Genomic DNA, 144,179 nt, shown 5'->3' on the forward strand with positions numbered 1-144,179 from the left:
TGTCTGGTGCCCTCAGCATTTTTCATCACAGACATGCAGCGATTCCAAGCCAGTGCCACAGTGGTTGATTTTGTCTCTGCCAGCCCATCACAGAAGCCCCACCCAACTTCTCACCTGCAATATTCTGCTCTGTGGATCACACTCAAGGGTAATTGGGAACTCACATTCTGGGACCAGCTCTGCCTTTATTCCCCTGCTCGGATGCACTGACCCGGATGTGTGAGGTCAAAGTCATGTTAATTGGCGCGGGGTGTTGCAGCTGCATGATTCGTGCTGTTTTTCCATGAGTCTCTGTGTGTGGAAATTACTCATCATTGTGAATAAATCTGTTTCTAGAGGACTAAGGAACACTATAATAAACAAACACATGTTGTTTAAACACATTTATGAGTATTTATGAACAATTACACTTTGATAGTGCCATCAGTTCTGTCTATGTTGTGGAACAGGTTAGTCCATCATTCTCTTGGAGTGTAAAGCACAAACCTCCGGGCCGTTCGAGTGCTCCCCCACCTGTCCATCTGTCATTAGTCTCTGTGGATCCACAATCAGCCGACTCTGTTCCAGACAGGAATAGTACAGTTGTCCTGTCGGACTCTGGCCTGTCCCGCAGCTCCTGTTTCGACCTCAGGGACAGTTGTCTCTCCATTTGTTTTTTTGCCATGGCAAAGTGTCCTTGGCTATGGGTTGCACTACTATACAGCAAGAACATAATGATTTCTAAGTTATCAAAACTTTTTATGGCTGACGTTATCTGTATATTGTTTTCTCATCTGCCATTGCTTTAAAAAATAAAACTATTCAAATATTTACTTTCATCAACACAAAATGGCATAACCCATTATAATGTTATGCATTTCTCTTTTACAGAAAATATAGAAAAAGTTCTACATCTCCAATTCTAAAGAAACTGAATAGCAACGAGTTTTCTGCACAGGTGAGCACCACTTGCTTTTATTTAGCACATTTTAGTTCAATTTAGTACAACGTCTAGCTGATTTTTGCTATTAAAAACACTATTTACTTCACTATTGAAACTTCACCAGCCATGGTAAAAAAATTTTTTAACTGTGCAGTCATGTCTACAGTAGTTATTTCTTCTCTTTTTTTCTTCTAAAAATTGATTTCTATAAAACAAATTGAAAAAAACTTTATCCAGTAACTGCAAATTACAAGGAAATTTATTATACAACTAAAAGGTTTGAAATCCTGACATGGGCACACATTTGTCCAAGGAAGTTGCATTTTAATGACTACTGTTTAAACGTTTGAGGTCAGTGTGATATAAAAAAAAAATAAAAAAAAAAAATATATATATATATATATATATATATATATATATATATATATATATATATATATATATATATATATATATATATATATATTTAAAAAAAAAAAAAAAAAAAAAAAAAACTTTAATTAAAGCAAGTATACATTAATTTGATCAAAAGTGACAGTAAAGACCTTTATTGTTATATAAAAAAAATATATTTCAAATAAATGTTGGACCCTGACACTGTTTTTTTTTTTTTTATGGAACTGTTTTCCATAAAAATATGAAGCAGCACAGCTTTTTCATCATTGATAATTTCTGAAATGATCATGTGACACTGGTGACTGGGTAAATGATGCTGGAAATTCAGCTTTGACATCACAGGAATTAAATATATTAAAATAGAAAGCAAATATTTTTAATTGTAACAAAATTTCATGTTTTTACTGTATTTTAATCAAGTGAATGCCGCCTTGGTGAGCATAAGAAACATTTCAAAAACATTCAAACATCTTACTGAGCCCACACTTTTGACTGGTAGTTTATTGGATATATTTTTAAAGTCACTATGTTGATTTTCAGTATTTATACGATGAAAATAGGTGCTTTTCTAAATATTATTTTGAATAAGGCAAAGGTTAAATCAGTGGAGTCAGGTTATGTATTGCCAGTGCTTCATATGTCTACAGTAGTACGCTTCCAGTATACTCTTATAGGACTCTGTTCACCCCTGTTTGACACCCTCCGGCTCACATTTGCCCCACCTCACAACACAATGCTGATGTTCAAGGGACTCTTCAGTAATTCAGCTTTCACCTCAGAAAGTGGAGTTTATGCTGCCTAGCATTTTTGAAGTCCTGCCCTTGTGACATTTGCAACAGAATGCCAAACTGAGACAGGAATGGTATGTTCGACACTGACCCGTACATGACCCCTGTGCCACATTTTGCAATAGCCCCGTTGGGCATGTCATGTTAGGATGTTTGCATATGTTGCTGGTGTGCGCGTACACTATTGCATAGTGATGCAGAAGATTTAAATCATGAACTCTCAAAGCATCTATCTACATGCATACACTGTAAAAATTAAATTAATAAATGCTATTGATGATTTTCTGCCCTGCCGTTTTGCTTATTGCTCTGGTGTTCAAAGTGTGTACGCAGGGGTGAATAGTGCGCGATGTGTGTATAAAGTGCTGGTGTGTTGGTCCCAGGGCTGGCCGCCCCTCTTTGCAGCGCCCAGGGAGATCTGTGACCGATGCTCCTCAAGTTGAAGGTTCATCCTCAGTTCAGTGGAAGGTTCACCCAGCGGTCAACAGGCTATTCTGCTACCAGGGCACTCTCACTCTCCCTCCCTCTCTGGTCATGTTCTCCCTATTTTCTGGCTTGAAGCAATCAGGCAACACTAACTAGGCTACTGTATGCATTAAACACTTAGACTGGGTTGTTTTTACTTTCATTGTTAAAATAGCAGTTACATGGCTTGCTTCAGGTGCTCAGGTGCCTTAAGTGGAGCTTGCAGACAGACAGACCTTTTGAACATACTTGTCTGGCATTGCTGTGCAATTTTACAGTCCCTTTGTCTCTCATCAAAATCCAACGACCTATTTCAAGGCTTAATTTACAAACAATGAACTATGTTTAAGCACATCAGATGCAGTCCCATTCTTTCATATGATGAAAAAGGTGTATAAAACTCTTAATGCAATGAATAACAAAATAGAAAATCATATTAGTCTTCATTTCAGTTGGGCTACACAAACTTGAGTAAGTGCATTAAGAAAACCGTATTATTTAAAAAGTAAAACAAATTTAATAACAATAATAATACATCTTAAAAATACTGTTATTAAAAACAATCACATTTTCAATCACATTTATAGATTGTGTTTATTTTAGAATATTATATAAAATAAATATAATATAATTGTATTATGTTATATAATAATAAATAAATACATTTATTTTAATAATTTAGTTTAATAGTTTAGTTTAGTTTAGTTAAATTAATAGTTTAGAATATAAAGTTATAAAATTGTAGTTTATATTTTTATATTTATATTTATTTTCTTTTTCTTTTTGTCTTTTTTTTTGCATTTAATCATAATTATAGTTGTGCATTTACCATGCCCTCTGGTCAATATGTATAATATAAATTTTTGAATATATAATAAAAATATTATTATTAGAAAGAAAGAAAAACATTTGTCCATACAATGATCCCAACGTTTCTCTAAATATCTTATTTTTTGTTCAGAAGATGGAAGAAAGTCACACTGGGTTGGAACAACATGAGGGTAAGTAAATTTTGACATTTTCATGAACTCTGCTTTCAGTGAATGCAATGAAGTACACATAATAATTAAGTTTTGTTTGCAGAGGGTGTTCCATCTTGATGGATTTGTTACTATTTCTATTTTGACTTAATGGAAAATCATGCCTCATGGATAAACAAATATATAATCTATAGAAAATCTATAGAAATTGTATCATTTGCTGTGAGTTGGTGGTGATATAATAGTAATTGAGCCATGACTACTGACACAGGCTGAAGGTTCTGTCTGAAACAAGTGTGACCCAGCAACCAGAAGCATATCAGGATCACAGTCCTACTGTGATCACTGTGGCCTTTAGCACAGCACTTAACCTCCGCCGCTGGAGAGGAGAGTCTCTGCTATTCACTGCAGAATGCTCTGAATGCAAACTATCTGCCAAATGACAACTGACAAGTAAATATAATGGACAGAAATGTGTACTGAATTTATCACACAAAGGAGGGCTGTTTCATTGCTCAGCTTCCCATGTTGTGCATATATAAATTTACAAACAGGTTGCATGACTATAAGAAAGGTTGCTTTAATATAATAGGTCATTGACATTTCTTTAAATAATTACATATAAATGAATGGATAAATAAATATAAATAAACAAATTGTGTATTTATTAAAAAATAAAAATAATAAATTTTTATTATTATAATAAATTTGCTTCCCATATTGCTTATAAATTTAAAAACAGGTTGTATGACTGTAAGGAAAGTTATTTTAATACAGTAGGTAATTGACAAAAAAAATTAATTACATATGAATGAATGTGTGTGTGTGTGTGTGTGTGTGAATGAATGAATGGTGTATTTCTTATTATTATTATTGCATGCTATCATAATTCTAGTTTGCATCCAGTCATGCCCTCTGGTCAATGTATAAATTCTATAAAACATTTACATTTTTATATATAAAATCTTCAACTCGAGATATGGAGATATGAAGTTAAAAATAGCTCAGCTTTGAACACACAGGGTCTATTAAAACATGGAAAAACACCACATTATCACTCAGCATCACAAGAAAAAAATCTCTAATAAAGAGGAAATGTGGCTCAAATGGTATGGATAGAAATCTCACTAGTTTTTTTTTCTTCTGTTTTTGCTCATGCAAAAAAGATCAAATCGCTGCCAGAAAGCCAAAACTGATTGACAGTGTAAATGTGACATTTGTGTATTGTAGCAGTGTATGAACGTTAATACTTCAAGTTGACTGTAATGCATCAAAAATGTCTTATTTGAATAGCAGGCTGCAGTGCTGGCTCTACGCCTGACTGTCTGTGTATTGCTGAGTTTCATTTCATGCGAGAGATCGAAGCTCTTCTTTATGGCTTGAGTGCGACCTTTGTCACCCCCTGTGAATTAGCTAGAAGCGTATCAGCTGCGCCGGGCTTTTTCTCGACCGTCCTATTAGCTGAGTAAAGCGAAGCGGGGGTCACCTTTAAGTAACCTTATCTTGTAATTGGGTTCAAGGTTAAGTGACCTGGGAGCAGAGAGGTCCAGGGTTAAGGTTGGGGTGATGGTGAGAGAGGCAGCATTTAATCAGATATTGGGGAAGAAATCAAGGACCAGGATTCAACTGTCTGGGTCAGACCTGATCTGACCGCGGGGGTGAAGGGAGGCTGTCAAGCAGCCCATATTCAAGCTAAGGTCCTCAAAGCTTTTAACCTTAGTGCAAATCGATACGTGCAGCAATGGGCTAATATTTATCTTACAGATGGGAGTATTAAACAAGGGCTTTGCCAGAGCTTCCCCTGGCGGACCGGTAGCATCCAGAAGCTCCTCTAATTGAAATGTATGCGGGAAAACGGGCGATGAATGAAAAACAGCTCTGACAGCTTTTCGCTCCAGCGACTGCCCCACATTAGCTGCCCGTGAGGAGATGAATGACCAGCAGCGCAGGTTCACTCCAAATGACCCATAGACCCATCCACTGCCAAGGGCAAGGAAATTGGCCGGATTAAAGAAACGAGTCATAAGCATCTGCCTTATAAGCTTGTCCTTCCACGTGGGTCTCCATCTAGAGACAGAGATTTTCATCAGCTCTTACAAGGAGCATCTCAAAACTCTTGGATAAACTATATACAGTACAGTACTACTATAAAGAGAAAAATACATAGATGTAAATTTTTTCATATTGTGATGTTGAATATGTTATGTTGTATATTTTCCCCTTAGCTTTAAATTGACTGTTATAGATAGTACATTTTAAATGAGGTTCCTATAATAATTTTGCTGGCAGTAACCATTAAGCAATTGTAAAGATTTCTGTGATCTTAATGTGATTTAACTATTTCTCTTTTTTAATTAGGATCTCTGGTTTAACCCTAATTAGCAAAAGTTTTTCAAACATTTCGGTGTAATTTTTCAGCATCTTTTACACATCAAACTTATAACAACATATTGCCAACAAGTGCCATTTTAAGTTTTACAAAACATATAGGTAGTTTAATACTCCTTTTTATGGTTATGTTGATTAATCAGTCTATGTAATACAATTAACATTAATTAACAAAAACATATAACATAATATAATATAATATAATATAATATAATATAATATAATATAATATAATATAATATAATATAATATAATGTTTGAATAGTAGAAGTTAATTTTATTATTATTATTATTATTTTATTATTATTATTTTATTATCTCTTTTATTTTTTTATTTTTTATTTTGTGTGTATTAGCATTAAATTATACAAATCCATATAATCGCATTATATACTTACCAATAAATAATATACCTACAAATAAATATGAACTCCTAGTGGCCAGGATTATTATAGTTAACTAAAACTAAAAACATTTTCCTTTTTTAAATAAAACAAATGTTGACTGAAATCACTAGAAGTAAATACAACTTTAAATAGTTATTACTTTTTATTTAAAATATAACTTTAAATAAAATCAATAAAATAGTAATAAAAACTATTATAGTATCAGTGATACTAAAGTAACACTGCTAGTGACTATTTAATGAAAAACATTTTCTTTGCATTGTCTTACATTGTCTTTTTGGTAGCACTTTATTTTACAGTCCTTTTCCTCATGTACACACTATGTACTTATTATATGATTACAATAACTATGTAATAACTAGGTACTAACCCTGAACCTACCCCTAAACCTAACCCTACCCCATGTAGTTACCTTGTATTACCAGAACTTTCTTAGATAAATACACTGTAAGTACACTATAAGTACATGTTAGTACACATACTGTAAAATAAAGTGCAACCGTCTTTTTTTTTTTTTTTCAATATTTAAAGATTTTAGTTTTTGTATTAAACAAAATGTTCAATATTTAAAGATTTTAGTTTTTGTATTATTAAAAACAAAATTATTACTGATTTTAAACAAAGTTCAATGTACTTGTGTTTGTTAAAGCTGATGTCAAGGGTTGACATGCATGCTTGGTACTACTGATTTGGCTCTGATGAAAGATATGCTTACTTTATGTATGAGTGGATAGCGCTCATGTTGCAAAGCATGCAAAACTGAATGCCAGCTAAGAGCTTTAAGAAAACACTTATTGATTTTATTGAAATGCACACTATTCTAAAGACACATTCCCTATGCAACAGCAGTCCTAGTTAATGCACATCTGCAATGCATGTTTACAATGAAGCAAAGTTATTGACTGTTGTGTTCAACAGACATTTAATTTTGAGCTCAATTACAGGCCCTATAATCCCATAAACTGTTTAATAATTCAGCGATGCTGTTATGTTTGTGCAAATGCAATACTTTGAATTATTCTTTGCTCTAAACACCCTCTCCCTTCTTTTTCACCTTCAATTTATTGGCTGCCATCTCTGACCCGAAGACTGACCCCTATCTTAAACACATTTCAATGCAGCCAACAAAATTAATCTGACAAATAAATCACAGTCTTACAAATAGCGAGGAAGACAAGGTCAAAGTCACAGAGGGAATATAAAATCCAGCTAGAATCAGAGTAGCATTAGAACATCTACTCCATCTGAAAATATCTGAGGTAGTAGCGATTTGCTGTCTGTTGTCCCTGCTCTGTTAATAGGCCAGGTCATTTTAAACAGCTAGTAATGCTAGCAGCTGATTTGATTTGTATGACAAGTCAACCAATCGAGCATATTTTGAATAACCTTTGACCTCCAAGCTTTCCAATTGGCTGCGTGGGGATGCCACTTTCACTTGACCCCTCACCCTACACAGACATTTCATGCTCATGTGAGAAAACAGAGCCCACACAGCACGTCTGAAAGAGCCTGTGTTTATCTGTAAACCAGCTTCTGTTCTTTAATTCTTTTAGCATACTCTGTAATAAAATAGTTTTCAAAGGTTTATATAAAACAAAGATCACTGGGGTATATTTTACAAGAAAATACTTGTAATTTCTTTGTGATTATATGAGTAAAAATGGTTTCATAGTAAATCCTTGGCAAAGTGTTTTTTTTCTTGGCAGTGTATGGCTGAACATTAATAATATGTTTTATTTTAGCATTAAGTTTTTATTAATAATATGAATAATTTTCTATTTTAATTTTTTCTACTTTCATTTTTAGTTGAGGTATTATTTAATCTTTATATATATATATATATATATGTATATGTGTGTGTGTGTGTGTGTGTGTGTGTGTCTATTTAGTTTTTATTATTTTTATTATTAATATTTGTTTTATTTTATTATTAGTTTAGCTTTTATTTTTTATTTTAGTTTTAGTTGTTTTAGTAAATCAAGTTACTAAATTAAATTGAGAAATGTTGCCTAGGCAACTAGCTGAAATAAAAGGTTTTTTTAATATTGTATTTCATTTAACATTTATTTTGTAATTAATTTTTTTTTATAGTTTTCATTTTAGTTTCAGGTTTATTTTTTATTTGACTATAACAGCTTAATCAATTATCAAAGTATTAATATAATATAATATAATATAATATAATATAATATAATATAATATAATATAATATAATATAATATAATATAATATAATATAATATAATATAATATTCAAAAAATTTAGTTAAACTTTCTTTGATTTTCAGCAATTTTGTGTCCTAACATTAAATTCTATAATATAGCAGTATATTATATTAGCATGTATCAGCATTATATTTGAAAGTCAGTGTACATGTATTTGTAAATCCTACACCTTTTTTCTATGCAAAAAATTGACTTTATCTCCATTTCTTTTGCATTATTTTTAGGAACATTTTGTACAATAGTGCTTAAATGTATTTGTGTTTAGAGGTCATATCTTTAAGAATAATTTTTTTATAAAATTTCAGCCTGATTTTTGACAAAGCCATCTTATCGGCATTTTAAGTGAACTACTCCAAAGTCTTTAAGCCGATGTGCTGTTCAGCAACCCAAAGAATACCCTCCTCACTTTACAGCTGGAGGGATTAAAGGGGCTTCCTGTCCCATGACTGACCTTAAAAGCCAATCCAGATGTCCTACAGCCCTCGAGACAAAGAACTCAGGTGACATGTCTTATCTTAAGGGCACTCGAGCTCTTCTTCTAAAGAGGCGGTTCTTTTAAGTGTTCCGTCATCCTGGCAAATGCCTTTTCAATTATTGCACAAGTTTCTCGCTTGTTTGTCAGCAAACACCGTAATTGTCCGAGAGCGAAAATTATGCATTCAGAATGGCTTCAGAGGTTTTTTCTGGGGTTAAAACAGACACATCTCTGAATATTGATAATGGAAAAGGTCACACAAATGAAAGCTAAAAGAGCAGTTAGGGCTCATGAAGTGGTAAGGTGATCCTCAGGCTCAGATTTTATACTGAGCTCATTGTATAGTAAACCAGCAGAAGATACAAATGGAGGGCACAGATATACACTACTGTTCAAAAGATTGTGGTAAAGTCTCTTATGATCACCAAGGCTGCATTTTTTTTCATAAATATAGTTCAAACAGTAATATTGTATGAATATATAAGTATGAAACTTTCAGCAACAGGATAAAAAAGGTAGGATTTTTTTTTCTCACAATTGCGAGATATAAACTATGATTTTTATTACTATATTATATATATATATATATATATATATATATATATATATATATATAGATATATAGATATATAGATATAGATATATAGATACAGTAGATAGATAGACTTTTCTTCCTAAAATATGTTAAAATCCGTTAAAATTCAGTTTTGAGGTCACTTCCTTGATCAGTGGTTCTGATCTGAAATGAAATGCATCTAACCATTTACAGTTCTCATAATTTTAGTGGAGCCATAAAAGGCTTTACATTCAATTCAATTCATTTTTGTGTAAATTCATGAGATATCAACATGCACACGTTGTGTGATGTGCCCTTGTCTTTGACAACCATAAACAATACTTCTCAGGAGAAAAATACAACCCAGACTATATTAAATAAGGGCTTGCTTGAAATGAGGATAGATAAGGTTGACGCTGACCACAAGGTTTTTTCAAGAGACATTTACAAACCAAAACTGTCTGTTTCACTCTTCAGTTTATGTTAATACTATATTTTAATATAATGTCAAGATAACACAGTTATTATAAATATAAATAGATTACAATGAACATTTTTGTTTCAGTGAACAATTTCAGTGCTGTTTTGAATCACCATCTGGTTCTAAAGCAAAACAAGTTGACAAGACACTGTAATAGTTTTCCTCTTCTCACATATATATTTCCGTTTTCCCCGGTCCTTCAAATTCCCCCCGTTCAGTTCATAACATCATTCAACCCCTCCATTTCTCCTTGCTTCTCTTCGTTTCTCAGTATAAGGCTGTCAGAGTTTTTTGGGATCCAGTGAGCTGTGAAATCGCACAAATTGCTGTTGCTTTACGTCTGGCCCGGTGACAGAAAGAGAAAGAGGAGGAGGAGAGAGAAGAGAGATTTTCTGCTCCAACACTTCTGAACCTTTCCTGCCCCCCGTAATCACACACAGACACAGAAGCACACGCACAGCTGCAAAACTGCATCGCTCATAACCCCCCCCCACACACACACACACACCTCCATCTCTAATCCTCTCTCATCATACAAGCCCCCCTCCACCCCTGTTCCCACTCTACAACACCTCCACCACTTTGCTTCAGAATCCGGGTCACTTCACTGAACAACCACCTATATATATATATATATATAGGCCTATGACATCATCATTTAGTCACTCTAATGTTGTTTCTAACTGGTATTCTCTCGAACGCAAAATTCGTGTATGTTGTACAATATGTACAATAGCCTATGTTTAAAAGTACTATGACATGTTCTTTTACAAACAGTGAAAGTGAAATGATGCTGTTGAGCTCGAAAAATGATAAAGAATACTTAATAAAGAAAATTTATTAAATTATACATTCAAAAATAAAGAAACTTTTACATAAATAAAATGTAATACACAAATAAATTAAATTTACGTAAAATTACCTTGAACACATTCTGAAATTAATTGCTTTGCTTTGACACACACACACACACAGACGTATGGTTTAAGATCCTTGTGGTGACTCTCCTCTTGCTTTATGTGTTTTTTTTATACTAAACAAACCGTATATTCTATCGACCTACAACTAAAGCTACCCCTCACAGAAAACTTCCTCCATTTTTACATTCTCAAAAAACGAATTCTGTATCATTTATAATCTTGTTTCTCCGTGATAAGCTATGGAGACTCGTGACTCGAGTCGGTGTGTATTCAGGTTTAAGTCCCCACCGGGACAGGAAAAAAAAAACTGCACACACAGAGACAAACAAGAAATAATCAATATTTGCGAATGTGTTGGGATGCAGAACTCAAACCTGAAACAGTTGGGTGTCCGTGAACTGGTCAGCTCTGTGTCCACTGCTGTTTGTTCAGATGAATGCTTCCCTCTTGTGGAGGATTGACGACAGTGCAACTTCAACTTTTCCTAAATTTCCAATAGAACAATTCTGTAGGCTATTTCTTTTTTAAGGAACTTATAGTACCGTCACTTCTATGCTACAAGTGTAGGCTAAAGGCAAAACACAATAGCTTACTTAAAGAGAGTACTTTTGCTAACTAAGGGTTAAAAGAGATTTTAGATACTCCTAACATTGTAAACTCAATTCAACGTCTCTTGGCTTTTTTAGGCTTTGTTCGTATCTTTCTGAACTGTTTTACTTCACTTTGTTTTAACATGTATCTACATTTGATGTAGATAAAATCAGGTTTAACCTTTCTCCTATTTGTCTTTTATTCAGAGGTGTAAAATAGGCTATTTGAGTAATTTTACTTACTTAAGCATATTGAGGTAGCAAAGTTGCACCAAAAAAAATAAATAAATAAAAAATAAAATAAAAAAAATTTGTTTTGATAGATCTATTAGCGGTGTAATATATTAGCTGAATGCACAAGATTGAGTGCAAATAAATCAGTGATGTCAATCAAAAACACTTTATAAATATTTTTGTGGGTTTGACGTAACAGATATTTAAAAAAAAGTGTTTAAATTAACATTTTATGCTAAATAAATTGTAATTTGTTTAGTGATGTTCTTACCAGGCAGTGGATATTATGTCATTATATGACACACTGAGTATCAATGTGTTATTATATAATTTACTTATTAATTGATCTAATTAGTCACAAATAATTATTTATCAATATTTTCTGAGAAAATCTAAATGCCCCAAGTTAACAATTAAAAGTTAAATTATCCTTAGACAGTGATGCTGAATAGACACAAAAAGTGGCCTTTCAAAATTTTAAACTTTAAAAAAAAGTTTAAACTATTGGTATTTGTATTTTTTGTATTTACCATTTCACTTAAGAATACACTGATTCATTAACAGGGGTTGTATGAGTTACTGTCTTTCATATTCACTTTTATGACGTTCCATTCACTTGCATTAAACTAAGAGAGTTTTTTTTCTGAAACTCTTAATTTGTGTTCATCTGATTAATGGAAAGTCATATTTATAAATAAATTGGATGTCATGAGGGTGGAAAGGATAGAGTTTGCATTTAATCCCTTTCCCTGTATTTGTGTGTGTGTGTGTGTGTGTGTGTGTGTGTGTGTGTGTGTGTGTGTGTGTGTGTGTGTGTATGTGTGTGTTTGTGTGTGTTCTACTGTGCTGCATTTTAAATGTTGTTGTTGCACTAGATGTATGAGTTTGACCTGTGCACTTTGTTTCGTTTTCACCCTTTAACAAAATTACTGTATATCTGTTAGAAAAAAAAGTACTTCTACTTTTTTAATACTTGAGTACAATTTAAAGTTGTAGCTACTTTTTTACTTTTACTGAAGTATGTTTTTGGCCAGAGACTTTTTATTTTCACTTAAGAAACATTTTTGAGTAATTTTTACACATCTGCTTTTAATTTATTTAAAAACAGAAGTTTAAAATATCCAAATGTTTAAAATATCCAAATGTTTAAAATATCCAAATGTTTAAAATATCCAAATGAAGTGATGCTTCCTGGTCGAGAATACAGAACAAAGTTCTCCACTGGGAGGCGCTGTGATGTAAACGCACTTCCCAAATGCCTCTGATCGACGGAAGAGAAGTTATATATATTATGTATTATCTGAAATGAACACTAGAGCTCAGAGTCTGTGTGCGCTGTTTTGTTCACTAAAGTTCGTTTTTGTTCTTCACTTTGCTATTGTTGCATTGGCATGGGAATGTTTTGTCCGTATAAATATGTAGCCTATTGTTCTTATGCCATAATAGAATGCCAGGAAATTAAGTAAAACAAGAAGTACATCAGCTCTGCACTTGTGAATGTTTGAAAGTACTTGACAAAGATAGATTTTCAGTGCATGCTGGTTCATTTGATTTCTCACTGACTCTAGAAGCATGTGTGAGGATAAAACTATCAAAAAAAAGCAAACTACATGATCTACCCTTCATCTCCATTTTAAAAAAAACCAAGAGAAAAAGATGGACGTCACAGAAATCCTACAGCACCATGGACAGTGCCCAACCCCCAGCCAGAGCTCCCATGATCCGTCAGGAGTTTTCCATTCATGTCACATGCCTGAAATGTATTGTTACACTGAATAAGTGTGTGCTGAAGAAGTCTTTATAGGCTCTCTACTCTATTTGAATAGTGTTCATTACATTCAGCCTCAAAGCACTGAATGGGTCATATCATGAGGAATCAAATATCTCCTGATCTTTCTCCATTACTGTTGTGGTGCATCATGATAAGTTGTATATATAGGCTACTTTTTTATTTTTTATAAAACATATTATTACTCCGGGTTTTATGCAATATTGATAAAAGAAAAATATGGGTCAAGCACACCAGAGGTTTTAATGAACAGACATTAACAGTAACACACACCATATGTGGCATAATGTGGCAATTTATATGCAATTTGTATTTAATTTTCTTATCAATGTGGTTATACTGTTTAATCACAAGCAGAGTAATTTAGACACATGCAATATAGGTGAAGACAATAACTGCACATAAGGTGGAACAGGCTTTATTTGGCATTTCACAGTTCAGTATTTCAAGTATCATAATATTTATTATAAAATGTATTTTATTTTAGCATTATATACACAGAGATACATTTTGCTCTGCTCTGTGATTACTACTATAATCTGGTGTTGAATATAAGATTATCCAGGGGTTTGGCTTTATTGACAAGATGGGTTAGGGTCATTGATTCTTAACAAAAAAAAAAAAAAATTTAAGACACTTTAATATCTTTCTATGACCCTCTGGGCCTTTTAATGCACACTTGTTCATCTGGTTATATGACAGATTATTGCCAATAGGTTTTTGTTATAAGAAGAAACTTCAGTTCATTATATAAAAATGTATATGGTTAAGTAGGTACACATAGTCTATATGTATATTAGACCTGACGAGAAATCTCTGAAAGCAATCCATAAACATTAAGCCAGTCCGTGTGTCTCAGTTTGACATTTGTGACCCTGGAGCACAAAACCTTAAATCGCTGGGGTATATTTGTAGCAATATTCAAAAATACACTGTATGAGTAAAAAAAAAAAAAGTGTATGTAAAAATCATTAGGATATTAAGTAAAGTTCATGTTCCATGAAGATATTTTGCAAATTTCCTACCATATAAATGTATCAAAACATGTTTTTTGATTAGTAATATTCATAGTTAAAGACTTCATTTGGACAACTTTAAAGGCAATTTTCTCAATATTTAGATTTTTTTGCACCCTCTGATATTCAAATGGTTGTATCTCAGCCAAATATTGTTCTAACAAAACATATATCAATTGAAAGCGTATTTATTCAGCTTTCATGTGACGTATAAATGTTAGAAAATCACTTAAGACTGGTTTTGTGGACCAGGGTTACATGTATGTTTTTATCGTACCTTTAAATGTTAATTATTGGTGTAATACCACAATCAATAATCAATCAAACATTTACAGACTATTTCGCGATGTTTTGCATTAGATTAAGAAGCAGTTTCCCAGGCCGTGATGCTGCACTGTTGTTTGTTTAGGATAACAACACGTGGCGTCGGGGCCGTTAACGGATGCGTGTCTGGTAATAATCCTACACTGGGATGTTGAATAACGTTCGCCCCGATACTTGTGCATTTTAAATGTTTAAACAACTCAATGAATTGTAAATGTTGCCAATTATTGCTGTTTTTATCAAAACATCCTACCAGCGTCTCTCTGGATGGTTTTGCGCGCCTGACATTTTTCCTTCAGTTTTTGCGCGACGCCGGCAAGTGTTTCTATTAGTTCATTCCGTTTTGTTTTCACGCATGCTTAAAGCTCAATTACACACCGCTACTACATCGATGCGTGTTGTAACAACACCAGTTTACCCAGTTAAAAAACAGGAACGGGATAATAATTGCTACCCTTTAGGACCACCACCATCCCGAACTTGTGTCATCTTAATTTACAGGTGCTTTTGTTTTATATACCACGCAGTGTTTTCATCTACATGCTAAAAAAAAAAAAAATAAATAAAAACAAATTAGAAATTTAATGGCTGAGCCGATTGGGATGGTTGTAAGATTTACCAGTATATTTCTGGACAAAATAATGTGTCCTATGTGTAGACTTGATTAAATTGAGAGAATGACTACACTCTAGTCAGAGCCTTTTCATTCGCTCTTTTGAATTACATCGTCTTATATATGTTTCACATTATGAATAAAAGTTGAGATGAACAACCATAATTATGAATGCACAAATTATATTTAAAATACAAACCACCCTACTGGGTTTTAAACTATAGCATAGACAGATTCAAACTGTCAATTTCTATTGAAAGCTATAGCTACATTAATTATCAGATATATATGCAAACATAAGAAATGTGAGCCAGAAAGAGCAAAAATTAAATTACAGACAAAACATTAAAAAAAACCTTTTCATAGGCCTAAAAATATGATGACTTCTTTCTAACAGCTGTGACTTTAAATGTTATCCTTATCCTGTTCACACCTTTGTACACTCAGATGTTGCCTTGTGCGGGAGTTATTTTTAGTTTTAGTTATATTTTGAGATGTTACAATATTCTAGCCATCACAGTTCAAACACATATCCAGTGTTTGCACCATTTTGCAGACAAAATTGCCTGCTTTTTGTATGTATAGAACAAATGTAAATGACTTGCAAGTTACAGCATTATAAGAAGCATGATCCCCAGAAATTCAACTGGTTGTTTATAATTTCTCATTTCATTGGATTATTATTGTTATTGTATGCTGATTCATACATTAAAGAGATAATTAAACAGCTCATTTTAGAGCATATTTGTTGACTTTAAAGGAAAGGTGGTTTGGAAATGTCTGCCATCAGAAATTATGATAAAGAGGCATTTCATATGGTTATTAAGCAATGAATCAACACTAGTTGGACTAAAATCCATACGTATATACCTGTTGATAAATTAACCTTAATAATTTATTTTTAAGGGCTCATTACAGCTTTTTTTAATGCTAGAAACAGGTGTCCTATTTGGAAACACACTGACACCATTGGAAAGGTGTCCTTTTTAACTCTGTGCCAGCATATGAAATAGATGTCTCATATTTCAGTCCCCCATTTTAATACATTTGGTTCATTCTAACCTTTAATTAATTATTTAAAGCTTTATTTTAATAAAATGTCCCCTATGAATAGCCTGCACCAATTGTACCCAATGGCAGAGCTTGGCAGCTGGCCTGTTTAGAGCCTGTCTGCGCCCACAGCTGCCTCCAGACGTGACAGTCAGCTCTCTGTATAGACTATCTGACTGTTGGAAGCCTGAAATATTTGAATGTCATTGGGGGAGGTCATCTGTGGCTTGAGGAGGGGGCTGGTCAATAGGGGTTCATATATGCCTCTGCAATGGAGCAAGTGGAGACTTGCATTATATGGTGGCCAAAGGGCCATTTTTGAGGCTCCAGGGCCATCTGTACACCAGTTTAAATGGTATAGTCCAGTTTGAACACCCCTCCATATTGAGCTAAAATGGAAGAGCCTCTTTTGCAGTGTTTGCTGGGAAGAAGAAGTACAGTCGGTGTTGGGACTTTGGAGACGAGGTAGCAATCTGAAGAGGTAAGAGGAGCTGTGTTCTCCAATGGCCAGGCCACTAATGGATGGATGGGCTCATTGGGATGTACATTGGTCCTAATGCATGCCAGTATATGGATTTTTTACAGGTCTTGGAATGGTGTCTGTAAAGGGTTAGAATAGATTTCATGGCTAGCATGAACAAGGAAATATGGAGGCAGCTGCTAGGGGGAGCTATAACAGGGCAGACATTAGCTTGCTGAAGTGAGCTACTCCAAATGGGCTTCAGACTCTTTAAAATACTCACATTGGTTGGAAGAACAGAGGAAGATGTCGTATTGTTGTGCTTTGGTTAGATAAAGATGGTCTGCAGTTATTGGGTCTGAATCCCTTGGCTTCCTGTTCAAGGGAAGTGGCCAATTTTACATGCAGGCAATGCTGCATAAAAGAAAGAGAGGAAGCATGTTAATGATGGTCCCTGATAAATAAAACACACTTAAATGTGCTATAAGCATGTAAATCATATATATTGTTGTGTATTTATGTGATTTTGCACGATTATTTTGATAAATTAGCTTCTCTGAGTGAACTGTTGGAGAGCTTTAAAGATGGCCGCTCCTCAGAGTAGAGAATGCTGTTGGGACGGGTCACTTCCTGATTCACTCGACACTCTGTGTTGGTTATCACTGTAATTAAGCATATAAAACTGTTTTCAAATAAAACTGTAAGAAAAATAACCAATTTTACCGTTAAGTAATTAATAGTCAAAGTTATGGTTAGTATTGCTGACATTAAGGAACGTTTAGGAGATCAGATTCTGGTCTGAACTAAGTGAATGTGGAGTGTAAACACTCTAACTGAACTGTTTTTCTAGTTAAGCACAGAGTATGGGACGCGTTAAGTGCATAGTAAGGACTAGTCTCTGATTAGTCACTTCAGAAGGCCCTCGTTTAAGTTTTGATATGGACTAGATAAAACAATAGCACAGATTTTGATTGTTTATTCATCGATATCAAACTATATAGACTATAAAACTATAATAAGATTGTTGATTTTTGACTAGTGTTGAAGCAGATGACATATTAACCCTTTCAGTTATGGTCATATTAATCAATAATGATTCTTCTTTTGATTTCATATGTCTCTTTCCTGTTGAATTTTTTAAATAATATTTAATATAATAAAATATATTACAAGTAATTTAGTTAATATAAATGAACATAATCATTCTTTAATCATATTTTGTTACACAAAGCATACAGATAAACAAAAAGGGGTTAAATCCTGAGCCAATAGAAGAATAGAGGATGTAGATGCAACTTTGATATTCATATCCTAAAACCATACAGCATTTAAAGGGTTAAATTTTAGTCCTCTTGGGGCCATCAGAGTCAGTGGTGGCACACTTTCACTCTGTCACTGTCTGCCGTTTTTATCAGAAATCTGAAAATGTAAATTGCTGCCCCCTCTGGATGGATCAGGAACAAGGGTCTGTGTCTCTAATGGGAAAATGATAACAGTAAATGTGCACTCATTTTCTCATTTACAGTTGAAACCCTTTTACTTTTGCTCATTTAGTTGCTTATACTGTATGCTCAGTGCCATACTATCATAGCCAACAGTTCGAGTTTTAAACTAAAAGGCAGCTGCACTATAGCTATCACATCACAAGGCATAATTGTTCAGTGAAGTTTAATTCACACCCTCTTCACTCATAAATTAGAACTACTAGAACAGAACTACTACAACTTTTTGTCCCATGCACAAGTGTAAATGTTAAACTTCCCTGACTGAGGATAATTGTTCAAGTGAGTGCATGATTTTGACAAAGCTTCAGTCACGATTCTGGCCTGTTAAAGTGTTTTGTAAGTTTTAACATAAAATATGTTTATAGGTAATGCGGTATAGATATACTTCTGTAGAATTATGTCATAATATTCCTGTGAAGTCATATTATTTATTGAGCCATAATGTACTTTGACATTAAACAACATTGATAACGCGTGAATGTGTCACTATATTTCACTGCTTTAAAATGTAGTTTAGATATTAACTTGCCATGCGAACACTTGAGATTATTACCTCAAATTTATTCATTTTTAAATATTTTAAAAAGCATTTTATAACTGATTATGCTTCTGCAGAGTTGTAATCCCATAATATAGGCTTTTGAAAAACCATATCTTTACTGAGCCATGAATATATTTTAGTAGCAGAACACAGATTTTTTTTTTCATGAAATATTCTTGCCATTTTCACTGACTGTTTTAATGTCACCCAACATATTTTCCAGTAAATGTTGTCTAGTATCAGTAGAAAATTTTTATTTATTTTTTTTAAACAGTGTCACTGTTTCAACATAACAGAGTTTCGCAGTAAGGCATTAATGTAAAAAAAAAAAGTAACAAAATAAACAATACATTCGCACCTTCTCTGGAAAATAATAGCATGTGTGAAACATTTCATAACACTGTAACTGATACTATCAAGATTCTCCCTAATCATTCTTAGAATTTTAGCAGATAACTGACCCACTTCACTCAAACTTCTTTCCTTTTTTCCTCTGTTCTGCCAGGAACTTGTAAAGAAAAGAAAACAAGATCTCCACTTGGGACGTCCAGTATCTCACTGCAACGTAAGAATTCATCTTCCTGTCTTAGCTGATTAGAGAAGACACTCATTCTCTGTTAAACAAAGTGAAAATGTGACCTTTTCCTCCATACATTGCACATCATTTTATTAACTGTTGAAAGAAATCTGCCGACACTCTATTTAAAAAATGAACCCACACAAAGCCCAGCTCACACCACGCATCTGTAATGAACTTGACTCTCTTACAGCTGTTCAAATGGCAGCTGACATACACAGTTACCCGACAGCCTCTTTTATTCACAGTATGTTAATCTTTTGTTTATGCTTTTGCGGTTTTTCTCACTTAACCAGAAAAGCCGCAACAAGACATACCTGCTTCCTACATTTTTACATGCTATCACTGCCTCATTCATTAGGCACGAGTGAAATTAGTAAAATATTCTTATGTAATTGTTGTTTAATTGACGGTAAGAATAGTTTTACAAATCTATTCACGGTGTGATTGATATCTAATGTTTTAAACAGTTTTTCAACATACTGTATTGTTTGACTCATGCATTAATATTAGACTAGTCAAAGTTTTATTCTCTAATTTACTCATCTGCACTCCCTAGTTATTCATTCTTGTCTACGGGTGAAAAGATACATGGCAAAACGCATTACAGCCATTTTCCATGTAGAGAGTGTGTGTGTGTGTGTGTGTGTGTGTGTGTGTGTGTGTGTGTGTGTGTGTGTGTGTGTGTGTGTGATCTTCAGAAAGGATATTGTAGGAAAGCTGCATACTTTTTTCCCCCTTCTAAACCAATCAGCATTGCTTTGGTATGAGTCACTCCCACACCCTACCCTTATATGACAAAGAGGGGAGGGGCTGTTTCTCAGACCGGACAGTGAAATGGTGGCTGCTTGTACAAAAACAGCAGCAGCACCACTAGGAACTGAGCAGCTACAGACACATTTACAGGTAAGATCCGTAGCTTAGAACATTCTTATGCCTCTCGATTATACTAAACATGCATCCTGTGATATAAAAATGGAATATTTATGCTGTTACATGTAACTGAGCAAACTGTGTTAGCCTGTTTACAAGCCATCCTGTCATTAATTCAGCCTAAAAAGCTATTTTACCAAACCAGCAAAGATAAACTGAATGTTGTAGAAGAAAATGTTGCATTTAGAACTACTTTTCATTTATAGCAAGGAAACTTGAGTATAACCACAAGTATGACATCATCCATTATGCCATGTGGTTTAATAGTTATGTCAAGTCCAACGTTATTATCAACTGCATTGTTTTAGTTGTAGAATTACTAGTTCAGTTTGTTTTCTTGAGCAAACTAGTTTTTGTTTACTCTTAAATAATATGTATTTTGTGGGAATTTGAGTCAGTACTTCCTGTGAACTTCCATTCTGAAAACACAAAAGTCTGTAAATAAAATAAAAATGCTGTATATAGGTTTAAAAGTTTTACAGTATATAACTTTGTCCCTAGCATGAAAGTTCATATTTTAGCAACCTATTGGGAAAAAAGATACAGTTGAATACTACTGCTCCGGACACCACAGATTCAGAACTGGACAGCAACCTTTTACAGTCTAAGAAAGAGAAAATATAGTCCTATTAGAAAACCTACAGCTGTCTTTTAAGTAGAATCTAATGGTCATTGAACCTCACGAGTAACTGATTTGGGACACTCTACATAAGCTACTCAAATAAAAGCACAAGAGACTTGACTCACATTTCATTCCAATGGAAATTGACGTTAGAATGTTGCTGAGCTAACAGCATGATACTCTAATATATATAAAAATTACAAAATGCACACAAATATTAAGTAAATTAGTGAATTGCACTGAACTTTTTTATAATTCAGTACTGAATGAAATGAAAGTATACATTCCACAATGCATTTCTCTTCTGACACTGCACTTGCCCTCTCTATAATGTCTACACACAATGCTGAAGGCTACAGCTTTCAAAGCTTTTTCTTTTCCAAAAAGACTTGTAAAACATTATTTTTTTCAAAGTGAATAATGATCATTGGAAAATGTTTCACAAGAAAATATGATTTCAGTCCTTCAACTTCATGTTTTCATGTTTAATTGTTTAATGTTACTTGGCATTTCTTTGTAATTATTTGTAAAATTTGACTAGCCATTTCTAAATGAACATTGTTTAAAAGCCATTTTTTGGTGTATAACTAAAATCAAATGCCCAAGGAAGCATGCCAGTTTTTAAACTTAAATGTTGTTCAGGACAGAAGTGTTTAAGTGTCATTATGGTATGTGCCGTTTTCATAAGATTCATTAAGAACATTTCTTCTTTTCATTTCAGAATCAGCCAAGACTGAAAGCCTAGAAAAACCAAAGTCCAAGAATCAGACCCATCTATGGCAGAAACACAGCAGATCAAAGTGACTGCGGCCAAAGTGCCATGTGGAGAAAATCTCCTCCTTCGCCTCCAGCATAAATCCTCTCTTTGGGATTGTGACTTCAGTGGTCGGGTTGGTCAGGAAAGGCTTCGAGGATGAGAAGGACCAAGAGGCGGACAAGGACTTAAAACAGATCCATGAAAAACTGGAAACCATCTCAGAGAAGAATAAGCAGACCCTGCGGCAGATCCGAATCGACGAAATCAACGAGACTTATGGTGAACACGAGGAAGTCATCAAGCATCAGTACAAGGCTTTCAACACCATGCTGGAAAACGTAAAACTGGACCCTGAGAACTCAGATTGTCACATGAAGGATTTTGTGAAGATCTACGAGAATGATAAGATGGATCTCAGCTAAGATATGTATTATCGCAGAGTGAACGGTGCCGTTTTGTTTGGGAAGTCCATCCTGCAGGTTTACTTGGAGAACTGCCAAAGAAACAAAAAGGTGATGGAAGCCCGCTGCTCACACATCGCACACCTGTTCTACATCGGTCTAATGGTGCTGATGGCCTACTACGCCATCAGTGAAGATTACGAGGATGAAGTGAGAAACAAAGGTGCCAGAGGGTTCATTGAAATTCAAGCCAAGATGCAAAAAGTTCTGGACCAATGCACTGAGGAAAACTGAAGTGGGAACATTGCACTAACAATTGCTGAGACAATCCATCTCATTTGCTGAAAGTTGAAGGGTCAGTGTAAATTGGGTGAATCTTTTCCTGCTTGCCAAAGGACTTTTCAATGCAATACTAAAGTAGGGCAAAGTTCTTAACACTGTATATCACAATAACATTTTTTTTAAGTATATTAAGCATGTTTTGATCATTACTTTGACTGAATATATTGTAAAAAAAGAAAAAAGAGCCTTTGATATGAGTTACATGTTATTATGAATTATTATATAATTGTTTGCTTGTGTTTTGTGGAAAACCTCTGATTCTTTGAACAATAAATGAATAAATTTTTTTCTCATTTCATGGCAGTTAGTCTCTTTATTTGTCATTTATAAGTCTTTATAAGTCGATTCATGAAGTGAACACTAAAGACTGTGACTGTAGAATGCAGGTCAATATGGAAATTGCATTGATTTGTATTAAAGGCAGAATGCTGTGCTTGGTCAATCTCATCTGAAAAATATATTTTTTTTTAAATAATACAGGTTTCAGGTATTACAGTACTAGAGTAGCTCGTTCATGTCTGGCATAAAGCTGATTACAATTTCCAGTGCTTTCTTTATACTCACTGTTTCAAATGTGTAGCCGCAAGACTTAACATGCATGTTACCATGATTTAAGTGTGAAAAATCACTTACTACCTTATTGTGTAAAGTTACAACTTAAAGTCACAACTTACTCATCATGACAACAAAATGAATGAAAGATAAAAAACACGACTTCAACAAAATCAACTCAACTCAAATAATATGCAAGTTTTAACAGAATTAATGTGAGATCCAAATTAAGCTGGACATAGCTGCTTTTAAACACTCAGAAATTGACCTCATTTACATTATAAGTGATTGACTGTAACCTCATTTTTTGCTTCTTTTTTTTCTCTAAAACATGCCAGAAATGCTGACTGAGCTTAACCTGTATTTAACTCTTATCTTAGTATCGAGATTTTTTTATTAATTAGTTTTTATTAATATTTTGAATTCATTTTTATTTTTAGAATTTTGGTTTTCAAATCCATTTCAATTAAAGTTTTTGTCATTTTGTTCACTTTTATTAACATATATATATATATATATATATATATATATATATATATATATATATATATATATACACATTAGTTAACCATAGTAACCTTGACTGAATCAGAAATATCTCTAATATGTATTTTTCAAGGAAAGTCAGTTTAACTCTAAGATTGTGATCTGTTTCCTTCTTCAGGTGAACTAAACGATAAGACTGTTCTACAATCTTCCTCCGGACACAATGGCTGACAATGAGATATTTGATGACCCAGAGAAGCTGAAGAGGGGTCTAGTGAAGGTTCTGGAATGTGTGGCCACCATCTCATCTGCAGCAGCGGTGGTCAATCCCATCTTCGGTGTGGCTGGTTCTCTCATCCGGGTGGTGCTACACCACGTGGACGATGAAGACATCCAGAAACTCAAACGTGAGTTTGGCAGCGTGAATCGAGCCCTGGACGAAATCTCACAGCAGAACCGTCAAGCCCTGCTGCAAATCCGAAAGGAAACGCTGGACAAACAGTACCACGAGGTAGAAGAAAACATTCGCAATCAGTTCCGCAAATTCATGGAGATCGTGGAGGCCAAACCTGAGCAAGTGCAACGCAAGAAAGATGATTTCGTCGAGAGTTTCATCAATGATAAAGATGACCAGAACATGTACACGCTTTACGAAGGTGTGATGGGGAAGCGCAAACTCTTCTCCCAGCCCATCCTAGACGTCTACATGAAGCATTCACAAGGTGACCAGCGCGTCATGGAAAACCTCTGCACTCGACTCGCGTACCTGTTCTGCATCGGTTTCATCGCTCTGATGGGCTACTACGGCATCCTGGGGGATGATCTGGAATCACGAAACGAAGAGTGGGAAGAGAATATGAGGAACGTGCAGGAGAAAATGCAGGAGGTGCTGAGGAGATGCAAGTGATCATGAAACCTTTCTGCACAACCATGCTCTTTATTCCCTTCGTGCTCCGCCTTTTTTCTCTTACTCTGATAGATTTCATCGACCTGCAGCATTATCTTCCTGATAATCACAGGTCATGCTGAAGTATACACAATCATTTCCCCTAATCTAGGTGTTTTTTTTTTTCACACAGTCACATGACAAAGATATTTCACACTAATCTACACAATGCTGGTTGTGGTTATATAAATATTATTAAAGTTCATAAGCATTCATAAGCAATCTCATCTTGAAAAATGTTTTAAAAAGATTCAAGGCTACATGATGAACAACTTGTTTCTTGAATAAATACAAAGTATATACAGTTATAAAATATATTCTAGAAAATATAATCTATCTATCTATCTATCTATCTATCTATCTATCTATCTATCTATCTATGTATCTATCTATCTATCTATCTATCTATCTATCTATCTATCTATCTATCTATCTATCTATCTATCTATCTATCTATCTATCTATCTATCTATAAATGTTGCAAAATAAAGAGCATACAATTTAATATCTGTGCATACTAAGATATAAATTTCTCTCTGAAATGTGCCTATTTATGCATCTTTTCGGCACATTAGCTACAGATTTTTAATGTTCATTTAATTGTATCCTGTGTGTCGTAAAAAAAATTGTTAGTGCCATTAGAACATAATATCAGAGCGTATATTTTAATATGAGAGGTGAAATCTAAACTGAAGGTTATTTTTTTTTTGCATTCCTTTGACCCTTTTGTTTTGGATAAATTAAAACATTACACTTGATGTACAGTGCTACATATTTAGTCCGGCATGGCTGAAGTTCATCTAGATAATCGTGTTTTTTTTTCACATTTGTTTATCCATAAAGCTCTGCAATATACATAAATGTAACTAAATTATGTGTTTGTGTGCTTTTTTTAATGTCTCATGGATTAGAACAAATTACCTTCCTAATCATTATTAAAATACTTAAAAAAAAAAAAAAAAACTCTTGGAATGCCGATGCACTTATAACGCTGTACAATATTGTTACATTTTTCAATAAAGATACAATGAATAGAGAGAAGTGAAGTGGTTTTGACTTACAGACTTACACTAAAATTCATTATATACTGTATATTTAATATACATTTTATAAATATATATAAAAGGCTTACACATTGTTGATGTAAACAAATTACAGGAGCTATAGGGCATTTTCTTGTTATATGTTCTTCTGCCACTAGATGGCAGCAAAATACCATAAACTGAGTTCAGCCTTTAGACCTAAAAATATGAACACAAGTATATTGCTACTGCTTAATGCATATTGGTGTGAATAGCACCTACTATTTTTAATATTTGTAAAAACAGTATGTAATATGCAGCTATAATCAGTTTAAACTACCATATGATCTCTCTATGTTATCATACAGAAATAAATCTGTTTATATTGGAAGTATCTATGCGTCAAATAAAGCAGACCAAGCCTAAGTTAATTTAAATTTTTAGTCAAAAACGACAGGACATTTTTACTTTATCCTTCTTTTCCTCTTGTATTAAACACTTCTATTTTATTTAAGAGAGCATGGCCTCAACATCAATAAGCTTTACTTTACCCTTTGTGACATCACAGAAGACAGATCTTTAGTCTTGTTCTGCGTCATTTCACGTCATCAGCCAGAAACGCTTGCAAAGACTCTTCTGTCAAGTCTGAGAGGCAATCATATGGATACGATTCTGAAAGAAAGAAAGAAAGAAAGAAAGAAAGAAAGAAAGAAAGAAAGAAAGAAAGAAAGAAAGAAAGAAAGAAAGAAAGAAAGAAAAAAACAAAAAGAAAGAAATGTTAAGGCTTTTCTGGGGGAATTATGGTCCACAAAAAAATTAAATAAAATAAAGAAAAGGGAAAAGAACACAGAAATGGTTTAGCATTTTACTTGAGGAAAAGGGAAGTGTAATTAATGAATTGGGAACCTATAGCAGTTTATACAAACACTACACTTTCAGTTCAATTGAATGTAGACTATGCATCAGTTTGGTTTTATTGTGTTGATTAAATTATTATTGTAACAGAATTGACAAAATAATCCTAATTTAAGATGGTCTATGTAATCAAAAGAAAAAACAAAAGAGAGGAAAACAGTTATATTAGACTTCAGACTCAAAACTTTATATTAACTAAAATATATAAACTTTTTCATATGATAATCCCTGGTCTCCACAATAAAATAATCAGAATCATAATACGATGTTATATAATGGGCCAGGGGCGTAGCCATCTTTTCAGAAGTGAGGGGAAAAGAAATTACGCACACATACATACATTATATATATAAATAAATATATATAACATTACAATATAACATTTCTATCTATATAGCCTACCAGTCAACAGTTTTTGAACAGTAAGATTTTTTTATGTTTTTAAAGAAGTCTCTTCTGCTCACCAAGCCTGGATTATTTGAATTTTTTTTACTATTAAAATAAAAAAAATAATAAAATGTAATTTATTCCTGTGATTTAAAGCAGAATTTTCAGCATCATAACTAGTCTTCAGTGTAACATCCTTCAGAAATCATTCTCATATGCTGATTTGCTGATTATCAATATTCAAAAAAAAAGGAGAGCACATTTTTTTCAGCATTCTTTGATGAATAGAAGGATCCAAAGATTAGCATTTATGTGACATAAAAAGCTTTCGCAACATTATACGCTATTCCATTGAAAAGCTTAGAGTCAGTATAATTTTTTTTTTGGGGGGGGGGGGGTAAATTATAGAAATTAATACTTTTATTTAGCAAGGATTCTTTAAATTGAACAAAAGTGATGATAAAGGCATCATTTTACAAAATATTTATATTTCAGATAAATCTTCTGAACTTTCTATTCATCAAAAAAACCTTAAAAATATTCTACTCAGCTGTTTCTAACATTATCATAATAAGTTTTTTTGTTTTTTAGCAGAATATCAGAATTTGTGTGACTGGAGTAATGATGCAAAAAAAAATCTGCTTTGAAATATCAATAAATTACATTTTGAAATATATTAAAATAGAAAAGTTATTTTAAATAGGCTAGTAAAAATATTTCAACATTTTACGGTTTTGCTGTACTTTATCAAATAAATGCAGGCTTGGTGAACAGAAGATACTTCTTTATAAAACATTAACAAGCTTACTGTTCAGAAACTTCTGACTGGTAGGATACTATAGGCAACTTAAATTTTTCTCTAATATTTAGCTTTTAATTGGCTTAGAAATCTATAACCGCTGGACAATAACAAATAATAATGATTTGTTTATATACTACAAACACTTTTTTATCACATAATAAGGCAGAATAGTTTTTATACTGTAATAATAGCATTTTTCATATACTTTATTTATCACCTGCTGGAGATGACTTGAAAAAAACACATATTGTCGCAATCGTGTCTGTTTTTCTCATAGACTGTATAAAATGTTTTTCTGTAAAAACAACTGTTTTCATACCAGGAAACTCCTAATATGGGTAACAGCGTCCAACTATCGCTGTTACCCATATTAGGAGTTTCCTGGTATGATTTTCTGCGCGAGAGCGCCCTCCGGAGAGGAGAGTTTGGCGCTCCGTGATGTTCGTCTCGCCTTCTAGGTCCAAATAAAACATCAGGTCATGCGCAAACTATCCTGTCTCTTTGAGTTTAATTTTTTATTTATTCACACCAGCTCTTGAAAACCTCTATAGGCTACAAACACACTTGACCGAAAAAGTGCGGGGGACGAATTTCCGTGTTATCAAAAGTGGGGGGGGGGGACACGTCCCCCGCGTAATCTACGCCCCTGTAATGATGAGCCTATGTAATATTTTAATTAGTCATTTATTTCGTACCAAACAGGAGGGTATAAGGCTGAAAAAACTGAAATGCAAACACCTCTGTTGGGCCTCATGGGAATAAGTCATCATGTTCAGCGGTGTCAGCCGTCCATGACGCATTCAGACACAAGGTCACGCTGACTTATCTGACTTATTTTCAAACACTTGTTTGTGCATTGTTAGAAAATACATCCACCACTTGATTTGCATATATGCACAACAACGATGCATGTGATTTCGTTTTATTCTTCCTTTTTATCCGCGTATGATTTCATAATATATGCATTTGGATCCTCCTTCATCAGCACACGCTCAGAGAAAAGAACATTAGCACAGAATAGCTATTAAAAAGATTTTGCCCTGGTGGAAGGTGCCATATAATTTGGTATTTTGATACAATATAACATAATACAATATAAAACTCGTTAAGATCTCAAAAACATCAGTAATGGGTGAAATACCTGCCATCCCTGTGTGGAAAATAGCTGCGCATTTTTCTTGTGATCCACTGGAGCTGCTCCATGTTACGCATTGCGCGCAATTTTCTTCTTGATGAACAAACATAACTCGCTATTTCCGTCCAAAAACTGTTCGGAACACTTCTGTCTGTTGTCATATTATGAATAAAACGCAAGGTACAGCCAAGCACGTCAAAAATGAGACATTTATCAGACCATAGCCAAAGGCTTTCCGAACCAAAATCCTAACGCATTCTCAGAGCGCGCAACTCCCTCTCTGTCGCGCGCGCGCTCTGCATCTGTGTTCATTTCAGACTCACTCAGAATCAGATCATCACAAATATCCTCCTGGAGCTAATACCTGAGGGAAACCTGAATTTCGGACAGGTAATCCGGACAGCAGCTCTTCAACCTGCTAGACGTGAGAAACAGGTTTGAAAAATTTTCTGCTGGGGTAAATTGCTGAGATGCGCAAGTAGGACACTTAAGAGAGAGACTGCGCTCGAAAACGCTTTACTAGGTGTGCCCTTTACAGAACAGAAGATGGCACATTCAGTGGTGCCATATCTGCGCCACACGATTTTAAGCGCAAATCGTTTTATTAATGTATTAAATGTGATTATTTACAGATTTAAAATGGGCCTGGATTTGGTTTAACACGATTTTTCTCATTAACATGCATGCAGATTTAAAATGGTGGGAAAAATGCTGATGGCACAATTGGCTTTCCTGTAAAATTAACAACGTGAAGACAGCTTCATTCGGCTGTAATGGAAATAGCCTGAGTGTAATCATTTAGGTTTTAAAAGATTAAAATCTTTTGATTTTAAAATCTTACATATTTAAATCAAAAATATTATTATAATAAATCTGACCACATGCACTTAAGCTTTTTTGTCTCTCATTCCTGTATTTTCTTTTCTGATTCTGTTATATATATATATTAGATTTATTTACAACTTCAGTCTGAACAATGAGAAGACTGAACAAATGGAGACGTTCAGTTTTCTTAAGCGAAAAATATTCTGAGCTTATGAAGGAACAACCTCTGAGCAATTTAACTTTTATTTCACATTATGCAGCTTGAATTAAAATTGACCCATTGTGTAAAGTGATTTTTAACACTACAAGAAACTAAGGCATCTTTTTATTATTATTTTTGTTTGTTTTCAGAAATGTCCAGTCCACTAGAGCGGGTTGTAGCCCAGAAGAAGGCGGCCATTGAAGCAGTAATGGAGATGTTTGAGAGAGGAGCCGAGGTGCTGGCCAGCGCTGTTGGGGAGCTGTGTCCTCTTTTTGAAGCTTCTGCTCCAGTTTTGAGGCTGGTCTTGGACAACGTGGAAAGCAAGGAGGTCACGTATGTCAAAGATCAGTTTCTAGTTGTGAGGAGCAAATTGGATGTCCTCTCATCTGAAATAGAGGACATCAACTGCGAGATTAAAAAGGGACGGTTGGATTCTCAGTTCTTCACTGTGGAGGAAAATATATGCAGCCAGTTTAGAAAATACATAGACATTCTGGAGGCTAAACCTGAGTATAAAGAGGTCAGAAAACGCTTGTTCTTGCAGCATTTCCCCAAAACAAGAGGAGAGAAGAATCTCTACATGCTTTATGATGCTGTGATGGGGAACAGCACATTTGGGGAGCCAATCCTGGATGTTGTGGAACAATACGAGGCCAGAAACAGAAGGGTCCTGGAAGACTTCTGCGTCAGGCTGAAGGAGCTGCTCTGTTTGGGAATCATCACTTTGCTGGGATATTGTTTCCTTACTCAGGGTGAGGAATCAGAGCAGGAGAAGATTCAAGAGTGGAGCACGAAGATCCAAGAAATTGAGACCAAAATGAAGGAAACAATAGAGAAATGTGTGGATTCGTTTCCAGAGCAAGCTGAACTGGACATCAAGAGGCTTGTGAAGGAGAAAGAAGATGGGAACCTTCAGGAAACGGCCCAGGAACTGCTGGACTTCCTGGTGAAGAAGTACGACTGGGTGAGCTGGTCCATCAGAGTCATTAGTAACTTGGGCAAAATTAGCAACTTGAGAGCTGGACAAAACTTTCAGTGTGTGGCCGGACAGAATTATTTTGAAGTATCTCAAGGAAATGACACCAACCTGGTGATCTCGTTCAGCAGCAACCCTCAGCCTGTGCCCAACGAGAGCGTAAAACAGACGATAGAAGGTCCTGCGAGGAAGAGAGACGCCAAAGCTGCTGTGGAGCTTCTGGAGAAGCAGTTAGCTGGGTTTCTGGTTCATGCCATCAGTAGACACAAGGACAGCTTTACTCTGTCGAGTTTTCCTGAGGAATGTCACTACTGGGAGAAACATAAGTACATGAATGTGTGTGTGCATTCAGAGTAGATTTAAATGGTTAAACAGGATCGTTATTACACTTAATATATAAATCTACTATAACTGCACTTTACTTTATTTATCTATGTCTTGTAATGAGTATATATATAGCATTGTTCATTGTCAGCTTACTGTCTCTAACAAATAGAAATTGCATTTATTGTTTTTTTTTTCTAAACTGAAACCAAAGTGATCTTGTTCAGACTAACCACTAGTTTAACTAACCAGGCCATCTGTGTATGCGCTTTTATAAGCAATTATACCCAATTCATATTATTTTATGTTACAAAGTTTAATGTATCTGTCTTAAATCATGCCTTAAAACCAGGTATTCTCAACTAGAGAGCATCAGCAAATTTACAAGTGATCCTGAAAAAAGACTTAAAATGATCTGCAAAACACGCATTAAATAAGCTCAAATAAAAAATAAATAAATGGCGTATTTCTTTTTTTTTTTTCATTGAATGACCAGGATCTCCACTAAAAAAATTGATATATTAAAGAATATTTTTAAAAGTATGGTTTCTACAACTGGCAAACTCATCTGCATGGAAATGTGCATAATATATTGGAAATGGGACTCTGAAAATAGCATAAAATTGTACCTCTTAAAATGGGATAAAATATACATGTAGAAATGGAGTAAAAATATTTTATAGCCAATCCTTATCCAGAAAATAACAAACAACTGGAAAGATTTAGACGCTTGCTAATGTTGTTGTGGGGGGACTTGAAGACAAAAAGGTTGAGAACCACTACTTTTAACAATATCATGAATAAATAAATGTTTAACACAAATGTTAAAAGTAGGACAAATGGCTTTTGGACCAAGTACACTGTTTTTTATTAGGACTGGCTAGTTGGCCTTTGTGAGAATGACCTACTTGCATACCATGAAAAGAGGCAATGAACACATCTCAGTCCAACTGTCCAACTGTCTCAGCAACCCATACAAACCAAGCTTTCAGTAAAAGTAAAAGAAGGACTTTTGCAAATGTTTGCAAGAAATAGTTTCAATATATGACACCCATTGCGATGATATACCACCCAAAGCCACATTTAATTAAATTACTGTTTTTGTACACAAGTCAGCATTTTCTGGCCAAGGGCTGCAGAAACATGGTGAGTAACGTTTCACTTTGTTAATATAAAGCCAATGAGCTCCAAAATGCTGTGATCAGCTCTCTGGATCCAGTCATTAAAACCACTGAGGTGCTGAGTGAAGGAATAATCCATCATTTGACACTCAGGAAGGAGGATCCATTTCCATTGTATTGTGTTCCATTGTATGTGTGAGTTAATTTGTGAGTTAATGCAAAATAAATCTTGTTGTAAATGCTTACTGTTTAAAGCTATACTGAAAACCAAAGGGAATTAAAAATAATATAGAAAAAACCATTATTAGAGGCCTATTATGACACTCTGATGCAAGATCTTTAAAAGCCATTTATAACCATTCTGTGACCTTACAACCAAACTACCATGGGTAATGACCTTTGAACCCTACACACATAATCCAATATGGCTGTCCTCTTTACGTCAATAAATCTTTGATTTATGACAATATAAACCTCTTTTATTTTAAATTGTTTAATGCAGGAAATCCAGACAGGTACAAATATACAAACAAATAAAACATTTTTGATAGGTTTAAAAAAAAAATGTTAATGGTTTAAAAAGGGTATTTCTAGCCTTCAAACTGCCACTGACATTACCAAATCAACCCTCTCTCAAAAACATCATTCTGAAAAATGGCATAAAGATTAGAAATAATCTTTTCTTGTTCCAGAGTAAAAAGAACCATTATTTCATCCATGTTTTCCCTTAGGAAGGTGCCCAGCGTCTTATAAAAATACAAGGTGGAATATTTGAAGTTTTTGAAGCAGTTGTTCATGCTCCTGTTTCAGAGTCTGAATGGAAATGCACGGCTCGGCCTGTATTCATTAGCGGTTGAGGCTTCTGTCCTGGTTAGAGCTATACAGTATTGATCATGTGGCTTCCATCTCTAAAAAAAAAAAACTTAAAACTGTCTGTTGTTAGACCAAAACAAAGATCTATCATTCCAGTTTGACCTAGCGACATGTTTTTCTGGACAACTTTTAAATAAAGGCAAATGAAACCACAACCATCTCCAAGAAAGGGCATCAGTCAATATCAATATTTAATAAATAAATGAGTGATTTTATGAATCTCAGCATCACAGTAGTGCCGAGGCGGTCGATCAGTCCCAGGATACCTCACTTTGGCTGCATCTGCCAATCACAGCCTGAGCTAATGTCATTACCTTTTCGTCAGAGTGGACCATCGACCAGCTTCCTGGCCTTAAGTGGCCTGATCTGATAAAAAGCATTAAAACATTTGTTCTGTGACACACACCAGCTCACCCTCAGTCTCTGCACTGGATTCACCTTTCTGGGGTCTGATTGTGCTTAGAAAACCATTGCGAAAAGACAACTCTTAACAAAATGAGTACAACCCGAATTCCGGAAAAGTTGGGACGTTTTTTAAATTTGAATAAAATGAAAACTAAAAGACTTTCAAATCACATGAGCCAATATTTTATTCACAATAGAACATAGATAACATAGCAAATGTTTAAACTGAGAAAGTTTAAAATTTTATGCACAAAATGAGCTCATTTCAATTTTGATTTCTGCTACAGGTCTCAAAATAGTTGGGACGGGGCATGTTTACCATGGTGTAGCATCTCCTTTTCTTTTCAAAACAGTTTGAAGACGTCTGGGCATTGAGGCTATGATTTGCTGGAGCTTTGCTGTTGGAATTTGGTCCCATTCTTGCCTTATATAGATTTCCAGCTGCTGAAGAGTTCGTGGTCGTCTTTGACGTATTTTTCGTTTAATGATGCGCCAAATGTTCTCTATAGGTGAAAGATCTGGACTGCAGGCAGGCCAGGTTAGCACCCGGACTCTTCTACGACGAAGCCATGCTGTTGTTAAAGCTGCAGTATGTGGTTTTGCATTGTCCTGCTGAAATAAACAAGGCCTTCCCTGAAATAGACGTTGTTTGGAGGGAAGCATATGTTGCTCTAAAACCTTTATATACCTTTCAGCATTCACAGAGCCTTCCAAAACATGCAAGCTGCCCATACCGTATGCACTTATGCACACCCATACCATCAGAGATGCTGGCTTTTGAACTGAACGCTGATAACATGCTGGAAGGTCTCCCTCCTCTTTAGCCCGGAGGACACGGCGTCCGTGATTTCCAACAAGAATGTCAAATTTGGACTCGTCTGACCATAAAACACTATTCCACTTTGAAATAGTCCATTTTAAATGAGCCTTGGCCCACAGGACACGACGGCGCTTCTGGACCATGTTCACATATGGCTTCCTTTTTGCATGATAGAGCTTTAGTTGGCATCTGCTGATGGCACGGCGGATTGTGTTTACCGACAGTGGTTTCTGAAAGTATTCCTGGGCCCATTTAGTAATGTCATTGACACAATCATGCCGATGAGTGATGCAGTGTCGTCTGAGAGCCCGAAGACCACGGGCATCCAATAAAGGTCTCCGGCCTTGTCCCTTACGCACAGAGATTTCTCCAGTTTCTCTGAATCTTTTGATGATGTTATGCACTGTAGATGATGAGATTTGCAAAGCCTTTGCAATTTGACGTTGAGGAACATTGTTTTTAAAGTTTTCCACATTTTTTTTACGCAGTCTTTCACAGATTGGAGAGCCTCTGCCCATCTTTACTTCTGAGAGACTCTGCTTCTCTAAGACAAAGCTTTTATAGCTAATCATGTTACAGACCTGATATCAATTAACTTAATTAATCTCTAGATGTTCTCCCAGCTGAATCTTTTCAAACTGCTTGCTTTTTTAGCCATTTGTTGCCCCCGTGCCAACTTTTTTGAGACCTGTAGCAGGCATTACATTTTAAATGAGCTAATTAAGTGGATAAAATTGTAAAATTTCTCAGTTTAAACATTTGCTACGTTATCTATGTTCTATTGTGAATAAAATATTGGCTCATGTGATTTGAAATTCCTTTAGTTTTCATTTTATTAAAATTTAAAAAACGTCCCAACTTTTCCGGAATTTGGGTTGTATATGATGATGCAAATAAAAAAGCATTTTAGCATAACATCTCAATCATGATGATCTGAAATAAAAAAGCATAATAACTCAAAACTGCATCAAACAGAACTGTAAGAAAAGCTATATCCATTATTAATTATCAGCAACAACTATTCACTCTTCTAATTAGTCAATATCTTGCCCAGGAAACCATAATTAAATATCCATGAGATTATGACCACACTTCTCGTTTTTTCTCATTGCCTTTAATTAATTGAAATATGTTTGTTGAAACTGTGGAAAGAAAGGTTATTACAGTTAACTAAAACTATAGAAAAAAAAACAACTAACAGAAATATACATTTGAAAAAATGTTTTATTAAATTTTATTTCAGTTAGTCAAAGCAACGTTTCTATTTTTCATCGAACTTGATATACTAATTTAACTATAGACATATTAATAATAGCATCTCAATAACGCTGGTTTTAAAAATGTTTTAACTATTTAGTTAATTCAACTTCAGATATTTCGGTTATGAAAGCAATATAGTGTACACAAAATATTATTATTATAATTATTAAATAATTATTACATTTTAAATGATCTCAGCAGGCAAAGTTTATATTTAGGTCATATTTGCTGGGGACACATTGAAACCTCATTTCAATAAAGAGAAGTTAATTGAAAGAAAATAAAGTGTCAGTTTCAGTCTTTGGGAGCAGGAGGTAAATGACACTGATTATGCGCATGGGTTTATTTCTGTCCACTCGCTCGCCAAACCATTAGCGTATTACGGTTCTAATCGGTATATTGATCTTGTTTTGGCTCCATCTGCACTCGCTCTCATTTCACACAATGTGTACGAGCCTCATAGTGTGATGCTGTTCTCTGTTTCTCTCTCTTCTTACCTTTTTGTAGGTCACAAGAATATGTTTGTGCATATGTCACCAGCAGTAATATCCTGATGACAGCAGTTGTGTCAGCTTGGCATTTTAATTATTTTTTTTTTGCATGTCACACAAAATTCCAAAAAGTTTCCCTTTGTGTATTTTTTTAGACCTATGTTTCAGATAATTCTCTTGGGCTAAATGTTTTTTCTTACATGCAGAATAAGATCTAATATTATTGACTATATTGACTGATGATGTCAACAGTTTTCAGATTTTGACACCTAATTGATATATTTGAATTGACAAGATTCAAAAGCATAATTAAAATTATTCAGAATTTAGCCAAATTCTTTTTTTTACTTAGTTGTGTCCTTATTTATAAAAAAAAATATATATATATATAAATATACTTTTAAAATGCTGTATTGTATAATTATACACAGTATATATAGTATGTTTCTACCTTATTTAATGAATAGTATTTGTATACTATTATATTTTAATTTATATTTTGAATTAGCTTTGTATATTTTCATTTCAGCTTTGTTTATTTAATTTGTAGTCATTTGTTATGCATGTTTGTCATTTTTTCTTTAATGTTTCTACACTGAAAAAAAAAATATTAATGAATTTACTAAAAATGTTTATGGTAAGTGGTTGCAATCAATTTATTTTAGCTATATTTAAATAAACTAATTTAGTTGGTTAACTTTCAACAAAATTTGTTTATTTAAAATGTAGCTAAAATAAATTGATTGCAACAACTTACCATAAAAAATGTGTAAATTCAATGAATCATTTATTTTTCAGTGTATTTAGGTTTAATTTATTTTATTTTTATTTATTTTTTTCATTCATTTTTTTTTTCAAATTTCCTTTTTTTTTATTTCCAGTTAGTGATTTTTGTGCTTAATTTTTTTTCCATTTAAGTTGCAAAGGTAACATTTCTAATTTGAATTCTTTTTAAGTTAATCATGTGATATTTATATTTTATTTCAGCTTTATTTCAATAAACAAAATTGTTTTTAATAGTTTTAGTTAACAATAATAACCCTGGTCTAGAACCAAAGCGACAAATTGGATACATGCTCAATCAAACACAAAGCCTAAGCACCCTCACAGCACAAAGAAGGACTGGAGAGTGCTGGTTTTCACTGTTAATCAGAGTCTTGTGGTGTAGGGTTTGAGGATTGAGGTTTCATCTGTCATTTTTAAGAGCATCAAAAGACACGCTTAGGTGAAATGGACTGCAATCCATATAGAGCCTCCAAGAAGCCACTGAACATTTGCCTGCTTCCTGTGATCTAGACGTCTATTGATCTCTTGAGTCTAAAGAATAGACTTAATGTGCAGAGCGGCAGGTTGCCTGTAGACTGTGTCTAGTTCTTAGATTAGACTGATCAGGACTGAAAACAACTGCACCACAGCACAAAAACACAACTGGCAAATATCTGAGAGTGCTATCAAAAGTAAATAATTATTAGTAGCATAACTCTTATTACTATAATCAAATTGCAAAACATGGCTGCAGGCTGGTCAGGTGATCTCAGCATGGAGGACATTGCAGTGAATTTTATTTGAGATATCTGTTTTGGCAAATACAAACACTACAACAAATTTGACTTAAGTAATTCAATTCACCTCCTCCTCCAAAAATCTGCCATGTCAGTCAAGTCATAAAAAAAAAAAAAAATTGTTTCAGTTAACAGGACAAACTAGCTTGATTTTCACTGACCCCACAGGCCCTCATCACACATATCCGAAATCATGCTGATCATTGTAAGTATATTTATTTACTATGAACATCAGCACTAATTATGAGCTGCAGAAAGTCAAAAGCTTGGTGTTATATTAGACAGCAACTTGTCTTTTGAAAAATCATTTTTCACATAGCCAAGCTACGGAACATGTTACTTTTTTCTGAGTTCATGCATTCATGACCTCTAGACTGGATTATTGTAAGGCACTGCTAGCTGGTTGTCCTGTATCTTCATTAAACATGCTACAGTCCAAAATGAAGCTGCTAGAGTCCTTACCAGGTCAAGAAAATATGATCATATTACCCCAATTTTACAATCTCTACACTGGCTACCTACAGTATTTAGTTCCATGTAATTTGCAATCTATTATTTACTTATAAAGCCCCTGTGTCCCTAACCACTCTTCTACAATCCATCATGCTCCCTAAGGTCACAAAACTTAGGCCTTTTGGTAGTAAAAGTCCCCTAAAGGAGCTAGAGCTTTTTGCATTTGGCTCCCAAACTCTAAAATAGCCTTCCTGATAAGGTTTGGGGTTCAGGCGCACTCTAGATTAAAGACACATCTCTTTAGTCAAGCTTTCACATAATGTATCTCGTAACCTTTTTCTTCGGTTCTATCTGATCAAATGCATATTATCATTCTTTGCTTGGTTTGATCACATTATTTATAAACTTTTTGCTCGGTCTGAACAGCAGCTATACGCAAATTTTTCTCTATTTGCTTATCTGTTTCTGCCACAGGATGAGCATCCCGAATTACACAAGCTTCGGTCTGAATCCAGCCCTTATGAAGATCTGAAATGAAGGAACAACTGAGAAGAGATGATACCAATCCCTCAGAGGACCTCAGATGATGACAAACCTGAACCAACATACAAAACGTCTAAGGCTACGTATTGTAACCATGGTTCCTCAAGGAAACGAGATGCTGCATCAGAGAATTGTTTGAGAATTCTTTTGAACTTCCGATGAAGAAGGATGGAGAGAAGTGCAACTTTTTGATAGATCATGACACACCAGTCCTCAGACTTGGCCTGTGCAAGCGTGCTGAACTTCAGTCCCCTGACTGAGTGGTTCAAAGAATGCAGATCTAAAAAAGGACACAACACCTCATCCTTCCTCAGAACAGTGAAGTACCTGTTCCATTACCAGAGCCTGCTCGGGGCCCACCAAAATGGAAATGTCCCCATGAATTGAGGCGGAGGAGAACCAAATTGGATTCTGTGGCCTCTCACTACAGTGTTCCTGAGAATGAGCTCTAGATCTAGGGAACATGGGTGGAGATAGGACGAGCTGTCTCCAACCCGTTCGCCAGATCATGTGTGATTCCCGCGAGCGTGGTCGCCGCCGTCCCTCAGCAGCAGTGCGACTGCAACCGCAAGATCGCATGCACAGACACACTTCTCAGAGCATGCCTGGCCAGAGCAGAGCGCTTAACAGCAAGAAAAGCACAATCGGCCCCCGGACGTCTCGCCCATCCATTGAACTGATTACACACGTGATTCAGAGACGTCACACTGGAGGCGTTCCCCAAAGTGTTCTCCGACGCAGCTCGAGTTCCTGAAGAGGAACTACCAAATTTTCTGTGAAGCTGCTTTGCAACGATTTGTATGGTGACAAGCGCTATACAAATAAATGTGAATTGAATTAAAGTGACTACAAGCAAATATAAACCATACTGATAAACCAGGCCATACTAAAGACCCCCAACCCAGTTTGTGATCATAGTAATCAAACAGAAGTTAATATCTTAAAGTAATTTCCCTCTGGCATAAGTTTATTAATCTAAGCTAGTTTTGAACTAATAAAAGGCAACATGCATATAACACACACACACACACACACACATTAGTTTTAATTATTTTAGTACTTAAGTTAAATGAAAATGAGAATTTAGAAAAATGAGAAATAAAGTTTAACCCTGAAACTTAAATTTACTCATCACTAATTGTGATGTGTTACATTCTAGACTATTATTAAACAGACTTACTCATATTTGTATTAATCATGTTGTCAAATGAATTAACTAAATGTCAGAACAATCTCTTACTTTTTCCATCTGTGTCTGTGTCCTTGCTGTCATCCAACTGCAGGGTCTCCACTTTGGAATGGCCATTTACAATGTCATCAATTTTAAGAGTAATCTTATTAAATGTGGAGAGAATAATTTTCTAAAAAACAACAGAGAATCAAGAGTCCTGCATGACAAACTGCTCTTATTCAGTGTTTTTCATCAAAATAACAAGAAAAAGAAGATATATCCAAGTACTTTGTCTATGCAGTCTGTGTCATAGTGCTGTCAACCACTTCCTCATCGTGTCTGTGTCTTAGTGCACAAGTAGGAAAACAGGAACTATACGTTTTAGGAACTGACTACACACATTTTGAATCATTCCACCTTAAGAGGAACATACATTACCATTGATGCCACAGTAAGGCCTAAAGCAGGTCTACATCGTTTCACAGTGTGAATGATCACATGACATCTGGAGTCCTGCAGCACCACAGACAGTACCTACACTTTCTATAGATTAAAAGATGGATGGATGGATGGATGGATAGATAGATAGCAATTAAATACTGACCATTTTCTGGCCAGTATATTAATATTCATAATTGAGAGAGTAAACAAATGGTTTGCATTAGGAATATTTCAAGGTCAATGAAAGAGCTAATCTTTTTCATGTACCAGGACCCTGTAAGATAATGGTATAGTCCATCTGTCCACCCCTCCACAATGATCTCAGATGAAACTGCCCATCCTGCATTGACTTCTGGGAAGACACGCAGCTGAGGGAGATAGCAAACTGAAGAGGTAAGAGTAGAAATATTCCTTACAGGCAACAAGATCAGTTAAATGCCAATGGGTAGATCTTTATGTACTGTTTGTTAAAGTTTGAAAGAGGAGCTCATTCTTAGCATTAACAAGGAAATAAGAAGTAGCAGCTAGGGGGAGCTATAACAGACAGACAGCAGCTGACTAGTCATCTTACTCTAGATGGGATGAAGACCAACACATTGCTTGTGTATTTACAGTATACAATAGTGTCATTAATTTTTTTTAGATTGTTTTAAAATAAATCAGATCAGAATTGTTCAGTTAGGACTAGATAAAACAATCCATTGTAACATTGCAGCTCATGTACTTTATCTCAGTTCAACCAGGTTCTTGAAAATAAATCAATTTATGCTATCAGAAGTAAATTTGATTTTTGAAAATTTTGAAATAAAAATAATAATACTAGAAATTGTGGAACAAAAAAGAATAATTTAAGAATTCCTCAGCTCTTTTCACGTCTATTCTCAGAAAGGACAAAAAAAGTTCAAATTTATCCATGAAAAATCCAAATTGTATACACATGAATTCCAGACAAGTTGTCAGCCTTTGTATAAGTGGCCGGAAATTTTCAGTGACTCATTCTACAAGTTACATAGATATATCAGTAGGTGGCGACAAGTTACTATTTATTTATGAGTGAATCATTCAGCCAACCGATTCTTTCAGAAAGGAAAATAAATGACTGTTCTCAAGAATGAGACATTGAATGTTTCACTTAAATGACTCATTCAAAAACGCTTATTTAATTAGGAACAAAATGTGTGACTTTTTTGAGGGAATCACTGAATCATTCTGCCAAATGATTCATTCAAAAACGATGATTCATTTATTAATTTCTTTATGAGTGAGTTATAGAATCATACATTCAACTGATTTCATTCAAAACGCTTTTTTATTATTATTATATAAAGAAACAAGTGAATGATTAATTTAACTCAGGGGTGTCAAACTCAATTCCTGCAGGGTTTTGATCCGACCCTGTAGTTGTAGTTGTAGTACTTACCATGTAGTTGGGGACTTGATTAGTTGAATCAGGTTGGATTTAATTAGGGTTAAATCTTAACTCTGCCGTACTCCGGCCCTCCAGGATTTGAGTTTGCTATCCCTTATTTAACCGATTTGTTCAAAATGCTTATTTAGCAATGAAACAAGTGACTGTCTTTATTTAACTGTTTGGTTCATTTGGGAATGAAACACAACCTACTGTATGCTGCACAAAGATGCCAACAGCCTAAAACAAAATCATAAAATAAATGTATATATATATATATATATAAATTACAGTATTTTAAGTGATAATATTGTGTGCCTTTGTATTGTCAGTTTCTTCTTCAGGTAAACATCACTGGGAAGGGCTCTTCCTCCAGACACAATGGCTGAAAATGAGATCTTAGAAGACCAAGAGAAGCTGAAGAGGGGTCTAGTGAAGGTTCTGGAATGTGTGGCCACCATCTCATCTGCAGCAGCGGTGGTCAATCCCATCTTCGGTGTGGCTGGTTCTCTCATCCGGGTGGTGCTGCACCATGTGGACGATGAAGACATCCAGAAACTCAAACGTGAGTTTGGCAGCGTGATTCGAGCCCTGGACGAAATCTCACAGCAGAACCAGAATGTATTGCTTCAGATCAGGAAAGAGACTGTGGATGGCCTGTACAGTCGTGTAGAAGAAAACATTCGTAATCAGTTCTCCAAATTCATGGACACTGTGGAGGTATCAGCAGCACATGAACAGCGCAAGAAAGAATTTCAAATGAGCTTTGTGATCAATCAGTGTGACCAGAACCTGTACACGCTATACGGCGGTGTTATGGGTGAATCAAAGATCTTCAGCCAGCCCATCCTAGAGGTCTACATGAAACATTCACAAGGCGACCAGCGTGTCATGGAAAACCTATGCACTCGACTCACATACTTGTTCTGCATCGGCCTCATTGCTCTGATGAGTTACGCTGCCATCGTTGGGGATGATGAGGAAGCTCTGCACATCGAGTGGGAAGAGAAAATGAAAGATGTAGCCAAAAAGATATCAGAAGTGTTAAACAGTTATGAGTGATTTTAACCCTCTTTTCTTAGCCAACATCTCTTTTATCTATTTTATCTGTCATTGCCCTAGCAACTGCTGTCCATCTAGTTGTCTGTCTCACTCAAAACACTGTAACAGCTACCTTGCAAACAACGTGTTAACCCACTCCTACTGTACTCCTGCAAATACGTGTAGTTTTGAAACAAAAGTTATATATATATATATATATATATATATATATATATATATATATATATATAAAATGAAATTCTTATGGTTTTATATGCATAACTGATGAAGCCATATCTGTGAAGTTTTTTTAGTGTGTGCAACTTCTCATCCTGACACGATGTCCAGATCAAATATACAAGATTTATAGACACTCCAAAAACAAATACATTGTGATCGAGCTAATAATAGTACCAGCTTCTTTTTTTTATTATTATGAAGGGGAAAGAAATATGTTAAGAAATTCAGATTTCACTTTACCCATTATGACTATCTGTCAGATAACTCTTCAGCCAAATCCTGAACCATAACTGGCCAGAGAGTCCTGGATACACATGACTGTAAGAATGAAAAATGAATGAATGAACAAAAATAAATGAAGTAATAATAGTAATAACCATTCTAGGACAATGTGCCAAGGTGTGGAAACACCATTAATAAATTAAATTCAACATCATTGTTCTTCTTCTAAATACTAGAGAGCAAAGCAAGTTGTCATAAAGGATTTATATAATGATATAAGTCTTATAATATTGAGTTAAAAAAGCATCAACAACTGTATACATGCTTTTATCTAGAAGTGGTTGTCTATGTTTTCACTAAGCTCTAAAATTGGGACATTTATACTCAAAATTTTAATTACAATATTATCATAAAGTTTTATTGGGTAAACAAGCTACCAAACATCAAAGCCACACTGAAAAACATTCAGTTATATAACGAAGCTATACTGAAATGGCTGTTCTCAAGGTCAGTTTTCACTTTGGGGCAAGTTGTTACATTGATACTCTCTTTATGTCTCGGATTTGTATCATATCTTTATCATTTGTATCATATCTTTATCATTTTTGTATCATATCTTTTTCATTTGCTTTTGTATACTCACATAAACAATGTCTTGTATTTTGCTGCTTTTTACAGTTTTATTTTATACAGCCATTTTTGTTGTTGAAAATAATGTAATGAATTGTGCTTCTCTCCTTTTAATAAAATTATTAGTCATTTTATATATAAGCAAAATCAAATCAGCATCAATAAACCGCATAATCATATTGTGACAACTTACCCCGTAAACTATTTTATTCCCCCGGACAACATTTTATTAACATTAAGTACTTCTCCTAAAAACAATATTTTTTAAAAAACAACCCTATATCCTAATAAAATTATCTCTGGGTGAAAAACTGTGACAATTAGCCCCAGTCTAATATGTGAATGATGTGCCTACAATCATTCATTCATTAATTCAACTTTAATAAATATTAACAATAAATATCATAATATTTTTATTAAAAATGTTTAATCTCAAACGTGGTATCTACAGTATGTAACACTTTAGCTAACCATTATTTACGCACATTTATTAGACACAAATGTAGACGATTATAACAAATGTAATACTATAGAATAATATAATAATATTATTTTAACTAGTAGCCTATACAGTGTGTGACAGAAATACCTGCTTTGGGATAGTGAGATGCGAAAATCCCAAATGCGCACGTTCATGTTAATCCAGTGGCGCGTGAGATGTTGCGCACGATGCAAAATAAACTGCAATTAAACAGTGTCGTGTAAAAAAAAAAAAAAAAAAAGATCACTGAGTCGCACATCACAGATCCATCGGTAAACATCTATAAAAATAAACCGCAATCAAATATGAAACATTGATCCGACAGTTACCAACAGCTTCTCAAACCTATCAGTGCGCGTAACTCTCTCTCTCTCTCTCTCTCTCTCTCTCTCTCTCTCTCTCTCTCTCTCTCTCTCTCTCTCTCTCTCTCTCTCTACACATACACGCTAATCTTTTCCACAGTGTGCAAATGGTCACGACATTTTGCTTTGAAGTCGAACCTGAAACTGTGGGAATCATTTGGAAACTTGGAGGTCATTCCAGCATATATATATATATATATATTATTTATTTTTTTGCTATGGATGATAATGTGATGTCAATCAAGGATGCGCATAATTAGGACACATTCATGTGAGGCAGACTGCATTAGAGCTTTAGCAAGGTGTGTCCAGAATTCTGGATTCACAAATGTAGCCTAAATGTTTGATTATGTGTTTTACTGAACAACATTATTTTAAAGTCATCTATCATTATTTCAGCTCTATAGTTATTTATTCTTATTGTGCATGAGGTTAGATTCAAATGTTAAACCTTTTATGTCTGTCCTTTGAATATGTCATTATGTTTTTAAAAATGTAAAATAACTGGCAAAGTGGTGATGCACATCTGAAATAGCTACTATAGAATATAGACAGATGCATAATGCAGATCAGTTATGAAAACGAGTGGGTTGTTCTAATATAAGAAATTAAGAGAAAATATATTGCATCACATCACCATTTACTTAAAATATGTTTAAAACTTGATTAAATATAATTTAATGCAAACTACATTCATTATTTAAAAATGTACCTTAGGTTTATCATAAATCAAATTACTATTGTTCTGTGTGTGTGTTGTGGTTGTGCTTTTAAAGAAATCTCTTGTCCACTAGAGCGGGTTGTAGCCCAGAAGAAGGAGGCCATTGAAGCAGTAATGGAGATGTTTGAGAGAGGAGCCGAGGTGCTGGCCAGCGCTGTTGGGGAGCTGTGTCCTCTTTTTGAAGCTTCTGCTCCAGTTTTGAGGCTGGTCTTGGACAACAAAGAAAGCAAGGAGGTAACGTATGTCAAAGTTCAGTTTCTAGTTGTGAGGAGCAAATTGGATGTCCTCTCATGTCAGTTACAGGACATTGACTCTGAGATCAGAAGGAGACGTTTGGATTCTCAGTTCTTCTCTGTGGAGGAAAATTTGCGGAACCAGTTTAGAAAATACATAGACATTCTGGAGGCTAAACCTGAGTATAAATCGGTCAAAAAACGGTTGTTCTTAGATCATTTTTTCTTAACAGGTGGAGAGAAAAACCTCCACAACCTGGATGTTGTGGAACAATACGAGGCCAGAAACAGAAGGGTCCTGGAAGACTTCTGCGTCAGGCTGAAGGAGCTGCTCTGTTTGGGAATCATCGCTCTGCTGGGATATTGTTTCCTTACTCAGGGTGAGGAATCAGAGCAGGAGAAGATTCAAGAGTGGAGCACGAAGATCCAAGAAATTGAGACCAAAATGAAGGAAACGATAGAGAAATGTGTGGATTTGTTTCCAGAGCAAGCTGAACTGGACATCAAGAGGCTTGTGAAGGAGAAAGAAGATGGGAACCTTCAGGAAACGGCCCAGGAACTGCTGGACTTCCTGGTGAAGAAGTACGACTGGGTGAGCTGGTCCATCAGAGCCATTAGTAACTTGGGCAAAATTAGCAACTTGAGAGCTGGACAAAACTTTCAGTGTGTGGCCGGACAGAATTATTTTGAAGTATCTCAAGGAAATGACACCAACCTGGTGATCTCGTTCAGCAGCAACCCTCAGCCTGTGCCCAACGAGAGCGTAAAACAGACGATAGAAGGTCCTGCGAGGAAGAGAGACGCCAAAGCTGTTGTGGAGCTTCTGGAGAAGCAGTTAGCTGGGTTTCTGGTTCATGCCATCAGTAGACACAAGGACAGCTTTACTCTGTCGTGTTTTCCTGAGGAATGTCACTACTGGGAGAAACATAAATACATGAATGTGTGTGTGCATTCAGAGTAGATTTAGACAAACAAATAATTACTATTATTATATTTATCTAACATTTTGCAACTAGCACTTTTACATTGTTGATTATTGTGATGTTTTTATCAGCTGTTTGGACTCTCATTCTGACGGCGCCTATTCACTGCAGAGGATAGGTTGACTATTTTTGCTTTATTACTGGGCATGCTTGCATCATAATGTTATAACTGAATGTCTATCTGAAAACATTCCCTTTAAATGCAGAAGACAGCAAACATGTTAAATGCTGTCAATACAAATGCTTTGTAGTAATAAAAACTGAAGCAATATGACTGGACAGTACTGGCAAACAAATGTGCTTCCCCATTTAGCCTGCATGAGAATAACATGAGCTGACAGTATCTGTTCCTCATCAGCCATAAAAAAGCCCACAGCAAGACGTCTCAGGAAACTAATGCATGTCTTGCACAGCCGAGAGCACATGATGTTAGACTAACATATACCCTTTAAAAATTCATGTCAGTTCAAAGTTGAATTTATACATTCCCAAGAAACCGTTTTAAGCTTTTTTCAAGATTACAGGCAATAATAAATCTAATTTCAGTTTTCTGTCTGGTATGGCGTGTTTCACATTAACATGACTTACAAGCGATTGTTGACATTCATTGCTATTAATTCTCTGAAGTGGACACATATAGCACTCAAAGCCACGTCTAATTAAATTACTGCTTTTGTACATAAGTCAGCAGTTTCTGGCCAGGGGCTGCAGAAATAGAGGGTGAGTAACCTTTCACTGTTAATATACAGACGACGAGCTCCAGAGTGCTGTGATCAGCTCTTCAGATCCACTCATTAAGATCACTGAAGTGCAGATAGAGCGAACAATCCATCATTTTACACCCAGTATAGGGCCTAGGTATAGGGCTAGTTTGTGATCATATTTTATGCTGCTGCTACAAAAAAATATATACTTTTTAAAGCATATCAGCCATTAGTGTCTTCACATAAAGACCGAAATAGCATTTATAATTAAATGTTTATTTTTCTGACATCTGTTCCAGAAGTATTCTTCCCGATATATTTTTCCATACAGAAAATAAATTGGTGGTGGTGGTGGTGGTGGTGGGGGGGGGGGGGGTGCTCAATTTATGAAGAATTCTCATCCCATATAGCGCTGCAAATAACATGAAAACAAAAACAATGTTTGGAGCTATTGATCCATGTGACTTGCTTCCATCTCTGATAAAGGTTTTTAGTTTTACTAATTTAAAACATATGTATTTTGGTATGACATATTGACAATACAGTAGAAATACCGTATTTCTTCACTAAATAAAAAGAAACATTGTCTGTTGTTGTGCACATTCTGCTGGCAGATGGCGCCAAAACCACATTGGAACTAAATGATAACGTTTACTAGCTATCAGCTAACTCAGCGCTAATGACAACTAAAAAAAAAAACTGTTATACCAGTTAATATACATACTTTATCATACAGTTTGCTGCAAACTACAGTGGATTTTTTTGTTATATAATGAGTCCAACCTACTCCAGGAAATTCAATATCAATATTTAATAAACCAATAAGTGATTTATAAAGCCCTACATCATAGTATTACCAAAGATGGTGAATTAATCCCATGATACCTCACTCTGGTTGCATCTGCCAATCACAGCCTGAGCTAATGACATTAGAGTGGACCATCGACTGGCCTCCTGCCTTTAATTGGCCTGATCTGATAAAAAAGCATTAAAACATTTGTACTGTGACACACACCAGCTCATCCTCAGCCTTTGCACAGGTTTCATCCTTCTGATGTGTCTGACTGTGTTTATCAAACCCTTGAGTATATAGTTTTCTTCACAGAATTCCTTCTCCTTCGTCTGTCTCTGAGGACTCTGGAATCTCTCTCTGTCTCAGTGTTTTCTCTCTGGTGGTGAGATAAGCTCAACTCCTCCGCTCTGTGTCTCCTCAGCACTGCAGTATATCTGACTGTCAATAAACCTCCCTCCCTTCTGCCTGATTCATTCCCACAACACTTCTAACTTTGACAGGAACCAACTGCTTCTCTTCCATGACAGAGTGTCACTTTCATGCCAGTAATAATAATAATAACAATATTAATAAAAACAAGGTTTGAGAAAAGTGTGACAATCTATTTGAATGAACTGCACTGTAGATAGAGACCATTTTTTATCCATTTTTTTTTTACTGATATTCACACTTTTCCATTAAAATCATGTCTACAGATTGATGCCATGTAGTGGGTCTCTACAGGAAAAACACCCAAATACAGCATTACACAAATCAAACTTAATTAACAGTAAATTTAAAAAAAAAACTTATTGTGCACATAAGTTATATATAACATAAGTAATATATATTCAAAAAAGGTTTTGTTTTTTACTTTTAATACATTTTTATGCAACAGCCAATCATGTTCAAATGATTAAATTTTTACTATTTCCAAATGTATGTAATCATATGAGTATGTTTGACTGTTGCATAAAAAATAATTTTTAGGAGGGGGAAAAATTCCCTTTTTGTGGTTGCATTTTACACACACACACATACACACACACACACACACACACACACACACACACACACACACACATATATATATATATAATTATTACATTTGTTATTGGACACTTAAAAAAAACAATATTAGTATCAGTATTAGAAAAAAAGCACAGTCTGTCTTCAAACTGCACTGAAAAAAAGGGAAAAATATTAGGCATCATGTCATGAGATGTGATTAATCTCTCTGTGCTCTCTGTGGTTATTTATTTTGGGATGCGAGTTCATTCAATAGAAAATCTGTTCACAAAGATGGCTGGTGTATTGAAGTTGTAAATGGTGTGTTGATCTTGCTTTGTTAAACATGACTAAAGACAGATGTTTCCTCATGGATTTGACAAAATGTTTCATTTTTCAGTTCGTGTAAGGGGTGTACTGGACTAAATTTCACAATATATATAGATGTCTCATACAAAATATTCCTGAAACAACATTGTGCACTTATATATCCGTCTTTTAAACTACCAAAAACATACAGTATGTGAAATTAGAATGGAACGACCCTTTTGGCTAAAGTACACAGTGAAAACTCGTCTGACAGGAACTGGTTAAACAAACAGGGTCAGGTGGGAAGAGAGGACAGATCTGGGGTGGATTCCACTGAACTTCATCTCTGGACTGGGAATGGTTTATTCAAGTCATTTCACTGACTTCCAGATCCCGGATGCTCTTCATCTTTTTGTTGAAGATTTAATATTAGGGATAAAAGATTTATATAGACTGTAAACACTTTTTTAATTTTTTTTATTGTACTGTTTCAGTTTTTCTACAAAATTTGTGTTTAATTCAATGTCTGTATTTTCTTTGTTGGTGAAATTCAGCAATTTCTGAGTGACATTTTTTTCCCTCCACAAGATTAACAGGGTGGGAGAATTTTAGACCTGACACTTAAATATTAAGTAATATTTAATCAGCAGGCAATTAACAATCAGCTTTTTATAGGTTCTTTCATGACAAAACCACAAGGGTCATCTGTAACACACAGCCTTCCTATAGTTTTATATCTGTCTGTTGCAGTGCTGAAAGTCTAACGTTCATGCCAATACATTTTATCTCTGAGTTCTGGGTGGAGCATCACATAATCACCAAAGTGACACTGTACTCTGATAAAACCCAAACAAAATGAATGACAATAAATGTCCTTCAGGCAATAACATTGGATTCACATAACGATTTCTGTGCAAATGGTCACAACAATGAATCATCCACATTTCTGAGCATGAGGACAACCAAAATGAGATGACAAACTAAGGTTAAATAACATATGATCATAAATTAACTCCAATGCCCTTCACAAGACAAAACAGCCACACATTAATGAAGAACTGCAAAGCGGTGACCTTCTCTTTTCATCGCTGTCTGGGCTGTAATCACATTTCCCATTTGCATAAGGTTGAGGTTTCTAAAGGACAGAGGGAGAGATACTTTAGGAAATATGACTGAAATCAGTACAGACATACTTTAAGTCAGCCAAAACACTGCTAAACAAACTCACCATCAATATATACAGTGGGTATAGAAAATAATCACCCCCTTTAAAATAATCACATTTTGTTGCTTTGCAGCCTGAAATAAAGATTGACACAGTTTTTGTGTTATCCAGCTGTATTTATAATGATAACAACCAAGTGAAAGATAAAACACCAACATGTCAGAAAAAATAAATAAATAAAAACAGAATTACTGAGTTGGAAAAAGGATCATACCTTTGTGACAGTATTTTGCTGAACCGCCTTTTGCTTTAATTACAGACTGTAGTCTGTTGGGATCTGTCTCTACCAACTTTGCAAATCAACACTTTGCAATATTTACCCATTCTTTTTTGCAGAACTGCTCAAGTTTTCAAGTTAAATTTGAAGTTCGATAAAATCATTTGTGGATTGCAGTCTTCAAGTCATTCCACAGATTTTCAATGGGGTTTAAGTCTGAGCTCTGACTAAGCCATGCAAGGACATTCATCTGGATAAAACAAAAACTGTCTGTCTTCATTTCAGGCTGCAAAGCAATTAATTTATTTTGTAAACCCACTTTCTATATATATATATATATATATATATATATATATATATATATATATATATATATATATATATATATATATATATATATATATATATATATATATATATATATATATATATATATATATATATATATATATATATATTCATATATTCATATGAATTCATATATTCATATGAAGCCCAGCATTTTTTTTTCAGACCAGAGGAAGCAGAGATATTCAGGTCTGTCATTAACTTATACCGCTAAAAATAATATTGAGCAGCTCATTTGCATTGGATATTTCTTCTTTTGTAGATTCAGTACATCTTGTTTGTCCTGTTTGTCTTACATGACAGACATTGGCAAATGTACAATGAAGCATGCATTGAATCTTTTCCAATGAAACCTTCAGAATGCACTTCAGTTTAGCCAAGACAAACCACATGATTACATCTTGATGATTTTTGGAAGACCCACTTGAATGATCTTTTTTTAGTTTCAGTTAAGAAGACAAACCTGTATGAATAACTTAACAGTTGTTCAACATGGCCTGCTGCCAATTCACACATAAAACAATCCCCACAATTTACTCTTAGACATGCTAATACTTGTTTACTTGCAGAAAAAAAAAAACTTTTTATACAATATCAGATTTGCTTCATGTAAATAAGAAATCTATCTGAACCGAATTGGCATCTTGTGGCTGCATAAATAAGCACTTCACTATACTCACAGTTATATTTAAGATGAGGATGAGATTTTACATACATCATGTGGTATAAAAAGCGGCTGCTGAAGCAAGTAACACTATTACTTTTGCTCATATCTGTTTTTCAAAACCCCTAAGAGTAAGCAACAAACTTGTGTGGTGCATAAATCACATCTCACATTTTCCTTTTACTTTGTTTCAGTGCTCATAATAAATATTATTGATGATAAATTCATGCAGTGAACTATGCTGCCTTTTCCTTTCACACCTTGCAAAACTGTCAATCTGACAGATTTGTTGTTGTTGTTCAGGCCAAAGTAAACATTTAATCCTCTTTTTTATAAATTTACATCATGACTAATGCTAAATAATTTCAATTCAGTTCAAACGGCTATTGAGAAGACGCACTTAATACGGTACAAGATATGGACGCTGTTTTAAGTCATTTATTGCTTTAATATTTCAGATCATCTTTGCCTAAAAGTGTGTGGTCGACTGATGTGCTTTAGTCAAAGGGACCATTAATCAAATCAAACTATATGCTTACATTTTCTTTAATTCTACAGTGTTGCTATAGTATTCTGGATGGTTTCAAAGTCAATGCTAGATGAAAAGTAATAGCACTCGTGTCAATAAGCTGTCAATTCATGCCTGTACAATATGGGAAGAGAAGTTTAAATCTTAAAGTTAGGAATTATGTCCATTAGTCATTTGATTATGCTTCTACTAGATATTTTTTGTAAAGTATGAATCTTAACCTGACACAACACACTCTAGGGCCTTTTTACTGTTTCTCATGCATGTGCAACAGCGATCACACCCTGCATTATGGTGCACATCATTGTTTATGAGCAAAACTGATTTACATAGCGCAAGATTTAAAAGTGACATGAAGATTTGAAATGCTAAAGCCAGGCCCTCTGTAATCCACAACAGCCCCCTGTTCTTCTACAGACGAGTCAATGCATGCCAGTGTGTCCCAGCGACCGCTTCAGCACAAAGGCTCTGGGTTTGTTCGCCTGCAATACCGCAAACAGTAGAGTCTTTCTTTGGCATGTAAACAGTGTGACAGAAGTAGTCTAAAAGCCTTTGGCCCCCAAAGGCTGTTTTCCCACAAATTTTAGATTGGCATATTGCTTGCCAAAGTTTCTTAAAAGAAGAACAATTTGAAGACTACAGCTTATTTATTTGCAAAATTAAATAATAATAATAATAATAATAATAATAATAATGTATCCCTCTGATGCATGGTGTCCACTTCAGTTTGGGCATTCAGAGTGTGATATTATATGCAAATTGCTTATCTTTGACACACACAATTCTGGTACATCATTGTTATTTTTATGTCATTATGATTGATGATTTTTATTTATGGAAGCACACTTTCAACATTCAAACTGCAGTGAAAAAGTGTGTAATAATCTGTTATGCTCGCCAAGGCTGTATTTATTTGATCATTGAACATTGATCATGTTTTCTATTTCACTTTACTTTAAAATGTAATTTATTCAGTTTACCATAGTCTCACATAGAGTGTCTGTACCCATGACAACCCGTGTAGAAGGGCGGAGCATGCAGAATGTTTAAAATGGAAAGACGCTTCTAAGCATTTCTGGCACTATACCAATACATGCTGAATGTTCTCATAGAAGGCATGTTTACAGGATGTTATCTGTCTGTGTGCCTGTCCCTCATCTCTTCTTGTGGGCTCAGAGGAATGCTAGCAGGGGATGGAGTTAATCTGAAGGGGGAGTGCCGCAGGAGAGAGTCTATATATATATGTGGACCATGAGAGACTGGTGCTTTTAGTTGGACTTCGTTGGAACACTGGAGAATACCTCTGAACATTTCATCAGACTAACGGTGAGTCTTTCATTTTTATTTTTTATGTTTTGCCTTTGTCCATTTCCATTTATCATCCTTTGCTTTCTATTTTTCCATCTTTTGTTATTTTATTGGCACAACTTCAAAAACTTAGAGCATTCAATAAAAAGTCACAAAAATAAAAATAGCTGGCCTATGATCTACGCTTTTTGTCATGAACAGTTGGAGAAGACACTTTGTGGGAATCATTGTAATGTTGATGCCAGTCAATATTGACTTAAGCACAACATCCTGCCATATTATGTCCATATAATACTGGATGTTGTGCTTAAGTCAGTATACTGACTGCCATGAAGCTCGAGGAAGCATTTGGATAGAAATAAGGGATGTGGCTTTGAATTTGAACAGTTCCTCTTTTTTAGAATCAGTTAGTTGGTTCCTTTTCTTTTTTCCACAGAGTAGAACACATTGTTTTTGATACAAATTATTAGACTGAATTTCTTTTCAACTTATTTTATTTTCTTATGAATTAATTTTCTTTCTCAAATCGGAAACATCCTGGAGTTTTAATTTCAACGCCATCTTAATTAGTCTAACAAAGGAGGACTTGAAACAATAAGGATCACTGTATTCCTCAGTAAGTATTGTTTTGCTCCTAATTCCACTGAGATCAGAATGCTCCTTTAAAAGATGCATTAGTCTTGTATTTTTATTTGTGTTTATTTTGTATGTAAAAATCTGAGTCATATGGTATACAATATGGTTTCATCGCAGGACAAGTGTATTGGCTCTAGATTTTCTCAGATCTGGGTGTGCCTTTCTTTCCTGTATACTGAGCCCTGGGAAATTAGATACGAGTGTGATATCATCTCCCTTGGGTAATCGAAGTGCCCAGAAATGTCCTGAAATGCTGAACAGTTAAAGCCGTCAAATATATTCTCCCAGCAACCCCTCCTGAAAACATCTGCTTTGCTATAAATCTGGGGTTTAAATGCTGATTTATTCCCAAAGAAGGGGAGCGAACAGCTCTCCAATTCATGACGACTGTGTGCTCATAATACTAACAATAAAGTGTGCCCGAAGCACAAAAAAAAAATCTTTAGCATGACTGACTTTAATTCTTATAGTAGACACCTCATCTCACTGATATGCCTTTATTGTTGTATAATTATCTGAGACATAGCTCGTGGGGTTTAAGGTGGAACAGGACATGCCCGAGCAAGTTTTAATTTTTTTTTTTTTTTTTTAATGGCTCGAGCCCATGGAAAACATGTATAAAAGTACAAACACTCTGGTATTTCTGCCTCTTTGGTCTAGCTGTCCAATTCATCTCAGGTTACTGTTAAGGTCCCATCCTGAGCAAACAAACATGACCCCTAGAAATGTCTGCATTGATTTTAGTATTGATTTTTATGTTGTGGCTTCCACTTTATGATATATATGCCTTGATCTGTTACAGACAAGGGTAAGAAGGATAAGACGGCCTCTCTGCTTTGAACCACAATGAATCGGGTAGAAGAATGGGTTTTGGAGAACAAGGACAAGATCGAGAAAGGAGTGGAAATCATGGGGCAAGGCTGCGAGGTATTAGCAGCCACTGTGGGACATTTCCATCCCATCCTGGAGGCCGTGTTTTTGGCCTCTGCCGAACTCCTCGGAAACCCAGAAGGCAAAGAGGCCAAGTTTCTCGCTGAGCAGTTTGAAAAGATTAACCAGAAACTTGAAGGTATTCAAGATGAAATCGACCAAATTGCTTTGGAGATGCAGCGGACTACCATGAATAAGCAGAACTTTGACCGCGAGGCGAAGATAATCAGTCAGTATGAGAAGTTTCAAGACTTTGTCAATGCTAAGCCCAAGTTCAAGGAGAAGAAGAAAGATAAGTTTATAACCCAGTATGAGAACACTGGTGGTGATCTGAACATTGATTCCTTGTACAATGCTGTAACTGGAGAGAATATCTCTGGAGATGCCATGTTGGACACGGTGGTGACCACAGAGCAAAGGAGCAGGAAGCCAGTGGAGGAGTTCTGTGCCAGACTGAAGAAGATATTTGTCATGGGAATTATAGCAGTCATGGGTCACGCCGCCCTGAAAGAGGGAGCGGTAGGCGAGGCCATGGTGAAGAAATGGCAGGATCGCATGGAAGACGTAGAGACACGCATGAAAGCAGCGGTGGATGACTGCATTGAGAATTTCCCTCTGCAGGCCAAAACAGATGTGGAGCATCAACTTCTGGAGCAACAAGCCAAGGTTGACCCAGAGTTCACAGGATTTATACTGGATATCCTTGCAAAGAAATATTATTGGGTTTCCTGGTCAGTTCGGGTCTTCAACCACAGTGGCATATTCTTCTGGAATTGGCTCGCTGGCAAAAAGTACCATGGAAGTGGAGGAGGTGGCAACTTTTTTGATCTTCTGACCCCAAACAACATCAGAATCGTTGTGTCTTTCAGTGAAGACCCCAAACCAATTAACAAGAGCCAGATTGTAGATCAAATAGAGATGCAAAAGTTGAAGGGGAACATGCAGTCTGTGGCTCAGACGCTGTGGAAGATGCTTCCCAACACTGTGGTCCATGCAATTAGCTGCTATAAGAAAATAGAAGAGAAAAACAACTTCCAGCCAGAATGTTTCTACTTTGGGAGGCACAAAAGGGCATACCTGTGCATTCATTCTGAATAAACATGTGAAAATTTTAATTGGGAATCAGTCTTTTATGTATTTACTAATGGTTTAGATAATCTGCTTATATTAAATAGTCAAGCATTAAAAAGCAAACTTTGACTGAATTGTTACTGCGGACCTACAAAGAAAGAATATTAATGCTGGTTCACTTTATTTTCACATGTCAGTGCATAAAAGGACCATAAAGATAAATAAATGTATGTGTGACCAAACATAAATGTGGACATTTCAGACAGAAGCTGTATGATTGTAGTTTCAAATTCATTTGAAAGAGCTGTTGAGTGGAAAAACTTTAACGATAGGGTTTCATTGTTAGCCATGGTGTTTACAATCAAACAGCATTTCATTTAAACTTTAGATTTACGTAGGACGTAGATTTACTGGAAAAATTATATAGTGAGCATTCCGTTAACTATAGGCTACTCTGTAATCCAAGAATCATGTCCGTTTCTTGTTTATGATGGTATGTAATCACAAATAAAACAACTATTATCTAGAAATTTGTTTCAAATTATCAAAAGCTATCCAAATGGGTTTAAAATGTATTTGAAATACTGCCTATCCCTGCATACAAACATTTTGCTTTTTTTAATTAAACTTACTGAATGCCAATCTGTCACAGGTTTTTTTTTTTTTTTTTCAAGGTTAATATAAGGTTCATATTTTAAAAGTAATGTATAAGAGATTCAGAGAATGAATATTGATTTTTCAAATGATTTTCCCTTACAAAACTTACTATGGTAACCATATTACAAATAATAAAAGGTCAACACGCAAATTCTTGAACTGCAATATGGTATTTTCGTGAAAACTATGGTCACTGTGGTAAATTCTAATGGGTTAATGACAATTCAGTCATTTTCTTACAATAGTAGCTAACAAAAGATGTACTATGGTAATTTAGTGTAAACCATGGTAGCCTACATTGTATTTTTTATACTTATTTTTTTTTATATTACACCAGACACGCAAACCATACTTCATATTTTGTTGGAAACTATTGTTAAATGGAAATTTTTGTAATGGATAAAGGAAAATACTTGAAATTCCTTCAGAGTGTAGTTGAAGGGTGTGCCACGCGCTTTAGAGAAGCAGCAGCAGCGCATGATCAGACGCTGAGCGAGAAAGATCATTGTTAACTTTTGCGTTATTTTATTCACAGCCATTTGTGATCGATTGGAAGGTGAGTTTTGGTTCATAACAGAACTAATGTGTTCTCTAGTCTAAACGCCTGGGCGCTTTAAGTTTCCGTTTTTGCTCATGAAAAGTTTTTTTGGGGCGTTTCTCTTCACTGTCTGCAGTCCGCCTGTGACATTTTCTCCAGCTCGCGACGTCGAGGAGTTTTAAACACGAGTGAGATGCATAACCGATCGATTTTTCCACGAAAAATGAACTTCTCTGTAATTTAATCGCATTTGTTATCGTTCTGAAGAACTCTGAATGTGTATTTGACTCTTATATGTGGGCTGCAGTCTAAACCAGGAAGTGTTTATGTCAACAGGCATTGTATGAACTTTTCCAGCCTGATAAGTGAAGTAAATCCTATCTGAATGAACATTTATTCGCTTCCCTTTTTTCTTAAGTGTCGGTGGACATTTTAATCTATATGGAAACCGAGCAGTGGTTAACATGCCTGTGCGTCAGCGGGGGTGCAGGTACAGTAGAGTCAGTCGCTCTTTATCGCAAAATAAACCGCGACAGGGGTCTCGTGTCTCTCTGAAGCCGTGTATTTTACGAAAATTACCAACTGACATTATGGTTGTATATTGTTCCACTACTGCTTAACAAAAAACAATCAGAAATAACAAAATATTTGATGGCCCGGCTGCGATTGACCAATCAGTATCAAGTATTCGAGACAGCGTCTTTAATGTAGTTACATTTCAGATCTGAGATCATGGATTTATCCCAGTTTTATCAGAAATCTTTGGATATTTTGTCTCATAAACAGACATGTACTTGTACATAATTTCAGCTACTTTAACTAGGCATCTAAAATTGCAACCACATAATTTAATCATATGTTATTATTGAAATGTTGGATTACAATGTTGGATTGTAATCCATATAGGAGATCTGACTTTTTTAATATGTGTGTTATGAATTCAGTTGAGGCTTTTAGCTAAGGGGCCCGTTTAGTGTATTTTGTATGATTCACACCAAATCATCTTTAAAATGGTCAGCATGTCAAATGTGCATACAGGTCTATTTTGGTTGAGTGGTGAACACTGCGAAATTAGTGAGATTACATCTTGTAACGCTGGAATTTTGTAGCTGCTGCCCAGTGAAAGCGATGTCTGGAGAGAAGCTGTTTTCCTTGTATTGTTTCCATCGTTACTGACGTGCTTTGGTAATAAAAGGTTCTCGTTCAGCTAGTTGAACTAGCCTAATCATTTCCACACCTCATTTGCGCCAGCCAGAACCGTATTGTATATTTTAAACATTCATACATCTTATGTAAGAGAATATGATCTTATGTTGTTTGTTTAATATTATGCTACCAGTCAAAAGTTTGCATACACCTACTCCAAATAATGTGATGGGCATTAAAATTTATATTTTCTTTTGTTTTGAAAAACAATTTGTATATAGAAACTATTTAGATTTAAGCACAAACCTTTAGATCACAAAAAAAATTACTCAGTCAAGTATGTCCAAACTTTGGACTGCTAGTGCATATGATCTATTAGGAAGTTTTGGACTGTACTCTGTTGCATCAGGGTTAGTTCACCCAAAAATGTCATTAATTACTCACCCTCATGTCATTCCAAACCCATAAGACCTCCGTTCATCTTTGGAACACAAATTAAGATATTTTTGATGCATTCTGACAGCTCCCTGACCCTAGACAGCAAGGGTCTTTTGTAAAGGGACATTTGTAAAATAATCCATGTGACATCAGGAGTTCAACCGTAATATTATGAAGCTACGAGAATACTTTTTGTGTGCAAAAGAAAAAAAAAGACTTTATTCAACAGTTCATCTCCTCCATGTCACAAATTGTTGAATAGTCTTTTTTCTTTTGCGCACAAAAAGTATTCTCGTAGCTTCATAATGTTATGGTTGAACCCCTGATGTCACATGGATTATTTTACCGATCTTCCTTCTACGTTTCTGGACGTTGATCGTGTAAGGACTCTTGCTGTCTATGGGCAGGTCAGAGAGCTGTCAGACTCCATCAAAAATATTGTAATTTGTGTTCTGAAGATGGGTGTGGAATGACATGAGGGTGAGTAATTAATGACAGAATTTTCATTTTTGGGTGAGCTATCCCTTTAACATTTGGAAAAGGGGAAATACATTTGAACTGTTTCCAACTGAAACAACTGTCATTTTTATTAATATGTATTGCATAGTGTATGACTAAGTGTTTAAACATCATTTGACAAATCTTTTAGTTCATGTTTGAATTTAATTAATGCATCTGGCCCATTTCTTTCATGAATGTTTAGGTGTGGTTGTGAGAGCAAGCATCTGTTAGCATGTAAATTAAAATTAAATTAAATTTATGCATTTAGCAGACGCTTTTATCCAAAGCGACTTACAGTGCATTCAGGCTATCAATTTTTACCTATCATGTGTTCCCGGGGAATCGAACCCCCAACCTTGCGCTTGATTGCGCAATGCTCTACCAATTGAGCTACAGGAACACATGTGTGCATACACCTGGTGTGTATTGTTGCTGTTTTTATGGTTGTAAAACATATTTCTAATTTCCCCTATCTTTTTACAGCTTGCCCACCTTGACTCACACTGACCACTCAAAGGTTGAGAGGAAACGAGTACTTACACATGTAAGTTTATTATACCACTCTCAGAAGACAAAGGCCTCACTTACTAAAGCAGTCTTAGACTTTCAGTTAAGAAAATAGCATGTTTTGCCTGTTTTTACAAAATAAAAATAGTTGAAATGCACTTACTGGCTAACATTTGGGATCATGTAAAAGCCTCCTTTAAATATGGGTGTGGTTCTGGATATTTCATAGTAAATCACCTGCAATATAGCCTTGAAGCCATATACAATTTGTTAGATTGCACAAGCAAATTAGTAGCCTCTGTAAATCAGAGCCTTAAAGGAATAGTTCACCGGGAAAAAAAATAGTTGGAAATTTACAGTACTAACCCTTAGGCCTTTAAAGATGTAAACGAGTTTGTTTCTTTATCAGAACTGATTCTGAGAACTGATTCTGTTCTGATGAAGAATTAAACTCATCTACATATTATCTGGCCTTAGGGTGAGTACATTTTCAGCAATTTTTGGGTGAACAATTCCTTTGAATTTAATACAACTTTAACATGCTGAAATTACAATAATGGTGTTTCAAGTATTATTTCTTATGTCATTTATTATGTAATGATCTAATTTTAAACAGAGAAATTTTAGCTGTTGAAACTGAAAGATGGCTGAGCAGCTGCAGAAACTTGTTTCACAGAAGAAGGATGTTGTCGAGACCGTCATGGAGGTGTTTGAGCAGGGCGCAGAAGTGGTGGCCAGCATCGCTGGAGATCTGTTCCCCGTGTTCTCCATCGCAGCTCCGTTCATGAAGCTGGCGCTGGATAACGTGGAAAGCAAAGAGGCCGAGTACACGAAGGAGCAGTTCCAGAAAGTGCGAGATCGCCTAGAAGTCGTTTCTGAAGAAGTCCAGCAGATAAACCAGGAGATCAAGAAGAGCGGCGTGGATGCCACCTACTTCTCCGTAGAGGAGAACCTGACCAACCAATTCCGCAAATTCATGGACGTCCTGAATGCCAAACCTAAATTCAGAGAGGTCAGAAAGAAAACATTCCTGGAGCACTTCAACAGGACAGGGGGTGATAAAAACCTGCACACACTTTATAACGCCGTAACCGGCGATAACTTCTCAGGAGAGTCTGTGCTGGAAATCACACTGAATTATGAGAAGAAGAGCCGCAGAGTGGTGGAGGAGTTTTGCTCTACCCTCAAAAAGTTGTTCTGCGTCGGTTTGATCGCCTTACTGGGACACTCAGCATTGAAAGGCGATGACGATGAGGAAAAGCTGCTTCAAGACTGGAGCGAGAGGATGAAAGTGGTGCAGGATAAAATGAACGTCGTGATTGAAGACTGCATCAACAGCTTTCCGACGCAGGCCGAGCTGGACGCCAAACGCATAGTGAGAGACCAAAGCGACAAAAGCAACCAGCAACTGGCCGACTTGCTGGTAGAGCACCTGAAAAAGAAGTATGACTGGGTTCGCTGGTCAGTCCGTGTCTTTAATTCCCCCACCGGCCTGTTAACCAAAAAGAAAGACTTCCACGGTTTGACGGGAAAGAGCCGCTTTCTGGTGCCATCGCCAGATGACAAGCTAAACGTTGTGGTCTCCTACAGCGCCTTGCCTGAACCTGTCGATAAAGCCCGGATACAGAGCCTGATTTCAGAGCAGAAGAATGTCAAAATGACGCCGTTGGCTGAACAGCTTTTTGAGACAATCCCTGTCTGCGTGGTTCACACAATCAAGACCTCATGCAAAGATCTAGGCTTCTCCAGCAGCTTCTCTGACGAGCTGTACTTCTTTGAAGAATTCAAGAACTTCCATGTCTTTATTCATTCTGCTTAAACAAGGAGGAGAGATAGAAAGATTAACAGCTAAGCAGATGTTGTAGGATGATATTTGAATCAACCACTATAATTATACAACTTTACCTCTGTAAGGTTATGACTAATGACCAAATTAACTATTGTACTCTACACTTTTCTTTCTTTTTTCATCTTTTTTTTCATCTCTGCTTGTTTTAAAGCTGTAAATGAACACTTTGATATATCAAATTTGTGTTTTAATATACCAAGTGTTTTGTACTCCCTTATTAGTGTATTAGGTGATAGTGTTTTAGGGACTAGGCTGGTAATACAAGTAGTCTTAAGCAGCTCGCCAACAAACCATCCACGTATGCAACATGTTTGCACAGTTGTGTTTAAAAGTTAAGAACACTTAATTGCTAGATTTGACAAAGTTTTCCAGGTTTTTAAATTCAAGCTTTTGACATAAACATTTCTAGATATTTAAATATTCTTAAGCAAAACTGAATAGTTACTTATTTTAAGTAGTGCTGTCAAGTGATTAATCAGCATATATTTTTAGATAATATATTTATGTGTACTGTGTATATTTATTATGTACATCTAAATACACACACATGCATGTATATATTTAAGAAATGTTTTTTGTTTATATATAAAATATTCATATTTATATACAATTTATATTTGAAAAAAATATATATACACACACACAGATGTAAATATATTTAAAATATATACATATATGTTTGTGTATTTATATATACAGAATAAATATACACAGTACACACATATATTTTGTAAAAAATAAAAATAAAAAAAACTTTTATTTTGGATGAATTGCTTGACATCGCTAATTTTAAATTCTTGCCTTTAATATAAAGTGATGATTAAGATATAAATAAATAACAAGTGACAAAACAAACTAAATTAATTAAAGGACAAAAAGTGGGCTAACATAAGCAAAGCATAGAAAAAAAAATATTAAAAAAATTGTTACAGGGAGAACTTGAAGAAAATTGTTTTGTTTTCTCAGTTTGTATGAAATAATCAGTACATTTAATATTTGGATGGACTTCTGATTACAAAGTCTGCACACATTTTTCAACTGTTTTCGTAACAGTTTGTGTGTTAGCAGGGGTTGCTGCACCATTTTGTTCTGTGCCAGTTCCTTTATTGTTATTTAATCAATTTCAGATTGAACTTGCCCCAAAATGGCACGTCAAAACAAAACTTTACATATTGGGAAGGTCTCTTTCTATCTAATTGACAGTTCTTAACTGTGGTTTAAAAGTGAACCAGACTGTCTGGTGAGGTTACTCTAGAACAAATTTCACTACAATTAAAGGTTTAGGCAAAAAGCTGCAAGAGACCACTGCAGTTTATAGATTCTGACTGTGCACAGAGTTCTCTGTTGTTCCTAATCTAAATACATGCATTCAGCAAGGATGCATTCAACTGATCAAAAGTGACAGTAAAGATATTTATAATGTTATAAAAGATTTCTATTTCAAATGAATATTCAGCAAAGAATCAACACTGGTAATAAATGTTTCTTGAGCAACAAATCAGCATATCAGAATGATTTCTGAAGGATCATGACACTGAAGACTGGAGTAATGATGCTGAAAATTCAGCTTTGGATCACAGAAATAAATTACATTTTAAAATATATTATATAATAATTATATTAATATTGACAATATTGCTGTTTTTACTGTATTTTTGCTCAAATATGCAGCCTTGAGCATAAGAAACTTCTTTCAAAAACATAATCACTTGTTCATTATTTTTTATTTTAGTGCATTCCTGTAGTCTACTAATGTGCCTTCTAAGCATCCAAGTTGACATTAAAAACAAGTTCACGCTAATTCATTTACTAATGGATCATTCCAAGTGAAATCAAATCAAAGCAGTATCTGTCAAATCTGCTATTACTATAAAACATACAGATTTATTAAAAAAAAAAAAAGTTGAAAACACTAATTGCTGACATAAAGAAGAATGCAGCCTACATTTTCTCTTGCTGTTGTTTAATAAACAAACAATCCATAAATCCGTCTAATGTTTATTATATATATTTTTGTGTCTGTGTGTTTATCATCATTACTTCACAGAATTACAGAATCCCCTTCCACCACATTATTAGCAAGTGTTTTGTAGATCATTTAAGCCACAAAGAGCATAGAATGTTCAGCATTAAAAATTTTGCTAACTGATTCATCATGACTTTTGGATATATATGTTTACAGTACTGAATAGTGATTGGTATTATCTTCCTTGCATACTATTTATAGCCCGTATGCAGCTGACTGATGATGTGAAACAATATGACATTTCACTTAGCCAAGGCTAAAATACAAGCTAACTGAACATGTCAGTACTATTTTGCTGCCTTGCAAGCAGTGATATTTCCAATTATTGCATCAGTTGTTATATATGGTGCAAATTATTAATCATACTTCTAGTGAAATTCTTCCAAATGCATTTTTAGACATCAAACTAGTCACTATTGGACGATTGTGATGTTCTATGTATTTTTTTTTTTTTTTTTACTGTGTAACACCCATCAAACCCTGTAATTATGCACAGGAGACATAAATGGATCTATTATTATCTCAGGATTTGTCCTACCCTATGACGGGGTCAAAAACAAACCTAGAATACAAAACAAAAATGCCAACATGTAAAAGCAAAGACAACAACATCATAAATGAACACCAGGGATTCATAATAAAAGAACTGTGAGAAAAAAAAATAAGTTAAAACAGGGCAAAATGTATTCTATTAATATTAAGGAATTCATTTAAATTAATTTTTAAAGTTGTTTTTACCTGTATTTAGAATTTTGCATGGTTAATGGAAATGTCTGTAAAATTATTAACCTATTTTATTTATTTATTATTACAGAAAATTATTTTTTCGAATCTGTAAATGAAACCATGATTGAGTAGGTTTTACAAGAAAATATATTCCAGTCTTTCTGGTTTCTAAATTTCATGCTTAATCAGCAATTTCTTTATAATTAATTTAGAATGATGATTGTAAATCAAATCATGAATAACATAACATAAATAAATGAATTTAACAAATTTTCTCCTTAAAATGACTTTTAAAACTGAGAGAGAACTTAAATCAAGGAAATAATTATGATAATCTTTATCTTTGATGTCAGCTATTATGCACATTAAATTGCTGAAGTCTCTTTCAAAGAACGACAGTCCTTTCCTGTTGCACAACTGCTTGAGCAGTCCCTGAGGAAGAAATCTGTGGTGTTCTGGTGCTTTCCGCAATCAGCAGCTCCTCATCACTGCATCTGGACAGAGTAAATACTGCAGCAGCTGCTTTGTGTCAGTAGTTGATTACAGCTGAAAACCTTTAGCTTACGTCACAGCCCTGCAAAACCACATCTGGCAGGACAAAAGCTATGAAGACACTTTTCAAAATCAATAAATTTAATCCATTTCCTTTACAGCGAACCAACTGACGGTGGGGAAAGTGCAACTAAAACACTCCAACAAACCATGATTTGCTACTTATAATTGCTTTCCAGAAACAAGTCATTAAATCTCATCACCGACAAATCTGAAACATTGTAGATTTGAGGATACATCTCCATAAAACTCTGTACTTGACTCACAATTGAATTCAGTTTCACATTAGCAGCTATCATTGTGATACTTTAGTAGGCATAAAAATACATAGCCCACACACAATTAACTATTTTAGCTGTCCGTTTAAGAACTGAATGGAATGTAAATACTTAAAATATAATTCTCTTACCTTCTCTACATGTTGGGTTTTTTTCTTGGGGAGGAAAATTGTTATGTCATGAACAGTTATGAACAGTAATTTTAACATAATTTTCATTCAAAGTTATTTGGTCTTTAATAACATTTTCAAAACGTTAGTACAAAAATGTTATGTTATTTTATACATCATTCATGAAACTTTTTTTTTTCCTGAAAAATGTTAGTTGGTCTAGTTTTTTTAAAATGTTAATAGTTACTTGTTTAGAATGATTCAGAGAACATTAAAAATTAAAGAATTCATAATGTTTATACAATTTATATTTTCTCTTACATTCATAAGCTCACCCAGCCTGATTAGACACTGATGTGGACAATCTTCAGTATCCCGAGGATCTACCTGGTCTAACAAGCTGAATACAAAAATAATAAATGTCTACATGAAGAGTAAACTTGTTTTTTTTTTAAGAGGAACCCATTGCTCTTGGTCAGAAGATCTGGAAATGAATGAACTCAAGAGGTAATATAGCATATGCATGACAATAAGCAAACAGATATGGCATTTAATTGAAAAAAGTAAATAATGACGAATCAGTGTCAGTGTTTTTCATTCAATTTACCCTGGAATATCAAATTTACTGTCGGTAGACCCATAGTCAAAAACTATTGCACCAAGCACACACTTTTAAAGCGATAGTTCACCCGTAATGAAAATCCTGGCATTATTTACACACTCTAATTTTGTTCCAGACTGAACAATTATAGGTTTCTCATGCCACAACAATATAAAAAGTGTGCTGGGAATCAAAACAATTTTCCTCAAATTCATATGTTTCATGTGCACCATTGTGCTGTTTTAAAAAAAAATACCGGTATATTAACGTTGTAAATACATATTTACTTATTTTTATACTACTGAACATACCTTCAAAGCTCACAGTACACGGTATTCTGTGCCCTTTTAACTGTAATTATGTTATTATGTGTTTATAATTGATATCTGATGCCAGAAGCTGATTCTGATTAACTAAAAGAAAAATGGCCTATAAAAAAAATAAAGAAAACTTTTTGTTTCTTGATGCAAAACTTCAACAACTTAAGATCCATCTGGACTGTATAAATAAGATCACAGAGCACACACAGTGTAAATCATTACATCATTACATAGATGTAAAAGTATCATACAGCTGTGAATGAATTAAACACAGAAACAATGTCAAAGTGGGGATAAATGCCTTTGAATTAATATGATAATCCTATACAAGCTCTGACTCTTGCTGATGGTTTCAGCTGCTTTAAATTACTGAATCCCCTGCAAGGAACAAAAGTGGCACCCAGTGATTCAGCATTACTGTAATCCCACTGAAGCTCGACCGCAGACATACCTGCGGTATATAAAATCTAAAAACAGCGACTTGTTCCTGATCAAGACAACTGAGCTCCCAGTAACAGTAACTAATGAGTGCAGGAGGAAGTGAATGAGCTAGCGTTTACTGTTTCATTCCTTGTATCGTGTCACAAACATAATTTCAACCCAGATCAATATATTTTTTTTTGTCTTCAATAGGTCTTGTAATAAGAAGGACAGTAAGGCAGTCATTACAGTAAATGTCAGTTTTTTTCATGATGCTATATATAAGCTGCTGTGATTTTACAATCAAAATGTATTGATTATTTATTTTGGCATATTAATCTTGTCAGTGTACGTAAGCCAAGCCATCAAAGAATGATTAGCTATATACATGGTAACACCACAGAAAACTAGACAGAAAGAGAAAAAATGACCACCATCATTTAGATAATTAGATCGTATATGTGTGAAATGGCTTTTCAATTTCAATATTTAGAGTTTTGAGTGCTAATGGTGGAATTTCTTCCTACTTTTGATAACGTTTAACACACAATTATGTATTGTAGTATTGTAGCCTTGGCAAAGTTATGTATCTTTCAAAGTCAAATGATTTGCATAAAACTTCAGTCATGGCTGTAAAATTCTTTATGATGTTTCTGAATTTGTTCATTTAAAAAAAAGCATCTTAACACCACCTGGTGGTGAAATCGTGCAAATAGCCACACAAAGCTAATACCAGTGAAGTCGTTGTTGTGAAATGTTTTCGTTTACGTAAGCAAAAGACTTTCAATATCTTTGAAAATGTTTCCTGACTAGACTGTGGTTTGAGATCATCTCTCATCACTATTCCCCATGTCAGTCCTGTTATATCCAGATAACTATCAACTCCTGTCTGTCTTTGAATTTACATCTACTGTTCCATTAATCACACCGGAAAAAATGTCACTAATTTCCTTAACTTGACTAGCATCATTTCCCCCTCACTCTCCTTTACTTGCCTTGTTTCACTCTCCACACTTTAAGAAGTTAAAAGCTACAATTTGAGACCAGAAACGCTGTAACTGTAAGAGTAAATATTAATTATAATAATGATGATGATGATGATCATAATAATGATTATGCACCTGTTTGCAACCTTGTAAATTAATTTCTCTATCAATGCTGTCACGTCACGTGACAAAAGAACTAATGACAGGTTAAAACCTTTATACAGTCTTTTTTTCATTAAACAATACAAACATTAAAACATTAAGGCAGTATTACACTTAAATCACAAAGAAAAAAAAAACGAATATAAAGAGATTAGTTGCCAGGGTAACTCCTTGTATACAGTCTATGGTCAAAGTTTATAGGTCTGTCACGTGATAATAGAACGACTCGAAAACCCGAAAGACTCATGAGATTAACTAATCAATTCTCTTTCGTTTGACTAATCAAACTAATCAGTCTTTTAACTAATCAGTCGTTCATTTGCAGATATCCTTCTTGCTTATACTGAACTCAGGTGTTGTAATCTACAGTAACATTAAAAACATAGGTAACAATAAACATTAAACCTGAAAAGGCTATGTGAACTTCAGATGACCCCACCCACTTACCATCTTTTAAACACTTTAGTTCAAGCTTCTGTGTGGTAGCCTTTAATTTATGAAGCTCAGCTCGGTGTTCATCTTCAGTTCTCTCTTCACAGCAGTTCAGTCAGTGTACTGTTTGAGTAAATGAATTACTCCGGGATATTGGTTTGTTTTAACTCAGAGGGAGTGTCAGCCACATTAAAAAAGTTAACAGTTTAAGTCATTTGTGGATTAATGCGTATTGGAGACGCGAACCGTTTAAAACGATTCAGTTCGATTTGGTCAACTGGTTCAAGAAGATCCGCTTACATCGAATAATTCGTTCGCAAACCAGATATCACAAACTGCTTTGTTTTGAACTCTCTCTCACAACAGACACGGAAGAGAAGACAACGCTGAATAAAGTCATAGTTTTTGCAATTTTTGGACCAAAATGTATTTTCGATGCTTCAATAAATTCTAACTGACCCTCTGATGTCACATGGACTACTTTGATGATGTTTTTCTTACCTTTCTGGACATGGACAGTAGACCGTACACACAGCTTCAATGGAGGGACTGAGAGCTCTCTGACTAAATTTAAAATATCTTAAACTGTGTTCCGAAGATAAAGGTCTCACTGGTTTGGACATGAGGGTGAGTTATTAATTACATAATTATGATTTTTCGATGAACTAACCCTTTAAAGACTTCAGCCCTTTAATTATTTATTATTATTATTATTATTATTATTATTATTATTATTATTACTTAGATTGGCGCTTATCTTAAATCAGGTTAAAACAGAAGTTTTTAAAAGTAACAATAATTCTGAAGAACCAAACAGCTGTTGGTCTCCGTTGACTTCCATAAAGAAAGAAATATTGTGGAAGTCCATGGGGACCATCAACTGTTTGATTACCAGGATTCTTCAAAATATCTTCTTTTAATGACATAAGACAGAAATTTTGGTACAACATGAGGGTGAGTAAAGGATGACAACATTTTTATTTTTGGGTGAACTATCCCCTTTAAACTATAAACGCAAACTACCAGATTTCCAACCCGATCTCACGGCAATTCGTACATTTTTCTCGAGGTGGCTTATTTGTACGAATTCGTACGACCACACTCGTACAAATTCATACGATTTTTGCCAAATCTTACATATTTTACGAGTTGCACAATTCGTATGAATTTGTACGAATGACCTATACCTAACCCCGCCCATAAACCTAACCGTCACTGGGGTTTAGACAAATCTGGGGTTTAAAATAATGAGGTTGTACAAATTCGTACGAATAAGCCACCTTGTAAAATACGTACGAATTGGTCGTGAGATAGCGTTGCAGATTTCACATTTTACAAATGAAAATTGTGAATTTTTAACATTGAAAATACACACATTCAAATTATCCTGTCAAATCACATAAACGAGCAAATAAATAAATAAACCCAATGATAGTAATATTAGGCAGACAGACAGACAGACAGATAGACAGACAGACAGATATAGATAGATAGATAGATAGATAGGTAGGTAGGTAGATAGATAGATAGATAGATAGATAGATAGATAGATAGATAGATAGATAGATAGATAGATAGATAGATAGATAGATAGATAGATAGATAGATAGATAGATAGATAGATAGATAGATAGATAGATAAATTAAAATAGATAGACTGACTAAATAAATGGGTTAAAGATGTTTTGTACCCTGTGTCCCCTATTGACCAGAGCATGCAACTTCCATGAGTTTTTTGCCTGTTCAGTGGCTGTGTTGACTGCCCATTTACGGCCCGATCTTGCTGTGATGCATGCTTGTTTTACCCAAACATATTTGGAATCCTCAGGTTTAATGCAACCTCTGCAGGTGCTTGTGGATTTTCTCTCTTCTACAACTGATAAGGGGAACTCATAGACTGTGAGGAGTCAAATGAACCTGGGCAGGCCATGCTGGCGATTTGAATTTTCCTGGGAGTCCAGAACTGTCGATCTTCTTCAACCATTCTTTGACTTGCTTCATTGGTACAATCTTTCAGTGATGCATTGAACCACTTTCTAGGGTTTATAGGGTTGTCAAACTTATTTGTGACTCTGCTCTTCCTGATCTGGACTTCCTGACTTAAATAAAGACCTTGCCCAAGTTTCTATGTTGTCCAGGGATTCCAATACCCATCTCACTTGAACATGCGTCACAGTTGTTATAGTTAGGTCAGCCATAAAATCCCCTTCTGGAAAGCCTGCCAGTTGGTTGTCCACTGAGCTGATGTAAACATCAGTTTGATCCCCGTAGATAGCTGGTGATCATTCCTTGAATAGCAACTGGTATGTGGTAAGGATGGCTGAAGCGAAACAGTCGTTCCGAAGCTTTGCGAGATCCCGAAGCGCAGATGTGTCGAAACACTGATCCGAAGCGTGATTCGAAACACCCATGTCACGTGACTATGACCAAACGAAGCCTCGAAGTGTTTCACTAATTGTTTCATCAGGTGTGGTCCGCCGAATCAGCGTTTGATTGGAACGGTCGGGAACAGACCACACAATCGCACATCTGTATAAAAGTGAAATAAACGCATTTTGACCTCGTGGGTTTTTGTGAGAGGAGTTTGACTTTGAGATAGCGGATTTTTGGTGATATAGTGACATAGTGCGATTTGATTAGTTATAGGCAATTTAGACTTACATTTAAATTTACACAACACATTGACTGAGAGGCTAGAGACAGACAGAGTATACATATAGTGACACATTAATAGATACATAGATATAAATATATATAGACAGCTAGATTAATAGATAGATACATATATAGATAGATTACAGATACATATATAAATACATATATTATAGATAGATACATATATAGATAGATTATAGATACATATATAAATACATAGATTATAGATACATATCTAGATACATAGATCGATTCATATATAGATAGATAGATTTGGATAGATAGATAAAATGGAAGCTCCCCAGAAGAGATGCCGTACTGGTGTGGGAGCATTTCCATTTAGAAACCCCAAATAAAGTGAGATGTGTGTATTGTGATCGGCAGCTAGCCTACTGCAACAATACATCATCCATGATGCGCCATTTGAGGAGCACTCATCCTGCCATTTTGCAGGGTGCAGAGGATGGCATTCCCCCTGTACCTAGGCCTGCTACTGACACTGCTGGGCCATCTAAGCAAGGTATGCATTGTTTGGGATATAATTATAATTGAAATATAATTACAACCTTTTGGGACACTGTTTATAAAGTTTATAAGTTATATAAAGCACTGATTATAAACACTGGAAGGTTTCCAAATAATGAACCAGTAGGCTATACTTTTAATAGATGTGCACTAATTGAAGCTGTATTTTTCCAATGTATTTGTCTGAAAGTATGTTTTGTCTTCTCTTTTAAAAGTCAGACAGAGGGAATTGGATGAGGCTCTTATAAACATGGTGGTGAAGGATCTGCAGCCCTTCACCATCGTGGACGATGAGGGATTCAGGGCATTTGTGAACAAGCTTGATCCAAGCTATGTCCTCCCATCCTGGAAGGTGCTTAAAATAATGGTCAGCGAAAAGTACAACAAAGCCAAGGAGAAGACAATGGAGGACCTACAAAAGGCAGAATTTGTTAGCCTTACAGCTGACATGTGGTCCTCCATTAATATGGATGGATATCTTTGTGTGACTTGCCATTACATAACACCAGAGGCAAAAATGGCAACTGTTGTACTGGGTGTAAGGAGGTTTTACCAAACCCACACAGCCCAGCATCTCATGGAGGCTAAAGCCTTGCTAATGGCTGAGTGGGGAATAACCTCCAAAGTTCAGTGCATGGTGACTGACAATGCATCTAACATGATCCTAAGTGCCCAGCTACTCCACCTTCGCCATGTCCCATGTTTTGCTCATACTTTAAATTTGATTGTGAAAAAGGCACTAGATCAAACCCCAGTCATCAATGAAATACGCCAGAAGGCCAGAAAGATAGTGGGGTTGTTCAGATCCAGCTGCAAAGCAAAGGACAAGCTTGTGGAGATGCAGAGCTTGATGGGAAGACCAACTCTGAAACTGATACAGGAGGTTGACACGAGATGGAACAGCACATTTGACATGCTACAGCGCTTGTATGACCAACGTGAACCAGTGGCTGCTGCACTTTCCAACTTAAACAATGATACTGCTCCCCGGACAAGTATTGATTATGACATTATTGAACAATCATTGTCAATACTGCAACCATTCAAACTCGCAACAACAGAGATGTCAGAGGAAAAGAGAGTGTCTGCTTCAAAGCTTATACCACTGTACAGGATGTTGCAGCACAAGCTTGCACAGAAAAAAGGAAATGCAATGCAGGAATCAACTGTTCAATTAGGTAGGCCACAATGACCATACTACCCATGTGATTGGCCATAACTGTCATATTATTGTCATTATTATAAATATGTGTTTCTCCTGTTTTGGCTCATAGGCTCACATCTGCAAGAAGGTCTGCACTCCAGATGTGGAGGTTATGAGAGTTTTAGAGCTTTGGCATTGGCTACACTGCTGGACTCAAGGTTCAAAAATGTGGCATTTGGAAATGCTGCCAAAGCCCAGGAAGCTGAAAAGCATATCACACTGGAGTGTGCTTCACTGATGCGTTCAAACACAAATCCTGGTGAGCAGTTTCAGTCTGTGTTATGTAATCTGAATCATGTAATATAATATATCCTTCATATATGCCGTCAGTTTAGGATTTGTTACTAATTGCTGTTTTCATTTTTATTCAGACCCAGAAATGTCAACATCACACCCATCATCATCATCATCATCATCACCATCAACATCAACACCAGTAGAAACACAGGACAGTTTATGGGAACTTTTTGATACTCGCATCCATCAAACCAAGATGATATACAATGCTACAGCTGATGCCACAGTGGAAGTGAAAAAATACATCAACAATGCGTATTTGCCCAGAACTCATGATCCACTAACTTACTGGAAAGAGAGAGCAGTAATCTTTCCTCATTTGTATGTCCTTGCAAAAAAATATCTTTGTATGCCAGCAACAAGTGTCCCTTGTGAGAGGATTTTTTCAAAGGCTGGAGAAATTATCTGTAAAAAAAGAAGTAGGCTAAGTCCTTCCACAGCTGATAAATTAATATTTTTGAATAAAAATCTCTAAAAAAGTGAGACATTGTGGCTTGATTTCTTTTATTAATATTCATTTTTCATGACCAAAATAACATTATGCACAGTGAGGAGCCTATAGGTTACAAGCTTCACATATTAGAACATTATAATAATAAAAAAACAACACATTTTTTTAATGGCTCGTCAAGGTTGTTTCAGATCAACACCTGCAAGTGACCACTAGGTGTCACCGTTGAGACGGGTGTCGGATTGATTCGAAGCCTCGAAACAATATGGCACATTTGGTTCAACTGTTTCATTGGTTCACGAGGCCTCGATTTTGCCATCACTAGTATGTGGTAATACTCGAGTCTGAGCTGGATGAGGCTGTGTGGAATAAACATTTACTAGATCTAACCAGACCACTGTTATATCACCTTCTAGATCACGAGCTAGATCACGAGTGTGACCAGCTGTTTTCGAGATTTTAGGATTCAGGATTCAGGACTTGAGGCCTGTTGCACAAAAGTAGAATTAAGACATCCGGGATAAATGACTCAGCTGAGCTCAATGAAGCCAAAACATGTGCGTCCAGGCTTAATTGGTTGCACAAAAACCAAGCCAGGATGAGCAGACACGGATTCATTAAGCCAGGTGAAACCAATCCTGGATAGGTGCGCGCTCACGGCTCACTCAAATAGACCCCGCCACAGATCACAGATTAACTGATTTACCATGGCAACTAGAGCTGCGTACTTTTCCCCGTCCGAAGCACAAATCCTCATGGAGGCATACGAGGAGGTAAAAGATATAATTAAGAAGAAAAGCAAAACACCGCCACAGTGATAAAGCAAAGAGAAAAAGCGTGGCAAAGTATTCCAGACCGCCTGAATGCGTAAGTATTGCACAATTACACACTCACCGCTCCGCTGAAACATCACAATTCAAATTCAAATATTTAATTCACATTTCCAAAAACGCAGTTGTACTGTAATTATGAAACTGTTAAATTTTTAATTGAAATGCACTGCAGATATGAGTGAAATTGTGTAAAGTAACTCCATCACACTGTATAAAGCTATGATAAATTATTATTAAAGCCTTACATTATTCTTTAACGTTACTACGCTCAGTACGGGTTAATCTTAGCCGTTGTACTCTGCTTATTATGTTGTCCACCGTTTTTTTTTTTGTGTTTCTCCTGCTTTTATTAATGTAAAGCTGCTTTTACAGAATGAAACAATTGTGAAAAGTGCTATATAAATAAAATTGAATAAATAGATGAGCTATAATAATAATCACTTTAATTTATATAGCGCCTTTCAAAGGACCCAAGGTCGGTTGCTCACTGCACTGCAAAAATGTCTTTCTTACTTAGTATTTTTGTCTTGTTTTCAGTAAAAAAAAAATATCTAAAAATCTTAAATATTTTCTTGAGCAAAATTACCTAGGAAAATAAGCAAAAAAATCTTCCAGTGAAACAAGAGAACTTTTCTAAAATTAAGTGTTTATGGAAAAAGTAAACTTATTTCAAGAGAATTTTTCTTATTATATTGACAGATTTTTTTTATTTTTTTGCTTGTTTTAAGCACACATTTACTTAAAGTTTATATTTTTTGTCTAAACTATACTTATTTTGCTAGGTCATTTAGCAAATCAAGAAAATACATCTTTATTTAAGATTTTTTTTTTTTTTTGATATTTTTACTGAAAACAAGACAAAATACCAAGTCATTTTTGCAGTGTGACTCCATTAAATGTTCTTGTGATAAAGAATGTGTGTGTGTGTGTGTGTGTGTGCGTGTGATGTAGATTAAACATGAACGGGCCAAAACGGACATGGCAGCAGGTCAAAATCAAATACAAGAACATTCTGCAGAATGGTATGGTCCCTGACTAATATTTAACAAAGCACAAGCATATATTGTACCCAGAAGGTGCCTGCTCACACATTGTCTGTACTGTTTTAGCAGTGAAAAAGAATACCCACAGACAAGGCACGGGTGGTGGGTCACCAAAGGCTGACCTTACCCCAGCAGAGGACATGGCCTTGGAGCTAAATAAAGGCAGGCCCGTCTTAGAGGGGATCCCTGGGGGGAAAGAGACAAGCATAGGTTCCTCCCAAGATGCCACCCGCTTCATTCAAGGTATGTCCTTCGATCTCTACATGGGATACAACCACATTCATATTGAATCAATTTGGACTGTCTGACTTTGGTTTACCTATTGCCTTGCAGTGCCTGGCAGCACTGTGTTCCTGTTAGAGCCACCAGCACAAGCACCAGACGATGCTGATCCAGTGAGTACTCCATCAAAGGCATACTGTAGGCCTGGCATGTCTTGTCTACTAGCTTCAATATGAATCCGATTAAATGTGATCGGGTGAAAGCCCCAGTGCAGCAGCAACAGCACATGATGGAGACGATGATGAGGAGGAGACCATCTCTCTGGATTCCAGAAGGCATGAGGTATCATGTTAAGACTGTGAAAGTACTATTTACTCTACAATGGTGAGGAGTCCTCATCAAAATCAAAAAATCTAATTTCTTTTACAGGACCCAGATGCTATACAGTGGGAAAACCAGCCTGGCAACATAGTGCGTATTAATGAAAGGACACCACATCCTGCCAAATTCCAGCTGCGCTAATTGTATTGTGTTCACAGAGCTCACAAGCTATCAGAAAGTTGTATGGCAACCACCTCCGGCGCCAAATAGAACTGGCAGACATAGACATTCAGTACAAGAAGAAAAAGATGGAAAATCTTGCACTGGAGTCCGAAATAAAAAAAGAGGACAATTAGGAAACTGGACCTTGAAATAAAAAAACTTGAGAGGGAGGTGAGATATGCCTTCAATGTACACTGTATGCTAACTGTAACACAAATGTATTAATCATTATTTTTCTTTCCTCCCCCAGCTCCAAGAAGATGACACAGCTCAAAATAAAAATTAGGTATATTCTCGTAAAGTCAAGTGAGCCATGACATATGAGCTCTTATTGTGAGCACACAGGACGGTGGCATCTTTCTAAGGTTTTTTTTTTATTTTCCCAGCAATCAGTACAACCAAGTCATCGTTATAAGGCACCGGCCTCTTTTGCCCACCCCACCAGCACCAGGTGTGGCCACTAGTCTATATGAAGGCCCAAAATTGTGTGTTCCTTTCTGCTCTGACAATGGCATGCCCATTCTTGCGAGATGTGGTGGATGAAGAAGCACTTGTGCTGAGGAGAGCCTTCAGGCGAGAGAGGGTCTTCAGGGACCGGTTTGGACCCACTGGCCTTCCCTGATGACCATCTATATGAAAGATACAGGTTTTCTGCAGATGGCATCAGGTATCTATGCAGACTACTGGGTCCCAGGATTAAGCACCGCACTGCACGGAGCCATGCACTGAGTGTGGAGCAAATGGTTTGTGTGGCCCTGCGCTTTTTTGCTAGTGGAGCCTTCCTGTACTCGGTGGGGGATGCAGAACAGCTGAACAAGGCCACAATTTAACCGCACAATAAGGAGTGTGTGTCTGGCTATCAAAGCATTAGCAGATGTCTTCATCTCCTTCCCTGGCCACAGAAGACTCTGTGACACCAAAGAGGAGTTCTATAGGATTGCAGGTAAGAGGATCTACAAATTACAGGACAACTGTTAACACATAGTAGGATACTCATTACTTTGTGTGACAGGTTTCCTCAATGTCATTGGTGCAGTGGCCCGCACACACAAGGTTAAAAGCCCCCTCAGGTGCCCATGAGGCCGATTTTGTGAATAGGAAATCATTTCACAGCATTAATGTTCAGGTGAACATAACTTTTTGATATTGTCCATTGACGAACACTCATTGCCAGTGATGTGCATTGATTGGTGTAATATTCCTCATCTTATGATTTCAGATGGTCTGCAATGCTGACTGTGTGATCAGCAATGTTGTGGCAAAATGGCTCAGTCCATGACTCCAGAATCTTTCGGGCCTCTGAAATCTACCAGTGCCTATCACAAGGTAAGCCACACAACCCCTATTTATAACCATCATGGCTGTGTCAAGAATATCACTGTGTTTATGAGGTAGTAATGATGAGATTTTGTGTTGACAGGTGAATTCTCTGGTGTGTTGCTGGGAGACCGAGGGTATGGCTGCCAGCCTTTTCTCCTGACACCTTTCACAGACCCCCAGGAAGCACAGCAGGCCTACAACCATGCCCATGCCAGGACCAGGGCCAGAGTTGAAATGACCTTTGGCCTCCTGAAGGCACGCTTTCACTGCCTTCACAAATTAAGGGTCAGCCCTGTTAGGGCATGTGATAGTACTGTGGCTTGTGCTGTCCTCCACAATGTGGCCTGCCTGAGGAAGGAGAGGGCCCCCAGAGTGCCACCAGCCATGGACTGGGACAATCCGGCAATCTTCCCTGATGACGACAGTGGTCAGCTGCTGAGGGACCAATATGTGTTGAATTATTTTAGTTAGTATTTGTGCTTTCAATTTTGGTTAAATATGTCCTTCGGTGGCAGAGGAATTTGGGTTCGTTTTTTTACGAATTTGGCCTCTTATGATGTTTGTGCGGTATACTGTGTGTAATACAAGGCTGCAGGGAGGCTACTGCATCCATTCATTTGTCTGTTCAGTTGATGTGTATGGATTTGTCCTGCATTTATTTTAGTGTGCAGACATGCAGGGTGTGTTATATACAGACCTTTGAATGTGTATGTATCATTTTGTATAGTATGCTTTGATTCTGTGCTTTCCATCTTGTAGAGTCACTGTGACTTCAGTTTCGAAAGGAGCTGATGGTTTACCTGCTTTGTTTTGTCCTTATTCAATAAAGGAACAATGTTACACATTGTGTTTTTATATTCATATGGAATGTGTATTAGGGCCACACTGAGGAAAAAGGATAGTCATAAATTTGAGGCTGGTTCTTTCTGCAGAAAAGCTACATATTCTTTTTACAGTTTTGATAATTATGACAATGTGATACTTAATATTCTGGCACATCAGCATGTCTTTGTTTATGAAACCATACTGAAGTAATATTTCACGAAATGCCCCACATCTGTCATTTTAACAACTGTCCTCCTTTAAAACAACTGGTTACAATATTATGACTTGTCTTTTTTTTTTTTCCTCTGTGGCCCTAATATTCTATCATTTTATATATAGCCTTTTAGTCTATGGGAAACTGTAAATTATCTAATGATAGCAACATCATCTAAAAATCATTTATCCAAAATGATTGAAATTAATGATCACAAACGTTTAAATAATGACAGTGGGTCTAGTTATATGTGATAATGTATAGTGAGCAGTGAAATAACTATTGGTTTCCATTTGTGGTGAATGCTGACTGACATTAGGGATGAGATTAAATAGATCCTGGAATTTAGCCTGGTCTGGAGCAGGCTAGCTCCACAGAATAAATCTCCATGGTAATTTATACCATAACATATTCTCCTGCCCCCTATCCCGCTTTAGTGCAACCGGATTACGGATCAATTGAGCCAGGATCACCAAGATATCCTGGCTTAATCCCTTATCCTAGTTTTGTGCAACAGGCCCCAGGTCTTGAATGCCCAAAATAGCTACCTGTAAGCAATGCAAACATGACTCCCTACGGTTCTTCTCTATTGATAATTTCTCCAAAGTGATGTATTTGCTGTCAAAACAATTAACACAACTAATGCAAACTTAACCTCTTTTCTAAATGCTAGGAGGGTTTAGACTAATTAAGACAATTAAGATGGCGGCAGTGTGAATGTGACGGCAGACAGCTCTTTCCAGCTCACTCCACTTCAAACTTTATTCACTAATTGCACTCATTATACCCAAGAGTTAAGATACATGTATTGAACGAACTTTATTGCCAAAATGCCCAAACCATCGAAAAAACTGAGCAAGGACTACAACGCTTCCGAAGTTTGCAGTGCTCTAAATCAGGCTAGTAACCGTGCTATTTTTAGCACTGATAGCGCTAATGCTAGTCCTGAATCAACCTCAGTCTCTATGACCGAGGCTCTGTTAAAAAGTATCTCAGCGGCGGTTGCAGATGAGGGACAACGCATTTTAACATCTGTAAATGAAACAATCGGGAAGCTTGAAATCAAGATGGACAATTTGGTAAAGCGCATTGATGACGCGGTAGCCACCTCAGCGGCACTTGTTGCTCGCCAGGCTGAGGTTGAAATACGCGTCTCTCATTTGGAGGATGAAATAGTTCCGATAATAAAGCGACTGGATGACCTGGAAAAAACAAATAAGGAGTTAAAAGAGAAAGTTACGGATCTAGAATGTCGACAGAGACGGAAAAATATCAATTCAATTCAAGTTTATTTGTATAGCGCTTTTTACAATACAAATCGTTACAAAGCAACTTTACAGAAAATTATGTTTCTACAATATTTAGTAGTAGCTAGTAGTTTGTGCACGTTTGACAGGATTTTAGAAAAATAAAAATAATAATAATAATAATACAAGACGTAGTCAGCTAGATGATGAACTATCAATATTATTAATTAATAGTAATTATAGGATGCAGTCACACATGTAGCAATAATTGTTAGTTCTGTTTGTTGATTCAAGGTTAGCATCATCTGGGGTCCTCTGAGGGTCAGCATCATCTCTTCTCAGGTGTTCTGGATCCAGACTGGAGCTTGTGTAAATCCTAGTTACATCCCGTGGCAAAACATAGAAACAAAATAGAGACATCATTAGCATAGCTGCTGTTCCAACAAAGTAAAATTAGTTTAACCCAAGCTAAAGAATAAAAATGCAGATGCAACTACACTCACAATTTAAGAGATACATTATTCGAATGCTTGGCGAAAGAGATGCGTTTTTAATCTAGATTTAAACAGAGAGAGTGTGTCTGAACCCCGAACATTATCAGGAAGGCTATTCCAGAGTTTGGGAGCCAAATGTGAAAAAGCTCTACCTCCTTTAGTGGACTTTGCTATCCTAGGAACTACCAAAAGTCCAGCGTTTTGTGACCTTAGGGTGCGTGATGGGTTGTAGCGTGGTAGAAGGCTAGTTAGGTACGCAGGAGCTAAACCATTTAGGGCCTTATAGGTAAGTAATGATAATTTGTAACTGATACGGAACTTAATAGGTAGCCAGTGCAGAGACTGTAAAATAGGGGTAATATGATCATATTTTCTTGACCTGGTAAGGACTCTAGCTGCTGCATTTTGGACGACCTGTAGCTTGTTTATTGACGAAGCAGGACAACCACCTAGAAGTCCATTACAATAGTCCAGTCTAGAGGTCATGAAAGCATGAACTAGCTTTTCTGCATCAGAAACAGATAACATGTTTCGTAGCTTGGCAATGTTTCTAAGATGGAAGAATGCGGTTTTTGTAACATTGGAAATATGATTTTCAAAAGACAAATTGCTGTCCAATATAACACCCAGATTTCTGACTGTAGAGGAAGTAACAGTACATCCGTCTAGTTGCAGATTGTAATCTACAAGATTCTGTGTGGTGTTTTTTGGTCCAATAATTAATATCTCTGTCTTATCCGAATTTAATTGGAGAAAATTATTTGTCATCCAATCTTTTACATTTTTAACACACTCTGTTAGCTTAGATAATTGGGAAGTTTCATCTGGTCTCGTTGAAATATATAGCTGAGTATCATCAGCATAACAGTGGAAGCTAATTCCGTATTTTCTAATAATATTACCAAGGGGCAACATGTATATTGAAAATAGAAGGGGACCTAGGACGGATCCTTGTGGCACTCCATATTTTACTGATGATAAATGAGATGACACCCCATTTAAGTAAACAAAATGGTAGCGATCGGACAGGTAGGATCTAAACCATCTTAGAGCCTGCCCTTGAATACCTGTATAGTTTTGTAATCGATCTATGAGTATGTCATGATCTATGGTGTCGAACGCAGCACTAAGATCAAGTAAGACTAGAAATGAGATGCAGCCTTGATCTGACGCAAGAAGCAGGTCATTTGTAATTTTAACAAGTGCAGTTTCTGTGCTATGGTGGGGCCTAAAACCTGACTGAAATTTTTCATACAGATCATTTTTATGCATGAAGGTGCTCAATTGAGCAGACACAACTTTTTCTAAAATTTTAGACATAAATGGAAGATTTGAAATAGGCCTATAATTTGCCAGTACACTAGGATCTAGTTTTGGTTTCTTAATAAGAGGCTTGATAACCGCCAGCTTGAATGGTTTTGGGACGTGACCTAAAGATAACGACGAGTTAATGATATTGTGAAGCGGTTCTTCTGCTACAGGTAACAGCTCTTTTAGTAATTTAGTGGGTACAGGATCTAATAAACATGTTGTTGGTCTAGATACAGTGATAAGTTTATTTAGCTCTTCCTGTCCTATATTTGTAAAGCACTGCAGTTTATCTTTGGGTGCGATGGATGAAACTGAAGTGTTAGATGCTGTAGAATCTACATTCGCTATTGTATTTCTAATGTTATCTATTTTATCAGTTTAGAAATTCATAAAGTCATTACTATTTAACGTTGGTGGAATATTTGAATCAGGTGGCGTCTGGTAATTTGTTAATTTAGCCACTGTGCTAAAAAAAAACCTTGGATTGTTTTGGTTTTTTTCAATGAGTTTGTGGATATGCTCTGCCCTAGCAGTTTTTAGAGCCTGTCTATACCTGGACATACTGTTTTTCCATGCAATTTTAAAAACTTCCAAGTTAGTTTTTCTCCATTTGCGTTCAAGACTACGAGTTACTTTCTTGAGAGAGTGAGTATTACTGTTATACCATGGCACAGTACGTTTTTCTCTAACCTTTTTCAATTTGATGGGGGCAACAGCTTCTAATGTATTAGAGAAAATAGTGCCCATGTTGTCAGTAATTTCGTCTAATTCATGTGTATTTTTGGGTACAAATAGCAGTTGAGATAGATCAGGCAGGTTATTTGCGAATCTATCTTTGGTGGCTGGAACAATAGTTCTGCCCAGACGGTAACGCTGAGACATATAGTTAATATCAGTTATACGCAGCATGCACGATACAAGGAAATGGTCTGTAATATCATCACATTGGGGTACAATATCTATAGCAGTAAGATCGATTCCATGCGATATAATTAGATCTAGTGTTTGATTAAAACGATGAGTGGGCCCGGTGACATTTTGCTTGACTCCAAAGGAGTTTATTAGGTCAGTAAACGCAAGTCCTAATGTATCATTTGCATTATCAACGTGAATATTAAAATCTCCCATGATTAGCGCCTTATCAACTGTAACTAGAAGGTCTGAGAGGAAATCTGCAAATTCTTTTAGGAATTCTGTATACGGCCCTGGTGGTCTATACACAGTAGCCAGAGCAAGAGATACATTAGACTTCTTTTGCATGTCTGACAGTGTAACATTTAGCAGAAGTATTTCAAAAGAGTTAAACCTGTATCCTGTTTTCTGGGTAACATTGAGAATATCACTATATATTGTTGCAACACCTCCTCCACGACCAGTCTGACGGGGCTCATGCTTATAACAGTAGTTTGGTGGAGTAGACTCATTTAGACCAAAATAATCATTTGGTTTTAGCCAGGTTTCAGTCAAGCAGAGTACATCAAAACTATTTTCTGTGATCATTTCATTTACAATAACTGCTTTGGGTGTGAGTGATCTAATATTTATGAGCCCAAACTTTAAAAATTGTTTTTGTTCATTTACTTTACATTTTTCTGGTTTAATTACGATAAGATTTTTTCTAGATCCTGCATTATATTTTGACCTCACTATTCGGGGAACAGACACAGTCTTAATAGTTTTTACAGCACAAGTACTTTTATCATTTAAGCGGGTGGAACAAAACTCATCATAATAGTTATTAGAGAATTGTCTTACTAGTCACATGGAGCGAAGTGTCCTGGAGATGTTGTCAGAGAGCAGCTCCGCTCCGATTCTGCTGGGGTGTAATCCATCAGCGCGAAACAGCCTAGGACGCTCCCAGAAAAGATTCCAGTTATTAACAAATAGCAATTTCTGTTCTTTACACCATGACAACAGCCATTCATTTAAAGCAAAAAGTCTACTGAACCTTTCGTGTCCTCGTCGATACGTGGGCAGTGGTCCTGACACGACGATCGTCGCCGCGGGCGTCGTGCTGCGAACCGTCTCGATCAGGCTGCTGAAGTCCCTCTTCAGCGTCTCCGTCTGCCGCAGCGTGGTGTCGTTAACCCCGGCGTGAAGCACGACCGCTCTGGGGCTCTCGTCGACCTTCAGGATCGCGGGTATCTGCGCAGAAACATCGAGAACACGAGCACCAGGCAAACAATGAGTGTGCACTTTACCTTCGGCTAACGTAGCACTTACGTGTCGGACGATGGAGTCTCCGATGATCACAGCGTCGCGTCCTGTCTCGCGGAGGGGAGCGAAGCGGTTCCGGATGGAGATGTCGAAGGCAGGAGGGGGAGAAGTCGTCGCCCGGGACCCGGCTCGCGTCCTCCGCTGTGGATGCACCCAGGGTCCGTGGTGTCCCGGCGTCGCAGTGAAGGACATCTGGGAAGATCGCGTCCTGGGTGCACCGGGCCTGTGCAGAGAAACACACGGAGTAGACGTGGTGGGACTGTTAGCAGATCGCTGTATACTTACCCCGGACTTGTGAGCGTCAGCCCGGGATGATTCCAGCGCGGTTCTCCGCTCTCTCAGCTGGGCCTGCCTCACCTCCAGGTCGCGAATCTGCTTTCCCACGGCCTCGAGCTCGAGCTGCACAGAGTGGAGACATTCATCCGCCATTAAAGCAAGTAACAGTGAGTACAGCAGTGGTAATGTGTGTGAATAGAGTATTAGCAATGTTAGCGCAGTTAGCTGCAACCACGCCGCTGATGCTAACGGGCTAAAAGCTAATAGCGGACCCGGGAGATCAAAATAAAACTAGTGATAGCGAGGCGCTCTGATTGTTTTTGTTGTAGAATACAATAGAGGATATATTCACACGTTATATAAACGGAAACGATGATGTATAAAATTGATTTTTGAGTTAAAAATAGTCAATGAAAAGAATATAGTGACGGAGCTCAAACGCAGTACAGCCGCCAACAACAAACAGGAAGTGATATCAGGCTGCTCAACCTAAAGGAGTCAATGGAAGGGAATGACCCGAATGGGTTCTTCGAGGGGTTTATACCCAAACTACTACAGCTACCTGTTCCATCTGTACCCATTGACCGGGCCCATCGGGGCTTCGGAACACCTGGAGATGGTCGTCCGCGCCCAGTTATCGTGAAACTTCAGCGCTTTAGAGACGTCTCGGTGATTTTGGAGGCTGTCAAACGCCTCGGGAATCTTCAGCATGAGGGGACGTCCTTTGCGGATTGTCCGGGACATCCCACCTGATGTTCGGGCTGCGAGACGAGCTTTCAACTCCGTATGCGCGGAGCTTATCAAAAAGAACATACGCTTCAGGATGGCTTATCCAGCTATCTTGTCCTTCAAGGTAAATGGCATTTTTAAGACATTTAAAGATCCAAACGAGACTGAAGCCTTTCTTTCAGTTGTTCCGTGATGATCGGCGATGACGATGAGTGCTTATTGTCCCGTATGTTTGATCTATCGAAATCTGATTTACATTGTGGCATATGGGACTCTTATTTCCGTCTTTTTTTTTTTTTTTTGGTATTTTTATTTTATTTTCTTATTTTCTTTGATCTATATGTTACTGTATGGAGAGCTGGAAATTGATAAGCTTGAGTAACTTTAAATTGTTTAGGGTTTGTCTAATGTTATGTTTATTTTTTTATTATTTAAACTCACCGGGTGCTTTAATTATTAATAATAGTAGGATCCAGGGTCTCATATATAGAATGCATACCAAAAATCTGAATAAAATGTTAATGAAATTATGGGTATAATTGACAACAATTGCAGTGATGACTTGGAGAAATTTGAACATTTCCTTCGTACCTCCATAAATAGAACCTGTGACTACTATAACCCCGAAGATTTAAAACAAAAGGATGATTTTTCATTCTCCTTAATGCATCTAAATATTAGAAGTCTCATAAAACACCATGATGAGCTGGTTTCATTACTTGCAAGCACAGGCAATAGTTTTGATATTATAGCTTGTAGTGAAACTTGGATGAATGAACAAACATTTTCAGACATCTACAATTTAGAGGGCTACTCATTATATTTTAAAAATAGACTTCACAAAATTGGAGGAGGGGTATGTCTATATGTAAGGTCAAATTATTTAGTTAAGGAGCTAAACGAGATGATTATAGATGATGATTGTTCTGATTCATTATTCCTTGAATTAAAAACAGCAAATGGGATGAGTTTAGTCATTGGAGTAATTTACCGACCACCTGACTCTGATTATGAAACATTTAAAGCTCGTTTTGAAAATCTTTTACTTGACATAAATCAGATGGATAAGAAGAGTATCATCATGGGTGATTTTAATATCGATACATCAAAAGGAGACAAAATAGGAACTGATTTTCTAAGTACCCTTTATTCCTCATGTTTTTATCCAACTATCGATAAATATACACGGGTTACAGAGAAAAGCAAGTCAGTTATTGACAATATAATAACAAATGTACTGAGTACGGGGAGCAAATCGGGTGTTGTATATTCCGATATCTCAGATCATTACCCAATTATATTTTTTACAAAATGGATCCAAAGAGTACCCAAACCATGTATAAGGAGAAAAATAAAAATTCTAAATAACAAAACCCTTACAAATTTAACTCAACATCTCCTAACTAAAAACTGGAATGAACTCTATAGCACTACTGATCCCAATAAGGCATACAACAACTTAATCCAGGAAATAACTAATTCAATTAATGAAACTATACCAGAACGGACAATAAAACAAAATGGTAAAAAGGAATTCTGAAGTCTATTCAAAAGAAAAATAAACTTTACAACCAATATCAGAAAAACCCAAATAGCATAAATGAAGTTACATACAAAATATATAAAAATAAATTAACTAGTTTAATACGAGCAAGTAAACAGAACTATTACACTGACCGATTTAAAAAATCATCTGGGGATCAAAAAAAATCATGGAATGTGTTAAATGAGATACTTGGCCGGAATACGAAGTCGTCTGTTACCCCAGACACCACAGTACAGACCACAGTAAATAATATGTCAAAGAGAGTTGAGCTTCCAGATAAGTTCAATAGTTTCTTTGCATCTATTGGTAAAAATTTGTCTCAACATATAAATTCATCAGGGGCTGAAAATTATAGTTTCTTTCTTAAAAATAGTTATCCCAGCTCATGCTTTTTTAAACCTACCTGTAAAATAGAAGTAACCAATATCATAAATAAAATGAAATGTTCCTATACAGCCGGTGCTGATGGAATCTGCAGTAAGATTCTCAAAGCCATAGTAGATGTAATAGCTGAGCCACTTGCCTATATAATAAATAAATCTCTACAGTATGGCATTGTACCAAAATTGACTAAAGTCGCAAAAATAATACCAATATATAAGTCTGGGGATAAAAATACTGTTCAAAATTACCGACCTATATCGATTTTACCAACCTTGTCTAAAGTTCTTGAAAGAGTGGTCTGTTCAAGATTGATGGAATATCTGGAAAAGCACAAGATTTTGGTACCTTCACAATATGGCTTTCGGAAAAACAGTAGTACATATATGGCCATTTTAGATCTGGTCGAAAAAATGTATGATGCTTTTGATTAGGGATGGGACGATAACCGGTTTTATTGATAACCGTGATAAAATGTGCTGAAGATTAGTAATATCGTTTAAAAATGAATTATCATTAAAACCGTGTTTGATTATCGCGGTTTTAATAACTCACTATTAAATCATGTCCAGCCAGCAACAGTCTGACGCAAACGCAGCGCACAATGTTTTTTTGTTTTTTTTCGAGAAGGAATGGCGAAAGTCAGTGACTTTTCTATGCTTTTCTATGCTATACACTTACACTTTTCATTGTAAGGAAGGAAATGCCACAGAATTTTATCTTTCTTTAAATTAAGTGCATAGAGTTGCTTGTTTTATTAGTTGTTTGTTGATTATTAAATATAAAACTTGCTGAAATGTTTTCAGTGTGAGCATCAACTATTTTTGAACACTTTCATCTCGTTTCAACAAAACCGTGATAATATTGATAATCGTGATAATTTTAGTCACTATAATCGTGATATTAAATTTTCATACCGTCCCATCCCTACTTTTGATAGAGGAGAATTTAGTATTGGAGTATTTCTTGATCTCTCAAAGGCTTTTGACACAATCGATCATAAAATTTTACTTGGTAAGTTATGTCATTATGGTGTCAGGGGCATAGCACTTCATTGGTTCAAGGACTATTTTTATGGTAGACAACAATATGTGAACATAAATGGGTCAAACTCTGGAATTACAAATATAGACTCTGGGGTCCCTCAGGGATCAATTTTGGGCCCTCTTTTGTTTCTTGTGTATATTAATGATTTTGTGAATTGTTCAAGTGACATTCATAAGATACTTTTTGCTGATGACACAAGTTCAAAGTGATGACACAAGTAGAAAAGTGTTTTTTCACATAAACGTATGGATCAGCTTGAAAAGCATTTAAAAGAACAACTATCTAAAGTCAATTCTTGGTTTATATGTAAGAAATTGTCCTTGAATATTACCAAAACCTGCTATATTGTCTTCTGTACAAATAGACATTTATGCAATGACCGTAATATAAACATAACCATAGATGGCAGATCAATCAATAAAGTTGATTACACTAAATTCCTGGGAATCTACATTGATAAATCTATGAATTTTAGGAAGCATATTGATGAGTTGACAAAAAAATTATCTAAACTAGTGGGTCTATTTTTTAAATTAAGACATGTGCTTCCACTAGAAGCATTGTTATCATTATATAGATCACTGTTTGAGCCTCATTTGTGCTACTGTAACATTATCTGGAATAATACATTCCCTACTTATACTGAAAAATTACTTACATTACAAAAGAAAGCTATAAGAGCGATTTCTTGGTCTAAGCAAATTTCTCCCTCAAATCCTCTCTTTCACAGATATGGTCTGCTAAAGCTCCCTGAATATAATATTTATCAAAATGCATGTGTTATGTATCAGGTTGTTTACAAGTTAAATACCCACTTATGTGAACTCATTCCATTATATTCATCCTCTCACCAACAAAACACGAGGAATAAATTGGAATAAATTAAAGCACTATTTACTGGGGAGTTATGTGTCCGATGGTTTAGAGGTTTGACATTTAAGGTTGAAACTTTTTACCTGTATAAGAGGGAGATGATGGGTATATGTATTGTTTAAGATTATATTAAATGTTTGTATTGTATTGTATTTGCTGAATTGAAGGATTTATGAACTATGACTGAGAGACGGAATTTTTGTTTTGCGCATGTAAACAGGGTTTTCTCCTTGTTTATGGATTAGAGGGAGGTCATGAGTATATATATCATTGTATCAAATTTGTTATTGAAGGTTCTATGGACTGTGAATGTGAGATGGGATCTTACTTTAGGTTTGCATAAATATAGCATTGTGTTAAGTCATGCTTTATGACGGGTGGTGGTGTCTAGGATCCCTTTTTATAAGCTTGTAGCTTCAAAGGGAGTCCTTTTTTCACAATGTATTATTGTTATTATTTTTGGTAAATGACTCAGTCTGTATGTAAAATTGTGAAAATAAAAATCAAAATAAAAAAAATAAAAAAACTTAACCAAAATGAAGCACTGCAATTACAAATGCATTTACAGTATATATATATATATATATTAATTAACATTAAATTAGTTAAATAGTTAATTAATTAATCATTAATGAAACAATAGTGTTATCTATTGGTTATAAAACATTCAACTATAGATTGACAAATACATGAGTGAGATTTCATGTTTATTGAAACACTCTCAATAACAAGACTGTGCTCTACTCTATATACAACATACATATGTGCGTGTGTTTGCTGTTGTACAGTACATGACTTATGCTGAATTATTGATCCTGGCTTTCATTTACATTTGATGAGAATTGAATCTAAATTGCATTTTATCTGCATTACATTCTTGCTGCTCTTGCATCAAAGTGGAAAAAGAAAGGTGTGAAATTGTTGAATACATATATACTTGACAAGCTCATCTCTTCTCTCTCTCCTTATCCTCTTCTCTTTTTCTGACATCCTCCTCTCTGCTCATTTCTTTCTACCTGTTCCACTTGTCTTCTTTCTCATTGCACCCCTTTTTCCACCCAGTCCACCACTTTTATGCTTTCACCTCTTTCTTTACCGATCCCCCCCTTTTTTGCACATTATATCTGGCTCTTTGTATGCTTTCCCCTTTATAGTTAAAAGTTTTATTAAGGAAACAGTTAATAATTTGGGGTCAACTGAAAATATACCATGTGCATTGGATGATATGAGCTTTGTATGTTGTGTTTGGACAAATCGTACAGAAATGTTTGTGATTTGTCTAAAACATATGAACAGAGCTACAATTTTTCAAATACTTATATTTTAAGGTATTGGTTGTATTGATCATGAAAACATTTAAGAATTGTGTGCACAGTGTTTTGGGAAAATTATTCACATGATTGTTAATTTGTTTGATATATGAAATCTGTTTAGGATAGTTAAAAAGTGTTTAGATTACTGCGTTAACTATTGTGGGAACAGTGACCTCAGTTTGGAGATATGTGTCAAATCAATTGAGAAAACTCTGTTGAATTTTACATGACTCAGAAAATCACTTATGAGCAGATCATGCTAATTTCAGGTTTATTCAACTCAGCTTCTGTTGTCAAGACTACATGGTTCAAAAGTTAAAAGAAAAAGCTTGATAACCAGAAAAAAAAACACAGAAAAAAGTAGATCTATTACGAAGCCCTGCACATGACATTCAAGAAAAAAATGAATAAACTGATTTGATAAATCGTGAACGATTTAGCCTACTATTTTTTTTTTTCCTGAATGCCATGCCATGTGCAGGGCTCCATAATATCTAAATATAGGTGTGACGAGTGGGGCGGGGCCGAGGGACATGGGAGCGAGGCCGGGGGAGTGATTGGAGATGAACTACACCTGTTCGTCCCACCGGTCTCGAGGCCCATGGAGGAGATGGAAGGATATAAAACTGGAGCGACGACAGTGAAGGACGAGAGAGGACCAGGCCTGGGCTTTTAGTTGTGTTTTGGTTTTTATTTTATGCGCACCAGTCGTCCGTGAGGGGCTGGTGCGCTGTTTTGTGTTTATTTTGTTATCATTAAAATGTTGTTTGATTGTCCGCCGGTTCCCGCCTCCTTCTTCCGGATGAATATGAAGGTTGATATCGTTACAGTGGTGCCGAAGCCCGGGAGAAGGAGGGACGCGCTGCTGAAGATCCCTCGCCGCTGTGGTGAATCCGCGGTGCCATCGAGCTGGCGAGGAGGATGCCGCCAGGGACGCTCAAGGCGGTGGACTGGAGCGAGTTGCCGGGGACGGGCGAGCTCGCTGCCGACCGCCCACGATAGGGAGGGACGGCTGCCGTCCGTGAGGGAGCGGAGGAGTCGGCGCCGTTCGCCAGGGGGCCGGAGCCTGCTGCCTCCGTGAAGGTATCCGGAGGAGCAGGGAACGGGGGACTCCTGCCGGCTGCCCAAAACCGGAGGAGCCGTCGCCGTCCACCGGGCGGCGGAGGGGTGTCGTGCCGTCCGCCGAGGGCCGTCCAGTGCCACCGCCAGGCACCGCGGAGGAGATCGCCCAGCCGGTAGAGGGCCGAGCAGCAGTGCGTCTGGGAACCGGAATTTTTTTTTTTTTTTTTCCTCTCTCCCCTCTCTCGTCTCTGTCGCTCCTCCTTCCATCTCCTTTTCTCTCGCCTTGCCTGTCCTACCCCCAGGTTCCCGCAGGTCCCCGGGAGCGGCCCCCCCGGAGGGAGGGGGGGGGGGAGTAGAGCGCAGTCTCGGGAGTACCCCCCGGCCTGCGAGGGGCGATGGGGGTATGTGACGAGTGGGGCGGGGCCGAGGGACATGGGAGCGAGGCCGGGGGAGTGATTGGAGATGAACTACACCTGTTCGTCCCACCGGTCTCGAGGCCCATGGAGGAGATGGAAGGATATAAAACTGGAGCGACGACAGTGAAGGACGAGAGAGGACCAGGCCTGGGCTTTTAGTTGTGTTTTGGTTTTTATTTTATGCGCACCAGTCGTCCGTGAGGGGCTGGTGCGCTGTTTTGTGTTTATTTTGTTATCATTAAAATGTTGTTTGATTGTCCGCCGGTTCCCGCCTCCTTCTTCCGGATGAATATGAAGGTTGATATCGTTACAATAGGCAAGAAGGCAGTGATGCTTTGTCATTAATAAAACAGAAAATGCACACTTCTGTCCCACTAGTGTATGCTTAATTAACAAAATGTACTGTAAAAATGACAGACTTATATGCCAACCTGTTTATTAAAATTGATGACCATTTGTATTAAATCAAAGCCTGGAAAGTCCATGGCTATAACCCCAAAACAAAACTTTTTTTTTTCTTCATAAGCGCCTTTGAGATTATTATATAGCCAAGGGTTGATTTCTTTCGCCAAATGTTTTGGGGAGTTGTCTACCCTTAAAAAAGGAAAGCCTGTGCCGCTTGAATAGTTCAATACAACATAACCAGTTCTACATGTTTCCACAGCCTCATTCAGATGGGAAATAATTTTATCTTTCTTTTTTCCCACATTTCCTACTTTATAGTCACCAGGTTTATCAGTTTCATGTAGAGAGATACCCAGATGAAAGCTATTTTTTTGAACGAAAACAACATTTCCTCTTACGTCTCCAATTCTTGGTATGTCATTCCTAACCCAACTTTTAGAATCATTTTCAAGCTGGGATATAACCTGATCCGGAAATTTGCTGCTATGCTTAAGTCTGACCAACACTGTCTCTGTTTGGAATCTAGATAAAAACTCCTTTATTGTGTTGAAAGCTTCAAAGAATGTTGTATGTTGGGAAATCGGTCCATGCACAACTTTCAGTTCATCCCCAGACACTCTCAAGTCAAAGTAGCGTATGCCGGCATTTAGCTGGTCCTCTAGCAACCATGCCTGACATTCTGCTGCTGGTCCTCCATGAAGGGCCAAGCTGTCATGGGTACCAGGAATAGTGATGTCGGAAATTAACTTGTTATCATCCAGAGTTCTCATCCAGCCAATGTCATAATTGTTAGGGAGATAGAGTGTTTCTGCATCATTAAACACTTGTTGCTGACTACTCTTGTGCAGTCTGTGGAACAGAATTAGAATGTCAGGTCAACGATTCTTCAGTTCAGTCAATCACATACAGACCTGTTGTCGGAGATTAAGATTTATTTAGATGGAAATTTATTAAGAAATTGTTAAATGGATTGTAATCAGTGTTGGGAAGGTTACTTTGGAAATGTAATAGGTTACAGATTACAAGTTACCCTGTTTAAAATGTAATAGTAGTGTAACTTTTTCAATTACTTTATTAAAGTAATGTAACTAATTACTTTTGAGTACTTTTTGATTACTTTTCTAAATTTGTGAAAAATAAAGAATAATAAATGAAAGCATATACATCAACTTAAATACATTTATCTAATAAGCATGTGACGTATTCTGTGTAATAAACTCCTGAAACATTGGTGTTTTTTTTAAACTGCTGTCTCTTTGTATATGATGATAGTTTTCTCAAAATAAGTAAAATGCACATGAAGTGACACAGAGCAGTTCTAGAAATTATGTTTATGTGCTCGTGTACTCCTATATTGAGATGGCAGATGTTGAAAACACTGCGAGCTTCAGTAGGCCTATGTGTAGAAAATGAAACCATGTCTTTGCCATTAATTTACAGGAGGGGCGGACTGGGGAAAAAATTCAGACTGGAAAATTCAAACTCATACAAACAAATTCATGGACAAAACTATTTTTTGTATGGACCTGACATAAAAAAAAGGTTTAAATCTTTAATTTGGGGACATGCAAAATAATAAAATAATAAAAGTTCTCTCCTGAACTGCACCTTCACTTCTATTTTTCTCTTCAGTCTCTTCATTTTGCCCTGTTATCCATCTCTCTCGTGACTTTAATACTCAAGATTGAACAAAACTATACTTTACAATACAATACTCTACCATACTATTAATATCTTTATAGAAAAATCCTAATACTGTACACGAGTCATGTTTTTCCCTAACAAAAATTAACCATGCTTTTATTAGCCTATATAAAAGTAAAATAACCTTGTTTTGTTTTTGTTTTTTGCAAATGGATTTGTATTTATTTTTAAATAAATACATTTGTAAAATAATTTTACATTTTTGGTTACCACAGTTAAACAATAGTAACCATTTTCTCTGGATTTATAGTTAAATATTAAAATGTTAAGTTTCGTAAGGGTTGTGTTGTCTGTCGTAGCTCCCCCTAAACCTATGAAAAAATCGGATTTTTTTTTCAGCTAAATTACTACTGTAACATTACAACAGATAATAATGATGTCCTTTATATAGTATTTTGAGTGATGACTGATGAGCAACGTGCTGCTGCTTGATTAATTAAATAAAAAAACAAAGACAAAAAAGCATCTTTACAGATGAAACTGACCTGAAACCCTGAACAGTAGTTCTGCTTCTCTGCTCCAGCAGTCCACCCTACTCACTCTCTCTCTCTCTCTCTCTCTCTCTCTCTCTCTCTCTCTCTCTCTCTCTCTCTCTCTCTCTCTCGCTCTGTCTCTCTCTCTCTCTCTCTCTCTCTCTCTCTCTCTCTCTCTCGCATTGATTACTCTGAGTCTGATCCAAACCGTTTGGCGGAGGCGCGGAGAGCGCGCGAGTCATGACTAACACTTCATGACCAGTGTTCGAATTGAGTCAAAGCTCTTGGGCCCCCCCCCCCCCCCCCCCCAAAAAAAAAAACAACTAATAATATACATATTTGTATTTATTTATTTCATATAATAATATAATTTACTTTACTTTACTTGTGAATTTAATTTACTTTGTGTGTTTCATAACATGTTTTTGCAGCTGAGCATTTACTATGTAAAATTAAATAAAAATCTATGAAATAACAAGATGGCTCTTCTCTTCTTTCCCTTGTCCATATCTGAGAAAATAATGTAAGATGTAAGTTGTAATATTATATTTGTTGTCGTTACTGTGAATATATTTAAGAAAGCACTCCATGTTATTCATGCTACTTATTAAGGTTATTAATGGTGATATACTTTGAACAGTGCACATGTAGGCATTTTATTTCATTAAAAAAACTAATTTATCTTGAATGTAGTTACATAACCCTTTCATATTTTCAAGCAGAAGTTGTCATAGTTGGGTAAACTTCTATAGTGGTGAATGAGAGTATATGTTTAAATATATGTTTTGTCACAATAGTGTTTCTACAAGAGGGAAAAATAGAAATAATTTGATACGATTACGATGCTGATGACCATTAATCAATTTTGATCTCTTGATTCACTATCAATTCACATGAATAGGCCTACTGTACTTACTTTTCTTGGGTTAAACTCAGTATTTTCTTGCATTAATTAATATTCACTTGTGTGTGCTTATACGAGTATCTTTTTAAAATGTATAATCTAGTGTTTGATCATGTCTAAATATTTATTTAAATGCAAAACCTAAAAATAAGTAAGCAGTTATGACCTGCAATACTCTTTTGAGCAACTAGAGTATGTATATTTATTAGAGTGGGTAAACAATGGCATTGCAAATGGAAATTATTATTTTTCTGGCCACAAAATGACTTTAATTTGCCTCTTTGCATTGAATTTAAAATCCTTTTCTCCACTTAACCTTAAATACTACACTAATTGTATTAGGCTATACATAATAATGGAAAATAGGATACAATTCATAACAAAAATGGTTGATCTGCATGTTTGTCTTCGGCATAATAATCAATGCATGTGTGTCTCACGCACAATTCGTGAGAGTTAGCAACCCTGCTTTATCATCGTTGACACAAAAAAAGCCTTCACCTGATGAACATTTTCATCAGTAATAATGTCCTTAATTAAATTAACACTGTTTTTGTGCAGTTAAGGTTACTAGATTTAAAATGATTTGTTTAATTCAGAATGGGTGCAATGCTAGCTCCAAACAAGATTCTATTTTTCTCAGAATTACGTTAGATGGCTAATTACAACTAACAAGCCGATAGTGAGCTAGCATCATAAGATAAAAAAAAACAACTATTGACAGACCAAGATTATAAGTGATTCTCTGATTCTAAGATAAACACTTATTCAGTAGCAATAAATTAGGTGTACCAAACAATCATAAAACAAAGAAATATTATCTTACCGTTATCGTGAGGTAAAATAATGACGAAGGATCACTCTGTCAGCCAATCACACAGCGACGTCGCGCCCGCAGTCTGTAAATTCCTTCAGAAAACAGCGTGTGGCGCACTTGAGCGTATTTTCAGATGCACATCTAATTTGAAGTAGCTTTTTATGGGAGCGGCACTTTTTACAGTCTATGGAGCGGCAGCGCAATACTTTGGTAAAACATAGATAGATAGGGCTATGTCAAATATTGTTTCTATTTTAGTTTTAATGAAAAACCAGGGGACCCCCCAAGGTCATTTTTTTGGGCCTTATGGGGGGTCCCTTGATGCTTATGGGGGGTCCCGGACCCCCCCAGCCCCCCCTCAATTCGAACACTGTTCATGACTTATTAGAGATTTAATTATCAAATGGCGGATTCGCAAATGATCGCTTTAGTATACAATAATGATATTAAATATTGGGGCAAAATCGGCTGCCAGGCCACCGGGAATTGTCCCGGTTCTCCCGGTGTCCAGTCCGCGCCTGATTTCCACAGACACGCAGAATGTGCAAGTCATATATTGCATTTTTGGGGCTTAATATTCACAGACACTAGTCGATGTCATGTTTTGATTCAAGTGTACTGACCTACTTTTGATTTAGTCATCCAAAATGTGGGATATTCCGTCCGCATTAGGCATTCCGTTTTTATGACTGGATTCTACGAACCAGACTGTGTTTCCGCATCCCGGAAATTATTAGGGCGGTATGTCTCAGAATAGTCAGTGCAATTTGGGAAAGAAATCAGTTAAATCTGTATGTGGATGTGTGTAAATATTCAAATGTAATCCCCTTTGTAATCGTTAAAAATTTCATAAGTAACTGTAATTTAATTACTCATTTTTTCGTAGTAACTGTAACTAATTACAGTTACAATAATTTTGTAATTAAATTACGTAACGCCGTTACATGTAACTAGTTACTCCCCAACACTGATTGTAATGTATATGATTTTCAGATTCTCAAATATGTGTAAATTCATGTATTTTGTCTTTTAAACAGATTTGTAATGTTAGTTGATCAGCTCCATCATGCTAATTTATGCTACAATACATAACCGAGTCTGTCGGATTTAGTCTGTCTGTGCTCATCAGCATGATTATGTGTTTAATTGATGGGGAATATATGTACTGAAAAAATTGATAGCTTTAATGCACTGAGTTGCTTAGTCTGTCCCAAATTAATTGATGCAAATGCAAATGGAAGTTACAGAATTTAGGTAAAAAAAAGGAGTCACAAATTAATATTGCAAAACAATAGTAACCAGTGCAATCCCTTTTACATAACATTATAATGTAAGTAAACAAATGTAAATTCCATAACTTTTGGTATACTTAACTGGTATTCTTATAGTCTGCTAGACTGGAAAAAACTCATTTTGTATTCAATGCAATTTAATTGTGCAGAACTAATGCTGAAGTCCAAATAAAGATATTTTAATTGTGCTAAAGTGAAACTATTGCAAGTATACTACATATACACTTTAAATATCTTAAAGCATTTAAAGACTGATATTATTCAATGATCAAATAATACTCATCAATAGTGACATTAAAACACATGTTAAGTTTAATATTAAGAAATGTGCATTGTGCACAGTTCTCCAAATTATGTTTAACTAAAATCTAGAGCAATATGTCAGTAAATATGTTAAAAGATTTGAAGTATACTTTTAAATATATTACTTTTTTTTTACTTGGGAGACCACAGAAATTAAATTAAATAAAAAATGCTTTATATTAAAGTCCTCATTGAGTCCTTTCAAAGGTCTATAACCCCAATCGTTTTGGCAAATAAAAATAAAATGCATTGATTTAGTGATTTTCATACTCACAGCAGCATTAGGATGCAGAGAATTTTCCCAGGAACTCGCATTCTCTTCATTGTCTAAGGGTAGCACAGATAAAACAGCACAAAACTGCATTTATACAGGTTTATTTATTTATTTATTTTTTACAAATATTACATTATTTTTACAGATAAAATATAAAGACTACTTTTATGATTTTTAAATATTTGTTATGGCTTTACATTCTTAAAGGTCAGTTAAATTTAGTTTAATTTTTTTAAACAATTGTTACTGGTACAATAAAAATGATACAATAATATCTCACACTTTTTGATGGACATCCAAGTGTCGATCACAGCAGTCTTTTAGTTCTGGTACAGACCATTCCAGTCTCGGAGCTATAAGAACTCATTGGTGTGAGTGTGATTATGTGAAGAACATGTGATTGGCTAAAAGCTTGATATATATTTGCATATACAATTGTTGATAAATACATTTGTGACCCTGGAGTACAAAACCAGTCTTAAGTTGCTGGGCTATATTTGTAGCAGTAGACAAAAATACATTTCATGGGTCAAAATTATAGATTTTTCCTTTATGCCAAAAAATAATAAGGATATTAAATAAATATCATGTTCCATGATTTTTTTTTGTTAATTTCCTACTGTAAATATTTTAAAAATAAATTTTTGATTAGTAATATGCATTGCTAAGAATTACATCTGGACAACTCTAAAGGTGATTTTCTCAGTATTTAGATTTTTGTGCCCCCTCAGATTCCAGATTTTCAAATAGTTGTCTCTCGGCCAAATATTGTCCTGTCTGAACAAACCATACATCAATGGAAAGCGTATTTATTCAGTTCTGATGATGTTTAAATCTAAATTTTGAAAAATTGACCCTTGTGACTGGTTTTGTTATCCAGGGTCACATTTGGACATTTAAACAACACTTTAAATCATATGGATTTCTTTGCATCATTTAACAAAGAATAATAATTATAATATATATATATATATATATATATATATATATGTATGGATTAATTGTAAAGGTTTGATAGAACTGGCTTGAAGACCTGCCAAGAGGGCATTGCAATAGTCCAGCCTGGACAGAACAAGAGCTTGAACAAGGAGTTGTGCAACATGTTCTGAAAGGAGTGTGTTCCAGAGCCTAAGAGCACAGAATGAAAACGTCCTATCCCTTAGTTTGCAAGCGTTCTGTGGAACAACCACAAGGCCAGCTTCGGAGCAGTGCAAGTGATGCTTATATAAAGATAAGAGGGCAGACAGATATTGAGGGGCCAGGACATGCATTGCCTTATTTGTAAGCATGAGGATTTTAAAATCAACAAGGAACCTGACTGGAAGTCAGTGCAAAGACCTCAAAATTGGGGTAATGTGCTCTTTCGTTCAGACTCCAGTCAGGATCCTACCTTAGCTGCTGAATTTTGCATGTATTGTAATTTGTTAAGTGTGTATTTAGAATATTTAGTGTGTTAAATATTAGGGACCCTAGCAAGAAGTGCATTGCAGTACTCCAAGTGAGAAAAAAAACAAAAGGATTAATAATCCTTTCACTCACAGGAAAATATAACATATGGCAAAGTATAGTGATAACACTTTAGAATAGGTAACACCTATTAGTTGCTTATTAGCATGCATATTACTAGATTATTAGCCATGTATTAGTGCTAATTAAGAACATATTAATGCCTTATTCTACTTGAACTTATTCTACATCCCTGATCTTACCCAATACCTAAACCTAACAACTACTGTACTGACTATTAATAAGCAGCAAATTAAGAATTTAATGAGAGTAATGTCACTAGTTAATAGTTAACAAGTGTTACCTATTCTAAAGTGTTACCGCTAATGAGGAGAGCCAATGAGCATAACCTCACTATTAAAACAGAAAATTCTGAGTGAGCAATATAATGCAATATAGATCATTCTGTACTACAATCTGCAAAGAACACTGTCATTATAATCGTTAGGGTTAGTAAGACACAATATTGCAGTTGTATTACAGTACCAGACTTGTGACCATATCTGTATGTTCCATGCAAAACTTAACCGACATCTGCTCTCCAAATTTATCTATGCAAAAGTGAAGGCAGTCAAACATACAAGAAGTATTTCATAGTAGCCTACTATAAATGTCGATGGACATGATCAGACAACATTCAGTAATGTTCTTTTATCAACATTTACATTTATTGATATGGCATACGCTTTTATCCAATGCGACTTTACAATATTACATTTTATACTTCTAGTGAAGGTTTAGCTAGCTTTTATAGATAAACCTAAATTGAACTAATTGCATAGCACTTTTCTCATTCATTGTGCATATTCAGGAGATGTACTGAATGTGCATGTTTAGACCACATTGAATCGCTAGAAAGTGGCAAAATAATGAATCACAAAGCAAAGTGTGTGTAGTTAAAAGCAGACCTGTTTGTCATCCAGTAACAGATAAACAGCACTTTCTTGCTCTTGAATACTGAATAAGTGTTCTAGATTGATGAGTCAAAAAAATAATGAAAATAATTACACACCCTAAAATTGTGTATTTAAATTACATATACAATTTCCATTTATGGATTAGTTTTAATAAAAACTAATTAACTTAATGTGATGAATGTGTCAGTCATACATGAAATGGTTAAGAAACAGGCAAGATTTCCATACTCAAAAGAACATCATGGCATATTTTATGATTACCTATTTGCATCTTTTTTATTTTATTTAAATAATCACATTTTCAAGATGCATTATCCTCAAGTAATTCAATTAAAAAAATAAAGTTTTTGAAAACAAAAAAAACATTTGATGAATATTCAAACAAAAATATGTATGCAAGTGTTCATCTTGTCATGCAGCACCAGCAGTGTCATCTTCCAGGAGCAGCTTGTAAAGTTCTGGATCCTCCACCGACTGCAAAACCACAAACAAACAAACATGAACACACACACAGCAGCTCTCTGAAACTCTCATGATCAGAGTGGATTTGACTGACTGACTGTCATTAATGCTGATGATTCAGTACCTTTGCATCTTCATCATTCTTGCACAAAGCTTTTCCAGTCAAAACACAGAAACTGATGGTCACACAGCGCTGAAGGACCGACAGCACTATCATCATGATATCTAGTCCTCCGAGCATCATCTAGAGGTGGAAAAACATCAGTGTATTATTAAATAATAATAAAATACACCCAAATATTTGTATAACACTGAAAAAGATAAATAAATCAAATCATTACCTGACTGAGATTTTTGTAATAAACACAGGACTCCAAGTTACTCTTTTTATGAGCAAGCCGGTCATTATTAGATGAATAATAATATTCTTTGTAACAGCTTATTCTGCTTCCCATTGCCAGGTCCATTCAATACAGCACAGCAGCTGTGATAGCCAGAGCAGCACTGACCACATTCAGAGCCACTGTGATGACCAGCTGCAAAACACAAACAATATATATTGCTGGGGTTTAAAGATAAATAAATAAAATCAAAAACTTTTGATTCACACCTACCAGCCTGGGATGGGGAAATGTCACTGCAAGAACACACAAAATTCCAACAACAAGGAACTAAAAGGCAAATCAAACAAATAAAAACACTATTCCATGCGAACATGCTTCTTCAGATTGAAAGTGTATATACAAATCACCAGATTTCACTTTATTATTAATTAGGATTTTGATAAATCATAGAACATTTGAAAATACAAAAATAAAGACATTAATGTAGAGTGTTCTCCAAATCAGAGCAATGTCATAAATAATTCACTTTTTAAATGCACTCACTCATCGTACTGCATGAACTCATTTAGAAACATAATAATGATGATGAGAATGTTTAACAACTCTTACCACACCGTCGATCCAAAAAGCAAAGACGAAGCCGAAACAACCCATCGTGATATTCATGACACCAACCACTATCTGTACAGTCATTACAGTCTGAACAATATTTGTAACATTTTTACAGATGACAAAACACATAGTATAAACCATTAATAAAGCTAATAATATCAAAAAGATCTAAGTATCCGACTCATCCCAAGTGCTGTGTGAGTTTCTGTCGGCTTATCTTCCATATCCTAAAATACATACACATTTGTCTGTCGCATCAAGTACAATCTATGAGCCATTTGCTCCTTAATTTTAAAGGAATGGTTTGCTTAAAAATGACAATTTGCTGAAAATGTACTCAACTTCAGGTCATCTAAGATGTAGATGAGTTTGTTTCTTCATCAGGACAGAACAGATCACATTTGTAGACATTTTGCAGAGTTTATTAGTAGATTTCAAACAGCTGATAAAAACATCACAGTAATACCAAAGGTATCCACACGACTCCAGTCCATCAATTCACATCTTGTTAAGTGAAAAGCTGCAAAGTTTAAAGGGATAGTTCACCCAAAAATCTAAATTATGTCATTAATAACTCACCCTCATGTCGTTCCAAACCCGTAAGACCTCCGTTTATCTTTGGAACACAGTTTAAGATATTTTAGATTTAGTCCGAGAGCTCTCAGTCTCTCCATTGAAACTGTGTGTACGGTATACTGTCCATGTCCAGAAAGGTAAGAAAAACTTCATCAAAGTAGTCCATGTGACATCAGAGGGTCAGTTAGAATTTTTTGAAGCATCGAAAATACATTTTGGTCCAATTTTTTTCAGCATTGTCTTCTCTTCCATGTATGTTGTGAGAGAGTTCAAAACAAAGCAGTTTGTGATATCTGGTTCGCGAACGAATCATTCGATGTAACCGGATCTTTTTGAACCAGTTCACCAAATCATACTGAATCGTTTTAAACGGTTCGCGTCTCCGATAAGCATTAATCCACAAATGACTTAAGCGGTTAACTTTTTTAATGTGGCTGACACTCCCTCTGAGTTAAAACAAACCAATATCCCGGAGTAATTCATGTACTCAAACAGTACACTGACCAGTGGTGTCAAAAGTATTGACATTCATTACTTAAGTAGAAGTATAGATACTAGGGTTTAAAAAGACTTTTGTAAAAGTCGAAATATCAACTCAAACTTTTTACTCAAGTAAACGTGTAAAAGTACTGGTTTAAAAAACTACTTAAAGTATAAAAGTAATAAAAGTAATGTAAGGAAAAAAAAATAATTAAGAACAAAAGCTTAGGCCGCACCACAGGGGCCTATTGTGCACTACCCCACCTCCTCAAATAAACATTTGTCTAAAGGCCATAAGCCATAATGACTATAATGTTATATTAAAATGTTCATGTTAAAAAATTTGGGATGCACTAGGCTACCTGTTTCAGCCGCACATATGCCCATTGAAAATGAACGCACTTTAGTACAATGCAGATACATTAAAGGACTAGAGATATGATGACTAGTTGCCTATAAGTATTGTTATGGTGCAAAAAGTCAAACTTCAGAGGCATGTCATCAATAACCTTTAATAGGATGTAAATGTACATCCAAGCTTAGCTGCAGGAATCTTGAGGGCAATGGACAAGAACATTGGTGCAGGCTAAGAAACAATTACTCTTGTGTGGTTGTCTATATACAATAAACATTATAGTGCTGTCAAAATGAATGATTAATCCAAGTGATTAATCAAAAACTAAAAATGAAAAATAACTCATAATCCTGATACTTTCTTAATTGATAGCTCCCTGTATTCGGTACATACGTCTGCTATGTCCAGTGTGCGGGGGAAACGAGTTACAAAGTTAGTATAGCCTAGTTATCACAACATTGTCAATCGCGTCGTCAATCGCAAACAATAATTTATTCAAACTTCTCGCTACCGAACTACCTACAGTAGCTTAATTTGAGGAGGAAGAAGAGAAAGCACCCATTTGGTAAATGAGCCAGTGAGAAATAATAACTTTTAAGTAGGGTCCGGTGCCATTTCGACACTTTTAAAATGTTACCGGTGCCTGAACCAATACTTAACAAAAAAGAGCCACAAAAAAAACTATGGATAACATTAAAGAACATTACAAATATTTAAAATAAATCCATAGCTTTCACCTTGGATGCTCTCATTTCCCAAGTTGTGCTTCCCTTAATCTAAGGATAATGAATGTATTTCACAATCTGGGTCAATATTTAATACAAAACCACACATAATGTTTCTACTGTATCTCTGTCAATCTCTCTGATATTTAGTTAAGATGAGTGCTGTCTGTCACTGTCTTTAATCAGTTCTGTGAATTACTGTATGCTCATTCTTTATAAAGTAGCAACAATGTAGTTTTTAAAATACAGTACTGTGCAAAAGTCTTAGGCACATTAGTATTTTCACCCCAAAAAAGGGTTTTTAGCCAGTTATTTTATATCTTTTGCTGTAGTGTGTCAGTAGGAAATATCAGTTTGCCATTCATTTTAACAATAATGTAGTGCGATTTTGAATGCACAAGCAGTCTGACAATGGCTAAATGAATGTTTGGAAAGGTAAACTGATATTTTATACTGACACACTACAGCAAAATATATAAATAACTGGCCGAACACCATTCTTTTAAGTGAAAATACTAACATGCCTAAGACTTTTGCACAGTAGCTAGTGTATGTATAAAGTATGTATAATTAAATTAAGTATATTTAAATAAGTGTAATTAAAGTATGTGTTCGTTCATATGTGTTAAGGGCTAGATTTTCGCTGGAGGAAACAGCTGTGACAAGCGAAAACTTTACAGTAGATGAGAAACCAGAGTGTCCTCTGTTTGTGTTTGAGTGCACTCGCGCTGCTCTGCTGCGGTCTGTGGATTGAAGAGCGTGCTGAAAGACAGGAGGAGACCGGTCTGACGCCGGTTTCATATGAAATTTAAGGGGACTGACTCTCAGGCGATCACAAATTTGTGTACAGTTTATGGAGCTAAATGCTACAGCCCTCTAAAAAAGACTAGCGACGCCCGTGCTTCTTGTGTACATTTGGGAGAACCAGGACAAATTTCAATCGATCGCTCAGGCATTTAAAAGGCACCGAAATCTGCGTCCTTATTCAGTTCGGTGCATACCGGTTCCATACCCAACCCTACTTTTAAGAAATATATTTTTTGATAAACGAACCCAAAACTGTCTATGTCCTTGCTGGACTGTGATGTGAATTGTGTCATGTGCAGGTGCGATCACGTACAAACCAATAGGGTGTCTGAATGGTATATGTTTATACTTCTCATCCAACCACGATCCAATTCACTTCATCCAGATGGCGCGATTTATCTGGATAGGTGTTTTTTTTTTTTTTTTGAATGATGACAAGTCGGAATGAAAACAAGCCGAAATGAAATAGCAGTAACGAAGCTATTTTTAAAATGTAAGGAGTAGAAAGTACAGAAACTTGCGTGAAAATGTAAGGAGTAGAAGTAAAAAGTTGGCTGAAAAATAATTACTCAAGTAATGTATAGATACCCCAAATTTCTACTTAAGTAATGTAACGAAGTATTTGTACCTCGCAAATGACGCCATTACGTCGAGCGCAAAAGAACCGGTGAACCGTTTTCTTCAACCGGTTTATTGAATCGAATTGTCCGAAAGAACTACTGGTGATCCGAAAACCGATGCAACCAGTTCTTGACTCGTGAACGAGTCAGTCTATTGTTCGTTATCTGGCTCGGCTCGGTGTTCATCTTCAGTTCTCTCTTCACAGCAGTTCAGTCAGTGTACTGTTTGAGTACATGCATTACTCCGGGATATTGGTTTGTTTTAACTCAGAGGGAGTGTCAGCCACATTAAAAAAGTTAACAGCTTAAGTCATTTGTGGATTCATGCGTATTGGAGACGCGAACCGTTTAAAACGATTCAGTTCGATTTGGTGAACTGATTCAAAAAGATCTGGTTACATCAAATGATTCGTTCGCGAACTGGATATCACAAACTGCTTTGTTTTGAACTCTCTCCCAACAGACACGGAAGAGAGGACAATGCTGAAAAAGTCGTAGTTTTTGCTATTTATGGACCAAAATGTATTTTCAATGCTTCAAAATATTCTAACTGACCCTCTGATGTCACATGGACTACTTGGATGATGTTTTTCTTACCTTTCTGGACATGGACAGTAGACCGTACACACAGCTTCAATGGAGGGACTGAGAGCTCTCGGACTAAATCTAAAATATCTTAAACTGTGTTCCGAAGATAAATGGAGGTCTTTCGGGTTTGAAACGACATGAGGGTAAGTTATTAATGACATAATTTTAATATTTGCCTGAACTAACCCTTTAACTGTAAAACGTCTCTTAATACTGCCACATTACCAGTCCAAAATTCATAATGACGCTTTCTCCAGTGAAAAAAGCCCCCTGTTATCCTCTCACATCACAAATAAGCAACAGTTTTAAGTAAAAACTAACTTAATGGTGGATTTGTTTCTCCCAAACACATAGCTTTCCACTTCAAAATAAATTAATTGTTAGACTGGGGTGGTGTGGATTATTGTGATGTTTTTATCAGCTGTTTGGACTCTCATTCTGACGGCACCCATTCACTGCAGAGGATCCACTGGTGAGCATGTGATGTAACAATAACTTTCTCCAAATCTGTTCTGATGTAGAAACAAACTCTTCTACATCTTCGATGGCCTGAAGGTGAGTATATTTTTAACAAATTTTTGCTGAACTAGGCCTATTAATTTAAGGTGATGGTGATAACAGTAAGTCCCTCACCTGAGTCAATGCAAGAGTCATGCCACAACTGTGACCAAACGGAAGTGAATATTTGCTTTTTCCAATTCTAGATTCTGAAGTTGTGTTCTCCACCAACTGCGAAACCACAAACAAACATGAACACACAGAGAAGCTCTCTGAAACAGTCATAATCCAAGTAGAGAAAAGATAGCTATAAAGATAACTATACAGCCTTCACACCAGCAGATTGTAAAGTTCTGTTAATTATAAGCACAATACTGTACCTTTGCCCTCCCACCCTTCTTGAACAAAGATTTTATGGTTAAAACACAGAAACTGAGAGCCACACAGAGCTGAAGAACTGGCATCACCTAGAGAAAAAGTGGGTGAATTTATAAATTGCACATAGAAGGGGAATTTTTATATTAATATACACCCATATTAATTTCATAAAATTAACAAATTTCACAAAACTACTCCATATGATATACAGTACAGAGCAAAAGTTTGGACACACCTTCTCATTCAAAGAGTTTTCTTTATTTTCATGACTATGAAAATTGTAGAGTCACATTGAAGGCATCAAGGGCTATTTGACCAAGAAGGAGAGTGATGGGGTGCTGCTCCAGATGACCTGGCCTCCACAGTCACCGGACCTGAACCCAATCGAGATGGTTTAGGGGTGAGCTGGACCGCAGACAGAAGGCAAAAGGGCCAACAAGTGCTAAGCATCTCTCGGGGAACTCCTTCAAGACTGTTGGAAGACCATTTCAGGTGACTACCTCTTGAAGCTCATCAAGAGAATGCCAAGAGTGTGCAAAGCAGTAATCAAAGCAAAAGGTGGCTACTTTGAAGAACCTAGAATATGACATATTTTCAGTTGTTTCACACTTTTTTGTTATGTATATGATTCCATATATAATTCCACATGTGTTAATTCATAGTTTTGATGCCTTCACTGTGAATCTACAATTTTCATAGTCATGAAAATAAAGAAAACTATTTGAATGAGAAGGTGTGTCCAAACTTTTGGTCTGTACTGTATATGTGTGTGTGTGTGTGTGTGTGTGTGTGTGTGTGTGTGTGTGTGTGTGTGTGTGTGTGTGTGTGTGTGCAAAAGTATTCAGAAGTCTTTGTTTTGGTTATGCTACAGTCTGATGCTATATACTGTTCACGCTCATTTTATTGCTTGATCTGATGTAGAAACATAAACATGAACATAAAGAGGAATGTCTTACAATACTGCTGGGCGAATTGTTAACAATAAAGAAGATGATGCCAAAAAGTCCCAACACAAGATTCATGACTGCAATTACTATCTGTAGACTCTACGGAATAAGAGAACAATATTTGACCTCCAGCTTTGAAACTTGAAATGCAAAATTAAGAGTACATATATGGGAACGTATGTAAATCTGATTTATTTATTTTGAATGACATCAAGATTTTAATCAATGCAAGTCTCTCACTCACTCCAATTACTCTCTGGGTATCTGTCAGCTTCTCTTCCATTTCCTGAGATGCAAAACACACTGGACCGTAGCACAGAGAACTCAGAATGTGACACAGTAGGGGCCATCTGCTCTTTGGGTTTGAGGTGGCAGTGATGACCATCAAAACCTCACCTTGAGACACTGTCAGAGTCATGCTTCAACCTTCAACCTTCACACATGACAAAAGAAACAAGTAGGACTCATGCATCAGAAAATCACAATGACAAAAATTTAATGTTTCTTAGTCATGTGAATTCATAAGTTTGTTTTCCTATGAAGGTAAATCAGTAGCTAAACTCGAGAGGTTGAAGATATGAATGTGAGAACTTGTCATATTAATATTTGTATTTGTAAGTTAAAATTTACACTCACAGCTCTGATGTGAAAAGTTGAATCTTTCAATTTGCACACACATACAATGATCAAAACACCCGTGTTTTGAATTGGAAGTTGTAGATTAATAGTCACAAATGTGTAGAATGACATTCACACAAAGAAAATTACATACACACGTTTACGACATATTTACTTTTGCACTTCAGTTTCGCTGCACAACGTCAAGTCGGCACTTACAACCTCTCAGATCTGGAAGTACAAGTTCAAATCCTAGCGCTCTGACTTTTGCTACTCTTTTTGCGGTATTCTGTTGCAAAATCTCACTTGTGCACTTGTATATGCAGATGTGAGAGAGCAGAGCTGGGGGCGGGGCTTTGGTGCGAATGAAGACATTTTATTGGTCGATGCCCGACCAATGAACAACACCAATTGTTTTCACTGAATATTCTTAGCTTTGACAGGATTTTAAGACACTGCATTCATTTTGCCATTCAGGTATTATCTAGTAGACAAATAATGCAACATATTTTATATGTATATCCCACTGCATATTGCAAAGTAAACTCGCTGAACCAGAGCATGCTTTGATCTCACCGCCACGCGATCACGTGGTTCATGGAGCTATCAATAGTACTAAACTAAACATTTTGTCAATATGCTTGAATGTATTAATTGGGACAGACAGCAGTTTCATTATATTTGCAGCGATTTCTAGTAATTTGTAACACTTAAAGTGCATTGATTATGCATGGATAACTACGTTGACTAATGACTATGCGTTAAAATTAGTGATGGGATTTATGGCTCTTTGAGGGGATCCGGATCTTCGCGATCCGTTCCTCTCAAAGAGCCGTTCAAAAGAACGGCTCTTTTGGCTCTTTTAAATATTTAGTCAGTTTTAAGAAGCCAGCTTGGAGCCATCTCAGTTTATCCTGGAAATAATCACTGGGAAGAATGATGAGGTGAGATTTGTAGTCAAATAATTAAAACTCAGATATCACACACCAATATCTGAGTTTGAATTATTCTGAAATATTGATTATTACCTCATTTGTCATGTGTGGACTATATTCCATAGGGTTGCACAAATCCCTCTGCTTAGACAGTGACATCACTATTTTGGATTTACCTTTAGTACAAAGTGTGTGTGTGTAAAGCTACGTTGACTTATGTTATTCATACAATACCTCGCGAATAAACATCAAAAAGAAAGCCGGCTGCAATGAATTTATGTGCAAAACAGCTTTTACTACAAACACTTCCACACAAGAACATTGTTATCACACAAGAACATTTTGATAGAAAACAAAAAATATTTAAAGTTAGAATAAATAAAATGGAAATGTCTACATACTACATACAATTATATGGGGTTAGAATTGTTGCTTTATTCCAAATAAATAGATTATGATCCACAAATAAATGTAACAAGATTCACAAAAATATATCAAATTCACAAATAAATGTACAGAGTTTAAAAAAAATATATAAAACTCACAAATAAATAAAATCAGATTTGCAAATAAAAATATATATATTTACAAATGTGTTTAATGTCACAAACACAACTCTACCTGGTATTTATTTGTGAACCACTGTCTGTGCATTTGTAAATCACTGCACGCATTTGTGGATCGGTTCCTGTGCATTTGTGGATTTGAAACACTTCTAGCGTCGACGTGCAGATAAATCCACAAATAAGTGGACTCCACCCACCGTTTACTCAAGCCAATCAAATAACGGCCACATTGAGCTGACCAATCGTAGCACGTTATCGCTTCAACCAATCACGTTTTGGCTTAAATCCAGGGGGGGGGGCGTCTTGCCTGATCGGCCATGTTATGCGTACTTGTCTGTAACGTTACTTGTGGACTTGTGAAATGTCATCAGTCGCTGCCCAAGTACTGTTTCCCTTTTCAAAGTTCACATCTAGCCAAGTCCAGTTCAAATCCCCGGATGTGTTCTTGCTCCGCTCCTTTTACCGAGGATGCATGGAGAGGTGACTTGTGCGGACTTGATACGGGCCATAACCCAGAATTCAGCTCGAACCAGGTTAGCATCAATGGCGGAGGAGAAAACTCACAACTGTAAGTTATACATTTCGAAATACTATTGTTGTTTTATCACAAAATGTAACGTAGTTCTAAGAGTTTTGATGCCAGAATGTTGTTTAAACTTCAAAGCTACCGTCGAATTTTAAGGAACTATTTGAAAATTTGCTCAGACGATTTCGTTACGAGTTGAAAAGTAGCCTAACCCTCGACAAGTCCTCCAAAAAAGTAGCTAGGCCCTGTAACATTTTGTAAAATATGGGGCTGCCTGTGTTGATTCTGTAGTGGATAAACATTTGATATATTTTGCTTTGGGTATATCTAATGGGCAATTGTTTTGCCTGAGGGAAAAGTTTCCTAACTAACGTTTGCCTAACGATACTTATATCAAATGCAAACCTTATTTTAGAGTGCTCTTGTCATTTTAACCAAATAGTTTGCTTGTCTTTATTTAAATTTTTTTTACAAGTTCTTTTATAATTGTATTATTTTTCATCAACTTAAATTAAGCATTATTTTTTATCAAGGGACTGCTGAGGAAACTCGGGCCTTGATAGAGTGGCGGGCGGCCAACGAAAGGCTTTTCACCGGGAGGCGCAATTCCTCCAAAAGTTGATGGGAGTGAGTATTCATTTTGAGTGCTTGTATAATTCCCTGTATGTCTGAAGGTTTGGAGCTAGATTTGGACAGTCTTCATCCATAAAAATGAATACGTTATTGAAGTGGAATCATGTAAATCTTTATGGTTTTGTTTTGCCTATAGGCATTTTGTTCCACTTCTGGTTTGGCCATAACTGCCAAACAGGCAAAGAAAAAATTGAATAACCTAAAAGATAAATACAAGGTAATCTGCCTGTTTCTCTACTTTCTGTTACTGAAAGAGGCTTACCAAGATGTGTGTAAAGACTTTCCGGTCATATTTGAAACCTAACATAGATGCATTGGCCCTTACATTTTATTTTGTAAAATGTAGTTTACTCCGTTTACATTGTTTACTCTGAGACTGTAAAAAGAATAGTTCACCCCAAAATGAACATTCTGCCATTCACCTACAATTTTAAGTTGTTTCACACCTGTATACACTATTTATTTATTCTTTTTTTTTTTTTTTTTGCTTTACACAAAGGAAGAATATTTGTAACCTAAGAGTTCTGGGGCACCACTGACATGTGTAATTTTTTGGTGCCTCAAACTGTTAGGTTACAAAAATTCTTAAGAATATCTTTCTCTGTGTAGAGCAAAAATAAAAAATGTCTAAAAGTGTGGAACAACGTGAGGTGAGAACATGACAGCATTTTGCTTTATTTCAGGAGCTTAGGGACCCACCCACAGGAAAAGGGGTAGAGGCCGGTAGTGTGACTGCTGCCACCTGGCAGTGGTACACTGCAATGGATGCTGCACTCCAGGGGCAGCACTCAGTTACTATGCCCGTAGTTGTTGCATCAAACCCACTGCCACTACAGGTGGCTCAGTCAGCACACCAGGTTCTACCCCTTCTGTGGAAGCCAGGAGTAGCCAGCAGTCAAGAAAGAGGCGACGGGACAGCCAGGCTCTTCTTGAGTTTCTAAAAGAACAGGCAGAGAGGGAAGAGGAGAAGGAGAGAGAAGCATTGGCGAGAGAAGAGGAGAGAGAGAGGGCAGCAACAGCCAGAGCAGAGACATATCTGTCTCTGTTTGAAAAACTTAATAAATTCTAAATTAATGTTGTATTTAATGATAAATGATTTTATATAGATTATTTGAATAAAAAAAAATAAAAAATGAATGTTTCAATTTCAACCCTGGCAAATCATTGTTATAGCAACAGTGTATTCTTTATATTTACAACAAAAACACAAATAATATAAAATAATGTAATATCCAATGTCTATAGTGGTATACAATTATTTACAATCATGCAGTTAAATCTCAAGAAGAACATACCAAAATTAAGAAAACGTATAAATGTATCTATACCCATCTACTTGCACATTTATTCATACCTATCTTTCTAATTAATGTCATAGCTATTTCAACTGTTTATGTTGCTCTTTTAATGAACATGACAACATCTGGAAAGGTTTACTGTCTAGATGTAGTACTGTTCAGTTAGACACCCAGGCAGTTCCACGGGAGAAGAAAGCTGCGCAGCCAGACGTCCTCGGAGATGGTTCCCTGATAGGTCCCTCTCACCCACTGCTGCATTCTCACCATCCTCGCGGTCTTCTTGTCCTTGGCTTTCCTCCTCCTCCTCCAAGAGATCACCTCCCATCACACAGATGTTGTGGAGGATACAACAGGCACCAATCACCTTTGGGGCGAACAGTGGCCTGATCTCCAGGGCCCGCAAGAAAATTGCACGCCAGTGAGTTTTTAACATCCCAATCATCGAGTATATATATCCCATCATCGAGTGCGCTCGATGATGTTCCGTGCTTGTGCATAATGCCTGTTGTATCGGGCTTCAACTTGGCCTGTTAATCAAAAATCGTGTAGAAAATGTGTAGTGTATTGCAAATTCATAACAGTAAAAATTTGGTTTATCGTGTGTGTCTGTCTGTCTGACATAAAAAAAGTGTTCTTACTTGCGACAGGCTGGCGGTATGGGGTCATGATTGCAATAGGATGCTGCAAGCAAGGGTATCCCCCATCTCCCAAAAGATAGTATCCAGCTGGTGAATACAGAGCCTGCTGGTACATTGGTGATCTGCGCAGCACAAGGGCATCGTGTACAGAGCCTGGATTGCCAATATACACATCTATAAATATGCCTTTAGCATCACAGGTGCACTGTAGAATGATGGAAGGGAAGATCTTTCTATTTATGTAGCATCTTTTTTGTGGCATTGCAGGAGGAACATTCCTGATGTGGCACCAGCAGCACAGCGGAATGCCTCATGGCCAGCAAGGTGAGCAAAGCCACCCCCCACCTCATCCATTTCCTCTGCTTTTGGAAAATGAATAATTTTGTGGAGGATGGTCATCATCTCCTCCACAACATTGTGAACAGTCCTACAAACTGTTGAAAGTGGCATGCTGAAGTCATCTGATGTGACCCTGTAGGATGCTCCACAGGCAAGCCAATAAACCGTAACAAGTACTTCAATTTCACGGCTCCATCCATGGGCTTTTTGACGGGGCAGCATCTGTACCAGCATGTTGATGCTGTTCCTGGAGAGCCTGAAAGCTGGCTTTAAATCCTCTCCAGAAAAAAACTTGACCAGGATTGGTACCTGGTCATTGATCTGTGAATACCTGCGAGTGGGACTTTGTTCCTGTTAAAATATATAGATAATATATTAAGAATGTTTTTACTTTTGTTGTATTATGTATTTGTTATATGTATTGCTTTTAAAAAGTTGTTACTATATGTACTGTCGTTGCATTGTATTTATTATATTTTTGGATTTAATATAAGCTATATACTCAGTTGTTTTAAGGATTTTGTCTCAAATTTACTAAAATCTGCCATAATTAAATCTCCCTCTAACATTTGCTCTTTTCGTGAAGTATTTCTTTATACTCTATTTCGGTTTCATTCATTTATTGATAAGCTCTAGCACAACATTCATCCCAGAGTCTAAAAGTTGTAGCCTATATGATTATTATAGATATTAAATTGTCCTGTTTGTGTTAATGCAGTAATATGATGTGCACCTAGCTATATAAAGATGATAAACTATAAACTTATTTGAGCACCACAAAGACAAATACAAGGTGTGTGAAGTGTAAGCTAGTTAATTTAAATGTTATCAACTGTCAAACCTATTGTACTTGTCAGTTTATTTGGTATACTGAAAAATCTAATGTAGTCTCATTACATCCCTGCAATAGTTTACATAACTTTTTGTGAGATAGTACTTTGTAGTCTGTAAATAGGGTGCCTATATGATACATTATAATACATTTTTATTATGACTTTTCATTTGGATATACCTAACTAAGTCCACATAAGTATATGGGCAGTTTATGAAGAAAGAATAATTAGAAAAACATACAATGCTAGAGAGACATGCTAATATGGCACCTCTCTTCGCCATCCTCCGCTGCATCCTGGCTTTTCTTTGAAGGATTCGTCTCCTCCGTTCGGCAGCCTCCTCTTCAGCATCTTGATAAATAGCAATTGCAATGGCAATCCTAAGCTGTTCCATTTTGATTTACACTTATTTACAATTGATTTACACCTTTCAACCGTTTTTCCCGCTTTTTTATTTAAATTGTAGCTGAGTGGGTTTATTGCTAGATTGTTCTTAATGAAAAGAGGCAGTTGTTTCCACATATTTTATTTATTTTGAACGACGTAAATATAATCACAGTATTGATGTTACCTGAACCACATATTAATGTTTAATAGTTTTTAAAATAAAAAAGAGACAGTCGTTTAATATTATATTCAATTTCATTATAAATATAAAGTGAAAATAATCAGAGTAGGTACATATTAGTTTTTTAATACTAATATATTTAATATATTGAAAATAAAAAAGAAGTTAATTCAAGTAAAACATGCATGCTGAGTGAAGCTATCAAGTACGCTGCCGTTCCATTTGTAGAATGACTGGACTCGCGTCCTCCCGTCCTCGAGAGTTCGTTCTTCTGAGTCCAACTTGGCATGTCCAAACTCGGAAGGACGGAAGTCCAGACTCTGCGAACTTGGTATTGAGAAATGCCCTGACTGTCTGTTGTTGGTCTCAAGTTCGGTGTCTATTCCCGCAGTTCCCCTGGCTGTAAGCCAAAACGTGATTGGTTGAAGCGATAACGTGCTACGATTGGTCAGCTCAATGTGGCCGTTATTTGATTGGCTTGAGTAAACGGTGGGTGGAGTCCACTTATTTGTGGATTTATCTGCATGTCGACGCTAGAAGTGTTTCAAATCCACAAATGCACAGGAACCGATCCACAAATGCGTGCAGTGATTTACAAATGCACAGACAGCGGTTCACAAATAAATACCAGGTAGAGTTGTGTTTGTGACATTAAACACATTTGTAAATATATATATTTTTATTTGCAAATCTGATTTTATTTATTTGTGAGTTTTAAATTTTTTTGTGAAACTCTTTATATTAATTTGTGAATTTGATATATTTTTGTGAATCTCGTTACATTTATTTGTGGATCATAATCTATTTATTTGGAATAATGCAACAATTCTAACCCCATACAATTACTACTGTAAACTTTGCAAACATCAGCCCCTTCAAGTCAATGAACAATAACAAAGTGGGCTGCAATGAATGTCTGTGCAAAACAGCTTTTTTTTCAACGCTCCTACCCAATGACAGAGGCACGCAGGATGTGAAGGACGTGAAGGATGCGTGCACAACTAATAACTAATATCATCACGCTATAAAGGGTTGGACTACGCTGGGTGCGCCCCTCCCCCTATAACTGTTCTGTCTCGCGGAGGAGCTCATTTGTGTGCATCTGTGTGAAACACGCATAGGATAAAAGAACGACAGAAAGAACGGCTCCCCTCCAGCCGCGACTCGGCTCCCATCGTTCATGTTTATGAGCTGTTCAAAAGAATCGGTTCGTTCGCGAACGTCACAACTCTAGTTACAATAGCATTTTATACTGGAAAATGGAACAGCATTATGTTCTCATACTCCTCCTTGGCAGTTAAATGTGACTAAACAATTAAGTGTAACTTTTAACCAATAAAATAACTGTACTCCTTGTTGATGTTTAATAAATACATGTATTTAACTCTACTAGTTGCTCAAAACAGTATTTCTGGTCATAAGTGCTTATTTTTTAGGTTTTGCTGTTTAATTTACATTTAGACATTATTAAACACTCGATTTTTATTAAAAAAAAAAAAAAATAATAATGTTGCATTTAAAAAGGTTCATTACTGACAAGCAAATTGGGAATTTAACCCAATGAAGAAGTTAAAATTATTTTTACAAAACATAAAAATAATAAAAACAGCATTATATTGCAACTCTGGTAGAGTGGTATGCAGTGGGATATACATATAAAATATGTTGCATTATTTGTCTACTAGATAATACCTGAATGGCAAAATGAATGCAGTGTCTTAAAATCCTGTCAAAGCTAAGGATATTCAGTGAAAACAGTTGGCGTTGTTCATTGGTCGGGCATCGACCAATAAAATGTCTTCATTCGCACCAAAGCCCCGCCCCCAGCTCTGCTCTCTCACATCTGCATATACAAGTGCACAAGTGAGTTTTGCAACAGAATACCGCAAAAAGAGTAGCAAAAGTCAGAGCGCTAGGATTTGAACTTGTACTTCCAGATCTGAGAGGTTGTAAGTGCCGACTTGACGTTGTGCAGCGAAACTGAAGTGCAAAAGTAAATATGTCGTAAACGTGTGTATGTAATTTTCTTTGTGTGAATGTCATTCTACACATTTGTGACTATAAATCTACAACTTCCAATTCAAAACATGGGTGTTTTGATCATTGTCTGTGTGTGCAAATTGAAAGATTCAACTTTTCACATCAGAGCTGTGAGTGTAAATTTTAACTTACAAATACAAATATTAATATGACAAGTTCTCACATTCATATCTTCAACCTCTCGAGTTTTGCTACTGATTTACCTTTATATTCTCCCCTCCCAAACAAGTTCTATGCATAATTATTGAAACAACATTGCTGGCAAGTCAGACTACATCGATGATTCAAGAGGAAGTGAACTCTCACCTGTGCATATTTGCTATTAAAGCAAATGGTTGCGATTGTAACACTTTTTTACTTTTAAAATGGTTCTTACTTTTCCAATAGCATGTGAAATTTATTTAGACTCACCTTATGAGTAATTGTATATATTTTACTGTCCAGACTGTGAGATAGCCTATACTCTTCCCTGATGTGTTGAAGGTGGGTCTGTTTTGTCCCTGGTTCCTGTCAGTGTTTTGCTTCCTTATTGCTCCACTTAAGATATTATAAGAACCCAAGTGTAAAGAACAGGAATTACAGGATATCATTGAATACATAAGTTCCCTTTCGAGAGTACTCTCGTACTGCGTAAGCTAGCTTACGCTATGGGAAAAGGTCCCCTTTTCTCGAGAATATGAAGCCAAAAATTATCCTTAATTTTTAATAATGTAAAACGCAGTGCTGCAGCACAGCAGACCTAAGCGAAGCGGCTCGCGCGCTTATTGGCTGTGCTGTGGCAACTGCAGCAACCTATGGTGAGGCGGCGGAGAGGAACGAACCAATGGGGGCGCTTCGCGCCCATTGGACGTCAGAGCGCGCCAAAATAGGCGTGGCTGGAACTATATAAGCCGCCGCTTTGCCATAGGGATCAGATTTCATCTCCTTCAGCGATCTCACCTGCACTTCACTGTCTTCTCCGGAGAAGCCTCTACACGCCGTCGAAAAGCCTCTCAGCGGGATAGCACTGCAACGCAGATCTGAGGACGTCGGCTCGTGCTTCATCCCGACGCCGCCTTCAGCATTCGCTTCCTGCTGCGCCATCTGGCGTGACTATATCCTTTAAAAAGCTAAGTGTGTTTGCCGCTGCATCACACTTTTTCGCAAAAGAGCAAATTTCGAGGCGTTGTTTCAAATGCCTCGGGCCTGCGCTTCCTGCCGAGGCCCTCTGCCCAGCAAGGACCGCCACATCCTCTGTGTCTCCTGCCTGGGCCGCGAGCATGCTGAGAATGCACTCTCCAAGGGCGGCTGCCCTGAGTGCGACAACATGGCTATATCGACCCTGCGGGCTCGATTAGCTCAAACCAGCCACGACGCTCCACCCGCTCCGCCTCTTCTCTCTCAAGTGCCGCGTAAGAAACGCAGCGATCAGAGAATGCCTGAGCACACTGCTACACATGAGCTCACGCCGGAACACTCCCCGCGTGCCTCGCCCGCTCTCTCTCCTTCGCCTGTCCTCTTCGTGGACGAGCAGCGCCAGTCTCTGCTCACCAGCGCCCCCTTCTCCTTCGGAGCGCCTGAGGCGGAAGAAGACAGACACGACAGCCTTTCTCTCGCCGCGTCCAGTAGTGAGGAATGGTCGGGCTCCATTGCGGACCCCCCCCCTCTACAGCCCCCAGCTGCACCGGACAACGCGCTGATATCGACGCGGAGCTTACTCGCGCGCTTACAAGGGCTGTCAGCGACCTTCAGCTCGACTGGTCTCCTCCAGACGAGCCCGCTAAAAGCAGGCTGGACGAATGGTTCTTGCAGGGGCGCCCTTCGGCCCCTCCGCAAAGAAACGCCCCCTTCTTCCCGGAAGTTCACGATGAACTCACGAAGTCGTGGAAAGCCCCATTCTCCGCACGTTTGAAAACTTCTGTCTCGTCAGCGCTCTCCTCTGTCGACTGCGCCCGAGACCACGGTTACGAGAGCCTCCCCCCTCTCGAGGAGGCAATTGCTGCACACCTCTGCCCGCCCTCAGCCGCAGGATGGCGGTCGAAGCCCGTGCATCCATCCAAACCGTGCCGCACCACCTCAGCTCTCGCTGGCCGAGCATACACCTCCGCTGGTCAAGCTGCTTCGGCTCTACACACCATGGCTGTGCTTCAGGTTTTTCAGGCCAGACTTCTCCGTAACCTGGACGAGTCTGCCCCAGATACCTATGATTTTAAAGATCTCCGCAGCGCTACTGATCTAGCCCTGCGTGCGACAAAGACCACAGCACAAGCGATCGGCCGAAGCATGGCAAGCCTCGCTGTTTTAGAGCGAGACCTCTGGCTCACGCTCACGGAGATGAAAGACGCCGACAAATCCGCCTTTCTTGACTCTCCTATCTCTCCTTCCGGCCTCTTTGGCCAGTCGGTTAAGGGTTTCGCTGAACGCTTCACTGAGGCTCAGAAGACGTCACAAGCAATGAGACACTTCCTGCCGAAACGCTCTAGCTCTGCTGCGGGACGCCGTAGAAATGCGCCGCCCCCTCAGACCTCGAAGCCATCGCAGCCAGACTTACAGTCTCGCCCAGCGACCAAAACCCAGCACCGCTCTCGCTCTACGAGCCGCAAACCGCCAGAGAGACGGGGACCTCGGCCCAGGATTGTGCTGAACCCCGAGCCTCCGAAGCCCTCCTGACCTTCGTGCTGAAAAGACCGTGGTTAAGTCCCGCTGCGGCCGGACCACCACACAAGAAACCTCACATACTTCCTCCAATCCCCTCACTAAAGGCGGTTGGAGATGTCTATACTGCAGTAAACGAGCCTGTTACAATGCACGCACGCCTGCACACAAACGCCGCTTTCACGGCGACCTCAATAAAGCACAAAAAGAGCTTTTACTATGTAGGCAGTGTGCCCACTACACAGTACGCACCCCTACATGTATACACACTCCCCCAAGTGTCACAAAAACACACTCGGGTCCCCTTTCATGCCCACCTTCCCGCTCGCGCCGGAGGTGCTCTAAATGTAGCGCGCGTGCCCACTTCTCAGTGCGCAACCCTACAAATAAGCGCTGTCACCACAGTGTCCCAAGCACAGCATACTCGAGCTACTGGTCCCCTCATAACAGGCGGCCAGTGCCCGAAGCACATTCAACCCATAGCCGCACGAGCCGCTGCATGGCAGGCCATCCCCGGCATATCAAATTGGGTTTTGAATATAATAAAACGAGGTTACTCGCTCCAGTTCGCTCGCAGACCGCTGCGCTTTCGCGCCGTGGTCGAAACGAAAGTGAAAAGCGAAATGACACACGTCCTTCGCGCCGAACTGATAAACCTTCTTGCAAAAGGGGCGATAGAAACTGTCCCCCCTGCGCAGCGCGAGTCAGGCTTTTACAGCCGCTACTTCCTCGTACCAAAAAAGGATGGCGGTCTCAGATCCATCCTAGATCTCAGACGTTTGAACAAAGCGCTTATGACGCGATCGTTCAAAATGTTAACTACCAAACAAATACTCGCGCAAATTCGCCCGAGGGATTGGTTTTTCTCAGTGGATCTGAAAGACGCTTACTTTCACATTCAAATAGCACCTCATCACAGGCCATTCTTGAGATTCGCCTTCGAGGGGCAGACTTATCAGTACATGGTTCTTCCATTAGGCCTCTCCGTAGCGCCCCGTACGTTTACACGGTGCATGGATGCCGCTCTCGCACCCCTGAGAATGCGGGGAGTGCGAGTATTGAACTACCTCAACGACTGGCTAGTTTTAGCCCATTCCGAGGAACTACTGACGACACACAGATACTGGATCATCAGCCATTTAGAATGCCTGGGTCTCACGATCAACACTGTCAAGAGCGCTCTGTCTCCCAGCCAGAGGATTTCCTTTTTGGGGATAGACATAGACTCTGTGACATGTACAGCGCGTCTGACGGTATCAGTTAGGCATAAGCACGGGCGCTGTCTCGAAATGGAAAGTAGTCTCGACAGATGCATCCAACCTCGGTTGGGGCGCCCTGTACGGATCGACATGTAAGTCTTGATAAAAGTGCTCGGTGAGGACCAGCCTGCCGCAGCACAGATATCATCCATAGAAGATCCACTGAGAAAGGCTTGAGAAGAAGCCACTGCTCTCGTGGAATGACCTTTTACTCCTAAGGGCGAAGCGAGCCCGCGCGCCTCATAGGCTAAATATATTGCCTCCACCAGCCAATGGGACATGCGTCGTTTGTAACCGCATGGCCTTTATTACTTTGTCCAAACAGACAACATCTGGTCATACTCAACCATGGGGCAGTACGATCCAAATAAGTCTTAAGCTCTCACAGGGCAAGACTTAGATCTCCAGACTTCGCCACAGCAGGGGAAAAAGCCTCCATGACCACCTGCTGAAAGCGAAAGAGATAGATGCGACCTAGGGACATAATTAGGCCTTGGTCGCAACAACACTTCCACAGAGTCTGTGCTATAAAGTCAGGATTTATCCGGAACAAATTCCAAGGGCTCAAACAGATGCCCTGATAAACCATGCAACACAATGGAAAATCATGAAGGAACTCGCACGGGCCGGAAAAGGCCTCAGCCGTCGCGCACCCTGTATGAACGAGAAACAGTGGATGACGGCCCACTGAGGCACCATTTATATATTCGTGGTAAGCTGAATGGCTGACACGTAAACCTTAGGGTAGCTGATGTCACTCCATCCGAAAAACGTTCCTGAAGGAACTCCAGTACTGACGCCACTGGGCAGTAAACTGGATCCATATTATGAGTTTCACACCAGGCCGTAAACAGTCTCCACTTGAAAGCATATAAGCGTTTTGTAGAAGCTGCTCTAGAATTCAGTATAGTCTCGGTAGTTTCAGCAGAAAGACCGGGACATATGAACTCACTCCGCTCAGAGGCCACGCCCACAGATTCCATAGAACTGGCCTCGGGTGCCAAATCAGTCCCTGTGCTTGTGATAATAAATCCTGTCTGAGGGGAATCTCCCATGGAGAGCCTGCTAACAGATTGATCAGATCCACAAACCACGGCTGTGTGTGTGCCACCGCGGAGCCACCAGCAGCAGCTGTTCCACCCTGTCCACCCGTATTCTGCATAATACCGCCGAAATCAGACAGATTGGGGGAAAACGCATACAAACTGGTCCTGGGCCAGTTGTGGGCTACTGCATCCAAGTCCAGGGGTGCTGGAGGGCATAGGGAGAACCAAAGCGGGTAATGCGTAGTCGTGTTTGACGCAAACAAAACCACTTCGCTTCCCCGAAAATCTTCCATAGGAGACTACCCTTTGGGGGTGCAATCCCCACTCTGCTTGCTCCAGAGTCTGCCTGGATAGCAAATTCGCTCCAAAGTCCAACGTCCGGGGACATGAACAGCTCGGATCGATAGAATTTAGTTCTGAAAACAAAGAACATGTTTCGCCAGCCTGCACAGGGGGCGAGAGCATAATCCTCTCTGATGATTCAGATATGACACAACCGCTGTGTTGTCTGATCTGAGCAGCACATGACGGCCGATCAGCAGATTCAAGAAATACTGGAGAGCCAGAAAAACAGCCAGTAATTCCAACCTGTTTATGTGCCAACTCCCTTGACAAACAGCTCCCCAGTCGGTCAAAGACGCATCCGTCGTGACAGTCTCTCGGGAAGCGCAAATCCCCAGCCGGACTCCGGTCAGGAGAATTTGGTTGACATACATAGTTTTAGCGACATCACACATCGCCGTGTCACCGGAATCGTCCGATGCGGAGACAACGGGGTGAAACATTCCATGCGTAAGCCCAGGCAGTTAAATGATTCAGCACAAGATCCCCATGAGAGTGTGCTTAAGTCTGCGATTGCGCTAAACACCAGCCAATCGCCTAAAATAGTTCAAACACGAACGCCCTGGGGCCGCAACGGGGCCAACGATCCATCCATGCACTTTGAGAAGTACTGATACACTTTGCTCTCTAAAGCGAATCTGAGGAACTTCCTGAGTCTTCTGATGATCATCAAAATCTTGAATTTCCTCAGCCTGAGTGCAAGATTCAGATGGTGTAAAACCAGAATGGGTCGTAATCCGCCGTGTTTATTTATTTATTTTTAAATGACGGCTGTAAAAACCCCCGCCTCCATCTGAGAGGGGTGTACTTCCTCTATAGCCCCTTTGCTCAGCAGAGTTGACATCTCCTGTCATAGCACCGCTATTTCCATCGGCTTCGCCGCCGTGGAAAGAATTCTGCGGAAAGGAGGCGGGCCTTATTGAAACTGAATGGTGTATCCGTGACAAATCGTGCGTAACACCCATAGAGAAATGTCGGGCAAGCGTTCACACACGGCCCGAGACTATACTAGCGGTCTCAAAATTTCTGCTTCCTGCAACGCTGTATACATGTTAAAATGTCCGGGCACGAAAAGCTTGTGGCGTTCGTGCACAGGGGAAGTGTATGTATAAGAGCCGTTGCGTCTCGTTGTGTATAATCCTGAAACGTGTCCACGGTAAGAATTAGGCCAACAGATTGAACATCGGGCTCTGCCGCTAGCGAAAAACGGCGGCTGAGCGAGCCGTCATAAATGGGTCGTCTGTGCAGGACCCTTGAATCGCCCCTCGAATTCTGAAAGCTGGATGGCGCAGAGTGTCTGAGGGAACGCTTGGCATTACAGCTCAATCCAATGCTGCTCGAAGCACCGTTTGCTGCGAGGCAGACAATGTAGAGTGTGTGGGGACTGCAGTGAGAGGGTTAGATGTGCATAGCAATCCAACAGCACTCTCTGGTGGAGGGCACAGTCCCTGGCAAACATTAAGGAAAACGCATGCGTCAAACTCGCTGCGTTTCATTGTGTATAATCCTGAAGCGTATCCACAGCAGGATTTAATCCAAAAGGATAAACATCGGGCCACGCTGCTAGCGAGAACACGGCAGCTGTGTGAGCCGTCATACACTTGCCATCCTTGCCAACCTCCGCGCCGTCCCTCAAACTCTGAAGGCTGGATTGTGCAGAGTGTCTGAAGGGGCGCGCGAATGAGAGCTCAGTTCAATGACGCTCGAGGTGCCCTTGCTGCGAGACAGTCAATGTTAGAGAACATAAAGGAAAACGCATGCATCAAACTCGCTGCGTTTCGTTGTGTATAATCCTGAAGCGTATCCACGGCAGGATTTAATCCAACAAGATAAATATCGAACCACGCCGCTAGCGAGAACGCGGCGGCCGTGTGAACCGTCATCCGCTGGCCATCTTTGCCAGCCTCCGCGCCGTCCCTCAAACTCTGAAGGCTGGATTGTGCAGAGTGTCTGAAGGGGCGCGCGAATGAGAGCTCAGTTCAATGACGCTCGAGGTGCACTTGCTGCGAGACAGTCAATGTTAGAGAACATGAAGGAAACGCATGCATCAAACTCGCTGCGTTTCGTTGTGTATAATCCTGAAGCGTATCCACGGCAGGATTTAATCCAACAAGATAAATATCGAACCACGCCGCTAGCGAGAACGCGGCGGCCGTGTGAACCGTCATCCGCTGGCCATCTTTGCCAGCCTCCGCGCCATCCCTCAAACTCTGAAGGCTGGATTGTGCAGAGTGTCTGAGGGGGCGCTCAAATGATAACTCAGTTAAATGACGCTCGAGGTGCCCTTGCTGCGAGACAGTCAAATGTTAGAGTGTGGAAACTGCAGTGAGAGGCTTAGATGTGCATTAGCAGTCCAACAGCGCTCTCTGGAGGCGGACACAGTCCTTGGCAAACATGAAGGAAAAACGCATGCGTCACATTCGCTGCGTTTCGTTGTGTATAATCCTGAAGCATATCCACGGCAGGATTTAATCCAACAAGATAAACATCGGGCCGCGCCGCTAGCGAGAACGCGGCGGCTGTGTGAACCGTCATATGCTGGCAATATTTGCCAGCCTCCGCGCCGTCCCTCAAACTCTGAAGGCTGGATTGTGCAGAGTGTCTGAGGGGGCACGCGAATGATAGCTCCATTCAATGACGCTCGAGGTGCCTTTGCTGCGAGACAGTCAATGTTAGAGTATGGGGACTGCAGTGAGAGGGTAGATGTGCATTAGCAGTCTAACAGCACTCTCAGTGAAGGGCATAGTCCCTGGTATATTAACATGAAGAAAAGCGTGTGCGTCAAACTCGCTGCGTTTCATTGTATATAATCCTGAAGCGTATCCATGGCAGGATTCAATCCAACAAGATAACATCGGGCCAAACCGCTAGCGAAAACGCGGCGGCTGTGTGAGCCGTAATCCACAATTTGAAGAGCAAAAACTGTTGATTAACGCGCTCGAGTGGGGGAGAGCGAGCACATGGAACTCCAGTGCATCACTGTATTCATAGTCAAGCCGCACATATCGCCCCTAACCAACACCTCGTGCGGGGCCTCGGCGACCGCAGAAGCGAAACGGTGGGGGTTAGACGCGAGGCGACTTAAGAAATACACTCCAGAGCGCGGATACTTCCTATTGGCGTAGTGCACAGGGGAAGTGTATGCATATTTTACTGTAGCCATAGGCTATCAAGGAGAGAACCTGTAGAGAGGCTGCAACGAACCTCTCATAAGTGCCTCCTCGTGATAACCCATCATACGGCTCCTACCTTTTGTTGACTCATCGCGTCCGCGGAGAGGAGTATACTGCTCGTAGATGATCGCTGAGAACGCGAGATAATAGGGCACAGACGATTCGCTTCGTACTGAAGGAATGAAATCTGAGTGAAATGGCGCGCGGCACCAGGTATATATATGCGTACGCATGCATGGGCGGTGCCACGCGCTATTTGGCCAATTGGATTGGCGGGATGGTATAGGGCTTCAGACATTCGTCACACCGAAGGTGTTCCCATAGCGGTGACGTCACCGCAGCATTGAAGTGACCTATGAAAGGGAACTATGCTTTTGCTCGAAAAAGCATTGAAATCGGTTTTCCTTCCCGCTTTTAATAATTTCAGTCATACGCTGCCAGCTAGAAGAATGTTCCTATATTTAAGCACATTTTAATTATGAAAATATGCATGCAAGTTCCAGGCTCGATGGCTGTAGTAAGTCATATGAGGCAGCAGACGGCATTGTTTATGCTCCGAGGCTTTGGAGCTTCAGTCAGCCAATGCAAAACCAGTCCTGGCTTTACTGTAAGTTATTTAAAAAGGGAAATCCCCACACATGCTATTGTAACTTTGGGTTTTCAGCTGCTACTGAATCATAGCCTATACTGAAAAATAGAATAAAATATCTGCTTCACGTTTTAGGGCAGAAGAAGATATTTTGAAGTCCTTATCTGTATCAACATGTCAGAGGTTGTTGACTGTTGTAGCTAGGGCAAAAAAAAAAAACGTTTATGTCTTTTAAAATATCTTCTTTAAGTATTTTAATTGTTGCACGTGAAACAATAGGTAGCCTAAGTTGTAAGAAGAAAATACATAAAAAGTGTTTATGCCAAAGTGCTCCGCTCATTTATTTAATTATCCTAGCTATATAAAAATGGCCAAAAAAAGACCGCAACAAAATTGAAAGGTAATAAAAGATAAAATCCACTAATAGATATATATCGTAAAAAACAAATTTTACTACATCTTACTCAAAATCTTTTTGAGTTAAAAAACAAAAACTACTTTGCTAAAAAGAAGTTGTTGAGATTCAAGACACAATGTTTACCTTTTAGAATGGTTTTACTTTTTTAATAGCATGTGAATTTTACAGATCTTGAAACAGTAAATTCAGACTCACCTTAAGTAACTGTTTGGGAGTTACAGTGCAGACTTAAGGTTGACTCTGATCTGATCCTGATCTGTTGAAGGTGGAGCTGTTTTTGTCCCTTTCAGTGAATCTCATGTTTCTTTTTTGTTCCTCTTCAGATTTAAAGAACCTGAGTCTATGGTCAGGATGTAACTGAAGACATCATAAACTCTGTTGATATTAGCAAATATTAAGCCACAATACAGCATAAAAAGATCTCACACCTACAGCTACTTGTGAATTCTTGTCTTCAGTTTTTAAGTTGAATTGAAGTTGAATTGAAAAAAGTTAATTTTATTTTAGTCTTATTAACCTTTTTATGTTTACATTTTTTTTTCTAATAATATTTTTTTTCTGTAAACCACTTTGTATAACATTTTTATAAATAGACTTGCCATGTTTTACCTACAGATTCATCAAGCGTAATCTGGCACAGTCTAGTTGTGAATTGTGAGGATTGTAGTCTAATGTAATTTACTAAGCCATATGTAGTATTTAATTAACTATTTTTCCTTCTGCTTTTTGATGAATTTTTGTAAGAAATTTCAACTGCTATAAAAAAAGTAAACATTCCTGTTTAGGAACATTTTAGTTGATAGAAATATGGCTAATTTCATGCTCAACAGCAAGGCTGGACAGAGAATATCATAAACCATAAATGAAATCATGATCCAGCTTCATTGCTTTGATATAAATGAAGGTGACACTTGACCTGAAAAGTTAGCAAACAACTGCTTTATATAAAAATGTTTGCTAAATAAATGTTTATTGATTTGTAATTTTTTTTTCATTGTACAGAGGAAAATTCTGATTAAATAAAAAAAATTAAAACATGAAAAGGGTTGATATCAAGTGCTCCAGTCATTTATTTTAAAAAGCAGCCCCAAAGATCACAACAAAATTGAAAAAGGTAATACTCTTTACATTTAAAAGTGTTGTGGGTGCATGAGATTTGCTTGAAATCTTTTCACTACAATACTGACAGACAAAATGTCATTGCATTACAAGAACAAAGAACAACTTTGATTCTTTTGCATGTTCATCTTGTCATGCAGCACCCGCAGTGTCATCTTCCACGAGCGGCTTGTGAAGTTCTGGATCCTCCACCGACTGCAAAACCACAAACAAACAAACATTAACACACACACAGCAGCTCTCTGAAACTCTCATGATCAGAGTGGATTTGACTGACTGACTGTTATTAATGCTGATGATTCAGTACCTTTGCATCTTCATCATTCTTGCACAAAGCTTTTCCAGTCAAAACACAGAAACTGATGGTCACACAGAGCTGAAGGACCGACAGCACTATCATCATGATATCTAGTCCTCTGAAGATCATCTACGGGTGAGTAAAGATCAGAGTCTCAGTTTATCATAAGGAAAATCAAATCTTAGACTTTTATCAATAAAACATAACAGCTCCCCTTCATGTTTTGGTGGTGGTGTGGGGGGGGGGGGGGGTGGAATAAAAGCACATTTGGACAAATTTTTTATTTTTTGGTAAAGTATTTTTAGAAAATGTGCAGTAACATCTACAGAAAAGAAATATAATTATTACCTCAATGAGGTTCCTGTATTGCAGACAGATGTCATTTCTTCTACTAATTTCTGGGGAAGGTGTTCTATAACCATGACCGTAACCATAACCATAATCATAACTTGAATAATAAGAATTGTAGGTTTCACAGTATTCCGTATGATGATTTGCAAGGTCCACTGAATACAGCACAACAGCAGTGATAGCCAGTGCAGCACTGACTATTTGCAAAACCATCCCGATTATCACCTGTAAAATACAAACAATATATAAAACTTGCAAAACTGGAACTGTCATAAAGACAAATGCCTTTGATAGACACCTACCAGACAAAAATTGGGAAACCTAGCTGCAAGAATACACACGATTCCAGCAACAAGGAACTATAATAAGCAAAAGCAAACAAACAATAAAACCATCTGTGCATTTTTTTTTTTTTTTTTGCTTCAGATTTGTAAAAAATCTAAAGAATGATACTTTGTGAGATGAAACCTCGTAACACTGATTGATTTAGAAACATGAAAATGATCAAAATGAGTCTTACCACACTACCGAGCCAGTAGGGTCCCTGGGCCATTCTATACATGTTATAGTACAACCCGACGCATGTAAACACAATCCCCACCACAATATTGAGGACTCCAATTAACATCTGCACAATCTATGGAACAACAGAACAATATTGTTAAGAATATACTAAAGTTGGCACAATGACACATTAAGTCAACCAATCAAATTTTAGCTTTCAGTGTGGTGAGGCAAAAAATGTTTAATGTTATAAATAAGTTTTTAAACAATGTTTTCAAAATGTTTCATATTGTTTGAATAAATTACATATGGTTGCATAGCTTAAATACATTTTTTACTAAAATGTAAGAAATTTTCTAAAGCACAACATATTTTCCTATGTTTTCGAGACCCTAAGGAATATTTTTTTTTTTTTTTTTTTTGGTAGATGGGGAGGAAAAATTATATTTCAGTAATTTTGAATTATCTCACAAAAGTACTGTGCCCAAGAGACTATGTGCTCACTCACAAAAGCACTGCCATTGAGCTTTTTCCATCACAAAAAAGCCCATTTTTGGAATGAAAAAAAAAAAATTATATATATATATATATATATATATATATATATAAGGTACTTGTTATTTCTTATCTCACAATTCGACTTTTTCCTTGCATTTCTAAGCTTATATCTCAAACCTTTGAGAGAGAGAGAGAACAAAAAAACAGTACTGCGAGATATAAATTCTTTTCTGGCTTTCTTACAAGTCCAAGTTTATATCTCACAGTTCTGGCTTTTTTCTTATATTTCTGAGTTAACGTCTCACAATTATGTTTCCCCTACCATAAAATAAAAATAAAACATGTAATGGCAAATATATATCTCAAAATTCTGTCTTTTCTTTTCAGCATTGTGAGACAGATGTCATTTCTGGTTATATGTTGCATTAAGTAGTTTACATAAAATAAAAAGTTGATTGTGACTTTTTAATCTGACATAACTTAACCTGAAATATGAGAGTTGAGAGAGAAAATAAATCTGATTTGTGATAGCATTTTCCCGTTTTCCCAGCACCGTGTCCCTTTAGGCGGGGCTCTGTGGTTTCATAACATTTCGGTGTTTTAAAAAAAAATATTATACATTGTGTACTGGCATAATATAACTGTAACCAAATTGTAACACTGTAACCAAATGTCTGCATCTTACATGGAATGTTTTTTAAAGTTCTATTCCAAAATCTACCCATCCTAAAATCACAAGACCTGAACATATCAAAAAGGCTATTTTCAATTAATATAAGTGTCAGACTCACTCCAAAACTTGTGTGGACAACCTTCAGTTGCCCTTTTTTGATGTCTTGGGATACAGAACAGACTGGACTGTAGCACAGAAAACCCACAATCTGACACAGTAGGGGCCATCTGCTCTTTGGGTTTGAGGTGACGGTGATGACCGTCAAACCCTCACCTTGAGACACTGTCAGAGTCATGTTGCAGCGCTGAACAATGACCAGTACTTCTGTATGAAACAAGAAGAAGAGCAAATGACTCACATTTCAGGAGAATCAATATATTCATTATATAGAGTGAGAAAGAGAGAGACAGACAACATTAGCACTTTTAATGAACTCGCATAATAATATAGTAATAATAAATGTTTTATAGTATGTAAATGTAATATTTTCTACACAGTATAAATATGCATGATTTTCTAAACAGCATTGCTAACTGATTGAAGTCTTGTCGCCTATTTTGGAGGAAACCTGCGTTATTATAATTTCTATATGGAAGTTGTGGTGCGGGATGTCTAACCACATCCTTAACATTCTTTTCTTTTTCTTTTTGTTTAAACTTTATTATATTATTGTTAATAATCATAAGAATGTTACCTTAAACTCAACTCGTGTGGCACGTCTGTGAGTCTCAGTACAGATGAGTGCAGATAGCCTGAGTCTCTGGGGTTTTTGAAGGCGGAGTTTTGATTTTTTCCAGGCAGTGACTTCCTCATTAACTGTAAACAAGTGTAACAGGAAAGTTGTCCACAACCACAACTTAGTTCACCATTAAGAAACTGAAGATGTAAGTTGTTAACAATAACAACCAATGTTACTTTCCTTCACTCCACAGTTTTGAAAAGGAAAGATTTCAAAAGGTTTCGGGGTGAACTCTTAAATGTAGATTGTGTAAATGAATGATTAGACATGTAAACAGCTCCATCTAGATTGGTATTACGTTATTGAGCGAGACTGGGTTCATATATGTTTTTAAGTGGACAAAATAGCTTGAATATACACTTCTACGCAGCAATTTTTCCATAAATGTGTTAAGAAGCATTTTGGAGTCAAATGTATCCTGTTTTTATTTCTAAGTCATGATTCAAGATGTCATGAGTACTTCCCTTATATTTTTAAGTATACTTTATGTAGCAAGTATACAAATATCAGTGTTCTAGTAGTATACTTGTAAGTGTACGGTTTCAATACTCCTTGGGACTTAATTGGCCCACTTTCTAGTATATAAAAGTATAACAATAGTAAACATTGAGTACACAACTAGATTACCTCTATATTTGAAGTTTGTACTGCAATTATACTAAAGGTGAACTTATATATATACTGATAGTTGACTAATTTAATACTTTGTACACTTTGAAGTATAGTCTTTAGTAAACTACTAGTTTAGTAGCTTTATACTGCAAGTATACACATAAGTTTCTTTCTTTAAGTGAACTTTACATCATACTTTAAGAACTGAATTTGAATTTGTATATATTATGAATATCTGAACATACAAAACATCCAAAGAAAGAACAGGGTATCTGCTTGTAAACAAAAACATTTTATTCTAGCTTCATGCATTCCTTTTTAAAACACTTTAATGTGTTTCATAAAAAATAAAGAAATAAAATTTTGAACAAAAAGCTGTAAAAAGACTATGAATTGGATTCAGAATGATAATCAAAATGTAGATGGGAGTCGATCAACACCCCAAACTTGACTGTAATTATAACCTCTTCATCGGTCAACATTTTATTCCATAATGTTACAGTTTTGATGCTGTTTCATGTCAGATGATCGAGTTAGGTTGCATGTGTTAATATCTTGTGTTTTTTTTTTTTTCTTCACTTGTGTTTTTTGGAAATTTTGTGCAGAAGATGTGTACTAGCGCCCTCTACCATGTAATAATGAAAACATGGATTCTAGGAACACAAGTATAGCTCAAATATATTTAGAAGTATAAGTCAAGTATACTTAAATTTTTAAGTATAAGTATATTACGTATATTTCTGAGGAGTACATAAAGCCCATTTCGGAGAAGTGCATAAAAAGTAAACTAAAAGCATACTTTCCTATTTTTCATTTAAAAGAAGTATACAATAGCACACTTGAATAAACTTCTTTTTCGTTTAGTTTGTAGTCACTATTTACACAATGAGCTGTAAATAACTAAACATATAAATGCTGTCTAACATAATTTGTACTTAGTGTAAACATTTATTCCTATTTGTACTTCCTCTGCCTTTTTGTTATGTCTGTTCCTCAAACCCTTGTAAGGATAAAATTGTTCTCATGTAGGTCACAAACTACAATAAAGGTTTTCTTTTTTCTCAATGTGAATTATTATTATTATTTTTATTTTTTTATTTTTTTTGGTAATTGGAAGGAAACCAATCAGGGTAAATGGGGGACTCAATTTAACCACAACACAAAAGGCGTAACGGAATTTGTATTGACTTTCCAAAACACACCTACATGTCAAAACTTTGCATGCACGTTAATGACCCTAAATGAGAACTATTCACAAACATTCAAGAAGAAAATTTTGTTTTCTTTGCCCGCTTTTCGTGAGCATCCTGTTGAACAAAACTGTAAAAAAAAAGCTAAAAAAAGATTTGAAACTTGTGTTTAATTTTTTAAAATGCTTACAAAATACACACAGACATTTTTCTTGATGGTTTATACTGTTTGTTACACATAATGACACACTCTTGCAGTTTAAATCTAGATTAAAGACCCATCTCTTTAACCTGGCTTACACATAACACACTAATGTGCTTCTAATATCAAAATCCGTTAAAAGATTTTTAGGCTGCATTAATTAGGTAAACCAGAACTGGGAACACTTCCCATAACACACGATGTACTTGCTACATCATTAGAAGAATGGCATCTACACTAATATTAGTCTGTTTCTCTCTTATTCCGAGGTCACCGTAGCCACCAGATCCAGTCTGTATCCAGGTCACTGCAGTCACCCGGATCCAGTACGTATCCAGACCAGATGCTGGATCAGCACCTAGAAAGGACCTCTACATCCCTGAAAGACAGCGGAGACCAGGACAACTAGAGCCCCAGATACAGATCCCCTAAAGACCTTGTCTCAGACAACCACTGGGACAAGAACACAGGAAACAGATGATTCTTCTGCACAATCTGACTTTGCTGCAGCCTGGAATTGAACTGCTGGTTTCTTCTGGTCAGAGGAGAACTGGCCCCCCAACTGAGCCTGGTTTCTCTAAAGGTTTTTTCTCCATTCTGTCAGCGATGGAGTTTTGATTCCTTGCCACTGTCACCTCTGGCTTGTTCAGTTGGGGTCACTTAATTTACAGCGATATTGTTGACTTGATTGCAAATGATTGCACAGACACTATTTAAACTTAACTTAGATGATGACATCACTTATCAATGATGAACTGTCTTGAACTGTCATTTTGCATTATTGACACACTGTTTTCCTAATTAATGTTGTTCAGTTGCTTTGACGCAATCCTTTTTGTTTAAAGCGCTATATAAATAAAGGTGACTTGACATAATGTGCCAATAACCGCGTACTTGGAGCTTTTTGGGTCATTTAATACAGTGAGAGCTGTGTGGTGATGTCGAAGACACTCCGTGCCACCAGAAGGCGCTGTGGAACAATCGGCGTTTGCAGCACTTTTCCCCGCTGCTTGTTGGTGCGAAGATGTAATGAAGTAAAAGAAGAGTAAAGATGGCGGAGAATAGCGGCACGGACCCTGCCGTGGAGACTAACACTGAGGAGAATGCCGCCGCTAGCGCGACTATCATTAAAGTCACCGTCAAAACACCGAAGGATAAAGAAGAAATAGCCATCGCTGAGGACTCATCTGTTGCACAGGTGATTGTTTGGCGGCTTCTTGTTGTTTGTATCACCCGGGCGTTCGTTACACCAGCGGCTAACAGCTTTAGCCAAGGAGCTAACGGCTGACGACGAACAGTCCAAAGCCGAAAATCGTCTCAGGGGATATTTAGAATGACTTCCACTTTTGCTAATACTCAAATTAGGTCATTTTGAGCATCCTTTTAATCGTTTCTGGTCTTTCAAAACGCCTGCAAAGTAAGGCTTTCTAACTAGCCGTTGTCGTTAAAGAAACGGCCTGCTTAGGCAGAAGGTTCTAGTGTGTCATCTTTGCTCGCGCTCGATCTTTCTTTTTTGCTTTTTATTGTTGACTTCAACAATATATGGATAAATTAAATAACGAGTTATATAGCATTTCATGTTAAGGTGGTGCAAGCAGTGTTTATGTCAGTTCATTTGACCAGTCGCTGGTTAATGTTTACGAGATAATTTCTAAGAAAAGAGATCGTGTTGTTGTCTAAAAGTGAGGTTGATTTCACGTATAACATCATAAGCGCGTGTTTTTGTCCTCACGACAGTTTAAAGAGGAAATCTCCAAAAGATTTAAGGCGAAGCAGGACCAGTTGGTTCTGATTTTCGCCGGTAAGATCTTGAAGGATGGAGACACGCTCGGCCAGCATGGCATTAAAGACGGACTCACGGTGCACCTGGTCATCAAAACCGCACAAAAGTAAGATGACCTGCTTTTAGGGTCAAAACACTCATGGGATTTGCATATGCAAAGCCACAATGTGTTGTAGGATGATGCCTGGGCATTTAAAATGTTTTGTCCTTGTAGGAGTTCAACTGGTAGTTCGCAGACCTCAGCCTCTTCTGGCCCTGGACCATCTCAGGGCAACACGGCTGGAACCGCTGACCCCAGCCCGGCCGGCAACCTGGGCACTCCACGGGACACTGGGTCGTCCCCAACCCCGACACAGCCACCAAATATTCTAGGTGAGGAATATCTTTAAGTTTGTTTATATTAGATGTCAGTAGGGTTGATTGGGTTTTTTACGATACCGGTGCCATTTCGATACTTTTAAAACCGTACTGGTGCCTAAACAGTACTAGAACCAATAGTTATCAAAGAAAAAAAAACAGAGCCGCGAAAAACTATGGATAACATTAAAGAACATTACAAAATATTTAAAATAAATCCATAGTTTTCACACACTCCTTGGATGCTCTCATTCTCCAAGCTTCCCTTACTCTAAGCGAAATAAATGTATATCATGATCTGGGTCATTGTTTAATACAAAACCACACATAATGTTTCTAATGTATCTCTGTCAATCACTCTGATATTTAGTTAAAATGAGTGCTGACTGTCACTGTCTTTAATCAGTTCTGTGCATGACTGTATGGTCATTCTTTATCAGAGGTGGGTAGTAACGAGTTACATTTACTTCGTTACATTTACTTGAGTAATTTTTTGGGGTAACGAATACTTTTCGGAGTATATTTAAAGATGGGTACTTTATACTCTTACTTGAGTAAATTTTTGGGGGAAAATCTGTACTTTTACTTCGTTACTTTGGGCGATGCTCCTCTCGTTACTTTATCTTAATGCAATAAATGTTAGGTGCTTCAGTTTATTCCAAACGCGCCGTCTACTTTTCTCTGGGCAATGAGCGATTGCCCTTTCGCGAATGATTCATTCTTTTGAGTCAATTCTGTTCAAAGGCTTGATCAAACCAATTGGCAAACGAGTGAATTGGTTCATGAATCAGTTTGAATGAGTCGTTCAGTTCCCTGCCGCACGCGCTGAGCGTCTGAAGTGGTTCACTCGGAGTTGTAATGTTTAAGAACAGAAAGAGCGTTGAAAACGTGGCTGGAACTGCACTGAATTGAAATCTGCAAAGGCTATTATTTGCTAGCGATGGAGATCCTTATTAGATGAACACCGCGTGTGCTGTCTACTGTTTAACAGGTAATAACTTGGGCTACATTCGATTACAGTACACGATACCACTGACATTAGTTTGTTGTACGTGTGTGGCTTATAACAGAGGGGAGTCAAGTTGAATGCAGCTTCCAAAAGACAAAAAATAGCCGATTAAGATTTTATTAATTTTAATACAATCACACCGGCGTGAGTACGTTCAGCAAGTCATATAATCAGCTGCTAAATTCAGATCTGTGATCGCTTGCTGGCGCTGAGCCAGAGATAGATGCGTTTATGCAGCGCTGCGCATTATAACCAATCACACATGATTCTTTTGAGCTTATTAAAGCATTGGCCAATCAGAGGTGTTCCGATGAGTCATCGCTAAAATTCCGGTTCTTCCTTCACTCGCTCACTGACTGAATACCTCTTTCTGGCGAATTTTCTCGTCAGAAACAACAAAGTGCAGATGTTTATACGAATCTTTAATTAAATATTGATTTCACAGTGTTAACAGTTTCAGTGATTTTAATGGGAGTTTCTGAGAGTGATTGAAATCTAGACTGTCTGTGAAAATGATCTTTAATAATGTAAATGTTATTTGCTCTCTTTCTGAACAATGAAAGATTAGTAGCAATATTTATATCACATTAACTTTCAATGTTAAATTCACATTTAATATAAAGTCAGCCGTATTAAAAATATGTTATGGCATGACACCTATATCTGTTACTTAAGTAAACAGACAGGGTTTTATAATAAATTACATAAATTGGAGTAAAGACTGATGAAATATATACATTTATACACGCACACATACATTACATACATTTTATCTATATATCTAAATAAAAATAGGCTCAGTATATATGACCCAAAGTAACTAGTAACTAACTACTTGAGTAGATTTTTTATCCGATACTCTTTTACTCTTACTCAAGTAACTATTCAAGACTAGTACTTTTACTTTTACTTGAGTAAATATTTCTAGAAGTACTTTTACTTTTACTTGAGTACAGTTTTTGGGTACTCTACCCACCTCTGTTCTTTATAAAGTAGCAACAATGTCGTTTGTAAAGTACAGTCTTAAGCACATTAGGATTTTCACCCCCAAAAAGGATTCTAAGCCAGTTATTTATATATTTTACTGTAGTATGTCAGTAGGAAATATTAGTTTACATTTCCAAACATTCATTTTGGCATTAATTTTAATAATAATATAGTGAGATTTTTGAATGGACAAGCAGATCTCTGTGTGGAGCACCGGCTGTTGTCAGACTGCTTCTGCATTCAGAAATCTCACTAGATTATTCTTAAAATGAATGGCAAAATGAATGTTTGGAAATGTAAACTGATATTTCCTACTGACATACTACAGCAAAAGATATAAATAACTGGCAGAACACCATTCTTTGGGGTCAAAATACTAACGTGTGTAAGACTTTTGCACAGTAGTGTATGTAGAAAGTACGTATAATTAAATTAGTGTAATTAAAGTATGCGTTCAAATGTGTTAAGGGCTCGATTGTCGCTGGAGGAAACAGCTGTGATGTGATGAGCGGTGAACAGAGAGAAAACTTTACAGTAGATGAGAAACCGATTGCTCCCTCATTACCTTTTAAACTGTTTTTATGACAAAGAACTTCACAGATACAGATATACTAACTAGTGTTGTCACGGTACCAAAATTTCAGTATTCAGTACCGATACCAGTGAAAATCCATGGTTCTCGGTACCAATTTCGGTACCAAAGCAAAACACAAAAATATGCTAATAAAAAAAAAAAAAACTTTTTATCACTAAAAATAAAACCAATGCCATTCTTTATACTTATTTACAATTGTGTTTAAAGTTTTTCTACAAGTAATATAATTATCAAAAACAGTAAACAAGTTTCACCCAAATTCCAATTGTCTTTTAATAAATGAAATTTAAACACATTTTCTTTTTTGGTAAATAAAGGAAATTTGCTATTAAAATTAAAACATGGAAGAAATATTGTGTGTTTTTTTTTCAATTTTTTCAACAGTAGTAGCAGTATCACATACATTCTACTAAATAGTAATATTTCTAGCACAATGCCTTTATGTAAAAATTAACTTTTATTTTGACGGGTTGACGTGAATACCTTTAACCTCTTAGCCTGCACCCCGACGCCCTCATCCTGAAAGGCCCTAAACTTGCACGTGTCAGTGTTTACGAATAGATTTAATGAAACGGGACAAATTTAATCTTGACAATCTATGTATCATTATAAAGACCTAAGCCTCAAGCATTGAACGACAGCTCGCAGTTTTTCAATGGAACGGTTATAAAGACTGTATTTGCTACATTTGTGCAAGCAGTACACATAAAAACATGAACAATGGAAACGCTGTACATACCAGATCTGTCGTAATAACGAGTCATGAACACATCCACAGCTGTAAATCCCGGTTTAGGTGGAAAGGTAAGGGTCTACTGAACGACATCTCATGGAACACGTTTAGTCCAACGAACCAATAACGTTGTAATATGGATCATAATTCCTTTGTTTACATTTCAGTTCTTCAGCGACAGAACTGTTTGCGTCCGTTATGGAATAACTCACGGTCAGAAACTGCGTCTTGGTAGTAAAAAAACGACATGGTTTTGCAGCGTACAGTGACACGAACAGAATGAGGTGATCCATCGGAAAAAATAATGAATGAAAGATAGGCAAAAGATAGTATATTTGAATTTTGTCGCTCCCTCGTGACGTGCTCTGACGCACCTGTCAGCTGATGGAGGCGGAACTTATAGCGATCGCCTTTTTCTTTGTTTTATTTTTCAACAGTTTTTATATATGTGAAAGTGTGCTTTATGTTGAATGTATCTGCATGATTACCACCTGTTTGAGTGCAAATCAGCCCAAATCAGCTCGCTATTACTGAATGATCAAGGCTATCAAAGTGAACGCGTCTATATGAATAGAGAGAGTGGAATATTTACTTTGGCACATTTGTGTTATTACCATCTGTATAAGTGGCCATCAGCACTTTTTAAAAAATTCACTGTAAATACTGCATTTCTAGCAATCTCAGGATTTTCTGTAGCTGGCAAACAAAAGTTAAATCTTTTTTTTTTTTATATATATATTCTTATTGTATTTTTCTAGTGCTCAAATAAATCACTTATATGATGTCTAAGTTTCTGTCTAGTGTTTTATAATGGAAAAAAACTATGCAGTGGTATGTTTACTGACTAAATAGTTTGTAGAAGCCTTCAATACTATTGGGAAATATATTTTTGTATATTTGGGGGGTGGGGGGTGTAGACATAGTCTCATAAAAATATTTGCAGGAGTCTCTTTTTTCATGGTATCTTATTCAGATTTGAAATAGAAACTCATGAGACATGTGACTTTCAACCCATTACTTTTCTAGATTGCTCCAGGTATCATTTCATGTATTTCCATATCAAATAAAAAAATATTTTAAAAAGCACTTTCAGCTGTGAGTCCCATAATGGGGGGTGCTGGCTAACAGGTTAAATTGACACTGGTGTTACTCAAATGAAACGGTAAAATGCTTGTGAAGTGACTCAGAACAATTCTGGTGATGTTGTTTATGTATGTCCAGTCTATGTAGTAAACAAACCATTCATTCATTCATTCACACAGAGACGCGCAGAACATGCAGGATTCATGTTTCAACCAACTTTTGCGACTTAATATTTACAGATACTGATCCATATGGAGATTTAATTAATTTATGGTTAACTTTGACTAACTTTGACAAATTCCGTGACAGTCCATATTAAAATGTAAGTTTCATTTTCATGACTGGATTTTGAGATTCCATTCGCGTTTTCTGCCTTAGTAGAAATCATAGCGCTGTATGCGTCAAGAACCGGGTTGACCGGGTCCTCGGTACCACAGGTACTTAAAGAAACCTGTTACCGTCACCATTTTCATTTTTTTAGTACCGACTTGGTACCGAAGTACAGGGTTTTTGACAACACTAATTCTAACAATCTATCGATAAACACACACCTGTCATCTGTTTGTGTTTGAGCCCACTCGCGCTGCTCCGCTGAGGTCTGCAGATTAAAGAGCACGCTGAAAGATGGGAGGACAAAGGTCTGCCGTCATTTTCATATGAAATTTAAGGGGACTGACTCTGAGGCGATCGTGAATATGCTATAGCCCCGTTAAAAAGCCTAGCGATGCCCCTGCTTCTTGTGTACATTTCAGAGAACCAGGACAAATATTTCAATGGATCGCTCAGGCATTTAAGAGGCACCGAAATCTGCGTTCTGATTTGGTTCGGTGCATACCAGTTCCATAGGTACGGGTTTCGGTACCCAACCCTAGATGTCAGCCCTTTGTCTCTTTTAAATGTAATTAAACTATTTAAGTCTTAAACCTAAAATGTAATAAATGATGCCTTGAAATTACTGATACTAAAACTAAAATAATTAAGATCAAATAAATATATAAAAATTAATAATAATAAAAATACAAGGAAAACATTGACAGAATGTACATATTTCCTAACCTATTCAAACTTTGAATCATTGTCTTTTTTCAATGTAATTTTACAATGGTGTTTTGTTGCAATTTTGTATTCAAGTATACTATATATTTTTTTCTAAATTAGTTTCTTTTCTAGTAATAATTGTTTGAAATTCAAATATTGTGAATCCTTATGTAGTATTTTTGTTCTTTGTAAGACCGTTCTGTAATTTTATTTAGCTTTTGTTTGACACTGGTTCTCCTTGTGTGTTTTCAGCTGGGTTTGGTGACCTCTCAGGCCTGTCTAACCTTGGGATGGGATCTGCCAACTTCATGGAGCTTCAGCAGCAGATGCAGCGACAGCTCATGTCCAACCCTGAGATGCTGTCTCAGATCATGGAGAACCCGCTTGTGCAGAGCATGATGTCCAACCCTGACCTGATGAGGCAGATGATAGTGGCAAATCCACAGATGCAGCAACTAATGGAGCGCAACCCAGAGATTTCACACATGCTTAACAACCCAGAGCTCATGAGACAGGTATGTTCTTGGACTTGTACTACAGAATGGAAATTTACAAGATAGTTGATTTGCTTGCAATAATAAAATGCTTAAGTGAGTGTGCAGTTATATTTGTCGTCCAACTTGCACCAATAAAAGGTGTGCATTTGCTTCATTGCATTAAGGAACTGATTTGTTTTTAGTAACATTCTTTTTTTTGTTTCTTAAGACAATGGAGTTAGCACGAAACCCAGCCATGATGCAAGAGATGATGCGTAACCAGGACCGCGCGCTTAGCAACCTCGAGAGTATTCCCGGGGGTTACAATGCTCTTCGGAGGATGTACACAGACATTCAAGAGCCCATGTTTAGTGCTGCACGTGAACAGGTCAGACACATTTATTGATTTGAAAAAAATATTTATTTTAATTAGAAAATAATGTAATTTTCACCTAAAATATTACTGAATTGATCAAATTTAAAGTCAAGTCTCAACACTCATTTGAAATGAATAACAGTAAGTGTTAGGCAGGGTTCACACCGCAAGCATAAGCTGAAGTGATGGTTTCGGCACAGAGTCTATTTCTGCTGCACTGCTCACGCTCAATTAAAGTGACAGCACACTTTTGATGGACAAAATAAATTTGACTTCATACAAAATGTGCTAAAAATGCACCGAATTTAACAAAAATGGGAATGTCACAAAAGAAAATGAAGAATCCAAAATAAGTATAGAATATTTACCCATTTAAAGCTTCCAGTGTGAATACTCTTGTGAGTGTGACAATGTAGTTACTCTGACATGAAGCTGACATGGAGCTCAAGCTTGCAGTGTGAAACAGGCATTATATTGCATCATCTTATTTTGAACAGTTTGGAAATAACCCCTTCTCGGCATTGGGTGGAAATGCTGATAACTCCGGAGTACAGCCCTCCAGGACAGAAAACCGAGAGCCCCTGCCAAATCCCTGGGGTCCCCCTGACGCTACTGCTGCCACCACCACCACCGCCTCTGGGACCGCTACCACCACCAGCTCCACCACAAGCTCAACCACACCCAGTGTGTCCAACCCTCTGGGCATCAGCTCCTCTAGCCTTGGAAACGGTAATAACCTTTAATGTAAACATTTGGCTTTAATTTAAAAAAAAAAAGGTCCATGATATTTATATATATTATTTATAAACATACATCCATATACATATATGTATATATATCTATGTACATATATGTATGTATATATGTGTGTATATATATATATGTGTGTATATATATATATATATATATATATATATATGTGTATATATGTATATATATATATATATATATATGTGTGTGTGTGTGTGTGTGTGTGTGTGTGTGTGTATGTATGTATGTGTATAAATGTATTTATTTAGCCTGGTAATTTAAGGCACATTTGACACACTTGCCCTGCCCCAGACCTATGTGGATCATCTGCCAGACAAAGCAGAACTGTTCATCTTGAGCAACTCGGCATTTCATTTCTAAATCCACATTTTGAACTAATTTGGTGAACCATTTGGCGCGTTGAACTAGGCGTGGGTGATATCTCGATATTTCAAATATATCAAGATATTTTTTAAACACGATATGGATTTTGACATATCGTATATATCGATATATTGTTTATATTCTGATTCCGCCACTTTGCTTGTTTGTCTTCTCTGTGCTGTGCTCGCCCCCGCCTCCTTGATTTTGTTCCCCCTCCCCTCGCGTGTTGTCTCATTGAACATGGCGGCGTCCACTACCAGCCCGGAGCCTACAGAACATCTTTTAAAAAAAGGACAACTGGCTCCATTATATGGAGATACCTCTGTTTTAAGGCTTCGGACGAACAGCAGGCAAATGTCTACTGTAGGGCCCTATGATTTCCGCGATGCAGAAAACACCGGAAACATTCCGGAATCGCGGAATCCAGTCATTAAAACGGAATTAACAGTGGAAGTCATGGAATTTGTCAAATGTTGAATGAATTAATCAAAAGTAGGTCATTGCACTCGCATCAAATTGCGATATGGACTAAAATCTTTAAATATTAAGGATGTGAACACATGAACAACATCTCCAGAACTGCACTGAGAGTCACTTCACGAGCATTTGACCATTTGATTTGAGTAAAACTATCGTCATATCACATCATAGACCGTAGTATCACATACACAGAACTCTAACGGTAAACCCGTCAAAATAAAAGTATTTGCCAGAAATCTATTACTATTGTTCAGCACAATGTACATTGTACACAATGTACAGCCTACTACTACTACTACTATTAAAGTACTATTAAAGTAAATACAAATTTCAGAGGTGAAAAAACATTTCACCTAAGGCTATTTTAAGAATTTTTTTTTACAAATTAAGTTGTTTTTATGCATTTAAATAATTACACATGCTAAAACACAGAATTGGGTAACAATAAAACATATGGTGAAGAAAAAAATAAAGCATTTCATAGGGCCCTAAACATGTACTATTTAGCATATTTGTTTTTACAGTAGTTTTTGGGGGGTTATTTTTCCTGTAAAGATAGAGATATATAGGGGAAGTCGTGGCCTAATGGTTAGAGAGTCGGACTCCCAATCGAAAGGTTGTGAGTTTGAGTCCCGGGCCGGCAGGAATTGTGGGTGGGGGGAGTGCATGTACAGTTCTCTCTCCACCTTCAATACCATGACTTAGGTGCCCTTGAGCAAGGCATCGAACCCCCAACTGCTCCCCGGGCGCCGCAGCATAAATGGCTGCCCACTGCTCCGGGTGTGTGCTCACAGTGTGTGTGTGTGTGTGTGTTCACTGCTCTGTGTGTGTGCATTTCGGATGGGTTAAATGCAGAGCACAAATTCTGAGTATGGGTCACCATACTTGGCTGAATGTCACGTCACTTTTTTATATCGTGTATCGAGATATAGCAAAATATATCAAGATATATTTTTTGCTCCATATCTCCCAGCCCTACGTTGAACCATTGGCATATGCTTTGGCTCTGAAGTGGCACTACACAGAACGATCGGTGTATGACATCAAAGTACCGCGAAGAGCGATTAAAAAAAACAAAGTGAGTCGTCTGCTGTCTAACACTTTTGCGGTTCTTTGATGTAACACATCGATCGGTCTGATGGTAATGATGCGCTTCAAGTCGAACAAGCCTAATGATTCAGTAACCCATTCATAAAGAACCATTTACTTCACTCCTGAATGAATCAGCCATTTGAACGAATCAAACGAATGAATAAATGACTCTGAGTTAATCATTAAGGCATTTACCACCACTTACTGACAGTTTTATTTTATTATTTAGAGTATCATTTCATTAAATTAATAATTTCATATTTTCATAGTAATAATAGTAAAATGAAGAAAATAAAGTATTAAAGTTATAGTTCACTCAACCAAAAATGACAATTCTGTCATTTACTCACATGGTCCAAAAGAGTAGGCTATATGTAATACATTTTTTCAAACAAAATATTTCTTGCGGAACCTACTTTTTGTAACGCCTGTTTGATGCTTTACACAACAATGACTTTACATTATCTTTTGTGAGTAATTTCTCCAATTTTGATGTGCAATTAATTCGATTAATCACCACATCATGTAATTAGATTAAAAAAATGATATATATATATATATGTGTGTGTGTGTGTGTGTGTGTGTGTATGCATCTATGTATGTT

General features: G+C 36.9%; 10 protein-coding genes, 3 long non-coding RNA genes and 1 pseudogene across 22 annotated transcripts in view; 9 read left to right on the top strand and 5 right to left on the bottom strand.

Moving 5' to 3' along the window:
* Positions 1-13,840: 13,840 nt before the first annotated feature.
* On the bottom strand, positions 13,841-14,212 carry LOC132103725 (uncharacterized). The gene is made up of 2 exons (XR_009423448.1): positions 13,968-14,212; positions 13,841-13,937 (listed from the first exon to the last, which is right to left on the bottom strand). It is a non-coding gene; the product is annotated as an uncharacterized LOC132103725 (long non-coding RNA).
* A 1,585-nt stretch (positions 14,213-15,797) lies between these two features.
* On the bottom strand, positions 15,798-41,013 carry LOC132103392 (uncharacterized). Of its 4 annotated transcripts, none has more exons than XR_009423368.1 (6): positions 40,737-41,013; positions 40,098-40,562; positions 31,117-31,316; positions 26,315-26,435; positions 17,363-17,741; positions 15,798-17,219 (listed from the first exon to the last, which is right to left on the bottom strand). It is a non-coding gene; the product is annotated as an uncharacterized LOC132103392 (long non-coding RNA). The 4 variants fall into 4 exon arrangements; XR_009423369.1 differs by having other exon boundaries at positions 40,098-40,218; positions 40,317-41,005; XR_009423370.1 differs by lacking the exons at positions 31,117-31,316; positions 40,737-41,013 and having other exon boundaries at positions 40,098-40,367.
* On the top strand, positions 17,043-24,874 carry LOC132103390 (protein rapunzel). Its single transcript, XM_059508468.1, has 3 exons — positions 17,043-17,099; positions 19,626-19,690; positions 23,974-24,874. The coding sequence occupies exon 3, from the start codon at positions 24,019-24,021 to the stop codon at positions 24,700-24,702; it is 684 nt and encodes a 227-aa protein (XP_059364451.1). The 5' UTR covers positions 17,043-17,099; positions 19,626-19,690; positions 23,974-24,018; the 3' UTR covers positions 24,703-24,874.
* On the top strand, positions 21,768-22,816 carry LOC132103726 (protein rapunzel-like; annotated as a pseudogene).
* Positions 29,294-31,418, top strand: LOC132103389 (protein rapunzel-like). 3 transcript variants are annotated; one of them, XM_059508467.1, is made up of 2 exons: positions 29,294-29,392; positions 30,179-31,418. In XM_059508467.1, exon 2 carries the CDS (start codon positions 30,181-30,183, stop codon positions 31,360-31,362), a length of 1,182 nt encoding a protein of 393 aa, XP_059364450.1. In that variant the 5' UTR covers positions 29,294-29,392; positions 30,179-30,180; the 3' UTR covers positions 31,363-31,418. The 3 variants fall into 3 exon arrangements, with proteins under 3 accessions (XP_059364450.1, XP_059364449.1, XP_059364448.1); XM_059508466.1 differs by having other exon boundaries at positions 29,296-29,426; XM_059508465.1 differs by having other exon boundaries at positions 29,304-29,437.
* A 1,200-nt stretch (positions 41,014-42,213) lies between the features above and the next one.
* On the top strand, positions 42,214-43,118 carry LOC132103727 (protein rapunzel-like). Its single transcript, XM_059508821.1, has one exon. It carries the CDS (start codon positions 42,259-42,261, stop codon positions 42,937-42,939), a length of 681 nt encoding a protein of 226 aa, XP_059364804.1. The 5' UTR covers positions 42,214-42,258; the 3' UTR covers positions 42,940-43,118.
* A 2,317-nt stretch (positions 43,119-45,435) lies between these two features.
* On the top strand, positions 45,436-46,832 carry LOC132103728 (uncharacterized). Its single transcript, XM_059508822.1, has one exon. It carries the CDS (start codon positions 45,560-45,562, stop codon positions 46,766-46,768), a length of 1,209 nt encoding a protein of 402 aa, XP_059364805.1. The 5' UTR covers positions 45,436-45,559; the 3' UTR covers positions 46,769-46,832.
* Positions 46,833-53,779: 6,947 nt separating this feature from the next.
* LOC132103393 (uncharacterized) lies at positions 53,780-57,153 on the top strand. 2 transcript variants are annotated; one of them, XM_059508469.1, is made up of 2 exons: positions 53,780-53,892; positions 55,313-57,153. In XM_059508469.1, the coding sequence occupies exon 2, from the start codon at positions 55,357-55,359 to the stop codon at positions 56,536-56,538; it is 1,182 nt and encodes a 393-aa protein (XP_059364452.1). In that variant the 5' UTR covers positions 53,780-53,892; positions 55,313-55,356; the 3' UTR covers positions 56,539-57,153. The 2 variants fall into 2 exon arrangements, with proteins under 2 accessions (XP_059364452.1, XP_059364453.1); XM_059508470.1 differs by lacking the exon at positions 53,780-53,892 and adding an exon at positions 54,363-54,490.
* Positions 57,154-57,584: 431 nt separating this feature from the next.
* On the top strand, positions 57,585-62,342 carry LOC132103394 (protein rapunzel-like). Of its 3 annotated transcripts, XM_059508473.1 has the most exons (4): positions 57,586-57,724; positions 60,275-60,335; positions 60,708-60,776; positions 60,915-62,342. In XM_059508473.1, the coding sequence occupies exon 4, from the start codon at positions 60,942-60,944 to the stop codon at positions 62,115-62,117; it is 1,176 nt and encodes a 391-aa protein (XP_059364456.1). In that variant the 5' UTR covers positions 57,586-57,724; positions 60,275-60,335; positions 60,708-60,776; positions 60,915-60,941; the 3' UTR covers positions 62,118-62,342. The 3 variants fall into 3 exon arrangements, with proteins under 3 accessions (XP_059364457.1, XP_059364456.1, XP_059364455.1); XM_059508474.1 differs by lacking the exon at positions 60,708-60,776 and having other exon boundaries at positions 57,585-57,724; positions 60,926-62,342; XM_059508472.1 differs by lacking the exon at positions 60,708-60,776 and having other exon boundaries at positions 57,587-57,724.
* A 13,770-nt stretch (positions 62,343-76,112) lies between these two features.
* LOC132103729 (uncharacterized) lies at positions 76,113-76,989 on the top strand. Its single transcript, XR_009423449.1, has 5 exons — positions 76,113-76,332; positions 76,420-76,461; positions 76,530-76,704; positions 76,784-76,819; positions 76,920-76,989. It is a non-coding gene; the product is annotated as an uncharacterized LOC132103729 (long non-coding RNA).
* A 15,154-nt stretch (positions 76,990-92,143) lies between these two features.
* On the bottom strand, positions 92,144-98,017 carry LOC132103730 (1-phosphatidylinositol phosphodiesterase-like). The gene is made up of 2 exons (XM_059508823.1): positions 97,977-98,017; positions 92,144-93,058 (listed from the first exon to the last, which is right to left on the bottom strand). Exons 1-2 carry the CDS (start codon positions 98,015-98,017, stop codon positions 92,224-92,226), a joined length of 876 nt encoding a protein of 291 aa, XP_059364806.1. The 3' UTR covers positions 92,144-92,223.
* Positions 98,018-100,985: 2,968 nt separating this feature from the next.
* LOC132103395 (uncharacterized) lies at positions 100,986-117,305 on the bottom strand. 2 transcript variants are annotated; one of them, XM_059508475.1, is made up of 9 exons: positions 117,197-117,305; positions 108,036-108,224; positions 107,801-107,890; positions 106,847-106,933; positions 106,602-106,697; positions 101,815-101,904; positions 101,476-101,532; positions 101,203-101,397; positions 100,986-101,105 (listed from the first exon to the last, which is right to left on the bottom strand). In XM_059508475.1, the coding sequence occupies exons 2-8, from the start codon at positions 108,207-108,209 to the stop codon at positions 101,329-101,331; spliced, it is 663 nt and encodes a 220-aa protein (XP_059364458.1). In that variant the 5' UTR covers positions 108,210-108,224; positions 117,197-117,305; the 3' UTR covers positions 100,986-101,105; positions 101,203-101,328. The 2 variants fall into 2 exon arrangements, with proteins under 2 accessions (XP_059364458.1, XP_059364459.1); XM_059508476.1 differs by lacking the exon at positions 100,986-101,105 and having other exon boundaries at positions 101,306-101,397; positions 101,476-101,886.
* A 9,987-nt stretch (positions 117,306-127,292) lies between these two features.
* LOC132103397 (uncharacterized) lies at positions 127,293-130,493 on the bottom strand. The gene is made up of 7 exons (XM_059508478.1): positions 130,384-130,493; positions 129,808-130,013; positions 128,535-128,651; positions 128,317-128,373; positions 128,012-128,239; positions 127,673-127,792; positions 127,293-127,560 (listed from the first exon to the last, which is right to left on the bottom strand). The coding sequence occupies exons 2-7, from the start codon at positions 129,982-129,984 to the stop codon at positions 127,498-127,500; spliced, it is 762 nt and encodes a 253-aa protein (XP_059364461.1). The 5' UTR covers positions 129,985-130,013; positions 130,384-130,493; the 3' UTR covers positions 127,293-127,497.
* Positions 130,494-133,453: 2,960 nt separating this feature from the next.
* The window catches only part of LOC132103396 (ubiquilin-4-like), a 14,008-nt gene continuing 3,282 nt past the window's right edge, over positions 133,454-144,179 (top strand). Inside the window, exons 1-6 of the mRNA XM_059508477.1 lie at positions 133,454-133,630; positions 134,170-134,321; positions 134,430-134,587; positions 140,270-140,532; positions 140,723-140,881; positions 141,367-141,598. Coding sequence (XP_059364460.1) covers positions 133,484-133,630; positions 134,170-134,321; positions 134,430-134,587; positions 140,270-140,532; positions 140,723-140,881; positions 141,367-141,598 — 1,111 coding nt within the window. The 5' untranslated portion in view covers positions 133,454-133,483. The remainder of the gene's footprint in view (positions 133,631-134,169; positions 134,322-134,429; positions 134,588-140,269; positions 140,533-140,722; positions 140,882-141,366; positions 141,599-144,179) is intronic.

Source organism: Carassius carassius, chromosome 24, assembly GCF_963082965.1.
Source record: "Carassius carassius chromosome 24, fCarCar2.1, whole genome shotgun sequence".
Classification (NCBI taxonomy): domain Eukaryota; kingdom Metazoa; phylum Chordata; class Actinopteri; order Cypriniformes; family Cyprinidae; genus Carassius; species Carassius carassius.

Bases quoted from the DNA above. Each gene is read 5' to 3' on its own strand.
- LOC132103397 (XM_059508478.1), bottom strand. From the start codon at position 129,984: ATGACTCTGACAGTGTCTCAAGGTGAGGGTTTGACGGTCATCACCGTC. The intron at 128,652-129,807 runs GTGAGTCTGACA...GTTGTTCCATAG, and splicing joins TTGTCCACACAAGTTTTGGA to ATTGTGCAGATGTTAATTGG. The intron at 127,793-128,011 runs GTAATAATTATA...ACTCACCCGTAG, and splicing joins AATACAGGAACCTCATTGAG to ATGATCTTCAGAGGACTAGA.
- LOC132103395 (XM_059508475.1), bottom strand. From the start codon at position 108,209: ATGACTCTGACAGTGTCTCAAGGTGAGGTTTTGATGGTCATCACTGCC. The intron at 101,533-101,814 runs GTAAGAGTTGTT...TTTGCCTTTTAG, and splicing joins CTTTTTGGATCGACGGTGTG to TTCCTTGTTGTTGGAATTTT. The intron at 101,398-101,475 runs GTAGGTGTGAAT...TGTGTTTTGCAG, and splicing joins CATTTCCCCATCCCAGGCTG to CTGGTCATCACAGTGGCTCT.
- LOC132103389 (XM_059508467.1), top strand. From the start codon at position 30,181: ATGTCCAGTCCACTAGAGCGGGTTGTAGCCCAGAAGAAGGCGGCCATT.
- LOC132103730 (XM_059508823.1), bottom strand. From the start codon at position 98,017: ATGCGAGTTCCTGGGAAAATTCTCTGCATCCTAATGCTGCT. The intron at 93,059-97,976 runs GTGAGTATGAAA...TCTGTTCCACAG, and splicing joins CTCTGCATCCTAATGCTGCT to ACTGCACAAGAGTAGTCAGC.
- LOC132103394 (XM_059508474.1), top strand. From the start codon at position 60,942: ATGGCTGAGCAGCTGCAGAAACTTGTTTCACAGAAGAAGGATGTTGTC.
- LOC132103727 (XM_059508821.1), top strand. From the start codon at position 42,259: ATGGCTGAAAATGAGATCTTAGAAGACCAAGAGAAGCTGAAGAGGGGT.
- LOC132103390 (XM_059508468.1), top strand. From the start codon at position 24,019: ATGGCTGACAATGAGATATTTGATGACCCAGAGAAGCTGAAGAGGGGT.
- LOC132103728 (XM_059508822.1), top strand. From the start codon at position 45,560: ATGTACCTTAGGTTTATCATAAATCAAATTACTATTGTTCTGTGTGTG.
- LOC132103393 (XM_059508469.1), top strand. From the start codon at position 55,357: ATGAATCGGGTAGAAGAATGGGTTTTGGAGAACAAGGACAAGATCGAG.